The sequence below is a fragment of the Protomyctophum bolini genome, assembly GCF_963924005.1.
Source record: "Protomyctophum bolini genome assembly, chromosome: 23".
NCBI classification, from domain to species: domain Eukaryota; kingdom Metazoa; phylum Chordata; class Actinopteri; order Myctophiformes; family Myctophidae; genus Protomyctophum; species Protomyctophum bolini.
In genome coordinates, this window is record NC_137884.1 from 22,903,212 (window position 1) to 23,013,211 (window position 110,000).

Consider the following 110,000-nt stretch of genomic DNA (forward strand, 5'->3'; position numbering starts at 1 on the left):
ATGTGAGGGAAGCCATTTTGCTATACTGTACCTGCATTTCCGCTGTATGGTCCAACGTGCAGCTTGAAGGCCTCCTTCTCCTTGCCCAGTCTGAAGTCGCTGTACTCTGCGAAGGCCCCGCCGCCCTCGTGGTCCCACAGGTCCACTCTCATGACCCAGTGTCTGCCCTTGTTCTTGGTCAGGGAGAAGACCTTTCTCAGGCCCAGCCAGTGGTCCTCTGGGAAAGATGGGGCACAGGAAACCAGTGGTTCAAGGTTGTGCTTTCTTGTTACATCTTGCGTACAGGTACATACGAGTAAAACGTATTTGTTTGGCTTCCTTCAGACAATGCAGAAGCATAGATAGCGTAACAACAAAAACAAAAACAACAAAACACAGCAAGCACAGAAACAACAGTCCCTCAACAAAGGGTTGAATAAAGAGTGCAAGAAAGAGCAACAATAGAGTAAAGAAATATAGTGCGTACATGTGCATGTTTTCAGCTCAGGGAAAAAAGCAAAAGGAGAACAAAAGAACAAAAGAGCAGTTTGTTACAATACGTACTTCTCAGGTTTCCGAAGCCAAGTTTATAAGCTTTCCATTTCTGGTTGAAGGAAACCTTTGTCCCGGTGCCACGCCTCTGGAACACCGTCCAGCCCCCGTCAGTCAGCATCTCACAGTACACCTGTATGTATGTATGGGGAGGAAACCAGTTTATCTCACAGTACACCTGTATGTATGTATGGGGAGGAAACCATTGTATCTCACAGTACACCTGTATGTATGTATGGGGAGGAAACCAGTTTATCTCACAGTACACCTGTATGTATGTATGGGGAGGAAACCAGTTTATCTCACAGTACACCTGTATGTATGTATGGGGAGGAAACCAGTTTATCTCACAGTACACCTGTATGTATGTATGGGGAGGAAACCATTGCATCTCACAGTACACCTGTATGTATGTATGGGGAGGAAACCATTTTATCTCACAGTACACCTGTATGTATGTATGGGGAGGAAACCATTGCATCTCACAGTACACCTGTATGTATGTATGGGGAGGAAACCATTGTATCTCACAGTACACCTGTATGTATGTATGGGGAGGAAACCATTGTATCTCACAGTAAGGGTTGGGGATAGGTTTAGGTGTGCTGCCCCGGGGGAGGTTAGGGTTAGGGTGAGGGTTTGAGGTTAGGTTTAGGTGTGCTGCCCCGGGGGAGGTTATAAGGTTAGGGTGAGGGTTTGAGGTTAGGTTGTCGTTCGGACCAATGCTCCGTCGGACCAAACACATGAACCCGTCTAACCTGCGTAAAAGTCCAACATCCTAACCACTAGAACCAAAGGAGCATCCCTATATGGACTGGGGGAGATGTTAGACTTTTGAGGCCAACAGGCTCGAGGCTCTGAGCCACTCTGCTACACAATTATGCACCATTTTATAAACATCTCACGTACTGTATGCAAGGGGAGTTAACGTTCACCTTGTTTTTTTTAAACACCACATTCAAACATTTTTTTTAATAATTTGCAAAAAATAGCACAAGAGCCACATTATGTAATGCAATGCGACACATTGTGAGCTTATAGATGTGCTATTTTCATGCTTAAGTTTGAATACTTATACGGCAATGTACTGTACTGTATATTGCAATGAATGACTGTTCTTTTTCCACCACTGCTCCTCGGCCTTTCCATCGTTTTCGTGATCATTCTTCCGGCTTCCCTCTCTCTACTTACTCGCCCTCTTTCTTTCTCCTTCCTTCACTTACCCGTCTGCTCTCTCCCTCCCTCTCTCTCTCTAGTAATATTACAGGAGTAGACCAGTGACGCCAGCAGTCCATTAGCTAATGTTGCTTTTAGTGCTCTCTCTCTCTCGGTGTGTGTGTGTGTGTGTGTGTGTGTGTGTGTGTGTGTGTGTGTGTGTGTGTGTGTGTGGTTTGACATTACTCAGCTGGACACATGCATTTACAACACCATAGCAGCCAATGAACTGCACTCATATGCTATGCATACGCTATAACTATATGAAAGCATATACAGTATATGCACACATGCACGCACACACACATTGTATGCGTGCGCACATACGAACACAGGCGCACGTGCATGCAAGCAAGCACATGTCAAAACTTAGGCATACTTAATGTCCCCCAAAAAAGGATTGAAAAGGTCATATTTAAAAAGAAATCACACCCATGTGAAGTGGTGAGGCGCGCTCTTATCGTCATACATCATCTCATTGTGGACGTTCACAATTTACGTCTTCACTTTTCTGTCCTTTTATCCTCAAGTCCTGACTCCTGACTCCTCAAGACTAATCATGGCGTCCTCAATTCACCCCATCACTTCATACTTTTAGCTACAGTCTCAGACGCAGTGCAGTGCCAGTCAGTGGGTCGATAGATAGGTACAGAAGTCTACTGAGTACAGCATCGTCGATAGATGCAGGAGACCAGTACCCCATATCCCTTTCAAAACTTGTTTATAACCCTGGAGGTCAGCCGATCAGTTGCTGCTGGTTTTGCCAATCATCAAGACATATAAACGTAGACGCCCTTTTCCGGCTCTGGAGCGTAATGTGCTCCAGGGAGGGCCAAACTTTCCAGAGATTCCTTGCGGAAGCATGAGCGTGCGTCACGTCACGCTACCATGGTTCTGTCCTCGGGTTGAGTACAGAGTGGCGTAGGGGGTGCGCTGTGTCTGGCCAGTCGCTGTGATTGACAGCCTCACACCTAAACCTAACCCTAACCTTAACCTCAGTAAACCTATACCTAAACCTAACCCTAACCTTAACCTCAGTAAAACTATACCTAAACCTAACCCTAACCTTAACCTCAGTAAAACTATACCTAAACCTAACCCCGCAACCTCAGTAAACTATACCTAAACCTAACCTCAGTAAAAACTAACACAGTGGCTGGGGGGCGTTTCCAAGAACCCGAAGCCGAGGATAAAACCATGGTAGCGTGCGTCACAGAGCGCATGTTCAGGTCTGTATTAAGCCCCGGAAAAGATGCGCTGTGATTGGCCAGTATAGTCACTTGAGTGGCAGCGTGAAGTATAACGTGCCTTCCACACTAAAAGAAGCGTAAAAGTGTAAAACTAATGTGTGGAATGGATTCAGAATCATGAAAACCCCCTAGTTTGACACGTCACATGAATTGTAGATAATTGTGCCTCAACAGGTTTTTGATGGTGGCCATATGGATTTGGGGCGCTCATGAATTTCCCCCGCATTTTTGCGAGGTACACGGGGGCTCAATTTTTTTAATAATAACCCTCCTAGATGACACATCCATTGAGAAACGGACCTTTGCTCTTCGTGGTCACGGAACTGACGTAAAAACGACCCAACTATACTTTCATTAGGCTACTATATAATTACAGGTAAAAGAGGTGGAAAGCCATCTTTGTCCACTAATGCAGTCTATTACGCACTGTGGGTTAACCCCACGATGACGATATGTGGAAAGCGGAGAATGTGGAGTTTTTGTTGGTGCTATACACGCTATACAAAACCAGCTATCCCATTATTCCCAACGAGAGAAAAAGAGTTTATGAATTAAATGCTATAGTTTGATACCTTGAAGGGTGCCTTCACTCCAGGGGGCTGAACAACATAGACGCCACTGGACACGTTTGATTGGAGAGTCTTGATCTGTGAGCAGTCTGTTCCTGAGAGAGAGAGAGAGAGAGAGAGAGAGAGAGAGAGAGAGAGAGAGAGAGAGAGAGAGAGAGAGAGAGACAGAGAGAGACAGAGAGAGAGACACAATATGTATGGCAGAGTGAGTGAGCACAACAATATGCCAGAGCTAGTATAAAGATCTTTCAGACCATTTGTGAATGAATGATGATGGTATAAGTAACGGGTTCTATACCTTGAGCTGCAACACCAGGTCTAACAATCCGATGGGTCTAACAATACAGCAAAAGATCAAAATTATGATAATTGCAACCTTTAAACTTAAGCCTGTAAACCCAATTGCACATGACATAATGTCCACCGAACTATGTGTGTATACATTTGAATCAATGCCAAGATGACGTATGTGCATACATACTGTCTGGTAGTAGAATACAAAAGGTAAAACACGTTATTAGACATTATTAATGTAGTATATTTTTCTTAAATAGTTTAGCTCTATATAGTCCCACAAATTTGCCATATAGAGTGTTTGTTCAGTAGCAGCTAGAGTTCTCCCCGTTTCTCCTAAAACAGAAAACATTTTAAGGTTCTCGGGATACCAATTGTATTCAATCAAGAAGATAGAAATAGATAGAACTTGTAGATTGGCTATTTTCAGCATATTATGCATCAAGGCCCACCTAAATGCATTATTGTCCAATGATTATAGACTAAAGCCAAGGTAAAACATTTCAGATGACTAAAATATGACGAGAAGTAATGTTGTGTATATAGAATACATGAAGTGTATTCAAAATGTCTATGACTAACACGAAATCAAAATGTTGCTGTCAGACAACACTATGGTGGCGGTGAATTCACATCCTTACCGGAGTCTGATCTGAGAGGCTCAGGAGAAAAGTCAACACCAGCCCGCAATAAGTAATCAGTCTCTTCATGTTTTCGTGGGCCTGAGCAAACAGAAACAAATAGTAAAGACAGTATCCGTGGTGGAAGAAGTACTACATTTTAAGTAAAAGTATCAATAAGGCATGCAATGTAGAAGTACTCTGTTACAAGTAAAAGTCTGGAATTAAAAAAAGTACTTGTGTAAAAGTACAAAAGTATTATAATGTACGTAAAGTACCAATAGTACAAAGTACTCATTATGCAGACGATGGTCCCATTTCACAAGTCTAATCAATACCCAACGTTTTTACCTCAATATATAGTATATAATAGTTAAAATCAAAGGTAAACAGTATAGCTGGCTATACAGCAACAAAGTAATTACCCATACATTCTGACCTGAGACCAGATTCAAAAAATGACTTCTACATCCTGACAGTTTTCTGAAAAAGCTATGTTTCTATGTCAGTGGTTCTTTTCATTTTTCAAAAATAGCAGACCTACAAGCTACGAGCTTGTAGGTCTGCTATTTTTGAAAATTTAAAGCTATTTTTCAATAGCTAAAGCATAACATAAGTTAAAACACCAAAGGGGTTCACGCCCCAAAATGGGTTAAATAGGCCTATACTGTTTAACCAAAACCAAGCTCACAACATGGTGTAATGATTAATGACAGACTTGTAGCTATACTGCAGTATCAACAATCCATGGAAGGTACCGGTATTATAATTCAGTCACATATTTACCTGTGGCAGTTGGAACCTTGTGTTCTGCTGCTGCAGAAAGTCACTCTGCTTAAAGTCCACTTCTGTTCTACTTACTGACTCAGTCGTTCACCACACCCACTCCACCTTCACAGACGTGTGTGACACAGTAGGCTACGCAACTTCCCCTGAGCATGAAGAGAGGAATTCAAAATTATACTTACAGAAAGCAAGTACTGTTACGTACGGCCAGTGGTGGAAAGTACTTTTGCTTAAGTACTGTACTTAAGTACAATTTTGAGGTATTTGTATTACTTCAGTATTTCCAATGTCCAATACTTTCACTTTTACTCCACTACATCTCAGAGCCAACATTTGTAAAGCTTGTAGATCTGCTATTTTCAATAGATTTTGTACACATTTTTGAATGGCACATTCTGCACAGTGATTACTTTTACTTTTAGTAGCCTACTTTAAGTACATTTTGATGCCGACACTTTTGTACTTTCACTCAAGTACATTTTCAATTCCATACTTTTACTTGTAACGAAGTTAGTTCTAAATTGCAGTATTGGTAGTTTTACTTAAGTAAAACAATAGAGTACTTTTTCCACCACTGGTTACTTATACGGCACAATGACATGCACCATCACGGTTTCTTAGAAATGCCATATCTTACATCAATATTTGAATACCCGGTATATAAATATAAGAAAAGATGGAAATTCGTTCATGTTGGGACGCATGAACTCAAAACGCCTAGCTCAGTGCGAGTGAAATGCTTGTGGCTGCAGGAGTCAATACTTTTCAAGCCGTTCTCGGGATCTTAACACATTCTGACCTGAGATCAGATTCATACGAGGTTTTCCACTGGACACACACTGGTCCGATTAACCCATTCTGACCTGAGATCAGATTCTAAAAATGTCACAGTCGTTCTTCGATTTTTCAAAAATAGCAGACCTACAAGCTCGTAGCGCGCCACTCGGTGGCGCGCTATGAGCTTGTAGATCTGCTATTTTTCAATAGCTAAAGCATAACATAGTGCTAACACCAAAATGGGTGCCCGGTCAGAATGGGTTAAAGGACCACTTCATCACTTTTCAACCTATCTTCATTATAATAGGTCCTCACTAATAATCATGGTCTGTGTCTCATAGGAGGGCTGTGGGCAGTTTAGAAACCGTCTAAGTATTTTTAAGTATTTTTTAAACACGATTTTTTTTACAAAAATGTTTAGATTTTCATTATCGTGAGAACGATGCAGGCTTCCATTTTCACATTGCAACTTTTCAGGACTAGAAAGCCTGCAGTTTTTATTAGTGTGTGTATTCCCCATCGATGATGTCACTGGAAGACGGTTTCTGAACTGCCCACAGCCCTCCTATGAGACACAGACCTAGTAGAAATAAATTGCGCCATTTTTTTCATGATTATTAGTGAGGACCTATTATATGAAGATAGGTTGAAAAGTGGTCCTTTATTGCATAGATTCATGCGTCGCTTGGATGAGTCTGTGAATAGCATCATTGTCGGTATACGTAACCCTGTGAAGAGTTGCACTATATACTCCTCTAGTATAGTTACGAAACGGTTCAAGTCTAGGGGTTTTACTGCCCGTAACATGTATGAAAAAACAACACGGCTCATAAAAGAGTATTTGGTTTAATACTCCAAGCAGAATAAAGAACAAAGTGGCTTAGTGCATGACAAAATGGCGGACAGAATGATAAACAGAATGGCTCTGTGAGCCCCGAATTATAGAATGACTTACATGATGGATGAACAAACGACACAACCTAACACACAGACAAATGGAACTACAACTAAACCTGACATGAAACACAAAAGCAGTCGGCTGGAGGGAAGGCCACACGCTGGAGTGCTCCCACACCACACGCAGCAGTGTTCCCACCCCGAAGTCCAGACAGAGAGTGAGCTTTATAGTCCAGGAAGCAAGGCCTGAGCTGCCACAGGACCAATCCGAGGGCTGATCAGGCTCCAAGCCAGGCCCTCCTCAGGACGGCAACACATTAGGGACAACAATGCTCAGCACCTGCAGGGGACAGAAGCAACAACCAGTACCAGGCAACATAATAGGCGCTCCTCCTATAACCTAGTACCTGCTAAACAAGCATACTAATAAATATATAGAGATATGATAGCATCAGCTCTATATATATTAAATAATCATTAATCAAACATAATCAAAACAGCCAACAGCTGTCACACCTTAGGAGACATTATGGCTTAAAAGCCTTTATTTATAACCGTCACAAATGCCTGTCTAACATGTACATTTGGCCTGTTTTTAATTTTCATGTATGTTGTATACATGTGTTTTTCAATGTGTAGCGAGGGGGGGACTTTTGAGGGAATAAGTATTAATGCCTACTAAACTACGCCTCCTTTTTCTAGAGGGAAGGTCCTCTTCAACAATAGAAAAGGACAGGTTCATGTGACCAAAGTTGAGCATGGAAATAAGACATATTGGGATTTCAAACAAAGGCATTCATTTCATTAATCAAGTAGTTATTCTTTTAAAATACTCATATTAAAAGTCAACATCATATAAACAACGAAGACATACTATACCATACACTTGGCTGGCGTGCCAGAGGAGGAACACAGCAGCATGGAATAGGGGCATTTATACTTACTAATTCACCAGGCAGCCAGTATGCTGTTGCCGATACATTTCTACATACTAATTCACCAGGCAGCCAGTATGCTGTTGCTGATACATTTCTACATACTAATTCACCAGGCAGCCAGTATGCTGTTGCTGATACATTTCTACATACTAATTCACCAGGCAGCCAGTATGCTGATACATCTAGGAAAGCATGCATGCCTTCAAACTCTTGTCCTCCTATCAGGTATGCCAACCTTACAGCAAGCCAGGGGATCCCCTGAATGAAAGCAGCCCAGCCAATAAACCCCACCCTTGATTTGAAACAAGGAGCACCTGGCTGATGCTGCCATAGGAACAGGTCTACCTGCAGGTTACATAATGGACCTTGAGTCGACGCCGGCCTCCTTGTGATCCCCATAAGAAGATCAAGCTCAAAACCTGGGGCGGCAGGGCCTTCTCTGTGGCAGCCTCTACCCTCTGTGGGGCGACAGGGCCTTCTCTGTGGCTGCCCCTACCCTCTGTGGGGCCACAGGGCCTTCTCTGTGGCAGCCCCTACCCTCTGTGGGGCCACAGGGCCTTCTCTGTGGCCGCCCCTACCCTCTGTGGGGCCACAGGGCCTTCTCTGTGGCCGCCCTCTGGAATGCTCTCCCCAAACACATCCCCACCTTCAAAACCGCACTGCAAACCCACCTGTTCAGAATTGCATTCCCTAGCTGATGTGTTTTTAACTTGTTACATGTACTGTTTTTATTTTACTTGTTTCCTAATAAAGTTGTCCTTTTCTTACAGTATGTCCCCCCGGCCCCCACACATGTAAAGCGTCTTTGGAAATTAAGAAAAGCTCTATATAAGTCCCAGATATTATTATTATTATTATTATTAAAGACATTCATTCACTCACTAACCCATGGTAGCTAAATGCTATATTATTCTTGGAGATTATTCTTGTGTTTTATAGGGCTACTGTTCTGAATAATCCTTTGGTGTTTGTTGCTTCACCACCAGAAGAAACACGGCAGGGCTGTGTGTTTTCACTGGCCACTCTGTCGCCTAATTCTCCACACACAGCCCCCAGAGAGTCAACATCAGCATGCATTCCAAGGCTGTCACACGCCGACAAATCAACAGGAGCAGTCGAGCTACAGTCCGTGTTGAATGGTGGATATTACAGTCAGGAATGTTATGCTTTTAATCTAACCCATTCTGGGCGGGGAAAACCCCTGTTGGTGTTTTAAGCATTTTGTTATACTTTAGCGATTGAAAAATAGCAGATCTACAAGCTTGTAGGTCTGCTGTTTTTGAAAAGTCGGCGGCCAATTACATATATTTTTTGGGGGTCCTTGACATGAAAATGACTGACATAGAAATAGATGTCAGGACTAAATGGCTTAACTTAATTTGAAAACTAGTAGAGGCAGATATTTATTTATTTACACATTTACCTCATATTTGTATTTTTAGTCACCCATGTTTGTTCTACAGTATATACGATTTTCTAGCAGCGATGTTCTGTTCATTATACATTCTGTCACCTGTCACATGTCTCACTTGTGCTTCATGCTATTAGTTATATGGCTGTTCACCACGCATTCCTTTCAGTTCAATTCTCCATGTATGGTTATCCAGGGTTTGATGAGGTGTCGTGATATATGGACACATGGCCATATATCGCAGCGTGACGTGTCACGAGGCGTGATGTCACGAGCTGTGACCATATATGGAGGTGTGATGTCACGAGGTGTGACCATATATGGGGGCGTGATGTCAAGGTGATGTCACAAGGCGTGACTATTCTGTCTATTCTGTCTGATAGATGTGTGTCCCTTCTACATCCCTTTACAGATAGCGAACATCATCCATGTCCAAACTTTACTGTCCTCCAATTCAGCTGAGCTAACAAATTACTAAACACAAATTACTGGCTCTGTTGGTCGGTCCCCGTGCAGTTGCCATTGGACGGGACACAACCTGAGTGTCAAATGAGACACACACGGCATGAAGTTAGAGAGGGGTTGAACGTCATACGCTTTCTGAGTTACATGAAGTTAGAGGGGTTGAATGTCAGACGCTTTCTGAGTTACATGAAGTTAGAGAGGGGTTGGTCAGACACTTTCTGAGTTACATGAAGTTAGAGAGGGGTTGAACGTCAGACGCTTTCTGAGTTACATGAAGTTAGAGAGGGGTTGGTCAGACGCTTTCTGAGTTACATGAAGTTAGAGAGGGGTTGAACGTCAGACGCTTTCTGAGTTACATGAAGTTAGAGAGGGGTTGAACGACAGACGCTTTCTGAGTTACATGAAGTTAGAGAGGGGTTGAACGTCAGACGCTTTCTGAGTTACATGAAGTTAGAGAGGGGTTGAACGACAGACGCTTTCTGAGTTACATGAAGTTAGAGAGGGGTTGAACGTCAGACGCTTTCTGAGTTACATGAAGTTAGAGAGGGGTTGGTCAGACACTTTGAGTTACATGAAGTTAGAGAGGGGTTGAACGTCAGACGCTTTCTGAGTTACATGAAGTTAGAGAGGGGTTGGTCAGACGCTTTCTGAGTTGTCTATGTCTATGTCTATGACTAACACGAAATCAAAATGTTGCTGTCAGAATTCACATCCTTACCGGAGTCTGATCTGAGAGGCTCAGGAGAAAAGTCAACACCAGCCCGCAATAAGTAATCAGTCTCTTCATGTTTTCGTGGGCCTGAGCAAACAGAAACAAATAGTAAAGACAGTATCCGTGGTGGAAGAAGTACTACATTTTAAGTAAAAGTATCAATAAGGCATGCAATGTAGAAGTACTCTGTTACAAGTAAAAGTCTGGAATTAAAAAAATTACTTGTGTAAAAGTACAAAAGTATTATAATACAAATGTACTTAAAGTACCAATAGTACAAAGTACTCATTATGCAGACGATGGTCCCATTTCACAAGTCTAATCAATACCCAAAGTTTTTACCTCAATATATAGTATATAATAGTTCAAATCAAAGGTAAACAGTATAGCTGGCTAATTGTTTGTGTCCCACATGGATATCTCTGTATTTTCCTGTGTCTGAAGAGGGCAAACTAAGTGACTGAAAAGTGGACTGGTTAAATAGGCTAATCAATTGTCAGGTGTGTGGGGTTGCCTGAGGCAGAGGCTGGAAATTGCACAGGTGAGGGGATTTAGGCTATTTAGGCCAACTGGCAGAGCCTGATCAATATTTTCAACCTAGTTCTCACCCTCCTATTCTGCCTATTAGGTTAGGGTTACATCGTATACAATGTTGTGCAAAGTAAGTGGAACCAATGTCTTAGAAAACACACAAGTTAAACAATTTTAACACAAGAGTGTGTTAAAAATGAAACGATAATTACAATATTAAAAGTGATGTGTCGAGTCGGTAGGTGGGGAGTTGGAACGAATATCAAACACACTGGCGACACCTGGTGGCCGTAAAGCCTGCATGCAGCAACGTGTAACTGATAAAATCATACTGGTAGTCAGGAAGACCTTTCTTCCCCAATGTGTTTGTAAAGGTGTCGAACATATCACACATTGATTTCTATTCAACCACCCTAGGGGGATTTTTGACATCTGCTGAAAGCTGGGGTACCATACCACCATTATAAGGAAAATTTTTCTACATTTATTTATGCTAAAGTTTATCCATTATGTAGCATGTGACGTGTCAAAGGATCATAAAAAAAACCTTGAAGGATTACTATTGCAATTTATTTTGGGTCAGGCCCTTTAAACTTAGATTGACTGACTGGCCTATAAGTAACCCAAGAGCCTATGAGTCAAACAGTAGAATCTGTACATTGATACTATAAACACTATGGAATGCCAGATCAATAATAATATAAATATTAATAATCTGCAGGCACTTGTCCTTTTGGACAATTACTTTGTCCAGGCCCTTAAGGTGGCCTTACACTAGCCAAGTTCAAATCTGATAGCGCCATACACTAGAGGATAATCTGATAGCACCACACACAACAGGATAATCTGATAGCACCACACACAACAGGATAATCTGATAGCACCACACACAACAGGATAATCTGATAGCACCACACACTACAGGATAATCTGATAGCACCATACACTACAGGTTAATCTGATAGCACCATACACTACAGGTTAATCTGATAGCACCACACACACTACAGGATAATCTGATAGCACCATACACTACAGGATAATCTGATAGCACCATACACTACAGGATAATCTGATAGCACCATACACTACAGGATAATCTGATAGCACCATACACTACAGGATAATCTGATAGCACCACACACTACAGGATAATCGGAGCGGGGCAGAGCAAATATAAAACATTCTTGATGTTGATCGGGCCGATCGCGATCCCGAGCAGATCGGAGTGGTTACCATTGGATCATTTATACACTCACACTAGACGATAATATATAAAACCTATAGTAAATAAAATAAAAACTGTGTACATTGGTGACTATAATAATTTGAACGTGAAAAATAAATAAATGTCTACATAACATGCCATCTAAAACAGTGGTTCTCAAAGGGGGGGGGGGTCCTTGAGGCAGTTCCAGGGGGTCCCCCCGCTAAATGATAGTTTGCAATCAAATGAACCCTTATGGGTCTGTAACTCTGAGTGTACAAATAGAACCAAATAGACCCCAACGGGTCCTTAAGCGATAGAAATGCCATTAAATGTGGGATCCGTAGACGAATGCATGTCAAACTGGGGTGTCCTTGAAATTAACCAGGTTGAGAATCACTGCTAGAGCCGTAAAAATCTTCTCTTATGGGGGTCCCTGGCCCTGGCATAACCTTTCAAATGGGGGTCACAGGCAAATTAGTGTACATTTGGGGGTCCTTGGCATGACAACCACCGATCTAAATTACACATTTTTAGCCTTTTTGCATACAGACATACACCTGCTATGTGTAACACAACCCAAAAGACCAAAACTACAATGTCAAGTTTATTCATTTTATTAAGCAATACTGTTCACTTACATTCCTCCTCCAGTGTAAATTGTATATATTTCATTTCATTTTCAAAATTAAATCAACAATTTATTTAACATGATATCCCTTATGGATATATATATATATATATATATATATATATATATATATATATATATATGCAACACTAACCCACTTAGGGAATCAACAAAAGGAAAGGGGGGGAGGTCAGCATAAAGATCCGACAGGGGGTAACGGGTGAAATCTATTGTGCAGCTGACTGCACCCTGGTGTAAACCAAAAAACAAACTTTAGTTAACATGATTCCCCTCGTGTGTACAATGAAATAGAAGCAGGTACAAGACATTCTCCATTTTATACAAAAGAAAAAAAGAAAAGGAAAAATCACTCCGTTTTTTAAAAGTTTGTTCGCACGCAAGGATTGGTCAAAACAGATTTAGAAAGTGCGTGATTGACCACTCGCTGGACTCGACAGAGAGGACAGGATGACCACTCGCTGGACTCGACAGAGGACAGGATGACCACTCGCTGGACTCGACAGAGGACAGGATGACCACTCGCTGGACTCGACAGAGGACAGGATGACCACTCGCTGGACTCGACAGAGGACAGGATGACCACTCGCTGGACTCGACAGAGAGGACAGGATGACCACTCGCTGGACTCGACAGGATGACCACTCGCTGGACTCGACAGAGAGGACAGGATGACCACTCGCTGGACTCGACAGAGGACAGGACAGAAATGGGGTCGTAAAAACTGCCAACTCAACAAAACAAAAAGAAGAAGAAAAACAGTGACAGCTCCTTGGAGATCGTTCGTTCTTTAAAAAACGACCGGCTCTTTTAACACAAACTAAGAATCGTCATGAAGAGGTCGATGATGAAAACAGGTCCAATTACTTTTAAGGCAGGCTTCTTTGTAAGGCGTTAAAAAAAGTCCATTGCTGTAGATCTTCAAAGGAGTTAGTCCAAAGTGTCTCAGTGTGACGTAATCCTGAGTGCAGTGTGTGAAGAAGGGAACTTTAATTTTTGTCCATTTTCCTTTGTGTGTGTGTGTGGTGTGCACGTGTTTGTGTGTGCGTGTGTAGTGTGTAGTCTCACACTGCTAGGCCGGCTGCTCCATGGGATCCTTATACCAGACAACCTTGTTTTTCGGGTCTGGAAAAAAATAAAAAAAATAAAGCAAAGCTTTGTTAAAAATCTCCTCCAGTTTTCTGAAATAAATATTTTCACGATAATAAAAAAAAAGTATAGCAGACCTACAAGCTCATAGCACGGCACTGGGTGGGCCGCGCTACGAGATTTGTCAAAATGTGCCACGAATCTTTGAATATATATTCTTTCAGAGCCAACGTTTTTAACTCAAATATTTGCTTCTGGGGGGTCCCTCCCTGGAACAACCTATTTTCAATCGGGCAGTTGGCGGCCAATTAACCCATTCTGAACGGGAACCCATTGTGGTGTTGGCATCATGTCGTGCTTTAGCTATTGAAAAATAGCAGATCTACAAGCTCGTAGCGCGCCACCGAGTGGCGCGCTACGAGCTTGTAGGTCTGCTATTTTTGAAAAATCTAAGAACGACTGACCTTTTTATAGAATCTGATCTCAGGTCAGAATGGGTTCATCAGACCAGTGTGTGTCCAGTGGAAACCTCGTATGAATCTGATCTCAGGTCAGAATGGGTTAAATATTATTTCTGGAGGTCCTTGACACGAAACGGTTTAACCCATTTAGACCCGAGTTAAAAACATTCACTTTGAAAGAATATATATCCAAAGTTTTGCGCCACATTTTTACAATTTTTCAAAAAATAGCAGATCTGCTATTTTTCAACAACTAAAGCATAACATAATGCCAAACACCAAAAGGGGTTCCCGCCCAAAATGGGTTAAGAACCACTGACAGATACATAGGTTTTTCAGAAGGCATTTGTAGAATTTTCCTCAGGTCAAAATGAGTTACGTTTTGACAGGACATATCACACCGCTAGGGCAACGCTAAAAATCGTCTTGATCCTTTGGTGTGGTTATAGGGCTTTAGACTCACTAAATTGAGAAAGGACAGGAGTCATGTCACCCTCCCGGGCTCCTGGGATGCAATACTGTACGCCATTGTCCAATGGTGTTGGAGTAGGACTCATAAAATGTCCCTGGGATCCATCCAAAAGACCACCCCTGGGTCCCGGGACCCATTACTTTGATGAATAAGATACATTTCCGTTTGCCTTTTTGGCTTCATATTTCTTTTAAAGTGCACTGGGCAGATATGACAAATAAATACCATGGAATTACTGGCATTTTTTAATAAATTTCTTACTTAAAGAAATTACACGTTGTAGCTTGTAGATCTGCTATTTCTGCCGTTTAAAAAAAAAATGTATGATTTCAACATGGACACGATTATGACAAAATAGCGAGAGCGACGTTGCTATGTGACGGCCAGCTTACCGAGGGGCAGCATAACATTGTGTCTATGGGGCATGTACTGTCTATGGGGCAGCATAACATTGTGTCTATGGGGCATGTACTGTCTATGGGGCAGCATAACATTGTGTCTATGGGGCATGTACTTTTTAAATAACCATATAAACATGCTCAATTTTCAACCGATTTTGAAACGGTCTGGTTGTTTGTTATAAACGTCAGAGACGTCTGCATAGTTATATGCTTTTATAAGACCTTCATATAAGAAAATAGCTACGTTGATAACGTTTGTATTAAACCAATCCGTTTGTAAATCTGTCAATATTTGAGCGAGTTATGACATACTGAACTGTAGCCACTCGGCAAGCGTCAGAGACTCCGCCTTAAGCCATCTAGCCTGCCTGCCTGCCTATCTATATCTATATATGCGAACACAGCCGACTGCCATTGCTGAAAACGTTACTGTGGCCAATAATGTCCATATTCCAACGCCTTGATAACGGTTGATAACATTAATTTAATTAAATTTCATATGAATCTGTTGAATTGTGACAGGGCTGAGAGTTGATCGTCATGTGTTGAAACTGGGGTCTGAGCTCATTTTTGAAGCCTGACACACACACACGAAACCCCCAAGAAATTCAACGTTTAACCAATTAAGCCCAGGGGAAAGCATCCGCGTCACCTTGGATTCTATCAATTTTAATTAATTTATACTTTGGCCAAAAGTCGTGGAAATTCTTTGCAAATCCTTGAATATATATTATTTTAAAGCATAGGCATAAAACTGTTAAGGATTTACAAGACATCTGTAGAATGATCAGTCTCAGGTATAAATGGGTGGGGTCCGGGGACCCCTGGGGGTACTTGAGGGAGTACCAGGGGGTCCATAGCTCAATTAGAGATAGTTAGGAACCAAATGGACCCTTATGGGTCTGTAATTCAGAGTGTACAAATGGAACCGTACACTCTCTGAGTTACATTTATAACAGTGGTTTCACAATATAAATTGGGGGTACCAGAGATAGGAATGCCATTAAATCGGGGGTCCGTAGACTAATGCGTGTGAAACTGGGGGTCCATGAAATTAATATGTTTCGGAATTACTGCTAGAGCCGTACAAATCCTCCCTTATCGAGGTCACTGGCATATGTTTTCAAATGGGGGGGGGGGGGTCCGTGGCCTAAAAAAAATGTTGATTTGGGGGTCCTTGACAGGAACAAGTTTGGGAACTATTGAGCCAAGGCACAAAGTCAGTGTAGAGTGAGCATACCTTTTTGTTTGTTACAGACAGCATTCCATTCTATGAGAAGAGAAAAAGGTCACAGTTAGAAACTGATGTTGTGAAATGTCAAGATAAGACAAAAACAACCGTGTGTGGTGGTGGTGGTGGTGTGCAGTGGCTTGAATTTTTCTAGAAGCAGTGGTTCCTGACGTGGGAGTCCGGAGACCCCCAGGGGTCCTTGAGGGAGTTCCAGGGGGGGGGGGGGGTTCCCAGCCAAATGGACCCTTAAGGGTCTGTAACTCTGAGAGTGTACAAATGGAAACGAATGGACCCCAACGGGTCCATTTGTATACCCAAGAGTTAAATTAACATTGATTTCACACTATAAACTGGGGTCTCAGAGATAGAAATGCCATTAAATGGGGGTCTGTAGACTAATGCATGTCAAACTGGGAGTCCTTGAAATTAAACGGGTTGAGAATAGCCTTAAAAATCTTCCCCGACATATCTTTTCAAATGGGGGTCCGCTGGGCTAATTAAGTGTCAATTTGGGGGTCCTCGACATGCAACAGTTTGGGAACCACTGGTCTATACAAGAGGCCCAACTTACCGCGAGTGTGATATTTCAAGGCCTCCACCAGATGGCGACAACTAAGCAGCAGCTTCCCATTACTGTCATCCACCTCTGGACACGGGCCCTGAAGAAGAGTGACCGGGGAGGTAGCGGCGGCCGGAACAACGGCGGTCACCTCGTCGAGGGGCCGAGCTGCGCAACACGTCCCCTGCTGTGGTGGTGGTGGTGGGGGGGGTGGGCTGGTCGATTCTGTAGCGTCCGTTGTCGGTGGTGGTGGTGTCACAGCAGCAGCAGCAGCAGAGGCCGCGCTAGGGCATGATGGCGCCGTTCCCCGCCCGCCTTCCCCCGGCGGCCTGGCCTCGCTGATGAAACTGAGCCCCCACTGGTTCTGTAGCAGCACTCCGATGGCCGGGGGGTCCTCCTCCAGCGCGCCGCCCGGCGCCCCCGACTTCACCTTGGAGGCGTAGCTGACGGCGGGCTGCAGCTTGGCGGGGCTGTCCTGCACCGGGAACGCAGGCGGGGGCTTGTTGAGCAGCGACAAGCCGTCCCCCACCCACCGCTCCTTCTGCTGCAGCTTCTGAGCTCTGAGGTCGTTGGCGGCGGAGGCACGGCCCCCAGCCCCCCCTCTCGGGGCTTCTCTGCGCTGCTGGCCGCCCCGGCGCTGCTGCTGGCCCCGGTGGCGCTGCTGCTCCTTCTCGCCGCGGTAGGCGAAGGGGTGGTGAGACGACGGCGCGTGGTGGCCGCCGTGGGGTCCGCTCGGCTGGTGGTGGTCGCCCTCGGGAGCGCCGGCGGGCGAAACACGACGGGTCTGTGGTTGTTGTTGTTGGTCTACGGCGCCAGCGGTGCAGCCTCCTCCGCCTCCACCGTTTCCTGAGCCGGGGGACAGGCGGCGGTTCCGAATGTGCGGTTCTGAGTTGGCGGTGGTGGTGGCGGTGGTGGAGGAGGAAACGAGGACTGCTGGGTCACACAGGGCATCGGTCTCACAGGCAGCGTTGTTCGATTCCCATGTACCTGCCGGGCCCGGGAGAAACGGAAATGTAGACTAGATTAGACCGGTGGAATTCATTCAGCCGTTTTCATATCCAAGTTGTTTATTTACAATCACTGCAGGCAGGACATACGTTTTCGACCGGTATTGGTCTTTTTCAAAGTACTTGGTGCATTTACAAAAGTGAGTTGCGGGCCGTTGCTTTTCTTCATGATATCCGTTAGCGTAACAGTTTGGCTCAGCACCAAGATCGGAGGATGTGCGCCGTTCTATTTTATTCTGATTATTTGGCCTTTGAGCCATGGACCACCATTTCATGAGATTTTGACTCTCAAGACCCAAAACGTAGAAAATGTTGACGGATAAGATTTTGACAACATGTCGGTGTCGATACCATAGGAGACAAGTCATAGGCGATAAGTCAGATAACAGGCAGACTTTGATCAAATTATCCACTCTTCTGCATTCTCTAATTGTGTAGACTTCTTGTAAAGGAAGTGATGCAGATGTTTAACAATAATTAACTCTTGAGAGAGTAAAATGAAAGCAAATTAACCCATAAGGGTCCATTTGGTTACCAACACCATTTAGCTGGAACCCCCTCAAGGACCATTGGTGGTCCCCGGACCACTGGTTGAAAACCAATAGACTATTTTGATCACAAGACCCAAAATACTGAATTTCTTCAGAATATGTATGACACACATTTACTAGGACACTAGAGTCCAACTAGTACTAGTTGTTCTCGGATGTTATATTTGCAAGGACTCCCTTAACTCTGAGAGTGTACAAATGGAACCACATAGATAGACACTCTTAAGAGTTACAGACATGTCATGGTCATTCAGGGCTTGCTCTTTATGCGTTTATGGTAATATTATTGTCTACTCTATTGTATGTCAGTGGGATTTTTTAAATTTTGACAAAAATGTCCACCACTAGTCAGGGGATTTTTATCAGTATAATGTCAAATCTGGGAATACATTTCTTACAAACACATTTTCTTCACCAATGTGTTTGTAAAGGTGTCTACCAACATATCCCACATTGGTTTCTATTCACCCACCCTAGGGGAATTTTTGACAGCTGCTGAAAGTTGGGGTACCATACCACCATTATATTGCAAAATGTTCTAAATGTCATTATGTTTCATAATGGTAACTTGTATGGTACCCCAACTTTCAGCAGCTGTCAAAAATCAATCCCTAGGGTGGTTGAATAGAAACCAAGGTGGGATATGTTAGAGTAGACACCTTTACAAACACATTGGGGAATACAAGTCTTGGTAAGAAATGTATTCCCAGATTGTATTAATATCCCCTGACTACACAAGCCAGTAGTACGGGGATATGACCCCTGCTAAAGCGCCCAAATCATTGTCCCTCTGTATTGCTATCCCCAACCTAGTTGTACGGCGCATTCTGGACTTGTGACTTCTGTATATAACAGGCAATACATCACATCAATGCAAAGAGAAAGAGCTGTCGTCAAGATTACTTGTGGAATAATTACCGACAGACCGACCGGCCGGAAGGGCCAACCAACATTTTGATTACAACACAGGTCGAGGATAACATTAAGTAAGGCAGTATCATCATAACGGTTAATTAAATCGTCATATTTCTTTGCCAGTTATATGCGGTGAAAATAGATTTGGGTGAAACTGGCCTCAAGTCAACGAAACGCAACCCTGTTTACGGTTCATGTTATAAATAATGCGGCACGGACTGGAGAGCCATTTATAACACAAGACAGCAGCTAGCTAGCCAAGCTAGCACGGCGTTAGCTAAACTTAAGGCGAGTAGCACAGCCAGCCAGCCACGTTCGCCGTGGGTTTAACGCCGAATTTACAACCACGTTTGTCACGCGAAACTTAAGGCCCCGGTGATCCAACATGTTAATCCACCGCTAGTAGTGGGACATTAAAATGTCCCGTCTGTCTGTCCTATCACACACACACAGAAAACAAAAGCAAAACGTCACAACACAATTGCCCCAATTCGACCGTTACATTAAGCTAACATTAGTTAGCAGGTTTAGCCACAACAGCAGCAGCAGCGGCCAGTCCCCCCAAAAGTTTCATCATAACCTCCATTCAAAAGCGCTTAGAGTCGATTGACACCGAACACTTAGCATAGCGGCTAAGCTAGCTAGCCTCTTGATTAATGGCTAGTAGGGAAAAAAAAAGGAAAAAAAAGCCCTCCGGCTGGAATTTGAAGCGTTTGTTTTGCAGGGGTTGAAAGGGAGACTTCGGCAAAAAGTTTTTTTTTTTAACTCACCTGTTTTGATATGCATGTCTTTTCGCTGACCGACGCGTTGAAGTTAAACCGTTTCGCTAACTTTTAGTTGTTTACGGTCGGTCCTCCACACGGAGCGGTCAGCTAGCTATGAGCCTCCTCCTTGTGTCCACACCGGAAGCAGGAGGGAGGGACCGGACATGACGACGAACTTGTGGGTGGGGCCGTGTCATAAAGTTGCGTGCCCGGCGCCCGCCACACTGACGCGCGAAAAACTACAAGCTCACAACCATACCATGTAGGTCGGCTGTTTTCGCGCGCGACACAGGCGCGCGACGCGAATCAGTTTCTACTAGACTCAAGATAAGATTTAATTAAATATAAGGGAAGTTGATTTGATTTGGATTGATTGAAAATGTTATTCAGATTATGTTTTGACCTGGTTGAAATGTACCATACATTTCGATTTCAACCAGGTCAAAACAAAATCTGCTACTAAGACCTGTTTTACATCAGGGTTCTCCATTTTCAATTCATCAAGACATTTAAAGACGTATGAATACCAAGTCAGACTCTTAATAGGTCTGCCTATCATCATACATAGTTAAAAAATGGAAAAGACAATTATGTTTTTTATAGCAACCAGTTTGAACTGTACTTTACTTTTTTCTGCAAACTGTTAATAAAGACGACCACACATTGCAAATATAAAAAAGTTAGCAATCACACAGACACAGACACAGACACAGACACACACACACACACACACACACACACACACACACACACACACACACACACACACACACACACACACACACACACACACACACACACACACACACACACACACACACACACACACACACACACACACACACACACACACACACACACACACACACACACACACACACACACACACACACACACACACACACACACACACACACACACACACACACACACACACACACACACACACACACACACACACACACACACACGCCTGGATCAAACTGCAAGGTCATTTATCACATCCACTTTTCTTGGCATTCACCCGGCCTCTTACATGTACACTTTAACTCTTCGAACCAGGATGTAACAGCTTAAAGTACAATTAACCTGTTTTGAGCAACTTTTCAGAATATAATATAGATTACAGTAAGAAGCTCACAAGGCATGTCACACCTTTGAGCTTGTAGATCGTCTATTTCTTCTATGCCACGTACAATGTCAAACAATACAGAAAAAATAGTGAAAGAAAATAACCAATCTAGTTAAATGCTCACATGCCACATTACAACGCATTTCGTTTTGCATGACAATGTATTTTGCATTTAATTTTTTAAATTTCCTTAAATCTTCTGAAGCCAGTAGCCGTACTATTCATCTATCCTCTCAGTCCCTCCAGGTCACTTCCACTTCATCCGTTCTGTACCTGCAGCACAACAGAGACATATTATGTTAGATTATTTAGACCATTGATTGATTGATTGAAATATCATGTATTAACAGTTTACAGAATTACAGTACATTTCAAGCACAACTCAATACAAAGACTGTTAACTGTGAGTGGACGACCCAATAAAGCATTACACTTGTTTACAAGAGGGTCCACCTTGTTCAATTCATCAAAAACATTTAGAGATGTACAAATAGACACTTCTATATTTTTCATATGAAGGCCCATTATTTATTCAGCATTTTTGCAGCATGAGCTTATAAGGCTCATACATACAATTTACAATTTAGGCATTTAGCAGACGCTCTTAATCCAGAGTGATTTACATTAAGCAAGAACAAAAAAAGCATGGGAATACATCACATAAAAAGCATTTCACATAGTCTGGACTCTGGATCTTCGGTGGTGAGGTGACCATCGAACTACAACATGACATCACGACTCGAGCCGTGGTGAAGAGAAAACCACCGCCACCGCTCCAGCCCTCCAGTGAGTTTTTACTCACCACCGTCCACCGCTCAACGTTATTTCAGCTCCGGTGGTCAGCTCACCACCGGAGCGGTGGTCACCTCACCACCGGAGCGGTGTCACCTCACGACCGGAGCGGTGGTCACCTCACCACCGAAAATCCAGACTATGAATGAGCCTTTAGTCTACAGTGGCTGGGTTAAATGAAGAGACACATACCTTTGGGTAATCCACGAGTCCTCCAACTCCGTTATGTAGCCAGACCTGAACATCTCCCAGCCAGCTTGTGCAATCATTGCCCCGTTGTCGATGCAAAATCTGTAAGACCACAAACACAATGCTATCTGTACTCAACCTGGAACAGAATGCTTGCAAGATTAGAATTAAATTCACCTATAGCTAAAGCTAAATTCCAAAACCGCAACTTTCACACTCGCTCACTCTCCTCGTGTCCTCCACTTGCTCCTCGGCTCCGCCCCCAGCGAGGAGGAGAGGAGTCGATGCGAGGACAGAGTGGTGGTCGAATTTTCCTCTAGAATCGGAACCTACTACGCTGTCATTTCAAAGCGACGGCACATTCCGCGATCACTAATGACGTGTATCAATTCAATTCAATTCAAAGGGCATGGGAAAACATACGTTTACATTGCCAAAGCAAAAGTGGTGGAACAATACAGTGTCACACAGCTGGATCACTGGAACTCGGAACAGAGCCGTACAGTCTACAGAATAGACAATTCATCATTTTGTGCATGTAATCGAGGCCAATGTGTCTGTATTGGTAACATGTGCAAGGCTATTTATTCCTGAAATAGTGAGGCCAGGATGCGCACACGTATAAATCACCCCCCCCCCCCCCCCCCATCCTCCGACGGTCTTTGCAAATAACGGACACTATAACAGGAATTAGGTATAGATCTCTGACTTATTCAGTTCAGTCCACATATAAATAAATATTTTTTTGTCACCGTCATTCATAGCAGTCTGTGCATTCAGGCATGCACAGAGAGAAATTAACTATGCTTTTGACTCGAGGTGCGCACAATATAGCCGGCCTAATTTATATAGGCTATCCTACTTTTATTATGCTTATATCACACAACGCAATAAAGCCAGTGGCTTGTTGTGGTCCTTTCACTTTCACATATGATTGTAGGCTACTTTATCATTCTGAAGATCTATTCATTCAGCGAAAATGTGTCTCTTCAACAAACAGCAAAGCTTTTTAGTGTGTGTGCACGCACGCACAGTGCGTGCAGGTGTGTGTTGGGTCAGCGACTCAGCCCCGCTGGCCGGCAGCTAGTGGATTAGGGGGTGCATAGTATCGGGTTTCTTTCAAGCAGTGTTTTCTGTCCCACATGTGGAGGAGGCGGACTTATGTCACTGGAGAAGGAAGAAAACATGTACACGTGATGCGGAAATCCGCTGCGAGGAGACAAAATACCCCACCGAGCCTGCACCTGATGTACACTCGCTCTATGCGGTCTCGGAGAGCCCACTCGGCTCCTCCACTCGACTCCACTCTCCTCCTCGATGGAGCACTTTAACAATTGGAACGTGAACCATTTCCGGGTCACGCTGGAATGACCCCGAGTGTGTGAAGTGAGGGGCGCCTCAAACATTAAAAGTCATAGACTTGGCTGCCAAATGACGTCATTTCCAAAAGCCCACACTCTCCTCAAAAACGGCCCAAAATAGGCTGCTTCAAATACTTTCAAAAGTACTGAATAATAACCAATCTACAAGCTCACAATGTGTTGCATTGCAATGTATTGTGAGTTTATAGATCGGCAATATCCGTTATTCACTTCACGTGGAAGTATATGTACGTACGGTATATGTGGATCAGAGGGTACACATGCAAGTGGTTCATAAACTGTGTGCCACTGCCAAATGGATGTGCCTTAATTGAGAACTATACAAAACGTTATAGTCAAAAGATTCTTTGAAATGTACTAGATCAGTACAGTTACAGAGGTAATACACTCAAAAACATATGTTAAGATATATCAACCGGGCATTACTATTTTGGGAAAGTAAACTATATTTTTTCTTGTAATTTTATTTATTTTTTAGACACATTTAAAAAAAAAATAGCCAATCTACAAGCTCAGGTTGTGAGCCTGGAGATCGGCTATCTTCTCTATGAATAAAGGTGTGCTTCGACAGTGGCATGCACAAATAAGACACTCGGGGGTGCTAGAGCACCCCCTAGTGCCTTTTTGGCAATGTGCCCTTTTGAAAAAAGAAAACACTTACAGTATGTGGACCATGGTGACATTGGTCAATTCTTGATAAAAAGCTTCCAATATATTATTTAGGCCCCAAACTCTTTAAATCTCACACTATTAAGGCAACAGGGCGGTTCCACGCGCTGCAGAAGGTGCCCTTTTTCACTTGAGCACCTGCCCCTCTAAATGTCTGTGAGAGCACCTCAGACCTCCAAATGCCCGTACGTCTCAATCTCAATTTAATATAGGCTTCAGAGGGTCTACAATATGGAACTCCCTACCTTTACATCTATGGCAATTGTCTTTTCATCAATTCAAAGAAGGTTCTAAAATCACTTCTCCTAACCACCAAGTACTTCCCATACGGTCTGCTAAATTAACCTGGTGTACTCCATGTTCTCCTATAGCGGTTTTATTGTCTGACTTCTGTCTATTTCTTTCCTTCTTGTTATACAGTACATTTCCGTCCTTTCACTGTCCCTGTATTTTATCTGTATTCTAATGTTTAAGATCTGCCTGTTCAATATGATTGTTTTTTCTTTAAACAAACAAAAACAACTATGAATGTATAAACATGCCTGGAGAAGGCCACTTGCAAGCCCCTGGAGTGTTTTTAGGCTTTCTCCTTCACATTCTTTATTGACCTTGTGTATCATTTCTGAAATATCTTTGTATGTGAAAATAAACAACCAAAAAAACAAACAAAGACTCCACTGTGATTGGAGATGTTGGCTTGCCCACTGACTGGTGGATGGAAAACCACTGGCCTAGACACACTGGATTACCTTTCATCGATGGCAAACATCTTTGCTTTCCTCTCCTCACACATCTTCTCCATCATCTCCTGCAACCGTAGATTACCTGCACATTAAAACACACAGTTCATTCATGGGGGACCTTTCTTTCTGTGAGTGCCAGTGTTGATTTCGTAGACTAAAACTAAGACGAAAAATGTTCGACTACCTTTTTTCCACTGACGAAAATTACATGGAAACTAAATGGAAACTAAGCTATGATGACTAAAAAACTAAGACTAAATATACTGACAATTTCGTCAACAAATAAAAACTAGACTAAAATGTTAGGAAGGGACTAGTGGACAAGAGATCCAGTATAAGTCATTTTACAATTGGTTGCATGCTGAAAATAGCCGATCTACACCGAGTGGCGCGATACGAGCTTGAAGGTCTGCTATGTTTGAAAAATCGAAGAACGACTGACATAGAAACATGGCTTTTTCAGAAAACTGTCAGGATGTAGAAGACATTTTTTTGGAGAAACGCTGCTAAAAATCCGAAAACCGCACTCAGTGTGCAGGGAGTCAGGGACCTTTACTCACAGCCAACGCCCCCGACGATGAGCACCTCCTGGGAACCACAGTGGGCCATGGCTCTCTCCGTGATCTCCACCAGCATGGCAAACAGGGTCTCCTGCACAGGGAGAACACGTACGCATGTGATCATAATAGATAGATAAGATAGTTTATTTGTCTCGGTCCATGGTTTATCCAACATTATTACATACAAAGAAAAGGGGTTGACATGATACAATTGACCGAAAAGGAAAGGGCTGAAGCCGAAGCTTATTATGCCCACCTTTTTGAGATTTCAGTAGAAGGAAACAAAGACTGAATAAAGAAATCCGTTTTCAACATTGCTGCATTTCTAATAAAAAGGATTAAACAAAATCATGTAGAAAGAAAAAAAATCTGATCAATCGACAGAAAGAGCATTACTTCTACCACTTAAGATAGTGATAATAATAATTGTAACAATGATGATGATGATGTTACTAATAATAATAATAATTACCGGTATTCACTTTTCTTTTATAAACATACATGCATACATACATACATAATGTACATACATTTGCCTATAATGTCTACGATTAGTCATGTGCAGGTCAACACATTTAGGGGGTGGAGTGTATAGGATGGCTGGATCATTCAAATTCTTACACATACTGTATCCTGGGCCAATTTAACCCATTCTGACCTGAGATCAGATTCATACGAGGTTTCCACTGGACACACACTGGTCTGATTAACCCATTCTGACCTGAGATCAGATTCTAAAAATGTCAGTCGTTCTTCGATTTTTCAAAAATTGCAGACCTACAAGCTCGTAGCGCGCCACTCGGTGGCGCGCTACGAGCTTGTAGATCTGCTATTTTTCCAATAGCTAAAGCACAAAATAATGCTAACACCAAAAGGGGTTCCTGCCCAAAATGGGTTACCATAGTTCCCTTTTTTGTTTTGCTATTTGTCAATGGTTAAATATAATAATGCAATTCATGTTTTAGCCTGTTCTGTTGTCACTTTTATGTTATTGTATGTAAAGCACTATGTAACTTTGATGGATAATGACGCATGATAAAATGTAAAGTGCAGTCACTCTGAAATAAGAACATTACAGGACTCAATAAAATCAATGACAATTGCATGTCTACACAGTCCTCTGTAGACATTCATATCGTCTTACAGTGTACTGTATACTGTACATGTATACAAAGTATTGACCTGTATTTAATCAGGGGGGACCCTGAGTGCAATCATACATGCAAAAAAGAAACAACAGATAACACAATTATACATAAGGTGAAATATAGATGAGAAATCTAAAGGACATCATAATGCTAATGCATTGAGGCTACAGAAGTACAGTCGCCATGTGTTGCATCCTCGAGTAGTGTTTTAAATTATTGTCCAGTTTAAGAGAGTCCTGGATGGAAGTTTAACCCCTTTTGGTGTTGGCATTATGTTATGCTTTAGCTATTGAAAAATAGCAGATCTACAAGCTCATAGCGCGCCACCGAGTGGCGCGCTATGAGCTTGTAGGTCTGCTATTTTTGAAAAATCGTGGAACGACTGACATAGAAACATAGCTTTTTCAGAAAACTGTCAAGATTTAGAAGACATTTATAGAATCTGATCTCAGGTCAGAATGGGTTAGGACTGCATCTGTGTGCTGTGTTCTGACCTGTAAGGAGAAGCACAGGTCCTCCGCTGTACACACGCCAGAGCTCAGCATCTTGTGAGCAGCCTCCTGCAAATATAACTGTACGTTAGGATTGCAATGCATCGCGCCTGGAGTACCACAACAACTGCAAAAAAACAAGTCACATCGAGACTATTTGCATAGCATTCACGGTGAAAGTCCACCGTGCTCAATAGAGAACACATATACATGCAATTTTTTATTTAACCTTTATTTAACCAGTAAAATCACATTGAGACTGCGTCTCTTTTACAAGTGGGAACTGGCCAAGAGGCAGAAATAAAAATTACACTTCAAAACCACATCATCAATGTTACATTTTGAACCAGCCAATACAACATCCATAATACACCTTAAAATACCTATGCATAAATACAACAAGTCACCTGTCCTACTTTTTTCTTTTTTAGTAGCAGGGCAAAATACACCATATACACAAATATACACAATCTCCACGATTTTAGCCGATATAATGGATATATAGGCATAAACATAGGCTAATACATATCCAGACATATGTGCAAGTGTTGGATTGTACATCAAAGATGATCCTTTTGAAAGTTCTCAAGGGAACTTTCAAAGCCAGTTTTAGTCTGGACTGTAGATCATTCCACGACCAAGGGCCAAAGAAGGCCAGACATTTTTTGCCCCCCTCAGATTTGAATGCTGGTAGTACACACCGCAGCCAAGCATTTGACCTGAGGTTTAGGCCGTTTTGGACCAGATCGAATTTGGATGTAATATAAGACGGCAAGTCACCCAGAATGGCTTTATAAATGAAAATATGCCAATGTTGAAGCCTGCGAGCTGCCAATGAGAACCAACCGACTGCAGCATACAACGTGCAGTGATGTGTTCTGAAAGGTGCATTTGTTATGAATCTTAATGCAGCATGGTATAGGGGATCCAATTTGGTCAAGGATGAGGAGCAGGCAAACCTATAAATGGTATCACCATAATCCAATTGGGACAGAAAGAGACGAATGACAAGTTTTTTACGAGCTGAACAAGCAAAACAAGCCTTCAATCTATAGAAGAAACCCAAAGACGACTGTCCAAATGAAACCTTGGCTGGATACAAATCTTAGCTAAGATAACGGAAGGAAATGATTATAATGATTATGCACAAAGCTTAAGCTCTGTGTCATTAATTGCCCCGGTGTCAAACTTCCAATATTTGTAACTTCAGAACACACCTTATGGGTGGCCGGTAGATAGAGTGGATGGGATCATCTGTGAGGTTCCCAGTTCGATCCTCCCCCAGAGTTAGTTAGTGTTGAAGACAAGTGTCCTTGAGCAAGACTCTGAACCCCTGATTGCTCCCAAAGAGCAGGTTGGTGCCTTGCATGGTTTCCTCCGTCATCAGTGTATGTATGGGTGATTTTTTATGCACAATATATGTAAAGCGCTTTGGATGAAAGCGCTATATAAATGCACCATTTACCATTTCAATAAAAAAAAATCTAAGTGCAATTGATTTACCTCGATGAAAGATAATATCCCTGAAAATGCGACATCCATCCCTTTGACCGTATATGGCAGCTCCACATACTGGGTCCCCCTGTAAATGTGGGTGGAAAGGAAGTTTGAAATAAATAAGACCCTGTCCTAGCTAATATCTTCTGAACTCATTCTTCTCAGTAAACTCAAATCAAGTAATATGAGCCATCCTCAAGATAGAATTAAGATTTTATAGGAGTCGACTATAAAACAAATACGAAACAATTTCTAAATTACTCCAACCGTCTTTGCGAAGCATTATGTACTGTATAAAGTTTCATATCAGCATCTCTACCAATTTAAAGAAAAATAAAGCTGCGGTTTTTCAACCAGTGGTCCTTGAGGGGGTTCCAGGTGGTCCCCAGCTAAACGATGTAGAGTTGGTAACCAAGCGCACCCTTACTTTAACTCGTAAAATGAGTCCATTTGGTTTCAATTTACATTCTCATAGAGTTAAATCATTAAACATCTGCATTACCTAATTTACAAGAAGTCTACACAATTAGAGAATGTAGAAGAATTGTATATTGAATTTTGATCTACATTTGCCTGTTATCTCTCCTAGTGGTACCACATCAATACAGCATGGAATTGTGTACAAAGTCTTATCGAAGTGTTGGGTCTGAGAGGCTAAATCTCATCAAATGGTGGTCCATGTGGCTCAAATGCCGAATATGTAATGGGCCTTGATATGAAACGTGTTGAAAACTACTGAAATAAAGGAATGCTGGTACTCACTTCTTGGCCATCTGCTCTATATTGTAACCAGGACTGGGGTCATTGGAAATCTACACCAGAAATGGTTCCAAATGGAGGGATGGAGATATTATGGAACACATTATGACATGATGAGAGACATTCTTCTGAAGAACGTACGGCGATCATGGTACTGTACACACCTTAATGACTCTGGCAAACCGGTCCAGGCAGTTTCCGACAGCAATGTCAATGGTCTCCCCAAATATTCGGTATCGCCGCTCTGAGTATGCGATGACCTCCACGGTGGAGAGAGAAAAACAAAAGAAATCCTAAAACAATTGCCTGATTATCCAGACATTCTTCTGAAAGAGTAACAGTTACAAATGACCCCGTGTCCTCTGACGCGCTAGATGTTTACATGAACCATATTCTAAGACAACACATGCATATGCAAAGGTGGGTCTTAGCCAAGCATGGGGAAAATGTGAAATTGGCTGGTAGAGTAGAATCAAAACCATGTATTTTTTTAAATCCTCTTTGTAGCCAATATCAGCCTAGTAAAAGTTTCACTTGGTTGTTCCCTATGCTGAGAGCAAGGACAAAATATTAATCTTTAACCCATTTTGGGGCGGGAACCACCTTTTGGTGTTAGCATTATGTTATGATTTAGCTACAAGCTCATAGCTTGTAGGTCTGCTATTCAAGAGACTATGACTAAAACTAAAATGTGCTGCCAAAAACAACACTGCTACTAACCTGTGTGAGTGTGTGTTTGCCCCACTGACGTAGAGCACAGTGGGGTTACTAACCTGTGTGTTTCCCCCACTGACGTAGAGCCAGGGGGGTTACTAACCTGTGTGTTTCCCCCACTGACGTAGAGCACAGTGGGGTTACTAACCTGTGTGTTTCCCCCACTGACGTAGAGCACAGTGGGGTTACTAACCTGTGTGTTTCCCCCACTGACGTAGAGCACAGTGGGGTTATCGGCCTGGGTGATGAGCCGGCCCATCTCGATGTGCCCGATGCAGTGGTTGACGCCGACGAGGGGTTTACCCCACAGCTGGGCCACTGTGCGCGCCACCAGGGCCACCGTTACCAGCGGAGCACCCATCCCAGGCCCTGAGGAGACGAGACCAGAGATTATTGATTTGATTTTTCTGGTTACAGTTACAGGAGTTTTCTACTACATGGTGTTCGGTCACACGAGAGAGACTCGGAGTAGAACCGCTGCTCCTTCGCCTGGAAAGGAGCCAGCTGAGGTGGTTCTGGGCATCTGGTTAGGATGCCTCTCGGGCGTCTCCCTAGGGAGGTCCTCGATGCACGTCCCACTGGGAGGGAGGAGACCCCGGGGGGCAGACCAAGGCACAGTTGGAGGAAACACATCGACTCACTGGCCTTGGAACGTCTCGGAATCCCCCAGGAGGAAGTCACTAATGTTGCTCTGGAGAGGGAAGTCTGGAGCTCTCTGGTGGAGCTGACTACGGATAAGCGGTTGAAGATGGATGGATGGATGGATGGATGGTTACAGTTAGAGGAGTTTTCACTATATGGTGTGGTGTTTGTGATATGAAATGTAAGCTTACCCTAATCACAGTAAACATCATTTTCAAGTTACTGTATAGTCACTTCAGTACAAGACTGGAGTAGATTGTGATGAAATCCTATGTATTGAATCGAGAATCATTTTGAATAGAGAATCGTTTTGAATCTGGATTTTCTTTTTTTAATCGAATCGTGATCCCAAGAATCGGAATCGAATTGTGGGACACCCAAAGATTCACAGCCCTAGTAACAACCACTCAACACTGCAGGACAGTAAAGCCTCATTAGGGACCGTTATAGAGGCTATGCGCCTGACATCATCATCATCATCATACCCAGAGGTTTTGCGGGAACGCCTACTTACTGAGTGGCAAAAAACTACTTTCTGGCCTTGACAGCCCATACATCTAAACATAAAGGTCCTATCTGATTGCATTAAACAACGTTAAACTCACTTTGCCACTCGATTAGCGACTAATTTCATGCATACCCTCTATACTGCCTATGAGGGTGGATTGCACTGGATTCTGCCAATTCTTTTCAATGGGAACAGAGTCTTTTTTGGAGGAGAAATCCACAAATGTAACAAACTACTCCGTTCCCATTGAAAAGTTCTAGTTTGGTGTAAGTGCACCCTTAAACTTTACTGAAATTAAAAACATTTACCATAATGGACACCCAAATGTACAACACGGCTGCAATCTGAATTCTGACTGAGTTAAATTCTTTGCCACTTAAGCCTCCATCCATCCATCCATCCATTATCAACCGCTTAGCGACTTCCTCCTGGGGGATCCCGAGACGTTCCAAGGCCAGTGAGTCGATGTGTTTCCTCCAACTGCGCCTTGGTCTGCCCCGGGGTCTCCTCCCAGTGGGACGTGCCTCGAGGACCTCCCTAGGGAGACGCCCGAGAGGCATCCTAACCAGATGACCGAACCACCTACGCTGGCTCCTTTCCAGGCGAAGGAGCAGCGGCTCTACTCAGAGTCTCTCCCGTGTGACTGAACTTCTCACCCTATCACCCACTATCACCCACTTAAGAAACTTAGAAAAAGAGTAGTTTAACCATTTTGACAATAAAACCACATGACCAAAACAGGTTGAAAATTATGAATCTAGTACGATGTTTCACCTTTAGTGTACGCCACACAGTCGATATCAGAAGGCTTCAGTCCCGCTTCCTCTAGCGCCTCCTTCAGGACAGTCAGAATGACAGCGCGGTGATGCCTAGCTGTCTCACTGGGCAGGAACCCTGACGGGAAGAAAGTTATCACTTTAAATTATGGGAATCCTTTTGTGCAACTAGCGCTCGTGAACAGCACACACTCACTCTGTGAGGACTTCAGCAGTGTTGCATTATAGATTATAACAAGTAAGACGTGCAAATGCGGGAAGCGAACGCAGCTATACGTCCAAATACAGACATGATCTGCTAGGTCTCATAGTAAGTGCTCACTGCGTTCGCAAATATTAGATATTAGTTTAATATTAATATTAGTTATTAATATAACTAATATTGGTTGATTATTTCTCCCCTCTAATACCATACCACCAATTGGTATTTTATATCATTTTCACCGGTGATTAGTCACCTTTACAACGAGGCACAGCTTGTAAGGACCAGGCATTTGTGGAATGAGCAACACAGCTAAACGTGTGGGTAGCACCTCCCAAAAAAGTGCCACAATGGCAAATGGAGGTTATCATCCGTACTGGTCTAAATGGTCTGTTACAACTTACTCCCTTTTTCTTTTAGTTTTTGTTGCCTCGTAAGGTGTTTGTACTCCAACCCTCCTGGACTAGCAGCAGTCTTGAGCATGAATGTTCGGTACTTGCCTTGGCCCGGGGGCGTGATGTAGGTGCGTCTGGGGTTGGAAAGCACAACGCCATCCTTGATAATTCCTATGCCAATCTTATTGGCACTGCCCTCGAAGCCGATCACCACAGTCATGACAGCTACGGTCCTAAAATAAAGTATATGATATGACGACAGGGGCTTAAATGGCAACACACTCATACCTTTGTGCCACATACATCAGTAGACTCTGGGTACAGTCTTTTAGGACAGTGGTTCTCAACCAGTGGTCCCTGAGAGGGGGTTCCAAGTGGGCCACAGTTAAATGATGAGTTGGTAACCAAATGCACTCTTATTCGATCTTTAACTCTTGAGAGTGTAAAATGAAACCCCAAATGGACCCATTTGGTTTCATTGTATGCTCTGAATTTAGAGAATTTTTAGAGAATGTAGAATAATTGTTATTTTTTAACGCCTACCTGTGTGTTATTTCTCCCAATAGTACCACATCAATACAGCATGGATCTAAGTGGCTAAATGTCAGATCAAATGGTGTTAAGTGGCTCAAATGCCGAATAAATAGACCTTGCACACAGTAAAAACCTCAGCTGAGTAAACCGTATTTGCTACAATCAATGGCACTGACATACTTCATTTAACTAAATACTTTAGGGTCAAACAAACTACCTTGCTTTATCTTTAGCCGCCAATAAGTCTTCTTCGCCAATAATTCAAGTCAAATTATTTAGTATCTATAAATAATTCTAAAACGAGCTTCAATTTCTGCACCACAACATGAACACTTCCCAGGCATGCATTGCATTTCGGTTAGTAGGACCCACAACAATGGAAGGTCTCATCCTCGCCTTAAAAATAACATAACATAAAGTCCTGTCAAACTTTTATTTTATTTTTTATTTTTACACATCCACGTAATATACGGGTGAACGGGTGATGATGTCACGAAAATGTGTTTTATAAATAGATATTTAATTTATGGATGGATAACTGAATATCCATCAGGCATTGGTTTGGACAACCCACCTCCCCACGAGCGCACGTGCCCGAAACTGAACAAAAAAATAGATCTACAAGCTCAATAAAGCGACGTGGCGCCATCCGTTGTGAGCTTGTAGATCGGCCTTTTTACGTGCGCGACCCGGGCAAGGCTACGCTCACCCTCAGTGTTGCCATGTCTGCTTATTAAAAGCGACTTTATGTGGTCTTGTTTTCTGTGAAGTTGCTTGTAAATAGTTTTACTTATCTGGGCTTGTTTCCTAGCGTAGTTTAAACCAGTGGTTCTCAAACATTTCCATGTCAAGGAACTCTATGGATTTGTTTCTGAGATTTCTGAGATTGATTGATTGAAGTATTTTAACAGTTTGCAGACAGTACATTTCAAGCACAACTCAATACAAAAAGTGTTTTGAGTGGACGATCCGACGACCTCACCTCACTCACCCAAGGCAATAATTAAGCACTACACTTGTTTACAAGAGGGTCCACCTTGTTCAATTCATCATAAGATTTGTGAGAATTGTCTTAGATGATATTATTATTGTTACATTCATATTTAGATTTAAATTGCTCGTTTGTGGAGTGGCAACTTTTGAGGCTTGTTTTCATAGACCCTGGTCGCTTTTTCCTGTCGCAGAATCTGGCAACAACACTGCCTGGGCTTTGTGTTGTGTGTGAGTGGACTGGAGCAAATCGCAGAACAGAACATTGTGCATAGTTGTCTTTATACAACTTATTGTGGAGAACACGTAAAAGTAAGCTTTCTTTGAAATATCAGACGGCATTCTTAAAGACACTTTGATTTCATCGCAGTTTGCATTTGATGATTAAGACCTAAACAAAAGTTCATTACAATACGTAGTAACGTTAGCCAGCAGCACATCTCTTTGTCAGACTAGCTTTAGCATAGCCTTCGATGCCACTCACTCGGCCCATTCATTCATTCACACCACACTGCACTACAGCACAACAGTACACATCCCCTCAGATTGCATGCATGCATAACATGCATCATTATATGCATGTACATGCGTTGCATTGCATACTTAGGCTATGCAGAATACTGTGGCATGTTTTATTATTAGACGATACATATATTGCGTAATTATGGACATTGTGGCAATATTGCATAATGCACAATTGTGCCACTATTTAGATGCTACACATGTATATCGTTGTATAATATGCACTTTGGGGCACAATTTCGATTTATTTGATAATATATGCATACTCTGCACCTTGTGTGGCACCATTTCGATAGTATTATTATTCATGTTGTGCACATTAATTGTGGCACTGTTCGGTATTTAGATTTTTTCGCCCCCTAGTGGCGAAAAATTAAACTTCTGGGAACTCTTGCCAGTGGGCCGAATTGATTGCAAAGTACACTTTTCAGTCATTTTGCAGTCTCACTGGCACGTACACAGATCTCCATGTGGGACACCCGGCTGACAGTTAAAAAACGGGTGCTATGACAACGTATATCATTAGGTTCCCAAGTTGCGACGGGCACGTACAGCCAGGTCTAGTAATGTTTAAAACACCAAAAGAAACCTGTTTTCTGCCGGACCAGTAGTTATGAAGTGATCTCTCTCTCTCTCTCTCTCTCTGACCTGTTCCCTCTTCTCTCCTCCCTCTCAGCGGAGCGGCTGTTGTGTGTAGCTGTGCGTGTTGCGTGTCTACAGTGTGTGCGTGGTCACGGTGCCAGAGTGCTTTCAAGCATGAGCAAAAGGTCAAAGAAGGAGACCGAGGAGGAGGCCCTAGATGGAGATCAGGAAAACGGCACTGGTACGTCTACTACTGAATTATGCACTCATAATCACAATTATTTTTGCATAATCGTTCCAATGTTTAAAAAAAGAAAAAAAGCAGATCTACAAGCTTACAACACGTCACTTTGTGACGAGCTTGTAGATCTGCTATATTTCAATAGCTAAAGTATAACATAATGCTTAACCCATTTTGACCTGAGATCAGATTCTAAAAATGTCTTCTACATCCTGACATGTTTCTATGTCAGTCGTTCAAAAAAATTTCAATAGCTAAAGCATAACATAACGCTAACACCAAAAGGGGTTCTTGCCCAAAATGGGTTAAAACACCAAAAGGGGTTCCCGTCCTGAATGGGACAAACTTTTTTTTCTTGTCCACGAACGTCACACACTGTGCTTCGCCTCCACGCAGCCGCGGCAAAGAAAGGGAAGAAGTCGGGGAAGGAGCCAGAGGCGCCGATACTGTACGAGGATCCTCCGGATAAGATGACCAGCAAAGATGGCCGCGCGGCCAACATGAAGATCACCTCCTGGAACGTGGACGGCCTCAGGGCCTGGGTGAAGAAGAAGGGTCTGGATGTGAGTCTGATGTGATGAAGTTTAGAGGCTGTACTTTTCACAACAATGGCCAGCTGGGCCCAAACGGATCTAGAAAGATGGCGATTTACAATTCAAGGACTAACAGGCTTCGTCTTACGTCCATATCAGACCCGGAGAACGCTTTGTCCATATATTTTTTTACAGTCTATGGTGTGAATGCACATTTTGCACAATCTATGTAAAGCTCTTTGGGTAAAAGGTGCTATACATTTACTGTGTGTGTGTGTCTGTCTTCCAGTGGGTAAAAGGTGCTATACATTTACTGTGTGTGTCTGTCTTCCAGTGGGTAAAAGGTGCTATACATTTACCGTGTGTGTGCGTCTGTCTTCCAGTGGGTGCGCGAGGAGGCTCCAGACGTGCTGTGCCTGCAGGAGACCAAGTGTGCGGAGAAGGCCCTTCCCGCTGACATCACCTCCATGGAGGAGTATCCCCACAAGTACTGGGGATCCTCGGAGGAGAAGGAGGGCTACAGCGGAGTGGCCATGCTCTGCAAGACTGAGCCCCTCAATGTGACCTATGGCATTGGTGAGTGAGACTGTTGTATAATTGCAATATTACACTCGAGGGTGTGGTTTTAACGTGATTCAGTGATTCTTGCGGAACTCGACTTTGTCTCGTTCCTGACCGCATCACTGTCGTGGCAATAATGACGTTAAACCACACCCTCTCGTGTAATATTGCTTAAATCTCTGGAAAGCGCCTTTGATTAAGGCCCTATATATATATATAAATGCACCATTTATTTACCACTGCTCTACTCGTCGTCCCCAACCAGGCAAAGAGGAGCACGACAAGGAGGGCCGCGTCATCACCGCCGAGTTCCCCGCCTTCTACCTGGTGACGGCCTACGTGCCCAACGCCAGCCGCGGCCTGGTGCGCCTCGACTACCGCAAGACCTGGGACGTGGACTTCCAGGCCTACCTGAGCGAGCTGGACAAGAAGAAGCCGCTGGTGCTGTGCGGCGACCTGAACGTGGCGCACGAGGAGATCGACCTGAAGAACCCCAAGGGCAACAAGAAGAACGCCGGCTTCACGCCGGACGAGCGCGAGGGCTTCAGCCAGCTGCTGGCCGCCGGCTTCGTCGACAGCTTCCGCGAGCTCTACCCCGAGCAGGCGTACGCCTACACCTTCTGGACGTACATGATGAACTCGCGCTCCAAGAACGTGGGCTGGAGGCTCGACTACTTCGTGCTGTCTGCCGCGCTGGTGCCGGGCCTGTGCGACAACAAGATCCGAAACAAAGCCATGGGAAGCGACCACTGCCCCATCACGCTGCACATAGCCGTTTAGGACTTTAGGTCACTCACTGTCACAAAAAAAAAGAAGTTAAAAAGCCATTCATTTAGCATTGTTTTCACTGTGTGTTCTATATACCGTGTGTTCTATACCGTTGTTACTAGTTGTTGAAACTACTATGGTTGCCAATGTACACAATCTGAGGCCCCTTTTTTCCACCAAAAGAACTTTGGTTCTATAGAACTGGTTCCGTTCTAGATTCTCGGAACCGGCGGCCATTGTTTTGGTTCCAGTTCCAAACCAACTGTTGGGGGTTCGTTCTGAACCAATTCATTGCCAGTGGAAACACTCTGAACTGGTTCAACCCTGGGGGAAAAGGGGCCTGAGTGGATCTCCCATTACTGTAACTTCTCATGGACGAATCACCAAACTTCTACTTATTTCTGTAGATTCAGGGATTAACCCATTTTGACCTGGGAACGATTCTGCAAATGTCTTCTAAATCCTGACTGTTTTCTTGAAAAAGCTATGTTTTTCTATGTCAGTCGTTCTCAAACACTTTCATGTCACTTTTCACGATTCTTCAAAAATAGCAGACCTAAAAGCTTTTAGATCTGATATTTTTCAATAGCTAAAGCATTACCTAATGCAACACCAAGAGGGGTTCCCACCCAAAATGGGTTAATAATACCGGACTTGGGCTCATTGTCAAACCATAAACATGGTGGTGTGCCATCTTTTTACAAGATGTAATATTGTACGGTAAAGAAAGTCGGTAATCTGTTCCTAAACGTGGTGCTTACAGGTCAACCCTGTTTTGGCAATATTATAAACAAAATGTTATGAATCTGACCAACTGTTGATGCCTGCTGTCTATTCCACTTCAACACGCCTTTATCACAAGTAGCACCTGGACAGAAGTTTGTTGTGAGGTTATAATATACATGTGTCTCTTCCAAACCTGTATGTTTTCTGTCCTGAAAAATGTACCCATACTAATAAATACAAATAGAATGAATAAATAAATCTGAATGAAGTTATCTTTAATTACATTATTATAAGTAATACTATTAGAGTTGTACTATTACTCGAACGAAAATAAAAGCTTGGGGGGGGGGGGGGGAGATGCAATGCAAATGAAAGACATATACTGTGTATCCCTATTCCCTGACATAATTTTATAGCTAAACGGACAGAATTTTATTTGAATGATGAAACCCAGCTGCCATTAATAGTTGGATATGGAAATTGCGGAAATGGTAATTGCGGAAATGGTGGAAATGGAAATTGAGGAAATTGCGGAAATGGAAATTGAGGAAATTGCAGAAATGGAAATTGCGGAAATGGTAATTGCGGAAATTGCTCTTCAGTTATAGCTATCTATTTTCAGGCAGATTGTTTTATTTTACTCAGTCAGCCATATCACTACTCTTTTTTTTTCATGAAAAAGGTCATAGCTGGGTAATCTATTTTCAGGCAAATTGTGTTTATTGTATTTTATTTTACTCAGCCATAACAATTTATTTTCTGTTAACCAACTTGCTGGCTGGCAGGCAGGCAGACAGCTACTCATAGACAGGCAGACAGACAGACAGCTACTCATGGAGAATTGGACAGGCAGGCAGTCAGACAGCTACTCATAGACAGGCAGACAGACAGCTACTCATGGAGAATTGGACAGGCAGGCAGACAGCTACTCATGGACAATTGGACAGGCAGGAAGGCAGACATTTTATCTACTGGCCCCTGGCCCCTTGCCATTTTTGTAATGTGGCCCACAGGTAAATCTATTTGAGTATCCCTGCATTAAATGATAGCGGAATAAATCCAAAATTCTTTCTGTCCACAGTATGTGTAGAGCACTAGAGCTATAACTAAAATAACCCCACAATTAAAACTAATGACTGGATCAATTTCCTAATTACATACTTTTTCCCCACAGTATAGTGTAAGCATTTTATAACTTAACAGAATAAATGCTGTCTAAATTACAGTTAGCTGTGTAACCCTGTCTCACTGTTGGACTTCTCCGATTAAAATCTTCACTTAGAAATAAAATAGCTATAGCGATTTGATTGTGTTTGAACATTCCATTATCGAACTCCTCTGAAATACTTTAAGGCTTGTCATTGTCATTATTTAACTTTAATATCCTCAACAGATAATTCAAAGTAAATATGCATACAGTAGTTATCAAGAAACCGTGAGATTACAGGCTGCTTTATGGTGAGGAAGCCCTGTTACTATTGACAGAAACAAAATGTCAAATAATTTAACCGAAATGCACAAGCACCACCTGGGGTTCATTATAATATGAACATAACCATTACAAAACAATATTCACAGAAATGAATTTAAGTGGTATATTAATTTAAATTGTACACTGGTTGGGGGCAATGGGTGCAGTATCTTTTATAAAAGTATTGCAATCAAATCTTCAGTCTTTCAGAATTGTAGCAAGCACTGTGTCAGTGTTGATTTTGTCGACTGTAATGAAAACTAAGCTATGATGAGACTAAATATATTGACAATTCCGTCAAATAAAAAGTAGACGATGTTAGGAACTAGAGGACAAGAGATCCAGTATACGTCAATTTACACTTGGTTGCATGCTGAAAATAGTCGATCTACAAGCTCACAATGTGTCGCAGCGTAGATCAGCTATTTTCAGCAAGTGTAAAAAGGCCAGCCAATTTCAGTCCATTAAATCAACTGAAGTCGACCACAATTTTACGATATCTAGTCGATTAAATTTAACAACATTAAAACATTCCAGGTGACTAAAATGGGACTAAAACTAAATTGAAACTATTTGAGAGACTATGACTAAAACGAAAATTAGCTGTCAAAATCAACATTGCACTGTGTTTGTTGTAATTATTCAGTCCGGAAATAATTCATAACTGACTAAAATGATTTGCATTCTCTCTGAATGCCTGGCTGTTGGTTCTGCCAGTGGTTGCCAGTTCAGACAAAATGCTGTTTGTGAGCGTAAGGTCCCAGGTTCCAATCACAACACATGTCTCTCCTCTCTCTCTGTCCTTCCGTTTACTGTCTCTCTACACCGATTGATCTGAAATAAAGCATAATTCAATAATAGTTTGTGTCCCAGCCATTACATCGCTATAACAAAAGGCTGATGGTTATCTATTAATCACACTCTGGAGTGAGTGAGGAAATATAGTGGCCTTCTCCGTCAAAGTTGTCCGCCCCTTAGTTAGATACTGCCCACAAACTGCCTGGCTTAAAATCTTATCTAGGATCCATCCCTTAAACTAAGTAGCTGACCACGTAACAGTCAACCGAGTTACGACTTCAGGGCGTGCGTTCGCTGATGCATTTTGAGGTGATACGACTGTTTGAATCCTTTGCCACACTCCACACACAGGTAGGGCTTCTCTCCGGTGTGCGTCCGCTGGTGCCTCTTGAGTCGATTGGCACTGAGGAAGCTCTTGTCGCAGTCGTTGCAGGAGTACGGGCGAGCGCCGGTGTGGTAGCGCAGGTGGATGGTGAGGTAGCAGGACTGGGTGAACCGCTTCCCGCAGTGCGGGCACTGGAAGGGCTTGTGTCCCGTGTGAAAACGCTCGTGCTTCAGGAGCTCCGCGTGGGAGAAGAAGCCCTTTCCGCAGTCGGCGCAGAGGAAGGGCCTCTCGCCGGAGTGTGTCAGCTCGTGCCTCGTCAGCGTGGCCTTGTAGACGAAGCTCTTGTCGCACTGGGAGCAGCTGAACACGTTCTCCCGGGTGTGGCAGCGCTCGTGCTTCTTCATGTTCCTCTCCCTCTTGAAGCTCTTGCCGCAGAAGGAGCACATGAAGGGCATCTCCTCCGAGTGGACCTTCATGTGGCTCAGCAGGCCGCCCTTGTAGAGGAAGCCCTTGCCGCACTGCGCACACCGATGCGGGCGCTCCTCCTGGTGGACGCGCTGGTGCGCCCGGAGCGCCGCCTGGTACGCAAAGCTCTTGCCGCAGTCGCACGCGTACGCCCGCTCCTCCCGGTGCGTCTGCAGGTGTCTGCCGAGGTGGCCGGCGCTGCCGAACGCCATGTCGCAGTGCGGGCATTTGTGAGGACGCTGGGCCGCCTTCTTCTCCTCGTCCTCGTCGTCCTCGTCCCTGTGGGTCTTCAGGTGTCGCACCAGGGCCGACTTCCAGGTGAAGGCGCGGCCGCACAACGTGCAGACGTAGTCGCCGTTCTCCATGTGGCTGCCCCGATGCTCCTTGAGTGCCGCCAGGGACGTGAAGACCTGGCCGCAGACGGGGCACTCGTACTCGCAGCCGTCCCGGTGCGTCTGCCGGTGCCTCTCCAGCGACTGCTTGAAGGAGAAGCGCCGTCCGCACTGCGAGCACAGATAGGGCTGCTCCCCCGTGTGGAGACGCCGGTGGGCTTTCAGCAGCGAGCGGAACTTGAAGCACTTGGGACAGTCCGGACAGCCGAAACGACCCGCTTCCCCCGGGTCGTCTCCCGGGAGGAGGAGCGGCGCCGGCGGGGCGGCGGCGGGTTTGCCGTCCCCGCCTTCAGCGGAATGTACGTCGTCGACGTGCTGCTGGACTTTAGCTACGTCCGTGTGACGGAAGGAGCACGTGGGACAGGAGAAGGCAGGCGATGGTCCGTCCCCTACAGGCCCTGAAGAAGAGAAAAACAATGATTATATTTATCCCATTCTGACCTGAGATCAGATTCAAAAAATGTCTTCTACATCCTGACAGTTTTCAGAAAAAGCTGTGTTTCCATGTCAGTCGTTCTTCGATTTTTCAAAAATAGCAGACCTACAAGCTCGTAGCGCGCCACTCGGTGGCGCACTATGAGCTTGTAGATCTGTTATTTTTCAATAGCTAAAGCATAACGTAATGCTAACACCAAAAGGGGTTCTCGCCCAGAATGGGTTAAATACAGAGGTCTGCAGCATTATTCTATTCTCAAACACTTTCTTTTTTTTTACCCCACGATTTTGTAACCCATTTTTTCACCCCTGTGTCAATCATCTAATGTGATCCTGGGCTCTACACACCCTCCGCCAACCTGGAACCTGGGGAGAGCAACGGACTTAACTCATGCTTCCTTCATGCCTGAGTGTCCCAAGTTGCTCCTTTTAACCTGACAGGGGGGGAGTTTCCCTGGTTGGACGTAGCGCGTGGAAGGAACACGTTATTCCAACCAGTTCCTTTCCCCTCCATCAGGCGCCCCGGCTGGCCAGGGGGAGGCAAACACTTTCTATCGAATGTTCGACTACAATAGGAGAAGAAATGCTTGCATTGGCTGGCTCTATTCATGAGTTTAACCCATTCTGACCTGAGATCAGATTCATACGAGGTTTCCACTAGGACACACACTGGTCTGATTAATCCATTCTGACCTGAGATCAGATTCTAAAAATGTCAGTCGTTCTTCGAATTTTTCAAAAATAGCAGACCTACAAGCTCGTATCGCGCCACTCGGTGGCGCGATATGAGCTTGTAGATCTGCTATTTTTCAATAGGTAAAGCATAACATGATGCTAACACCAAAATGGGTGCCAATGAATGGGTTAAAATGTATTCCTACTACACCTGCCATGTTGGGGGCCAATAGGCGTTGCAAACACCTACCAAGTCATTTCCCCAAATTCAAGGTACCAAAAGTTAACTCTGAACTAACTTTAGCTTCTGTGGCCCCAAATACATGGAACGACCTACAAAATACATTAAAATAGACCACATTGGTACCCTTGCATAGTTTTAAAACCTTGGTGAGCATACAGACCCCCACAATGTGAAACTGTTTTTAGATTTTAGTTTTAGCTTTTATTTGAAATTTGTTGTAGTTTTTTATTTGTAAACCTATGTAAATCCACATGTATACCCTGTATTGTATTGTATTGTATTCTTTGTTTTTATTTTCCTGATCTTCTGCGATTGTATTATTCGACGACACTGAAAATGAGTTTGATTACTCAGTGTAATTTCGAGAATAAATAAAACTTGAATGAATTAGTTCTATGGCAATCAGAATGTTCAGACAAATTGAAACCGCCGTGTGGCAGGTGTAGCCCAACATGGCAGGTGTATGACTACACCTGGAACTCATGAATAATATGGCTAAAAACAGCAGTAGTTTAACAAATATTATTTATTTTAAACAGTCCTCAACAGCTTAGTACACACTAGTGAGTATATTTAGAAACAGATGATAGGCGAGAGCAGGTGTCCATTACTGGATATTACTGAGCCACCTCAAACAAAGGGTCACGGTCAAAAATGTAATCAAGTTCTAAATGAATGCTTTTCATTCTTACCAAAGTAGGCAAACGAATCAATGACATGCCCCTCTAAGTTACCACCACATTTATGGCAGTTTGCCATAAAATATAAAGGAGTCTCACTGTGGAATACACGTTTGGATCTAGTATATATATATATATATATTGTTGTTATTTTCTTTTTCAATTGTTTTTATATCATTCTAGTTTCTTTTTGTTTTTAATATTAATAAATTCATAAACGATGAGGTTCTCGTATAAGCCCCTCTTAGGGCTGAGTACATCTTTCCCTTTGAAAGAAATATCACAAATCACATAAACCCAATCATAAAGTGTTGTACTTTATGTACTGCAGGCTCACCTTCATCAGCATCCTTTGCCGACAGCATCTGTGAGCCGTAGGAATGCTCGGTGCTGCTGAGATATGAATTTACAGAAATGATGATACATACTGTAAGAATAATGAAGTAACCTCAAAAACATGTAAAATGTGTTTTCATATATATTAGGTTCATGACTTGACGCTCAGCTACCCCATTAAACACACACACGCACACGCACACACACACACACACACACACACACACACACACACACACACACACACACACACACACACACACACACACACACACACACACACACACACACACACACACACACACACACACAGGTTCTGGTTAATTATCAGCTCTGGTTAAATATCATTATATTACCTGTTGAAAGGCTCTAGTTAAATATCATTATATTACCTGTTGAAAGGCTCTAGTTAAATATCATTATATTACCTGTTGAAAGGCTCTGGTTAAATATCATTATATTACCTGTTGAAAGGCTCTGGTTTCATATCATTATATTACCTGATGAAAGGCTCTGGTTTCATATCATTATATTACCTGTTGAAAGGCTCTAGTTAAATATCATTATATTACCTGATGAAAGGCTCTGGTTTCATATCATTATATTACCTGTTGAAAGGCTCTAGTTAAATATAATTATATTACCTGTTGAAAGGCTCTGGTTAAATATCATTATATTACCTGTTGAAAGGCTCTAGTTAAATATCATTATATTACCTGTTGAAAGGCTCTAGTTAAATATCATTATATTACCTGATGAAAGGCTCTGGTTTCATATCATTATATTACCTGTTGAAAGGCTCTGGTTTCATATCATTATATTACCTGTTGAAAGGCTCTGGTTTCACAACGGGTGTCTTCTCCGGTGCCGAGCCAGTGGAGCCACTCCTCCGTCTTTTCTTCGCGGCTGAATCTTTCCCGATGCGTTTCTGCGAATCTATGGCCTGAACCTTCATGGTGGGTTTCCGCCGGCGGCCGCTGGTGCGGACTTTCACCGGGGTCTCCGCCGTGTCGTCATCGTCGTCTCCGGGCTGAGAGGAAGGGCGGCGAGGACTGTTCCGACCTTTGCCCTCTCCCTTCGGATCACGATGATCGCAAACATGCTCACGGTCGTCGACCCGCGGAGGAGGAGCCTCCGGGCCGTCGCTTTCAGGAAGCGCGGCGACAGCAACCTCTTCTTCGCCTTGCGTGGATTTCACCGCCGTCGTCTCGACGAGTCCGCTCGAGTCGGACCCGGCGTGGTGGTGGTGACATTCTGCGTCACCTTTGAGATGTCTCGCCAGCGCCGACTCCGAGCCGAACCGTCTGTCGCAGCGCAGGCAGACCTGTGTGCTTATGTCTCTCTTATGCGTCCGTCTGTGCTCCGAGCGAGCCGAAGGCGATCGGAAGGCCTCCCCGCAGAGCGCGCAGTCGTACGTGTGTCCCGGCTTGTTGTGCGTGTGCTTGTGTCGGTCCAGGGACTGGCGGAAGGAGAACCGCTGGTCGCACTGGTCGCAGCGGTACGGGCGTTCCCCGGAGTGGATGACTCTGTGCGCCAGCAGGGAGGAGGCCAACTTGAAGCTCTTCTCACACTGCGGGCAGACGTGAGGCCCGGAGGTGGATTTATGGTGAGACGACGACACCCGGTCGACACCGACGTCCTCTCCTGCTCCGGGCGCCGCCTCCGCTCCCTCCGTCTTCTCTACCTGAAGCGCTTCGGGCTGCAGCCCAGGAAGCGTGTCCATGATGTCTTCAGTAACCGTCTCGATAACCGTTCCTTCAAAGCAACGTCCGTCGATCACCACCACCTCCTCCGCGGCGTCCTCTGCATTCGACGTCCCCAGTTCCACCTCCGCGTAATCCGTCACAGCGATGATCTCCACTGCGACGTCGTCGACGAATGACACGACGCCGTTGGTGTCGTCGTCGAGGCATTGCAGCGGGTCCATTTGGTTGTCACAGCCGGGCTGATCTGTAGCCGCTGCCGCCACTCTGCTAGGGTGAATGGGCTGATCTGTAGCCGCCGCCGCCACTCTGCTAGGGTGAATGGGCTGATCTGTAGCCACTCTGCTAGGGTGAATGGACTGATCTGTAGCCACTCTGCTAGGGTGAATGGACTGATCTGTAGCTGCCACTCTGCTAGGGTGAATGGACTGATCTGTAGCTGCCACTCTACTAGGGTGAATGGGCTGATCTGTAGCCTCCACTCTGCTAGGGTGAATGGGCTGATCTGTAGCCACTCTGCTAGGGTGAATGGGCTGATCTGTAGCCTCCACTCTGCTAGGGTGAATGGGCTGATCTGTAGCCTCCACTCTGCTAGGGTGAATGGGCTGATCTGTAGCCTCCACTCTGCTAGGGTGAATGGGCTGATCTGTAGCCTCCACTCTGCTAGGGTGAATGGGCTGATCTGTAGCCACTCTGCTAGGGTGAATGGGCTGATCTGTAGCCGCCACTCTGCTAGGGTGAATGGCGGACAGGGTGGATGTGATGCAGTCACCCATGGACGAGGGGGGAACTGGACAAAAACAAGAATCACATTGTCAAAAATTAATCACGCCTGTGTGCAAAATCTTATCATCGTACATCATCATGACGTAACATAGACACTATACCTATTTGCTCAGACACTATGACGTAAAATTCTCTATTCATTTGTCAACAGGAATTTAATGTTTGTGTAAGACAAAAATAGACACTAAGCAGTTTTGCTCAGACACTATGACGTAAGATTCTCCATTCATTGTCAATGGGAATTTAATGTTTGTATAGGACGAAGTTTCCTATATTCATTAAAAGCTGAATATAGGAATAATCACACCTGTGTGAAGTGAGGGGCGATCTTATCACCATACATCATCTCATTCAGGCCACTTCAGTGTTTGTGTTACGCAATGTTTGTGTTTACACAAACACTCGAAATTGTCCATTCATTGTCCATTCAGGCTGGACATAGGCGCCCCTCAAAAAACGGTCTAAACAAAAAGATGGAACAATGCGTATTCTGGTTTACTAGCAGGATAGGATTATCTTATCTTGCAGCATCACTTCTATGTGTGAAATGTGATGGCAAACATTCTTCGCTTACCATGTTGCTCAAAATGCCCGAGGTGTTTATGGTGTTGAAGCAGATTCTTTAGATCCGTCGGCACAGACACTAGAAGTACGCATTCTTCCAGAACGGAGGTCGCACCACAGAGCCAGGATACGGTCTGTGAGAGATTAAAAAAAATTGTAGTACAATAAACAAATTGTCAATGTTTCTTTGTGAAAACAATGCAGGCACTGTATTAATCTGTCTTTTTCCTTGTTTTAATGACCAAAATAAATAAACTGAACTGAACTGAGATTGAGAAAAAGGCCGGATCTGCTGCAGGATCTATTTCACTCATAACTTGATAATATAATGCAATGCTGACAGGAGTTCACCAGGACTCTATACCTGACCTGTTCACCTCCCCATCACAACAAAATGTTGATCTACAAGCCCACAATGCTCCACCACATTGCAATGCATTGTGAGCTAGTAGATCTAATATTTTCCCCCAAATATTTGCCCCCCGGGAAGGGTAGGTTTTATGCAGGTTTTTAGTTTTAGTCTCTTGAATAGTTTTCACTTAGTTTTAGTCACATTTTAGTCACCTGGAATGTTTTAGTGTTAGTCTAGTTTTAGTCGACTACATATCATAAGATTTTAGTCGACTAAACCTACAGTTGTCTTTTACTTATACTGGATCTTTTAGTCATCAATCATAGCTTAGTTTTCATTTAGTTTCCAATTTGTTTTCGTCAATGAAAAAAGGCAGACGAACATTTCTCGTTTTTAGTCGACGAAATCAACACTGGTTTCATGTGGTTTAATTTGCATCGTTAGCATTTATCATGACTTCACGTATACGGTTACTGTACCTGCTCGAGGTCGGGAGTCGGCAAGAACTGAGCGAGTCGACAGAGGAACTCATGGAACAGAGTCTGCAGATCACTGTCATAGTGTGGTCCATATTCTACAGGGAACGCCTCCTGTGGGGGAATAGGAACGGATCACTGTCATAGTGTGGTCCATATTCTACAGGGAACGCCTCCTGTGAGGGAATAGGAACAGATCACTGTCATAGTGTGGTCCATATTCTACAGGGAACGCCTCCTGTGGGGGGAATAGGAACGGATCACTGTCATAGTGTGGGCCATATTCTACAGGGAACGCCTCCTGTGAGGGAATAGGAACGGATCACTGTCATAGTGTGGTCCATATTCTACAGGGAACGCCTCCTGTGAGGGAATAGGAACAGATCACTGTCATAGTGTGGTCCATATTCTACAGGGAACGCCTCCTGTGAGGGAATAGGAACGGATCACTGTCATAGTGTGGTCCATATTCTACAGGGAACGCCTCCTGTGAGGGAATAGGAACGGATCACTGTCATAGTGTGGTCCATATTCTACAGGGAACGCCTCCTGTGAGGGAATAGGAACGGATCACTGTCATAGTGTGGTCCATATTCTACAGGGAACGCCTCCTGTGAGGGAATAGGAACGGATCACTGTCATAGTGTGGTCCATATTCTACAGGGAACGCCTCCTGTGGGGGAATAGGAACGGATCACTGTCATAGTGTGGTCCATATTCTACAGGGAACGCCTCCTGTGGGGGAATAGGAACGGATCACTGTCATAGTGTGGTCCATATTCTACAGGGAACGCCTCCTGTGGGGGAATAGGAACAGATCACTGTCATAGTGTGGTCCATATTCTACAGGGAACGCCTCCTGTGAGGGAATAGGAACGGATCACTGTCATAGTGTGGTCCATATTCTACAGGGAACGCCTCCTGTGGGGGAATAGGAACGGATCACTGTCATAGTGTGGTCCATATTCTACAGGGAACGCCTCCTGTGGGGGAATAGGAACGGATCACTGTCATAGTGTGGTCCATATTCTACAGGGAACGCCTCCTGTGGGGGAATAGGAATGGATCACTGTCATAGTGTGGGCCATATTCTACAGGGAACGCCTTCTGTGGGGGGAATAGGAACGGATCACTGTCATAGTGTGGGCCATATTCTACAGGGAACGCCTCCTGTGGGGGAATAGGAACGGATCACTGTCATAGTGTGGTCCATATTCTACAGGGAACGCCTCCTGTGGGGGAATAGGAACGGATCACTGTCATAGTGTGGTCCATATTCTACAGGGAACGCCTCCTGTGGGGGAATAGGAACGGATCACTGTCATAGTGTGGTCCATATTCTACAGGGAACGCCTCCTGTGGGGGAATAGGAACGGATCACTGTCATAGTGTGGTCCATATTCTACAGGGAACGCCTCCTGTGGGGGAATAGGAACGGATCACTGTCATAGTGTGGTCCATATTCTACAGGGAACGCCTCCTGTGAGGGAATAGGAATGGATCACTGTCATAGTGTGGTCCATATTCTACAGGGAACGCCTCCTGTGAGGGAATAGGAACGGATCACTGTCATAGTGTGGTCCATATTCTACAGGGAACGCCTCCTGTGAGGGAATAGGAACGGATCACTGTCATAGTGTGGTCCATATTCTACAGGGAAGACCTCCTGTGAGGGAATAAGTAAGTACATTTTATTTGTAAAGCACCTTTCAAGACAAAGTCACAAGGTGCTGAACAGAACACAGAACAAGCAATCAACAAGATAAAACCAAACAGGAAAACATAGCACAATAAAGTAAAAAGACAATAAAGAATTTAACGAAGAAAAAACAAGGCAAAAACTCAAAACATAGGCATGTAAAATAGTAAACTAGAGGCAGAATCACAAAGATGTAAAAATAAGTCAGGTAAGAACTACATGGGAAAAGTAAATACGGAATAAATGTGTCTTTAGCTCTCTTTTAAAAGAGTCTACTTTTTTAGCATGAGGGGCAGGGCGTTCCAGAGAGTAGGAGCAACCACTGCGAAAGCCCGGTCGCCCTTTGTTCTTAGCTTAATAGGAAGGAGAACATGCAATACAACAACAAGGTCATGTTGGTCACAGGTTTGTTTCTAATGTGGACTGGATTTTTTTCAGAACATGCTAACAATTTCCCTTTCGCCAATGTGGACAATTTCTGAATGATCATTAAAAGTTGCTGCTCATGCTCGTTTGCCAAATTCCAAAAATAGCCATCTTAAAAATATACCACCAACACATCTACCGACGTTTTTCGGACCGGGCCCGGGCATAAAATGTATGATAATTAGTCAGGCCTGGCCATGCCTTGGGCTCTACTCCATGAAAAAAAGTGTTTTGAGGGGCGCTAGCCCCTCCTATGTCCAGCTGTTAGTGTCCGTGTGTATTTATCTATTATGAAGATGGTGCTGACTGGTGTTTCATTTTTACTCTGCGATAGTTTTCAACTTCTTCCCAAACCCGACCTGATGTTTTAGGGCTGGGTACCTGACATGCATACCAGCTCAGTGGCCTTGTGGTTAGAGTGTCCGCCCTGAGACTGGGAGGTCGGGGTTCAATACCCGGCCGGGTCATACCAAAGACTCTACAAATGGGACCCAGTGCCTCCCTGCTTGACACTCAGCATCAAGGGTTGGATTTGGGGGTAAGTCCCTGCGACATACTAGAGTCATGTCCAGGGGGTGTACTTGTACATCAAGCTGCCTCACACTACAGAAACAGGAGATAGGCTCCTGCCCTATGGGCCTCATGGCTACAAAAATAGGAGATAGGCTCCTGCCCCTATGGGCCTCATGGCTCGGCAAGGCTACTTACTACCTAAAATGCATGCCAATTAATCGGGCCTGGCCTTGGGGCTATCCCAGTTAGGACCGGGCCTTAGTTTTCAGGCCCATTGAGGACTCTACCATTAGAGTGCTATAGATGTGTTGCTGTAAGTGAGTATTAAGTGATGTCTCACCGTGAAAAAATGTTCCCTCTCTTCAGAGTCTTTAAGCAGAGTTTGGACAAGTTCCAGAAATGGAGTCTCCATCAAGTCCATTTCTACGTCATGCTCCTGCAACAAGGTTAAGCACAGGTGAGGACTCGGGCCACATACAGACAGTACTCCGAGTAATGCTAACCCCTTTTGGTGTTACGTTATGCTTTAGCTATTGAAAAATAGCAGATCTACAAGCTCGGTGGCGCGCTACGAGCTTGTAGGTCTGCTATTTTTGAAAAATCGAAGAACGACTGCCATAGAAACATAGCTTTTTCAGAAAACTGTCTGGATGTAGAAGACATTTTTAGAATCTGATCTCAGGTCAAATGTAAAAATAGTAAAAAAGGTGCTCCTGGGATCAATCGGGATAACATCGATATAGAACAAAGCGGAGATCCGGGGACACTTGATGTTAAAAGAAGGAAAACTTTGTTGAACCGACACGTTTCGACCTATACAGTCTTCATCAGGGCTGTTTGTCTTGACTTGGTACTTTATCAGCACTCAATGAGCACGGATAGTGACTTCACACTAATCACACTATAAATCATATAACAGTGATTATAATGCATGATATAAATATGAATATATTACAATGTCATGTATTACAAGTTACAACTGTGAGAATTATAATAAACCTATGATCCGGGGCCAAAAGAAAAAAAGATCTGAGCGACCATTTTAAGTTGTTTTAAAAGGCTCTATTGTGATTGCATTATGAGTACTTATGACCGAGTGCTTATAAGTAATAACTGTAATAAGTGTGTTATAAGCCGATTACAATGCTTTTATAGTTGATATAGCTGTTAAGGTACACTTGAAATGTTCATACTTACTTCTGCAGCCTTGGGGGTCACTGCTTTAACTTTGTCAAGGTACAACGAGATGAATTCAGGATCTGCCAGTTGCTCACTACGGCACAGCTCAAGGATATACTGGAAAATAAAACGATTGCAGATCAAAATACAGTACTAGTGTACAGTATGGTGCATGTAGTTGTCTTAGGGCTACTATTCAACAATCTCAATATAGAGTCTGGAACTACAGTACATCTCCCGAAATCCGAGAAAGGAAGCTGCCATTTCTGTTCACGAAAATATATATTTTAAAATATTTTTTCATAAATTGAATTCATTTATTTTAGATTTTAGATTATTTCTATTTATATTAGGATACATTTGCGCAACTGTAAAGACGAAACGGAAGTGGGGAGGAGGCTCCACTTCTGCTTTATATATTACTCGTGACAGCTCTTCCGTTGCTCCAGACTGTACGACGGAAGCATTTGAAAATTGCAAGAGGCAACAGTCTGGCAACGCGAGACTATCTTAGGGTAGATTCACACTATGGTCCCGGTTGCGCACTCAGGTCCACTTGGCAGATGTTGTGTTTAGTGTGAATACTGCGTACCGTTCCCGGGAGCGGATGACATATGGCCAGTTACATAATTATATTTTTGGGGGTCCTTGACATGAAAATGTTGGAGAAACAAAGGATTTTGTAGAATCTGGTCTGAGGCCTAAACACTCACCCTGGCCCGTAGGGCCGTAGTCCCAGGTGAAGCGGTGTGCTGTGCTTGTGAACACTCACCCTGGCCCGTAGTCCCAGGTGAAGCTGTGTGCTGTGCTTGTGAACACTCACCCTGGCCCGTAGTCCCAGGTGAAGCTGTGTGCTGTGCTTGTGAACACTCACCCTGGCCCGTAGTCCCAGGTGAAGCTGTGTGCTGTGCTTGTGAACACTCACCCTGGCCCGTAGTCCCAGGTGAAGCTGTGTGTGTGCTGTGCTTGTGAACACTCACCCTGGCCCGTAGTCCCAGGTGAAGCTGTGTGCTGTGCTTGTGAACACTCACCCTGGCCCGTAGTCCCAGGTGAAGCTGTGTGTGTGCTGTGCTTGTGAACACTCACCCTGGCCCGTAGTCCCAGGTGAAGCTGTGTGCTGTGCTTGTGCACGAGCAGCTCCGGGATCACCTCCGTCACCAAGGAGACAAACTCTGCCACTTTCCAGTAGCTCATGACCTTGATTAATTGAAAGATGTATCATTAACAACAGTATGCAGAATAGGTATACATTTCAAGCACAACTCAATACAAAAACTGTTAACTGTGGAACGACACCATAAAGCATTGCACTCGTTTACAACAACAGGGTCCACCGTTTTCAATTAATCAGAACATTTGGAGTACGTAGTACAAATAAGACACTTCTATATAACAAAAAACAGGAGCCGTTTTGAAGGAGTCAAGGGATTCTTAATGACTGTCGTTAGGGCGTTCCACATCCACATTTTACCTCTCGCCGCTTCACCACCTGCCACATGGACGCTGTCATGAGCTGCAGGGGAGGGACCAGGAGACGCAGGGATGGAAGTGACAAGGCAGGGAGAACACCTGGAAAACACGGAACAGAAACCAGCAGTGGTGGAAAGAGAGAGAGAGAGAGAGAGAAAGATCGGGAAATACAGAATATTACTAGGTGTTGTCATTGGCTAATTACGTATGATGTCATTACCCTGTGTACTGTGTAGGGCAGTCAGAGTGATGTCATAGCTAGACTATATCAGTACAGTGATGGGAAAAAAAGGTACTCAAAATGTTAAGTAAAAGTATCAATACTGCAATATAGAAATACTACTGTTGCAACTAAGTAAATGTCCGGAATTCAAAATGTACTTGAGTAAAAGTACAAAGATATTGGCATTGAAATGTACTTGGAATTACCAAAAGCTAAACTCAAGTTATCAATTGAATGAATGAATGAATGAATGACAGAATGAATGAATGATTTTTTTTCTCATGCCACATGACCCAGATCCCATATGGGATTTTTATGACACAATTAACAAAATAAATAAATTGTGTGTGTGTGTGTGTGTGTGTGTGTGTGTGTGTGTGTGTGTGTGTGTGTGTGTGTGTGTGTGTTGAAAATAGCAGATACAGCGCACATCATGTGCATTACTTCATTTACAAGAAGCCTACACTATCACTCACTGGAGAATGAAGAAGAGTTGTTACTTTCATAAACAACTGCCTAGCTATTTATCTTCCATATAGTACATCAATACAGCATGGACAAAATATATTCTAAGTGTTGGGTCTGAGAGGCAAATAACATATGTCATCAAATAGCGGTCCGTGGCTCAAATGGTGCACCTTTATGAAATGGGTTGGAAACAATCAACTGACAACTGACAACTAACCTGTAAAGGCGGCCTCGAAAACTTCTTCTGAATCCATCATTTCACGAGATGTTTAGTTATTACTGGGTGATCAATCATGAGGACAGAAGAAGCTACAATGTAACCCTCAAACACGTCACACACACACACATCCATTGTACCCGACACATCGTATCCATAATCCATACAGTTAGATATTAACACATTTAATCACAGCTGCTGCTTTGCTTTCAAAACAAACAGCCTGGGAGAGCAGTGTTGCCAGATTGTGTGAGAGAAATAAGCAGCCAGGTCCAAGAAAACAAGCCCAAAATAAGCCTGACTATATTTGAAAATACAAATTTTCAAAACAATCTTGGAAGAAAATGTGACAAAATGTGTAGTTTATTGTTTATAAATAAACTAGTTATTTGAAACATTTTAACAACACAAATCTAGGTTCCATCCTGGAGGCAAATCTTTCCGGCGGTGATAAGATGACCAAAGAACAAGATTCCTATACCTACAGGATCTACTCATTGGTCAACAAAAAACACCTTGAAGACCCTAACAGGAGCCCTTGTACAAGGTTTCTTTGACTATGCATGCACCTCTCCTGGTACCACAGCACCTCTAAGGCCCTTAAAACAAGGCTCCAGACTTCCCAAAACAAACTGCTCAGGCTACTACTTGGCCTCACTCCCCAAACCCACCTCAGCCCTGCCCACAGTGGCTTAGGGTCGACGACATAGTACAGCACCTTGCAATGGGTCTGGTCCACAAGATTCGATACCCATGTACCTGTCTAAATACTTCCTTAATGTCAACGAAGTCCACACCCACAACACCAGAGGGAGTTCAACAAACCATGTGCAACCCAGATTTGGCACAAACAAGGGACTAAATTAATTTCGCTCCTATGCCACCAAAATGTGGAACGCCCTACCAACAGTCATTAAGACATGCAAATCCCTTGACTCCTTAAAAACTGCTCTCAAAGGGCCCCTACCGACGGCTGCAATTCGAAACTGGCCCCCGTAAAATCTGAATTCCCCCCCCCCCCCCACCGCCCCTGTTCCCCCTCACTGTATATGTTTCTTTTCCCTTTTTATGATGATTTCCTGTTTTGACTAGTTGTGTATATCCGTGCGTCTCTAAATGTTTTGATGAATTGAAAATGGTGGGCCCTATTGTAAACAAGTGTAATGCTTTATGGTGTCGTCCACTCACTGTTAACAGTTTTTGTATTGAATTGTTCTTGAAATGTACTGTCATTCTGCAAACTGTTAATAAATCAATCAATCAATCAATCAATCTTGTTATGGATGTTCCTGGGCCTGGCAAAAACTATTTTTAGATGTAGGGTCCAATAGATGGACAAATTTAATCTGGGGGTCTTTGACATGGAAATGTTTGAGAATCACTGGTTTATTATGAAAAAATCCCCAGAATAAGCAACTACCAATATTTACAAGCAGCTTTAGAGAGACACAAGCCCACGGTCGCTTATAATGAGCAGACATGGCAACACTGCCTGGACGAGCAGCCCAGACATACGTCATTTCCGTGGAAGTGTATTCTTCTTGTTCTCTGTTCTACTGTGTGGAAGTCAGCAAATGCCAGCTGGCGCAGTTTAGCGCCCCCTGTCCACGTCACTGCGTAACAACAACCATAGAGTTAAAAATCACACTCTTCTGGCTCCTGACTCCCACTCAACCAGTGGTGTAAAGCAAGCAAACAGTACATTTACTTAAGTACTTTACTTACAATTTTGGGTTATTTGTAATGCTTATTGAGTTCATATGCTTGAGTATATCCAATTTCCAATACTTCTTTTACTCCATTTGAAAACTTTAGTTACTAGTTACTTTGTTACCAACTTCAGTCTTCATCTTCTATACATTTTGGTCATTTGAAAATAGCCGATCTACAAGCTCACGTGTGTCGCGCATTGTGATATCTATATGGCTGACCAGTTGAAACACTTTTACAGTAATCCCATTATCAGCCTTTTCCCCGTAGCCTATACTGTAACTGCACTTTGTAGGGCAGGGTAGCCCAGTGGTTCTCAAAGTGGGGTCCGACCGTCCGGGGACCCCCAGGGATCCTTGAGTGTGTTCCGGGGGGGTCCCCAGATAAATGATCGATAGTTATCTAGGAATAGGATTAGATGTACCCATCATGCAGTGGAATTAGGAGTCCTAATTGGCGGAGACCAATATTGGAAAATGGTCACAGTAAAAATGGAGAGACTGAATGAAGGACTAGTTGCACTGGAAAGTGTATTTGGATGGCTGGTGCAAGGAGAAGTCAACACGCTAAATATCATAACTGAAGTTGTGGACATTGAAGTGATGCACATCAGCGTCAGAGAGGAACAGGCACTGTCAGATCAGTTACGCAACTCAACTTTTGGGAAATCGAATCCCTTGGAATGAATCCACATGAAAGAAATGCATTCTGAGAAGGAAGACATGGCAGTGTATCCCAGCCGTGCATCATTCTTTGAAAATGTTGGAATATTTTTAACACCTGCCCAAATCTTGTATGGGGCGGTTGGGGCCCTTGGCAGAAGTTGGCACAACATATTTTCAGATGGGGGTCCGCGCCGCGGGCACATTAATTTAGGGGTCCTTGACATGAAAAAGTTTGAGAAACCCTGGGCTAGCCTATATAGGCTATAGGATATAATGTTTATCCATTAGCCTATAGTTTAGCTACTTTGTTGACTTGCGCGCGGCTGAAATATAGGCACACACACTGCCGCACACAACGTGATGGCTTTAAGCCTACAGGGATTTCAGCACCACGAACGAACAGCGCACATGACTAGAGGGGGGGAATCAGTGGGGACTCGGAGGAGATCGAACCCAGGCATAGACAGCACCGCAGCACCGCTCCCATATCGCATCCATTCACCATGGAACCCTCCTCTCCGCAGCAGAGTTCTCCCCTGGAGCGCCTGCGGTTCCGTAACGTGGCGCTGCGGAGGCTCCCGGTGGAGGAGGACCACGGCTCCGAGGAGCCGGTCTGTCGGACGGTCCACGGGGCGTGTTTCTCCCGCGTCCGCGCCCTGCAGCCTCTGCCCGGGCCCAGGTTCGTGGCCGTGTCGCGACCGGCGCTGGCGCTGCTCGGGCTGAGCGCGCGGGACGTGCTGAGCGACCCCGCGGCTCCGGCGTACCTGAGCGCCTCCAGGCTGCTGCCGGGCGGCGGATCGGAGCCGGCGGCGCACTGCTACGCTGGGCACCAGTTCGGGCTGTTCGCCGGGCAGCTGGGGGACGGAGCGGCGCTGTATCTGGGCGAGGTGGAGGTGGAGGACCGGGAGGAGAGATGGGAGATCCAGGCGAAGGGTGCAGGCGTCACACCATACTCCAGGTCTTTTTATTTTTCTAAAAGTATCAATACTGCAGTGTAAAAGTCCGGAATTTAAAATGTAGGCCTATAGTTATGCAGTCTACTTGAGTAAAAGTATAGCCAAGTAGCCTAGCCTATATACAAATGTATACAATTGGCGAAAATGTAGATTTTGTAATTGTAAATGTATACATTGGCCTATATGATTGCATTGATTACCCTAGGCCAACTTTACAGAAGGTCCCATTTCACACGTTTTCAAATACTAAAAACTGTATAGCCTTTAAACTCTTTTGAAAAGAACATATATCTACAAGCTCATAGCAGCCGGAAACAACATTGAAATAACAGGTTGTCTATTTGTGTAACACATGTAATTGAATATGGATTGGCATATACAATATTTTCCATTTTTCAGCAACAACAGAAGCACTATATAAAGGCTATAAGTCACAACCATGCATGCACTACTAGAAGCACGTGCTCGTGGATTTATGAACCTAAGAATACCTACTTAAGATATTAATCTGCTTGGGACACTTGAGCCATATTGTGAAACAATGCATGCAGCCCAGCATTCCATTGTTAATCTGTGTAGGGCTTTTGAAGATTACATCATATATGGCAGCAGAGTCTAAGGGATCTTTAATGTTTGTTTAGAGCAGTAAATGACAATGTAAGGCATCATGTGGGATGTGGACTAGCTCTGGTCCATAGCCCTATAATGCTTCGATTCTGCGAATTTCTTTCCTGCAAGAAATTCGCAGAATCGAAGCATTAGGGCTATGGACCAGAGCTAGATGTGGACTAGATATATACAGTAAATACATCTTGTAACACATTTTGTTTCATATAAAGAAACAAGCCATAGATATATACATCCACACAAAAGCAAAAAAACTATAAATTCACTAAATGCAATGTTTATAGTTCACCTTTTCATTGGCTGAATCAACAGACAGATTCAAGTTGAAAGCTAGTGGAAAGGAAAGGAAAGGTACTATGTTTGTTTACCCAGGGTAACTGGACTAAGCTCAAGAACTTGTTTACAGCCAGGCCCTGCTCATAGAACATTTCATGGTAGGGGTTCAATGCCTTGTCCAAGGGCACTTCAGCGGTGGTAATTTTAACGTGCCGGTCCGGGGATACGAACTATAGCGACCTTCCGATATCAAGAGTGCTCCGCAAACCGTTCGGCCACCGCTGTGTGAGGTGTCTATACACGACTTACACGTCCATAGCACAAAATATGTTAATGTTTGTTTAGAACCTATAATTAAAACTAACCGGTTATGATAGTTGTGATAGTTATGGTGTAATTCTTTGTGTGCTCCAAATGGGCCTGATTATTAATAATAAGTGACTTTTCTCCCAGAAATGGAGACGGAAGGAAGGTGCTTCGCTCCAGCATCAGAGAGTTCCTGTGCAGCGAAGCCATGGCCGCCCTGGGCGTCCCCACCACCCGCGCCGCCACCCTCGTCACCTCTGACCTCTACGTGAGCAGAGACCCGCTCGGCAACGGTCGGCGGGTTCCCGAGAGGTGTTCGGTTGTCCTGCGAGTTGCCCCCTCCTTCATCAGGTGGGTTAACCCATTCAGACCCGAGGACGATTCCACAAATGTCTTCCAAATCCTGACAGTTTTCTGAAAAAAACATATGTTTCTATGTGTCAGTGGTTCTCAAACTATTTCATGTCAAAGACCCCTAGAATTAGAGGGAGGAGGGGGGTGGGGGTGAACCAAACCTGCACACAACCCCCAGCGTTACACGCATGCCTCCCTGTAGTGTTCAACTCTGATGTGTAAGATGCCTATATGTGTTCGAAATGTTTAAAGAGTTTGTGTTTTTTAATCTTAAGATATGCATTTCACAGTACTGGTGGCGAAATGAGTTCCCTATACGGTATGGGGAGTCCAAACCTTTTTCAAAGGGGGCCATATTAGAAAATATTAAAACACCCAAGGGCCAATTGCATCTCCTAACATAATGTACCGTTGGACTATAACAAAGTCACATATACATATTGCGTCGCATTTAAACGATTCTATTTAACTATCGTCATAAATATTTAATATCAATGGGTTTTTTCAGCCATATGTCACATTACCAAATGTAACCATACAAGCAAGGTAAAAAACAAATACAAGGAACACTGACAAATTATACTGTGCCCAGGTTAAAAAAACTTGAATGTAAAAATGTCCCATAGCAGTTCATAATACAATTCAGGTATGAAGCTGTGGGCCGTATAAAATTCATCCCAGGGCCGCATTTGGCCCGCGGGCCACACTTTGGACACCCATGAAGGTCTTAAAGTTAAGGGATTGTATAGGCGTGACGTCATTAAAACAGATTTGATCTGCTTGGGCCCTGGATTAAGGATATAATATGTGTTCTATTGTTGCCAGGTTTGGATCTTTCGAGATCTTTCTGCCCCAAGACGATTTCTCAGGACTCTGCGGTCCGAGTTCTGGACGGCACGACATTCGCGCTCAAATGCTGGACTACGTCATCGAGACTTTCTATCCCGACATACACCATGGTCACCAACATGGCAACCGCAAAGACAGGAACACAGCTTTCTTCAAAGAGGCAGGTTTTTTTTTAATATAGCAAGTTACAACACCTTGCATTTTCTTCTCCTTAAAGGACCACTTCACCACTTTTCAACTTCTCTTCATATAACTGGTGCTCACTAATGTTCATATATGAATATATAAATGTCCTCTGTTTTCCAGGTAGCAACACGTACGGCTCAGCTGGTGGCCCAGTGGCAGTGTGTTGGCTTCTGCCACGGTGTCCTTAACACTGACAACATGAGTATCTTAGGTCTAACTCTGGACTACGGCCCCTTTGGCTTCATGGACAGGTAAACCATCCTTAACACTGGCTACGTTTACATGAAGGGTGATCATTCCGAATAAATACTTCCGAATAAAATACATCCGATGTAATGTTTTTTGCCGCGAGTTTACATGGGAAATGGTCATTCCGAATGAGTGTTTATATGGAGAAGTGATAGAAAACATGATACATGTTTAGTGTTTACCGTCTTTTTTTCTCCACCCGCTGCGGCTCCGCTTCTCCGCTGAGAAGGTGATCATCTCGTTTTTATTTGTAGGCCTACTACTATACTTTGTATCTACAGCACAGCCAGAGCACGCAACGCAACACTGATGATTATTATTGTATCGGGTCGCTCGTTATTTTTGAGAGAGAGCGAGAGAGACCGTTGTTGAACACACACACACACACACACACACACACACACACACACACACACACACACACACACACACACACACACACACACACACACACACACACACACGCACACACACACAGATCAGGGGTATCTCATCTGCTGCTGCTCCACGTTTTTTTTGTGGATTTCGGATCTGAAAAAAGGAACGAAATAACGCGCTCTATGTGCAAACTCCTCGGCGCCGACGGCGCGCCTTGGATATGAGCGCCTTATTGGAGCATGCTCAGAAAGACCAGAATGAATTTACATCCGAAGCAGTGTATACATGAGTCAAATTTCTTTCAATCGCATTGAAAATCGGAGTAATCCGGCCAGTGACATCGGAATGGTTTTTAGATCGCATCGAGCGTTTTCATTCGGATGTAAGTTTTTGTAGGTGTTTACATAACAACGTTTAATAGGATTGAACTTCTATTCGGAATGAAAAGGGGATTTAACTGCTCATGTAAACGTAGCCACTGACAACATGAGTATCTTAGGTCTAACTCTGGATTACGGCCCCTTTGGCTTCATGGACAGGTAAACCATCCTTTCTCACCGTCTAACTCTGGACTACGGCCCCTTTGGCTTCATGGACAGGTAAACCATCCTTTCTCACGGTCATTTATGGACAGGTTGACCCATTTAGTTCTGAGACCAGATCCAACAAAAGTCTTCTAAATCCTGACAGTTTTCTGTAAATCTGTTCTTTTTCAAACTATTTCATGTCAAGGACCCCAACAATCATATGTAATTGGCCGCCTACCCCCCCCCCCCCCATCTGAAAATATGTTGTTCCAGGGACCGCATAACGGTGCCGCGCTATGACCTTGTAGATCTGCTATGTTTCAATAGATAAAGTATAACATAATGCTTAAAACACCAAAAGGGGTTCACGTCCAGAATGGGTTAAAGTTAAACCATCCTTCCTAGGCAAGGATTACATAATCGCCTAATAGCAGTTATTTGAGATAATCACAATAATTTTTTGCGTAATTGTCAATCGTTTCCATATATCTTTAAAAAATAACTTGTTATTTCCGCCATTTAAAAAAAGAAAATTTGAAAGAAAAAAGTACTACTTAAAGTGATCAGTTGTCACATCTGCCCTGTGTAATTTGTGATTGCGAAGCCTAAAAAGCAAAAAGAAATATGAATTGTAACGTTCCAACGTTACAATTCATATTCATTTATATATTCATTCATAACTAAAAACAAAACACAATTCAATCGCTAATCGCAATTATTTGTGTGACATTAATCGTCAAACGTCAATCTGTAATGGTGACTGTTACTACATTAAGAGGCTTTGAGCCAATCCCCTAGGGGCGGGCCTATAGGCTTGTTTCCATTGTGGTCCTCTGTATAACATCAGAATCGGTATCGGCAGATATGACCCTGCAAACAATCGGAGATCGGATATCGGTTCATAATTTCATAATCATGCACCATGACTACTGTTCAGCTGCGTGGTGAATTGATGACGTGCACCATTGTTCTTGTGCGGCAGATTCGATCCAGAATATGTGTGCAACGCCTCGGACAGAAGAGGCCGCTATTCCTACCGAGCTCAGCCGTCCGTGTGCCGCTGGAATCTGGCTCGCCTGGCCGAGGCCCTGGGATCTGAGCTCCACGCGGCGGAGGCAGGGGCCATCCTGGACGAGTTCATGCCCACGTACGAGGCCTCCCACCTGGGCAACATGAGGCGCAAGCTGGGCCTTCTGGTGAGAGAAGAGGTGGAGGACACAGAGCTCATATCAGACCTGCTGCGTCTCATGCACAACACAGGTACAAGTTATTACCATTACAAATCATTAGAAAGACCAGAAACTGTGTTGTATAGCCTACCCTGCCCTTTTCTTCTTCTTTTAAAATGATTTATTCGGCCCAAAAAGAAATGTGTTTATTGTCATCATTTGTCAACTCGGCCGTAGGCTTTTTCCGAGACGTACAGGTCTTTAAATAAATACATTTTGAAACGTCTATGGAACAATGAATGGGGGATTCTCTTCCGGTGCCCTCACAGGGGGGTGGCATAATAATTAATATTATCTCATTGAGTCATGTCTTCCTCCCCACATTTCTAGGTGCAGATTTTACCAACAGCTTCCGTCTGCTCAGCAGTATACCTTGGCCTGAAGACGGGGACAGTGAGGGGACGGCAGTCGGACCAGCGCTGGATCTCATCTTGGAGCAGTGTGCATCCATCGAGGAGCTAAAGGTGGCCAACAGACCTACTATGGAGGACGGGTGAGGGTGTGTGTGGTGGTATGGTAGCCTGTATGTTTTTTTTTTGTTTAAATTTAGGACCAATTAACAAGTAGAAATAAATAAGCCAGGGGAGAAACCCCAAGCCTGTCACGCTTTCTATTTTCAATGTCCAGCAGATTTAAATTCAGAATGTATTAATGGAATTTGCCATAGTTTGACCCTGGAGTTGCTTATTGAAAGACAATTCACTACCATCCCACCATACATTATCATAATGTATGTTTGTATGCATGTATGTATCTACGTACGCACGCACATACGCACGCACGCAGACACACACATTGTGTTAAACAATTTTGTATTTCATTTTTCCAATCTGCTAGCATTTTGGAGAAAAAGCTTCCCAAGAAAATGTGTGAGTTAAATGTGTTTTTGGCAGACATACTAGTAAACGTAGCGTGTGAGCTTAGATAGGTTAGCGGCCTGAATAGTGCATTATAGTAACTTAATTGTTAGAATACCCGTCGAGCCTTTCTGTTTGTCGTTGTATCCAAAACCTGGTGTTTTGTGTCCGTGTCGCAGTGAGCTGGCCATGATCCTGTCCATGGCCCAGTCCAATCCGGGCCTGTTCGGCATGGTGGCCGAGAGGCCAGAAGTGGCCGAGCAGCTGGAGAAGATGGGCCGACTGAGAGAGCTTCTCAGCACCGACCAGGAGGAGCTCCGCTTGAAGCAGCGCGACGACTGGACTCGCTGGACCCGTCAATACAGGTCAGAAAACACAAGGAACCACAGCCGGTCCTTGTGGGTATTCTATGGGTTACACCACGCGCACAGGGAATGAACAGCTGATATCTTTATCCCATTTCGGGGCGGGAACCCCTTTTGGTGTTAGCATTATGTTATGCTTTAGCTATTGAAAAATAGCAGATCTACAAGCTCATAGCGCGCCACCGAGTGGCGCGCTACAAGCTTGTAGGTCTGCTATTTTTGAACGACAGAAAACTGTCAGGATGTAGAAGACATTTTTATAATCTGATCTCAGGTCAAAATGGGTTATTGACAGTGGTGTAAAGTAACTATAGGACAGGTTTTACTTCTACTCCACTACATCTCAGAGGCAAATTTTGTACCGGTACTTTTACGTCAGTACATTTATTTGAAAACTCTAATACCACAGACGAATTTAACACAGTTTAAGTCCACATTTTATTCTGACCCCTCCACGAAAAGGCCTCGTTGTCCTGACCGGACCCTTATCCATCATTTATACATTATGGATAATGGACTTAAACTGTTATTCGTCTGTGGTACTTTGTAGATTTTGATTATTAGCTTTAAGTTGTAGATCTGCTATTTTCAAAAAAGAAGAAAAAGAAAAAGAGTATTTCAATATTGCAGTAATGACACTTTTACTTGAGTGAAACAGTTGAGTACCTTTTTCACCATATGTATTGAGACAATGCACCTGGAAGCTATATCTGCCACTGCCACCCCTTATCCCTAAACTTATTTTTACTATTTTAAAACATTTTCAAATAGTTCAAATAGCCGATCTACAAGCACACGAGGTCAATGTAGATTGGCTAGTGGAACTATATTAAAATGTTTTAAAATAGTAAAAATCCTTAAGGGGTAAGGGGTGGTGCAAGATATAGCCCCTGCTCTCTATGGTGAGAGGTATTCAGTATTTTAGACGTGAGCGCCCCCTCCTGAGATACTTCCGGGTCCTACTTTTGTGTCGCTTTTGTGTCCCCATAGAGTTATACTGTGACGCTCCGTCGGACTAAATCTGAGACGAAAACAACCACGAAAGTCAAACTTTACCGCTTTCCTCGCAACAACAAAGCTGCGCTGCTCTCCCAAATCTGGCTGTGACAGGCCGTCTGCCCCACATGGAATACTATCGCCATTTTATTTTATTGTGTCAACTAGATCCTCATTAATGCAAACTAGATTCAACATACTCAAGCACACATTCTAAATATGCCCCCGAATTATTTTACAGAGCAAATAATAATAATAATAGTCTTTATTGTCTCCACATCATATATTTTTGTTGTCATGGACACTTGTACAAAACATTAATAATTCTACTTGAGTTGGAAGCATTAAGACTGAAAGACTGAAAGATTCACACGTTTAGAATTGCATTGTATATAGTCATAGCACGCCATAGGACATATGTATAGCATAGTAGTATATATGTAAAGTTTATACGTATAAATTTCATTATATAGATACTCCACTGTTACTTTCTTAGCTTACGCATGTTTCATGATGAATGTTTTTATGTGATGTATTCCCATGCTTTTGTTCTTGCTTAATGTAAGTCGCTCTGGATTAAGAGCGTCTGCTAAATGCCTAAATTGTAAATTGTAAATTGTAGATATTCTATTTACAATGAGATGCGGACAGGAGCTGGTGCCACTTGGACCCGGACGTAACGTAGCGCTACAAAATGACGTCGGACTTAACCCATTCTGACCGGGAACCCGTTTTGGTCTTAGCATCATGTTGTGCTTTAGCTATTGAAAAATAGCAGATCTACAAGCTCATAGCGCGCCACCGAGTGGCGCGCTACGAGCTTGTAGGTCTGCTATTTTTGAAAAATCGAAGAACTACTGACATTTTTTTGAATCTGATATCAGGTCAGAATGGGTTCATCAGACATGTGTGTGTCCAATGGAAACCTCGTATAGAATCTGATCTCAGGTCAGAATGGGTTAAATACTGAATGACAACAAAAGACTACTACGCGGGTTGTACTTTCCACCACTGTTCTCAACACAGGAAGCGCTTGGCGAAAGAGAGCGACGGAGTGACCGACCTGAGTTCCCTGAAGAAGCAGAGGGTGAGCGTCATGGACAACACGAACCCGCGCGTGGTCCTCCGCAACTACATCGCCCACAATGCAATTCAGCTGGCGGAGAAAGGAGACTTCTCTGAGGTCTGTGGATATATTTCATTCTGAATTAATTGCTGAATAGAAGTGTCGCGGTCCCAGTCGAACGAAAGTTGCGCTATATGGATAGAAATAGGTCAACAATACAAATTACGAAGTTTTGTGGATTTTTTTTTTTATTTTTTTTATGCGTGGCCCGCCACCGACTGACCGGATCAACTACTTAATATTCACCAGAACCAGATCAGAACTCCCACCACGGGACTCGGGCAATCAATTAATACCTTTGTAACCGCTATATTAATGGCAAGTATTTCATACAGCTTCAAGTCCAAACATGTGAACTAACCCGTTAACCTCATTTCTGTCCCTCAGGTCTGTCAGATCCTCAAAGTCCTCGAGTGCCCGTTCTCCGACACGCCAGAAGGCTTCGATCACCTGGACGTGTGTGACGACAGAACAGCCGCCAAGAGCCAAGGCAACGGAAACAATGATATTATTGACAACCGGAGCATCGGCCCTTACGACAGCAGACCCCCTGCCTGGGCGAGAGATATCTGTGTCACTTGATCCACATAGATCGTCACCTACAAGAGGAGAGACACTTTATTAATCCAAATTGTGTTCCTGTGTTCATCTGTATTTGCATGGATTCTGTTTTTATGTATGGCTTTAGAGAATTAATAAGGGAGGGCATTTTACACATGCACAAGCATCATGTGTATTGATCAACCAATTACACCCTGCAGTATGTACTTGGTTGACTGGAATCCAAAAATAGAGGGTATGCGCAATGCATAAAGTGAGTGGCAAAGTGAGTTTAGCATTGTTTAACACAATCAGATGGGCTGTCAATCAGATAGGGCTTTTCTGTTTGGATGTATGGGCTGTCAATCAGATAGGACTTTTCTGTTTGGATGTATGGGCTGTCAATCAGATAGGACTTTTCTGTTTGGATGTATGGGCTGTCAATCAGATAGGACTTTTCTGTTTGGATGTATGGGGCTGTCAATCAGATAGGACTTTCCTGTTTGGATGTATGGGCTGTCAGATAGGACTTTCCTGTTTGGATGTATGGGCTGTCAATCAGATAGGACTTTTCTGTTTGGATGTATGGGCTGTCAATCAGATAGGACTTTTCTGTTTGGATGTATGGGGCTGTCAATCAGATAGGACTTTCCTGTTTGGATGTATGGGCTGTCAGATAGGACTTTCCTGTTTGGATGTATGGGCTGTCAATCAGATAGGGCTTTTCTGTCTGGATGTATGGGCTGTCAATCAGATAGGACTTTTCTGTTTGGATGTATGGGCTGTCAATCAGATAGGACTTTCCTGTTTGGATGTATGGGCTGTCAATCAGATAGGACTTTCCTGTTTGGATGTATGGGCTGTCAATCAGATAGGACTTTTCTGTTTGGATGTATGGGCTGTCAATCAGATAGGACTTTTCTGTTTGGATGTATGGGCTGTCAATCAGATAGGACTTTCCTGTTTGGATGTATGGGCTGTCAATCAGATAGGACGTTTCTGTCTGGATGTATGGGCTGTCAATCAGATAGGACTTTTCTGTTTGGATGTATGGGGCTGTCACTCAGATAGGACTTTCCTGTTTGGATGTATGGGCTGTCAATCAGATAGGACTTTCCTGTTTGGATGTATGGGGCTGTCACTCAGATAGGACTTTCCTGTTTGGATGTATGGGCTGTCAATCAGATAGGACTTTCCTGTTTGGATGTATGGGCTGTCAATCAGATAGGACTTTCCTGTTTGGATGTATGGGCTGTCAATCAGATAGGACTTTTCTGTTTGGATGTATGGGGCTGTCAATCAGATAGGACTTTTCTGTTTGGATGTATGGGCTGTCAATCAGATAGGACGTTTCTGTCTGGATGTATGGGCTGTCAATCAGATAGGACGTTTCTGTCTGGATGTATGGGCTGTCAATCAGATAGGACTTTTCTGTTTGGATGTATGGGGCTGTCAATCAGATAGGACTTTTCTGTTTGGATGTATGGGCTGTCAATCAGATAGGACTTTTCTGTCTGGATGTATGGGCTGTCAATCAGATAGGACTTTTCTGTCTGGATGTATGGGCTGTCAATCAGATAGGACTTTTCTGTCTGGATGTATGGGCTGTCAATCAGATAGGACTTTTCTGTCTGGATGTATGGGCTGTCAATCAGATAGGACTTTTCTGTCTGGATGTATGGGCTGTCAATCAGATAGGACTTTCCTGTTTGGATGTATGGGCTGTCAATCAGATAGGACTTTCCTGTTTGGATGTATGGGCTGTCAATCAGATAGGACGTTTCTGTTTGGATGTATGGGCTGTCAATCAGATAGGACGTTTCTGTCTGGATGTATGGGCTGTCAATCAGATAGGGCTTTCCTGTTTGGATGTATGGGCTGTCAATCAGATAGGACTTTCCTGTTTGGATGTATGGGCTGTCAATCAGATAGGACTTTTCTGTTTGGATGTATGGGCTGTCAATCAGATAGGGCTTTTCTGTTTGGATGTATGGGCTGTCAATCAGATAGGACTTTTCTGTTTGGATGTATGGGGCTGTCAATCAGATAGGACTTTCCTGTTTGGATGTATGGGCTGTCAATCAGATAGGACTTTCCTGTTTGGATGTATGGGCTGTCAATCAGATAGGACGTTTCTGTTTGGATGTATGGGGCTGTCAATCAGATAGGACTTTTCTGTTTGGATGTATGGGGCTGTCAATCAGATAGGACTTTCCTGTTTGGATGTATGGGCTGTCAATCAGATAGGACTTTCCTGTTTGGATGTATGGGGCTGTCAATCAGATAGGACGTTTCTGTCTGGATGTATGGGCTGTCACTCAGATAGGACGTTTCTGTCTGGATGTATGGGCTATCAAGGCCAGAAAGTTTTTTTTTTGTCACTCATTAGGCATTCCTGCATATCTCCAAGTCACGTGCAAATACCCTCTATAGCCGATCTGCAAGCTCACAACATGCCGCGATGCTTGTGAGCTTGTAGATCTGCTAGGTTTGCTGAATGTTTGTCCCAGAGTGGTGGTTTTAAGACGTCAAACTGTTAGTAGAGATCAGTGTGTGCTTGCATTTACACGATGACGAATGATGACCCAGATGACAAGACAAATGATGTCCCGTCTGGGTCTGAAACAACAGGAACATATTTATAGATATAGGCCTACCTCCACAATTATGTCAACAACACCTTAAAAAAGTTGAAAGAATTATCTAATGTCAGTGAATTTATCATTAGCCTCATAACAACCTTTACATAGGTTTCCTTTTGATTTGCTAATCTATTTTGAATCTGTCCATTGATATAACTGAAGTCACACCTATGCCATAGGAATATTGACATTTGACAAACTATGCCATAGAGTTGGTCAATACAGGAACTTCAACTTTAGAATAGACTGTAGGACTAGGATGTATTATTTTAGGCGGAAACTGAAACGTTTTAATATTAGCCTTAATCACGTCTTTTTTATTGAGTTTTACTGAGTGTTCAGATGATCTTCCTTTATTCCTTGTGCATATATCTTCTGAATTCTGTCCTGCATGGGCTCCTCAATAAAGCTTCCACAATAAAAACGAAAATACATCGCATGGATGCACCTGGGACGTATCCTCAGTGATGTATCCTTAAGGTCATCAGGGTTTCGGGTCTCGCGAACATAATACCCCTCACTCGGGTGACCCAGCCGGGGTGATCAAGTCCCGACTTACATCCCAGTAGCTACCCTCAATCAGACCCACTAGGGAAAGACCAGGGCCACACAATCCGTTGGAACCACTCCGGAACTACTCTGCCAGGGCTGGGAGGCACCATTCTGGTGTGTGGATGGACTAGACTCTGTGGGTGTGGGTAACCTGTGCGTTGCACTAGACTCCCAGCACCAGACACTTCATTCAGGAGTGGTGGATTCTTTAGCCGCAATGGTTCTGCAGGCTCCACCGCTGGGCAACGGCTGCACTGCAGGCTCCGCTTGCGGCTCGAATGGCCCTCCTAAAGGCCTCACAGAAGGTTTTTTGGGCTTCATTAGCATTAAGTGTCATCATAACATTAAAATGTTTTAGAATGGCATTATCAGACAGCTGAAACGCACATAGCCTACACCTTGTATAATCTGATTGATGATAATAGTAACACCTGTTGGTTTTCTATTTATTCCAGCAAACACACACAAAACTAAAAAAAAAGGCGCGGACACACGTCTCATTGAGTGTCCGCCTCAAGAGGCACGCGCCACGAGGACTTCCCCGCGTGCGTGCGCGCGTGCCTCTTGAGGCGCGTGGACGTGGAGAAGCACTTCTTGCAGAAGGGACAGTCGTGCGGCTTGTCGCCGGTGTGCGTGCGCACGTGCATGCCGAGGTCCGAGGAGCAGCGGAAGCGGCGGTCGCAGTGGGCGCACGGGTACGGCCGCTCGCCCGTGTGGATGCGCCGGTGGAGCAGCAGCTCGCCCGACGTCAGGAAGGTCTTGGCGCACTGCGCGCAGCGGTGGGGCCGCTCGCCCGTGTGCATCAGGTTGTGGCGCACCAGCGACGTGGACTTGGCGAAGCGCTTGCCGCAGTGCGCGCACGCGAACGGGCGCTCGCCCGTGTGCGTGTTCACGTGCTCGCCCTGCGCGCGCTTGGTCTTGAAGCTCTTGGGGCAGCGAGGGCAGGCGTACGGCCGCAGGTCGCTGTGGCTGCGCTGGTGGCGCGCCAGCTCGCCGTGCGTGAGGAAGGTCTTCTCGCAGACGGCGCACAGGTACGGCCGCTCGCCCGTGTGGATCCGCTCGTGCCTCGTCAGGCCCGCCAGCTGCGTGAAGCTCTTGTCGCAGTACGAGCACTGGAAGGGCCTCTGGCCGTTGTGGATCAGCAGGTGCCTGTTGAGGATCTGCAGCTGCGTGAAGCTCTTGCCGCACTCCGTGCACGGGTACGGGCGCTCCTTGGTGTGGATGTGTCGATGCTTGTTCAGGAGCCACACGTGGGTGAAGCTTTTGCCACACTCGCAGGGGAAGGGCCTCTCTCCCGTGTGCTTCATCTGGTGCCTCCGGAGGTCCGACGCGCGGCCGTAGATCTTCTCGCACTGCGAGCACTTGTACTGTCGCACGCGCTTGGCCACGTGGCTCTGCCTGTGCGTCAGCCGCTCCAGGATGGTGTCGAAGCTCTCGCCGCATTTCTGACACTTGTACCGAGACTTGCTGGCCTTCTCCCCCTCCGTCACCACCACCACCTCCTCCGTCTCCGTCTCCAGGGGCGGATCGTGGCACGAGCTGCACACGGCGGAGCGTTCAAAGTGCAGCTTCAGAAGTCCCATCTGGGTGAAGCCCTTGCCGCAGCGCGGGCAGAGGAACGGGCGCTCTCCGGTGTGGATGCGCTGGTGGCGGGTCAGGTCCCAGGAGTTCTTGAAGCCCTTGTCGCACTCCGTGCAGGTGTACGGGCGCTCCCCCGTGTGGATGCGCTGGTGGCGGGTCACGTCCGAGGCGCGCGTGAACGTCTTGCCGCACTCCTGACACGTGTGCGGGTCGGGCCGGCTGTGGATGGGGAAGGGCTTGGGGAACACGGGCCTCTGGGCCCTCTTTTTGGGCGCGCCGGCGCCGTCCGCGACCGTCTGCAGCTTGCTGTACTCCTCGGGGTGACTGCGCTCGATGTGCTGGAGCAGGTAGGACTCTTGCATGTGGAAAAAGGAGCACTGGGAGCAGGCGAAGACCTGAGAAGACACCTCTACAGTGTTACCTGCATGTATATAAAGAGAGAAAAGAAGAAAGAAGTGGAAGATTGGTAAGTAAGTAAGTAAGTAGCCTTGCCTAGCCATGGGGCCCACAGGGCAGGAGCCTATCTCCTGTTTCTGTAGCCATGAGGCCCATAGGGCAGGAGCCTATCTCCTGTTTCTGTAGCGTGAGGCAGCTTGATGTACAAGTACACCCCCTGGACATGACGCTAGTATGTCGCAGGGACTTACACCCCCAATCCAACCCTTGATGCTGAGTGTCAAGCAGGGAGGCACTGGGTCCCATTTTTAGAGTCTTTGGTATGACCCGACCTCCCAATCTCAGGGCGGGCCAGACACTCTAACCACAAGGCCACTGAGCTGGTTGGAAGATTGGTAGATCCATATTAACATTTCGACCTGAGGACGATTCTATAAATGTCTTCTAAAGTTTTCTGAAAAAACGACATAGAAATGCTTCATGTCAAAGAGCCCCAGAATTATCTGGATCTGGCCGGCGACCCCCATCTGAAAATATGTTATTCCAGGGACCCCACAGAAGCAAAGATTTGAGTTAAAACGTTCGCTCTGAAAGTGTATATATGTATTCAAAGTTTACTTTTTTTCCCAAAAATAGCAGACCTACAAGCTCGGCAGCTTGTAGATCTGCTATTTTTCAATATCTAAAGTATATCACAATGCTTAAAACACCCGCCCAGAATGGGTTCAATATTCTATATAACGTAACTCAAATGTGTCCCTTTTTGGATGTAAATCATAACGCCACCACTTGCCTTGGCTGCCAAGATCCTCGAGGCATTTGTGATGCTGCAGGAGGGACCTCAAATCATTGGGATCGGAAAGCGCCTGCATGCAGTCCTCCAGTACAGAGGGGGCAGCACTGAGCCACGAGACTGTCTGTTAAGAGAAAAATGAATCCAAATTAATAAAATGCTTTCTTTCTGAATCGATGTAGCCTCCTCTCAAACGTCATGTCCCCTCCAGCTCCCTCAGGTCTGGTGATGCAAACCTCCTCGACGTCCCCCAAGACCAAACTCAGGACATGGGGTGAAAGAGCTTTTTGCCTTTGCTGCCCCAACCCTGTGGTATGCCCTCCCTAAAGGCTCATACATAATCTGGATTTTCGGTGGTGGGGTGACCACCGGACTACAAAATGACGTCACGAGCTGCGGTGAAGAGAAAACCACTGCCACTGCTCCAGTCCTTCTCTCTGTTTTTACTCACCACCACTCAATGTTATTTCAGCTCCGGTGGTCAGCTCACCAAAAATCCAGACTATGAATAGGCCTTAAGGCACTCAGAGATGCCCCCACCCTACAAACTTTCAAAACCGCCCTCAAGACCCACCTCTTCAACATTGCCTTCCCTAGCTAACCCATTTCACTGTCTTTTAATGTTTTTATAGCTTTTAGTGTTTATTTATATTTTCTAATAAAGTTGTTTTTATTTGTGTTGTTACCTCTGTAAAGCCCCCCCATGTGAAGCGTCTTTGGGTACTCAGAAAAGCGCTAAATAAGTTTGAGAATTGAGATATTAATTATTATTATTATTAGCCTCTCGCCAGCCCCTGTTGGATTCCACCAACGTTTTAGGATAGACCCGCCTTGCCCGTGTGTGATTGGCTTCCTGGCAGGCATAGTTTCACTGAGGTTAAGGTTAGGTTGGCATAGTTGCAAAAACGCTACGAAGGAAGTACTGTCAATCACAACGACTACTACTGGCCAATCACAGCTTGTGCCTCTGTATCACAAACCAGGGCTATTAAAAAGATATTCTCTGTCGAATAATGGTGTGAAACGAAGGTGTGTCAGGCTAGATTTGACGTGCACATATTATTCACATATTATTTGTGATAATACTGTAAATAATTATGTAAATCAAGACAGATATTCCCACCTCTGAAAGACTATTCTATTTACTAACGTCAACCCTAGGTGTTGTCTTACCTGACCGAGGTCTGGCACTGGCAGTAGTTTCTCAAGTTTGGAAAGAAATTCCCACACAAGAAGCTGCATGTCTGTGTCGTAGCCGTTTCCATACTCGACTGGAAAAACCTCCTGAAAAAGGAAAACTTTCATGAATAACTTATTATTTGGTGAGCATGTTTGAGTTGTGAATAAGCGCATACATAATTGTTCATTATAAATGATCAGCAATTTGCCTAAAGACGTCCCCCTGGAGAATATGCCCCAAATAACCAAATACCTTTCTTAACACTACCAAGCCAAACAGGCACTTTGGGTCAAGTGGGCTAGTATGGGCTAGAGACAAGACACAAAAGGTAGGCAGACACAGAACTAATAGTCAATGTGGGGATCTAGGGCTATATCTTAACACCGCCCCTTAAACCTTATCCCTAAACTAATTTGCCATTTTTCACTATTTAAAAAAAACAACAACTTTTAAAATAGTTAAAATAGCCGATCTACAAGCTCACAATGTCTCGATGTAGATCGGCTAGTTGAACTATTTTAACATGTTTTTGAAAATAGTAAAAAATGGCAAATACGTTTAGGGATAAGGGAGGCGCAAGATGGAACCCCTAATGTCCAGTGACATGCTGGGAGTCAGAAAAACCACGACGCTGCACTGATGCGTTATTAATGCCTTGAGCTTTAAACAGTAAACAGGCTATTTTTGGTGTGTGACACACAGAGAGCTGAGAAGATGTCTTGCCTGGTAAAAATGCTCTCTTTCTGCTGGGTCATTTAGCAGCGTCTGGACAAGCTCCAGGAAGATGGCCTCCTCAGCATCCACCTCAGCCTCCCCACTCTGGAAGAGATGATCATTTACCACCGGCAGGTCAGAGAGAGAGAGAGAGAGGGAGGGGGAGAGAAAGTAGGCCTCGGAAAACCGCAGGCGTTTTGTTTTCAAACCAGTGGTTTTCAACCCTTTTCACATCAAGGCCCTGCATTTTTTATTTGGCATTTGATCCGCGGACCACCATTTGATTACTTTTCTCTCAGACCCAATACTTTGCTGTCATTGGATACGATTTTGTCCACAATTCCATGCTGTATTGAATTGATGTTGGTACCACAGGAGAGATAACAGGCAAACGTTGATCAAAATAAGAATTCTCTAACTGTGTAGACCTCTTGAAAATTAAGTAATGCAGATGTTTAATTAACAATGATGTAACTCTTGAGAGTGTAAAATGAGGGATAGTCTTTCAAAGCGAACGTTTTTTAACTCAAATATTTGCTTCTGGGAGGTCCCTGGAACTGGAACAACATATTTTCAGATGGGGGTCGGCGGCCAAATACATATAATCTTGGGGCTCCTTGACATGAAAATGTTTGAGAACGACTGACATAGAAAAGTAGGGTTTTTTTTTTTTTTTTTTTAGAAAACTGTCAGGAATTAGAAGGCATTTGTAGAATCTGGTCTCGGGTCTAAATGGGTTGCACCCATCACAAACTAGAGGTCCCATCCGTACAATCCGAACTAGGAAAGTCAGCTTTTTGCTTCGATGCCCCAACCACATGGAACACTCTTCAGCAAACATTGAAAATTAATACCCCAATATCCTATGGTCAATTTAACAACCTGATTTTGAACCTCCCCTACCTCAATATGTAACCGTTTTTAATTTATGTTTTTTCTCATTGTCTATATAATATGTCTTTGCCTTACATGAAGATTTGTTTTGTGTTTTTATACCTGCATGTCTTTAATTGTTTTATATACTGTATGTAATCTCGTCAGCATTGAAAATGAGGGAGAACCTCAATTGCTCTTTCGAGAATAAATAAAGGTTTCAATTAGGGATGCACCAAAAGGGAAATTCTTGGCCGAAACCGAATACCGAATACAGGAAACATTTAGCCGAAATCCGAATACCGAATATGATTAATATTATATATCTTTTTTCCTACCATTGCTGTCATGGCCGTACCTTAAAGCTACCTGATTTATTGCAAAATAAATGGTTATGGCAAAACTTAACTTAAATAATAATCAATATTATGGGTCCATAAAACATTTATTCAGCTCTTTTGAATGCATTAATTGCATACACTATTCGGCGATATATTTTCTGCCTATTCGGGTTGAAACCGAATAGGCCGAAAATGCATTTTTAGCCATTTTCTGCCGAATATTTTCTGCGGCCGAATATTCGGTGCATCACTAATTTCAATCAAACTTACCCCTTGATGTCCCGGGGGTCGGATCCTCTCCAGGTGGGGTTGTACAGATACGATATTGGCCGTCTGTTCCACGCCACACAACTCTAATATAGGCTGCAATGAGTCAAAACGGTCGTCCCATTAGCAAATCACTCCGAGATACAATTTACAATTTAGCAGACGCTCTTAATCCAGAGCGACTTACATTAAGCAAGAACAAAAAAGCATCATACATCACAGAAAATCACATAAAAAGCATTTTTCATGAAACATGCGTAAGCTAAGAACGTAACAGTGGAATATCTAATGAAACTATACATATAAACTATACATATACTATGCTATACATATGTACTATGACGTGCTAGGACTACATACAATGCAATTATAGTGCCGTCTACATAACATGCTATGTAAATCTGTATCAAATGCTATCTAAGTCTACAGAAATGCTATCTAAGGGTTTAGGCAGGGTAAGTGCTGTGGGCCATGATGGAGTCTGAAAAGGTGGGTTTTCATTTAGTTTCAGTCACATTTTCAGTCACCTGCAATGTTTTAGTGTTGGTCTCGTTTTAGTCGACTAAATATCATAAGATTTTAGTCGACTAACTTTACAGTTGATTTAGTCGACTAAAATGCATTTTGGCTGGCCTTGATGACGTCTGATTTTACACTACAAGCTCACAACGTGACGCGTTGTGAGCTTGTAGATCTGCTATTTTCAGCATGCAACCAAGTGTTAAATGACTTGTCTTTTTACTTATACTGGATATCTTGTCCACTAGTCCCTTTCCAACATTTTAGTCTAGTTTTTATTTGTTGACGTAATGGTCAATGTATTTAGTCTTAGTTCGTTTTGTCATCTCATCTTAGCTTAGTTTTTCATTTAGTTTTCGCCGGTGGAAAAAGGTAGTCGATGGACATTTTTCGTCATAGTTTCAGTTGACAAAATCAACGCAGACACAATTTATACAGTATATATTATGTGTACCACTATTGGAACAACAAGACTTTACCGACTACTACCAATTCAACGCACGTACTCTGGCTCTCAGTCGAAGCAGCAGCTTCCCTCGCTGCTTGGGCTCCAGCAGGTCTGGGACCACGGCCGTCACCAGCGTCACAAAGTCGTCCAGCTTGCCATAGTCGACGACGTCTCTTCGCTGGGCCACTTGCCACATGGCGGCGGACACCAGTCGCAGCGGCGGTATGAGCAGGCGGAGAGACGACAGCGGGAGGAATAAATCTGCATATTGGTCACATGGGTGTACATACAACGTCATGACGTGCCTGAGGTGACAAATAATAGACCTTTGTATTGAGCGGCCAATGCATGACATGGTGTTGGAACCATTGAACCCATTCTGACCTGAGATCAGATTCTAAAAAAATTCTTCTACATCCTGACAGTTTTCTGAAAAAGCTATGTTTCTATGTACGTCGTTCTTCGATAAAAAAAAATAGCAGACTGCAGACCTACAAGCTCGTAGCGCGCCACTCGGTGGCGCGCTATGGGCAGACCAAGGCGCAGATGGAGGGATTACATCGACTCACTTGCCTGAGTCTGGGAGCTCTCTGGTGGAGCTTTTGCCCCCGCGACCCGACTACGGATAAGCAGTTGAAGATGGATGGATGGATAGGAGGAGTCTTTTCTGTTGTACATCCATTCCATAGGATTTGTCCTACTGTCTCCCTCACATCATTTTGCTTCCACTCTAATCACCATCATGCATGTTTACGATTAATAAGAGGATGTGGCACCATGCACACCCCATCCACTTGTATCTTACTCATTAGTAACTGTTGGAACTGGAACTCTTTACTGAAGCCTTTCCTACCGTCACACTTTGCTCTCTTTCAGTCACTTCTTATTTAATTCGACGTGTATATTTGTGCATCTCGTTGTTCTGATTAATTGAAAATGGTGGACCCTGTTGTAAACAAGTGGAGTCTCGCGTAGCCATGCAGACAACTATTCCACAATCTGGAACTGTACTACACCTCCCGGAATCCGAGTAAGAAAGCTGCCAAGCCTGCCATTTCCGTTCACGAAAATATATTTATATTTTTTGTAGGTTCCAAAGCCCGTGAAGCAGTAAGCTTGACTCCAAAAAAATAATCCACGTCCACACGTCCATTAGTTTAATTAGTTTAGTTTAATGGTCTAGTATGGTTTCTGAAGTGTCTTAATATTTTCCAACGTGGTTTAGTATTTCCAAAGTGGGTCAAAAAACTGTAGCTGCTCTCAGGCTTCCAGCTCTGAACTAACTAAAAACCTGCTGCTGATAATGCACACTGAATTAACTGGCTTGCTGGCTTCTGCTCCAATAGGCTGAATTCTTAATTGGCTCTATTAACTCAGTTAAGACTCAGGCTGCACAAAATGTGTAATCAAGAAATGTCCTTCAATATAGTACACACAATGAAATAACTTAAATGCACTCATAGACATTTTCTGTTCTAAATATGGCTCTCACATTTTTGAATGCTTTACCAGTGTCGTCCTCACTCAGTAAGAGTTTTTGTATTTTCAACTGAAGTGTATCGATTCTGCATACTGTTACTAAATAATTAAATCAATGCGTGATTTGCTGAACATCAACCAGCCATAATTAACCAGATATAGTGATGATAGTGATATTGGAAGTTATTTTCTCATGCTTTGTAAATTTATTATTTATATATTTTTTCTCTCTCCAATATCAGTCAGTCATTCATGTCAGCCTATGATCTCAGCTCATGACATCTACTTGAATATTTATGTGTCAGTTATTATTTTTTTATTCACTCAACGAGGATTGAATGATTGAAATATTTATTAACAGTTTGCAGAATTACAGTACATTTCAAGCACAACTCAATACAAAGAGTGGACGAAACCATATAAGCATTACACTTGTTTACAATAGGGCCCACCAGCTTGTTCAATTCATCAAAACATTTAGAGACGTACACAGGAGGTCTACATTAATTAAAACGTAACGTTAAACGTTACTTTTGTAACTTTATCGCGTTTGTTTTACTTGCAGCTCATGTGCTTTGACCTTATAGCAACTGAGCTAGCAGCAGCAGTTACAAAAAGACAAGGAATAGCAACACACTTTTACCTAAACATACCTGCACTTCCCAACTGCTTGGACGTGACACAAGCTTCCATAATCTTGACGAATATTAGGATGGTGTTTTTTTTTCTTCCGTCCAGATAAATATTACTAGTCAAAACATTAAACAAGTGGGACACCAAATAGTTCACAGATAAACGGATTGACGTCTGTGTTTTGCGGAAGTGTTTTGGGCCATCAGCATCACCCTCGGATCGTTTTCAAAATAAAAGCAATAAAGCCGAATTTATGCATGTACCCCTGAATGCAGCCCGCAGATCGGGGCGGGGCTTCTCCTAGGAGGAGTGGGCGGGGTTATGGAGGAGTAGTGGGTGGGGTTTTGAGAGGAGTGGGTGGGGTTACACCCAGCCCCTTGAGTGAAGGGTACAATACTTATTCATTATCAATGTTTATAAGTTAAATACCGAAATTAAACTAAAAATAATTATGTATAAATTAGCCTATATTTTATTTAAGACATAGTAAAAATCGCTAATCAAAAAAATCATAGGCTACTACTGATTAAAAGGCTTGGTAATAATGAATGTTTATAGTTTAATATAATATAATAATACCGAAATTCTTTATAGGCCTAAATGGTAAATGGTGCATTTATATAGTGCCTTTATCTAAATAAATCTAAATCTATCTAATCTAAATCCTGATATAAAAAGCTTGTTTCATGGTAGGCCTACAATGTCTTATAACAATGGAATCAGCATGATATAACGTAATAATGGAAAATTCCATACAGATTATGACATCAATAGTCCAATAATAATAATACTAATACTACTACTACTACTACTACTACTACTACTAATAATAATAAAGTTGTGCAATTGCTATAGTCTGGCAACCAGATTATTGCCCACTCACAATATGCTGCGTATTGAGATAAACACACACGCACGCGCACACACACACACACACACACACACACACACACACACACACACACACACACACACACACACACACACACACAAGCTGTGCCTATTGTAGAGCAGCTGTATATCAAGGTGAGTTACTGTACCAGTGCCAGTGTCTGTTTACTATGACAAATGAAACACTATAGTCTGTCTGTATACACTATGTACACTAATGTTTTTAATGCGACTGTACATTTTTTTATTGTGTTGTGTTATGAATACAAGGGACCTCAGACATCTTGGCACCTTTTTTGGGATGACTGGATCCTTGATGAGTACCTTCTAATTCTAATCTTCAATATGATTTAATTTATAGCACTCTGAGAGTCCCTGTGAGTGACAAGTGCAATACAAATAAAATATGAACAACAAATTACCTCTTATAGTGACTTATGTACTCACTGTATAATGGATTTAATGCATTTTAAGAGTGACTATAAAGCATTATAAAATGATTGCAATGTCTTACAACTATGATATTTAACATAGATAGAAACTGTCATTACACAATGTTTTGTGTTATGAGTGCGTATAGAACTGTGTTATATGCATTTCATGATGCATGTATACTTGGCCTTATACTGATTTATAACACATTGTTGTCGTGGATGGCTAGATGGCAACCACAAGGTTCCCAGTTCAAACCCGGGCTAGAGTTAGTGTCGAAGTGTCCTTGAGCAAGACACTGAAACGTTAGTGCCTTGCAGTTTAATTCCTCATGTGTAAATGGGTGAATGTAATGCACAATCTATGTAAAGAGCCTTGGATAAAGGCGTTCTATAATTGTACATCCAGCCAATGTGTTATAAATCATTATAAGGCCAAGTATAAATGCATCATGAAATGCATATAACACAGTTCTATACGCACTCATAACACAAACCATTGTGTAATGACAGTTTCTATCTATGTTAAATATCATAGTTGTAAGACATTGCAATCATTTTATAATGCTTTATAGTCACTCTTAAAATGCATTAAAATCCATTATACAGTGAGTACATAAGTCACTATAAGAGGTAATTTGTTGTTCATATTTTATTTGTATTGCACTTGTCACTCACAGGGACTCTCAGAGTGCTATAAATTAAATCATATTGAAGATTAGAATTAGAAGGTACTATCAAGGATCCAGTCATCCCAAAAAAGGTGCCAAGATGTCTGAGGTCCCTTGTATTCATAACACAACACAATAAAAAAAATGTACAGTCGCATTAAAAACATTAGTGTAGGCCTACATAGTGTATACAGACAGACTAAAGTGTTTCATTTGTCATAGTAAACAGACACTGGCACTGCCGCACTGGTACAGTAACTCACCTTGATATACAGCTGCTCTACAATAGGCACAGCTTGTGTGTGTGTGTGTGTGTGTGTGTGTGTGTGTGTGTGTGTGTGTGTGTGCGTGTGCGTGTGCGTGTGCGCGTGCGCGCGTGCGTGTTTATCTCAATACGCAACATATTGTGAGTGGGCAATAATCTGGTTGCCAGACTATAGCAATTGCACAACTTTATTATTATTATTATTAGTAGTAGTAGTATTAGTATTATTATTATGGGACTATTGATGTCATCTGTATGGAATTTTCCATTATTACGTTATATTTTGCTGATTCCATTGTTATAAGACATTGTAGGCCTACCATGAAACAAGCTTTTTATATCAGGATTTAGATTAGATAGATTTAGATTTATTTAGATAAAGGCACTATATAAATGCACCATTTACCATTTAGGCCTATAAAGAATTTCGGTATTGATATTATATTAAACTATAAACATTCATTATTACTAAGAATTTTAATCAGTAGTAGCCTATGATTTTTTGATTAGCGATTTTTACTATGTCTTAAATAAAATATAGGCTAATTTATACGTAATTATTTTTAGTTTAATTTCGGTATTTAACTTATAAACATTGATAATGTAATAAGTATTGTACCCTTCACTCAAGGGGCTGGGTGTAACCATAGGGGGTGACCCCACCCACTCCTCTCAAAACCCCACCCACTCCTCCTCCATAACCCCGCCCACTCCTCCTAGGAGAAGCCCCGCCCCGATCTGCGGGCTGCAATCAGGGGCTTCTCAATTTATGGTCCATCCGTACGGCCGTTTCGCGCTCCAGAACCGCCTTTTATTTTGACATTCCGGAAACACGAAGGATGTGTGTGTACGCATGTGCGCGACGTGTGCGTGCGTGCGTGTGTGTGTGCGTGTGTGCGTGTGCGTGGGGCCCGACCACTCCTTCCATCCAAAAGAACCCGGAAGGAGCGAAGGATGAGCCGGCGGACACTAGCAGAAATGACAGCAGCTTCGTCTTCACCGTCTTCTACCACAGCAGCAACAACCACCACCACCATGGGGTCAGGGGAGAACACTGTCACAAGTGAACAGCGAGCCGCAGCGTCGTCGCTATTACCAAAACACTCCTACTGGTTCGATTTCTGGGTGTTCGTGGTGTTTGACGTGGCGTTTTTCCTGGTTATGTACTTCGTAGTCCCTTGATAGTAGTGGGTAAGTCAAGTGTGTCGACTTTTCAGTTCCTTGTTTGTTGGAAGTTATTTCCCACCCACCCGTGTACAACTGTACTGTCTGTATATATTACACAAAGGGTCATATTTCAACTATCAAGTGCTCACCCCCTGCACTTTATAGTTTTTCTTTCCATTGGCACGTTTGACTGTCAAGGGTTCAGCCTCCAGGAAGAAATTCCCTAAATACAAAGTACTGTCACCTCATACACAAAGAAATACAACAATTGTGGCACTCCATCTTTAAAGAACCAACCCTGTGTTTTGTTTGAGACTTAAAAAAAATATATATAACATAAATCTTGTATGGGGGTCTCATCATGGCACAATAGTCAGACGGGGGTCCGTGGCTAAAGAAAGACATGTCAAAGGGGTCCTCCTTTGATATGAAAAGGTTGGAAAACCACTAACGGATCTATGCCAGTTTAACCACTTCTTGTTTGTTTGACCCATTTAGCTTAGTGACCCTGAAGGGTTGGTGGTGGTGATAGTAAATGGCTTTTGTGTCACAGTGCATCATCTCATATGACTATCCACTGCAAATGTACTATTGTATTAGCATACGAGACTAAAGACCTTCCTTTCTAACAAGGCATTTGTTGTTTTATTCTCATCGTGTCCTTTTAAATATTTTTGCATTGTAGCACTTTGAGATTTGTTTCAATTGTAAAGTGCGTAAAATAAAAACTTTATTTTGTATTATTAGGTTGGATAAAATAAGTTGCAGCTTTAACACTGAATGTACAAACGTAACCACTAACTAACCAAATTGATTTACAGATGGATTTAACACCGTGGTTACACATTCTTTTGTCACAGACGGCATATTTATTATCTTTCTTCTAGACATGTCAGTCAGACATTCAAGCTGGAAGTGGAAACCCTGAAGTGCTGTCCTTTGCTCCGGCTGTCATGGCAACTGAACTACTGCTTAGACTCTTGAGACTGAAATGCTACAACAACTTTGGCGGATATCATTCAACCCATTTCAAAGATCCAAGAAGATGTTATTTTCATTCCCTGCATGGGCATTCTGTTTCCATGGCTGATATTTCAAAATGACTCTTTTATAATTATGAGGGATATGATTCCCCAACAAGTACTTCCTGGCCGGGGCAATTGTAAAATTGTCAAGAGTCACTAGATAAAAAGACACTAGTGATTATGCGATCACTGATGTGATCTTTTCTTTTTCTTGTATTACTGTGCATTTGCCATAGGTTTACTGGTGTGTTTAATTCCTGTCGCCACCATTGTCCATTTAACAATGAGGTTAACTTCTCTGGAGAAGAGACAAGTAGGGATTTAGCTTTTCCCCCTTTTCCTCCACCCTAATGAAGACCTCCTAAAGGTAGAAAATAGAAACATGTTGGCAGTTGCCTTTTAATTATACATTTTTCTTTACTATGTAAAGGGGAAAAACCCAACAATTTGTTGTCCGAATACCTTCATTGATTATGTCGCAAATTTCTTGGGGTGACTAGATTAGTGATTTCACATTTCAGAAGATGACAATATTATTGTTAATTTTACTTCCTACAACTGGACGTTCTTAACTTCTTGAATGTTTGTTCAAATGGCCTATTACAAAGGATGAACAATAGAACTATATGGATCCAATGCCAATTGGTCTAAGCTGCTAAAGCTGCCCATGGAATACCCTACAAATAAAGTCATATTAAATTATTTCTATTTGCTTCTAATTCTATCCTAAAACGTACTATTTCCTTGCAATCCTACAGAGTAAAATGGTATTCACATTGCATACAATATCGTACGGCATACTATGGCACGCCGTTTTTCATCATTTTTGAGGATTTGAAAAAAATGAAAAAAACGATGGGTTATAGCCCATGTTTTTTGAAATTTTGGAAAAAAAAGTTAGCCTCGTTTCTCATCATTTTGGACCGTGGGCTATAGCCCATATCGTACGGCATACTATGGCACGCCGTTTTTCATCATTTTTCATCATAAATGTAGACGTCTAAATGTAGACGTCTAAATGTGTACGTCTTCTCTTATGGGGGTCCCTGGCATATCTTTTCAAATGGGGGTCCACGGGCTAAGTAGTGTCAATTTGGGGGTCCTTGACATGAAAAAGTTTGGGAACCACTGCTTTAAACACTTTAGCACTTTATGAACATGAACAAAATAGATGGGTCCCCCCTGGAACTCCCTCAGGTACCCCTGGGGGTCCCCGGACCCCACTTTGGGAACCACTGGCATACAGTACTAAGAAACCAAAATGTCTTTTTTGCGGCCTGTTCTAGTGCAACCATTAGGCCGATATTAACCCATTTTGTGCGGGAACCCCTCCCCTTAGCATTACGTTATGCTTTAGCTATTGAAAAATAGATCTACAAGCTCATAGCGCGCCACCGAGTGGCACGCTATACGAGCTTGTAGGTCTGCTATTTTTGAAAAATCGAAGAACAACTGACAAACAGCTTTTTCAGAAAAATGTCAGGATGTAGAAGACATTTTTAGAATCTGATCTCAGGTCAAAATGGGTGTTAATAAAATCTATACAATATAAATGATGTTGGCTAGGTACAGTAGGCGTAGCTGGTGACAACATTTCAGCCAATCAGGAGAGTACCCATTCATCAGCTTCATTGTCATAGTGTCTGCACATTTCTTTGTGTGATCACTTTCAAATGTACACATCCTGACTGAGTTCTACTGTATGTCCTGGTTGGATAAAATCGCCACGTTATCCTGACTTATTTATTAAAGAGCTGGAGTTTCTTGCTACTGAACAAACACTATAGCAAATGAGTACAATCAGAATACAGAGCTACTGTATTTAACACTTGTTTTAGCCAAAGAAAATAATTTAAATAAATAAAATACATGTCATTTTTAACATTCTGGCAGCTGAGGTTGCACTAGTTGCACTCCACCTCAGTGTATTGTGAGAGGGGGAGAACCGACAATAAGCCTCAGTCTCCAGCTACTGACTTTCTTATTCTGAAATTGAACACTTACAATTTACATGGGTTTATACTTTGGAATAATACATAATAAACGCAGTGAGAGATGTCACTTCTACTTTGCCTCTGATTTGCTTCGCTTACAAACTTCATATCGCCTTGCCTCAATGTGTGAATGAAGCCTCATGTTATGTCCTAAATATTACTTTTGTGATAATTCTACATTACTGCCTAACTCGTAAATGGCCGGCCGAGCCTAATATTTGATTATTTTGTCATTCTATGTGTTCTTAGTATCCTGGTGTCGGTATCGCATCAATCTGGGAACAGTCTGTCTCGAGAGACTATTTAGAAAGTAATTTAAAGACATTTATTTTTTTGTGTGTGCCTCTCTTCAGGAATGTGAATGAAACGTTGAATTAATAAACCAGTGGAGCTGAGTTATTCCTTACCAGTGTTGCGGACTCTATTTCTTTCCCTATGGTATGTACCCTAAAGAAACAATATACTATACTGCTTCCCCCTGGTGGTGAAAGGAAGGCCAAAGGTTCATTAATAATTCCACTTGTCCGCCACAACTCCATTTGAGAATAAAGTACTCTATCATTCTGATAGATTAGTCCTATATAACATCTATATGAATTTATAAAAGTGATCAAAGCGCTGAGCAGAGCTGACGAGCAGAAAGTTATTAACATCATTTAGTGTTTGTGGTTCTGAGAATGAACTACATTCTCAGGTTGCTACCTGCACCTGCTCTGTGTGTGTGTGCGTGTGTGTGTGTGTAACTTGGTTTCAGCCAAACAAGTTCAACAAGACCCCCCCGTCTTGTTGAACTTGTTTGGCTGAAACCAAGTTATCCGATCTCTCCATCTGTCTGTCTCTCTCAAACAATGCAGTAAATTACATGGTGACATATGATGACGCTCGATCGATCGTTGTCAGTTACTGGGAAGTCGGACGTCAAGAACTTCCACAGAAAAGGGAGTGAGAATCTTATGGGAAAACTACCGGATTGCCTGGTTGAGTCACCATTATTAAGGACATGTGCCCATAATTAATTGCATGTGTCTGCAGTCTGCTCACTCATACATACAGTAAGTTACAATGAACAGCAACATGATTTTAATATGGAAGGTTCATTTTCGCCCCATAACCACGCCCATATCCCCCTCCTACCAACACAACAGTGGTCCCCAGGTTGATTCTCAGTCAGGGTGGTGGTCCCTGGTTCATAATCAGTTGAAAACCCCTGATCTATACACTCTATTTTAGCCTGCAATCTTTACACAGAGATGATAATTCACATTGTAGGTACATTCATATTTAAAAATGTTTGACAACCTAAAATAACTTTGAATTTGAACTCTTAACCTCAAAGCACAAAGACAAATGTGCATATGCCTGATTGTCTGTTATTTGTTTTTATCTCAGTAGCAGAGAATATTTTAAATAATATTTCAAATAGCCTGACTTCTTTTGTATTTTGTCATTGGAAATGGACTGGAGACAAGATCTTGTATTTTATTTAAAGGTGGGGTATTTTATTTGTAGCATTTCAGTCTCAGTCTTGGCCAGGTGATGTTAGGTACAGACATGCGTCATATGATCTCTCTCTCTCTCTCTCTCTCTCTCTAGACACACCCAGTATGTTATTGTTTGACACACTCTGTGAACGGTTTCTGAACAGTCTTGGCCTGGCTGATGTTTCACCATCATGGGGGATAAAGCACAAAGATTCATGATGGTAAGTAACACTAGGGTAAGTGTTATTAATCAGGTATGGTTAGGCTAATCATACTAAATGGTGGATTTATGTACAGTACTTTAGTTATCCATGGCACTTTACATACGGTAGATTGTGCATTACAGTCACTCATTCACACACACACACACACACACACACACACACACACACACACACACACACACACACACACACACACACACACACACACACACACACACACACACACACACACACACACACACACGGCTGTGACACCGATGGCGGAGACCATTTTATTTTATTCAACCTTTATTTAACCAACCTGCACATCAGGACAGGAGCTTCAATTTAAATGTCTGTAGCCTAATTATATTATAGTATTATAATACTAATATACAGTTAGTTAATATAACTTAAGGCCATTATAAAATAACATGAGTTAGAACATAAGTAGTGGCATAAATGTCCAGTCAGTGGATTTGGTAACCAACCACTAACCACTTATAAATATATTGAGTCCATTATTGATAATCGTCTGAATTCTAAAAATTCCTTCTACATCCTGACAGTTTTCTGAAAAATGTTTCTATGTCAGTCGTTCTGTCAGTCGTAGCGTGCCACTCGGTGGCACGCTATGAGCTTGTAGATCTGCTATTTTTCAATAGCTAAATTATAACATAATGTATGTAACCACCAAAAGGGGTTCCCGCCCAAAATGGGTTAAGGGAAGCTATAGGTAAATGTCAGGTAGATGCAGGGGGTAGATAAGTCCCCAGTGATGATTCTATTCCACAGGGCGTTCACAGAATCTGTTATTACCTGTTCCGCCATTTTGTTGGAACGGAAACCTTGGCCTTAAACAAAAACATGCCCTCAAGGGATTGTCAAGGTGGCGAGCAAGATTGTGGGCGTACAGTTCACCTGACACCTGCCCGAGTGACGAGCAGGTGCTTCGGTTCTACAAATGCCTTAACCCATTCTGACCTGAGATCAGATTCATACCAGGTTTCCACTGGACACACACTGGTCTGATTAACCCATTCTGACCCGAGATCAGATTCTAAAAATGTCAGTCGTTCTTCGAATTTTTCAAAAAATAGCAGACCTACAAGCTCATAGCGCGCCACTCGGTGGCGCGCTATGAGCTTGTAGATCTGCTATTTTTCAATAGCTAAAGCATAACATGATGCTAACACCAAAATGGGTGCCCGGTCAGAATGGGTTAATGCCCTAAATCTTGACAGTTTTCTGAAAAACCCAACGTTTCTATGTCAGTCGTTCTCAAACATGTTCTTGCGAAGGACTCCCAAAAATAAATGAAATTGGCCGCCGACCCCCCATCTGAAAATATGTTGTTCCAGGGACCCCTCATTTAGTTTCCATTTTGTACGAACAGTTTTTGTCATCTAGTATTAGTCGACTAAATCAACACTGGTCTTTAGTTTACTGTTTTTAGAGCTTTTCTACCTGAATAGCCCAATTTGGCACATGCAAATAAACTTGACCTTGACCTTGATCAAGGGTCCATTTGGTTCCATTTGTACACTCTCAGAGTTACAGACCTGTAAGGGTCCATTTGGTTCCATTTGTACACTCTCAGAGTTACAGACCTGTAAGGGTCCATTTGGTTCCATTTGTACACTCTCAGAGTTACAGACCTGTAAGGGTCAATTTAGTTCCATTTGTACACTCTTTAGTCTTAGAGCGTTACAGAACTGTAAGGGTCCATTTAGTTCCATTTGTACACTCTTTAGTCTTAGAGCGTTACAGACCTGTAAGGGTCCATTTAGTTCCATTTGTACACTCTCAATTACAGACCTGTAAGGGTCCATTTAGTTCCATTTTTACACTCTCAGAGTTACAGACCTGTAAGGGTCCATTTAGTTCCATTTGTACACTCTCAGAGTTACAGACCTGTAAGGGTCCATTTAGTTCCATTTGTACACTCTCAGTTACAGACCTGTAAAGGTCCATAATGTGTTAAAAACTGACCAAGGTGTTCACGGACACCTGAGTAGACGATGAAATGACAATGAATGAATGAATGAATGAATGAATGCATGCATGCATACATGCATACATGCATACAAATAAAGTGAAATATCCCTTTAAGTATAGTTCTCTTGTGGTCTGGTAGGACACCTACTGGTTGGTACAGGTATTACATCTAGTGAAGCTTCAGGATATGATGGTGAATATTATTGACTCATTTCATATTTATATATTTGGGCTGGAATTCGATTTAAAAAATAATAATTCATTTGATGCATTTATTTGTAATGAATGAATTGAAATTAAATACATTTTAATCGCATATCAATATTTGATATCGAAACTGATTTTGTGTGTGTGTGTGTGTGTGTGTGTGTTAGGGTTAATGAAGTATGATCTATTTCATTGACAGGTGTAATAAAGAGCTAAAGATGAGCGAGCGTGTGGAGAGAGAGGAGGAGGAGGAGGGAGCCGACAGACCAGAGTCTCCAACAGACAGCTGTGTGTCTGCTGAAGAGTGACCGGTCCAGAGCCATAGAGGAAGACAGAGGCCATGAACCACGTGACCGGCTATTTTCTGCCCCCTCAATGTCGTAACTCTTCCATTAGATGGCTCTGGACCGGTCCAGAGGAAGACCTCCTGACTCCACTAATGAACCTGGACCTGAACACACACAGTAGGCTATGTCAAACATTCTATACAATATGCCTATATGACACTATAACAAACACTATACAATATGCACAACACTATAGTCCAGCCCCCTTTCATGACGACGCCAGGCCCAGGAAATAATTCCCAATGCATTTTTCCAATAGACATTTCAAAATGTATTTATTTAAAGACGTTTTAAGCGTTGTACGAAGCCAACTCGAGTCGTGACAAATCATGACAACAAACACAATATTTTGGACCAAACAAATAATTACAAATAAGAAAAAGAACAAAAAAAGTGTTGTAACCTGCCGTTTTTTTCCTACTTTCTAATTCTTTGTTTGGCCCAAAACATTGTGTTTATTGTCACGATTTGTCACGACAAGAGTTGGCTTTGTCCGCGGCGTAAACGTCTTTAAATAAATACTTTCTGAAAAGTCTATGAGGAAAATGAACGGGGATTTCTTTTCCGGGTCTCTCGAGGGGGCGGTACTGCGACGCTCTATAACATGACAAATTAAACATGTGGGTTGCACGAGTTATATAGACCAAAATATGAAGCAGCTGCTCTAGCACCAACAAGGAGGCTGATTTGAATAAATCATTTTAGGGTCGAGTTTCGTCCTCGGCCCCGACTGGGACCGTGTGCAAAGTTTCACACGACCGCTATAGGTCCAAAAGTTTACGTCTGAAAAACTATTACCGAAATGTTGTTTGTTTTTGTTTCGTCTGTTCTGAAATGTAATACTTGAAGCTTCGTGATGGTTCATTGTATTTTGTCTTGTGTTTTCTCTAGTGATATATTATGATATTTTGGTAATACGGTGGGCAATATAAACTTGGGCTTCAGCCCAAATCTTTTTGGCCAAATTCAACAACTGTTTTTTTGTTTTGTTTTTCCTTAAATGACCAAAATAAATGAACTAACTCACTTCTATCTAATATCTAACTAACTAACTAACTATCTATTTAACTAATTGATTAATTGACTAACTATCTATCTATCTAACTAAATAACTAACTAACTACTAAATAATGTTGAACAAACAGTAGTTTTCATTCACATGATAATTTATAAAAATTCATTATGATTCCAGAAGTGATCACCACGGACCAGAGTCTCCAACACACAGCTGTGGGTCTATGGAGAGTGACACGTCTATGGGAAAGCCTCCTGACTTCAGTAATGAACCTGGACCTCCAGACACAAAGTATGTGAATCCTCCTATAGAATATAAACAACAAGGTGATGCCTTGTGTAAATTATAAAACAAGACCTACAGTATAGTCAACTAGAGAAGGGGCTGAAATGTTGTAGGACTAGTTGCAAACAATGTGTTTTGAAGAAAATGTGAAATAGTGGAATTATGAAAAAGATTATCTTCCAAAGATGAAGGATTGACAATTTCCTATTGAAAGATCATGATCATACACAGTAGACTGGCTTCCCTAATGTAACCCTGATGACAATTCTATATGAGCTGACTGTAGCTTGGTTTTGAGGGATTTGATTGCACCGTTGCACTATATGGAATACAAGCTATACTGTTATGCCCTATTCGTTACTGTCTCTGTTGTTTATTGCTGTGTATTGCTATTTCTGTCTGTATGATTCCAGACGTGTTCACCACAGAGCAGAGTCTCCAACACCCAGCCTTCTGTCTAAAAATGATCCTCCGCACTTCAGTAATGAACCTGGACCTTCCCACACAACGTATGTCAATCTGTCTGTCAGATATATGTCTCTCCTTATCTATACAGTATCTACTGTCTGTATGTAATGGTTATCATAATGTTTTATTACTTTTTAGGGTTCGTTTTTGAGGGCCTTTATCCAGCTTTGTCTTTGTGTGTACCCCATAGCGATGATTTGATTGGCTGAGCACGGAATGTGAGGATAAAATTGAGTACAGAAAAGTGAGGACGCCAAAAGCGATTGGTCGCAATGTGATGATGTATGATGATAAGATTGCCCCTCACTTCACACAAGTGTGATTTTTTAAATAGAAATCAGTGCTATTGAACACCCTTTACATCTGTGAATGTTATTTTTTTAAATATATATTGGGGCCATTTTGAATATTTGTGGTGTAGAATGGTGACCTGGGTCAATCACAATGTATCAGTGCAGTGAGGAGGTACGGCAGTTACAGTGACACACAGACACACATTAAATGTGTGCCAATTAACCAATTAACCAAATTTTGTGCCAATTAACCACATTTTGGTTAATTATAGGAGGAGGAGGAGGAGGAGGAGGAGGAGAGGGAGGAGGAGGAGGAGGAGGAGGAGAGGGAGGAGGAGGAGGAGGAGGAGGAGGAGGAGGAGGAGGAGAGGGAGGAGGAGGACGACGACGATGATGAAGTATGATGCTATGATATGATGATGATATGATGATATGATTATGATGATGATATGATGATGATATGATGATGTAACGTTATCGTACTCTTTCAGTAAAGTGGGTTTAAGCTGTGGGTCTATGGAGAGTGACACGTCTATGGGAAAGCCTCCTAACTTCAGACCAGAGTCTCCAACACCCAGCTGTGGGTCTATGGAGAGTGACACGTCTATGGGAAAGCCTCCTAACTTCAGTCCAGAGTCTCCAACACCCAGCTGTGGGTCTATGGAGAGTGACACGTCTATGGGAAAGCCTCCTAACTTCAGACCAGAGTCTCCAACACCCAGCTGTGGGTCTATGGAGAGTGACACGTCTATGGGAAAGCCTCCTAACTTCAGTCCAGAGTCTCCAACACCCAGCTGTGGGTCTATGGAGAGTGACACGTCTATGGGAAAGCCTCCTGACTTCAGTCCAGAGTCTCCAACACCCAGCTGTGGGTCTATGGAGAGTGACACGTCTATGGCAAAGCCTCCTGACTTCAGTCCAGAGTCTCCAACACCCAGCTGTGGGTCTATGGAGAGTGACACGTCTATGGGAAAGCCTCCTGACTTCAGACCAGAGTCTCCAACACCCAGCTGTGGGTCTATGGAGAGTGACACGTCTATGGGAAAGCCTCCTAACTTCAGACCAGAGTCTCCAACACCCAGCTGTGGGTCTATGGAGAGTGACACGTCTATGGGAAAGCCTCGTAACTTCAGTCCAGAGTCTCCAACACCCAGCTGTGGGTCTATGGAGAGTGACACGTCTATGGGAAAGCCTCCTGACTTCAGTAATGAACCTGGACCTCCAGACACAAAGTACGTGAATCCTCCTATACAATAAATATACGGTACACAACAATAAAACACAAATGCAAACATCTAACAGGTATTATTTTCTGGTCTTTTTTAATTAGTAATTTTCATGATGCACCTCCCCCCTCAGGGGTGGTTCTGATTATGATGGACAAATTAATAAATAAACTAATAAATTAAAGACTGAATTAATGAATAAATAAGTTCCTTCTATTCTAAAATCCTTCTATTAAAGTGCATAAAAAGTCATACATTAACCAAATGAAACCAGTCAGGTGACTAGCAGCAGGGCAAGGGGAATACTAACTTAAGGGAATGAAAAAATATTAAAAGATAATTTTAAAATTGCTGCCACCTCGTATAGGGGCTGTTTTAAAGGTGCTTTGAGAGGCACTTGTCTTTATCTCCTTTGGCAAAATATTCCATTGCACCGTTGCACTATATGGAATATAAGCTACTGTTATGCACTATTCGTTACTGTCTCTGTTTTTTATTTATTGCAATTTCTGTCTGTATGATTCCAGACGTGTTCACCACAGAGCAGAGTCTCCAACACCCAGCCTTCTGTCTATGAAGAGTGACAAGTCTAAAAATGATCCTCCACACTTCAGTAATGAACCTGGACCTTCCCACACAACGTATGTCAATCTGTCTGTCAGATATATGTCTCTCCTTATCTATACAGTATCTACTGTCTGTATGTAATGGTTATCATAATGTTTGATCACTTTTGAGGGGTGCTAGCCCCTCCTATGCCCAGCTTTGTGTCTTTGTGTGTACCCCATAGCGATGATTTGATTGGCTGAGCACGGAATGTGAGGATAAAAATCACACCGTGTGAACTGAGTGGTGCAAATCGCCTCCCCCCCCCCTCTCTCTCTCTCTCTCTCATTAGCAGGCAACAGTGCAGCACTAATATTATCTCTCTCTCTCTCTGTTTCTGGCACAACAGCGCCCCTACTGGTACGGTAGTCATAGTCATACTGGTGCTCATGAACCAACACATACATAGGCACACACATAGGTGAACACGGACATTGCTGTGTGGTTGCACCACTCAAAAACCACACCCGTGTGAAGTGAAGGGCGCTCGTATCCACCTACATCATCATCACCGTGCATAGCAACCGGAGCGCTTACAAAAATGGAAAATAGCGAGGCAATCCTATAGCGATATTAAACGCCTTAAGACGAGCTACTCTTCAAGAGCACCTCACGTAATCAATTAATTAAGACGAGTATATACATCCTCCGGATCAAATGTGTTATTGCAACAAACTATCCTTGAACAAAACTATGGTATATCTACCTATTTATGCAACAAACTATGTAATATAAACAAACTATTGAATAGCTATCTATTTATGCAACAAACTATGTAATAATATCTGCCTAAGTATGCAACACTGTATGTAATATCTATCCATCAATGTTAATGTTATTGTACTATGTTTTGTTTTTGTTGTTGCAATGTCAAGGAGACACAGAGCAGAGTCTCCAACACCCAGCCTTCTGTCTATGAAGAGTGACAAGTCTAAAAATGATCCTCCGCACTTCAGTAATGAACCTGGACCTCCAGACACAAAGTACGTGAATCCTCCTATAGAATATAAACAACAAGGTGATATCAGCCTTGTGTAAATCATTATAAAACAAGACCTACAGTATAGTCAAACTAGAAAAGTGCACTCCTCAGAGCGCAGATCCCCCGCCAGACAGGGTTGCCTCCCCGGGGCTGAAATGTTGTAGGACTAGTTAGCAAACTACTTTTGAAGAAAATGTGAAATTGTGGAATTATGAAAAAATAATCTTCCAAAGATGAAGGATTGACAATTTCCTATTGAAAGATCATGATCAGACACAGTAGACTGGCTTCCCTAATGTAACCCTGGTGACAATTCTATATATGAGCTGACTGTAGCTTGGTTTTGAGGGATTTGATTGCACCGTTGCACTATATGAAATACAAGCTATACTGTTATGCACTATTCGTTCCTGTCTCTGTTGTTTATTTATTGCTATTTCTGTCTGTATGATTCCAGACGTGTTCACCACAGAGCAGAGTCTCCAACACCCAGCCTTCTGTCTATGAAGAGTGACAAGTCTAAAAATGATCCTCCACACTTCAGTAATGAACCTGGACCTTCCCACACAACGTATGTCAATCTGTCTGTCAGATATATGTCTCTCCTTATCTATACAGTATCTACTGTATGTAATGGTTATCATAAAGTTTTATTACTTTTTAGGGTTAGTTTTTGAGGGCCTTTGTCCAGCTTTGTGTCTTTGTATTGGACAGCACTAATGATTTGATATATTAACAATAATAATATTAACGTATCTATTGTCTTCATCACCACAGAGAGACAGAATCAACACCTGGACAGAAGAAATCTGGTCAAACCACAAGTGGACACGGTAAGACTGTCAATAAAAAGTGTTCAAATATTGATGCTGCAAATCTAACTAAAACATGTGATCCAAAGTTAACACGTAGGAGGCCCAAGACATCTGTTGATCTGACCTCATCAAACCCTCTATATCTGATGTAAAGACATGCTATAGAAATCAGATTAGTTATGAATGAAGCTGAATATGTAACATGTATTGTTTCTCTTCTCATATCAGAGGATATGCTGGAGGATCTGCAGGAGGATTTAAAGGTCTATAAGGTCACTTTGGACGATCTTGATCGTGCGACATACATCATTGAAGTGCCCTCCCTCTCCAGCATCTACACAGACCTCCACCTATCAGCGGGAGAGAGTGAAGGGGTTAATTACCAAAATGAGGTGTGGCAGCTTGAGACCGCCTCCAACATGAAGTCCCTCCATGACGTCCTAATCAAGTGCCGTGCTGTCTTTAAGACCCTCGAGCTTCTCCCTGGCAGAATAGTTCTAACCAAGGGCATCGCTGGCATCGGAAAGACATTCTCTGTGCGCAAGTTTGCTCTGGACTGGGCAAGAGGTTTGGAGAATCAAGATGTCATTCTCCTGGTTCCCTTCTCATTCCGGGAGTTTAACCTGGTCAGAGATGAGCAGCACAGTCTTCTCTCACTGATCCATGTGTTCCATCCAACGTTAAAGAGGGTCAGAGCAGAGCATCTCGCTGTGTGGAAGGTTGGCTTCATCTTCGATGGTCTCGATGAAAGAAGGTTTCCATTTCACTTCGACAACAATGACATCCTCTCTGATGTCACGGTGACATCATCAGTGGGCGAGGTGTTGACAAACCTCATCAAGGGGAATCTGCTCCCCTCGGCTCTCCTCTGGATAACCACCAGACCTGCAGCAGCCAGTGAGATCCCTCCTGCATGTGTTGACATGGTGACCGAAATCCGAGGGTTCACAGACCCCCAGAAGGAGGTGTTCTTCAGGAAGATGTTCAGTGATAAGGACCTGGCCAGCAGAATCATCTCACACGTGAAGACATCAAAGAGCATCCACATCATGTGTCACATCCCAGTCTTCTGTTGGATGACCGCTACCGTCCTGGATCACCTGGTGAAGACAAACGAGACAGGACAGCTGCCCAAGAACATGACTGGGATGTATAGCTACTTCATTTGGATCCAGACGACAAAGAGGAAGAAGGAGAAGTATGATGAGGAGACTGACAGGGAAGTTCTTCTGATGTTGGCCATGCTGGCGTTTGAACATCTCGAGAAAGGTAGCGTCATGTTCTACCAAGAAGACCTGGAAGAGTGCGGTCTTGATGTGAAAGACGTCGCACTGTACTTAGGAGTGTGCACAGAGATCTTCAAAGAAGAGACTGTTCAATCCCAGAGAAAGGTCTACAGCTTTGTTCATCTGAGCATCCAGGAGTTCCTGGCTGCAGTCTACCTGTTCCACTGTTTCACACAGAAGAACATGGAGGTAATGAAGACATTCCTGGGAGTTGATGTGAGTTCCTTGGATGACTTCCTGCAGAGAGCCATGGAAAAAGCCCTGAAGAGTAAGAATGGCCACCTGGACCTCTTTGTCCGCTTCCTTCATGGCCTCTCACTGGAGTCCAACCAGAGTCTGTTAGGAGGCCTGCTGGGTGAGACAGAGAACAGTCCAGAGAGCATGCAGAGAGCCATCAACAACCTGAAGGAGATAAAAAATGAGGACGGAAGTCTCTCTCCTGACAGATTCATCAACATCTTCCACTGTCTGATGGAGATGAACGACTACTCAGTACATCAGGAGATCCAACAGTACCTGACCTCAGGGGACAGATCAAAGACACAACTGTCTCCATCCCAGTGTTCAGCTCTGGCCTTCATGCTCATCACGTCAGAGAAGGTTCTGGAGGAGTTTGACCTGGACAAATACAACACGTCAGGATGGGGGAATTTCTGTCTGATCCCAGCTGTGAGGAACCACAGAAAGGCTCGGTTAGTAGTCATGTGAAAAGAATCAATGTACCGTCACACTGAACAGTAACAGTACAAATCATGGTTAACTTAAAATATCCAATATTAATCAGGTCTCAAATAGTGATGTGTGTGTGTGTGTGTGTGTGTGTGTGTGTGTGTGCACGTGTAAATTAGGCATGTAACGGTATGTAATTTTACATTACGGTATGGTATGTAGAACAATACCGTTGTATTGTTCCAAATGTAACTGAATTGAGTAAAATATTAAGTTATTATTATGAGTTTAAAAAGTATATATAGTACATTTATCAGAGGGTGTGTAAACTGTTCTACCATGGGTGGAATGCACTGTGATGTGAAGATGTCTTGTAGATCTGTCCTTTTGGACAACACTGTCGTACTACAGAGAATAATGTTCATTATTATATGAAGATAGCTTGTACACTCGTTCTATTGAACAAGACACCATTGCATGTTTACACTAGCCTGGGGTCCACCTATGCTATCTATGGCATAGGCAGCGCCCGGCCGGATCCGCCGGGAGAATCTAGACACAGCTGCGCGACATGAGACTGATTAATTAGAGCGAGAGAGAGGAGTGTGTGTGTGTACATGTGTGCGTCAATTTAACAAAGACGCAGACAATCCGAAATCAGCAGAGAGTGATCGACGTTTGCGCTACTCTATGCCGAATTGAAGTGGACTCAGACCCAGACTTTTTTTTCCTCCTCCCTGGAAATAAAAACGTCTGGGTTTCCGAGGCTATGTTTACACTAGATGGCATGCATCATTATCTTAGTTAATCATGTTTACACTAGATGGCATGCATCATTATCTTAGTTAATCATGTTTACACTAGATGGCATGCATCATTATCTTAGTTAATCATGTTTGTTTACACTAGATGGCATGCATCATTATCTTAGTTAATCATGTTTACACTAGATGGCATGCATCATTATCTTAGTTAATCATGTTTACACTAGATGGCATGCATCATTATCTTAGTTAATCTTACTGTGCCGTTAAAAAGTCGTGCATGGTTAATATGGCATCTGCATGGAATCACAGATATTAATGATGTAATCTCTCTGATTGTCTGTAATGTTAGTCAGATAATGTTAATTTCTTTTGCCAGGGACTCGCTTTGCGAGTGGTGCTATGGTCACACACACATTTGCATAATATGCTCATATTTAAAATTAAGGTAATACAGAAATCTCACTGTATCTCAATACCGTTGCTGTTCATACCGTGATACAGTATACCGTTACATGCCTTGTGCAAATAAAGGCTATAGTTCTATTAAAGCGTGTAAAATAGAGTCTAAAAGACATACTGTAGGTACATTAACTGGGACAAAGTACTTAGCCACACTTTAATTTTGTCTCCAGCAATCTTACTAGTGGGGCTTAAAAGGTTGTACAAATGACCTAATGGTGTTGTACTATGAGACAATGAATTTGGTCACATCTAGGTGGCATCTGTCCTCTGGGGAACAAATGCATACATATGTTTGTGAAATTACACTGTCTGTATGAGAAGAACAAAGTAAAAAATCATAGATCCATGCGAGTTACACACCGTAGGATTTAATACAGATTATCTGTCTTTGTCTTTTTATGTGCCGATTCCCTGTTCTTATATGATCTGTCAATATCTGACCAACTAGATTGTAAATTTACATTACACTTTAGTTCATTTCCTTGAACAGGAACTTGATCTAATCTGTGTTGATAACCACTGATTATACATCATAATCTACATTTACAGACTTGTTGGCTCTAAACTCCAAAAGCCAGAATATGAGATTGTGGCTTCAGCTCTCAGCTCGATGCCTTCACATCTAAAAGGATTGGACATCAGTTATAATGACATAACGGATGAATCCATGGACGTGCTCACTGCTGGATTGAAGAGTCCAAATTGTGAACTGGAGATACTGAGGTCAGATTATTCTTTTGATTAGTTCTGTTTTATCATGTTGTTTGATAGTAGAGTCTAGAGTGTGAATTACGTTGACACCATGGTATCCTATACTGATTAGAATAATCAGAGTTTGTGTGGTCTAGTTTGCACTCTCGCATCACAATATGCTACGGTACAACGACACTATGTGATCACAGTGGCTGCTATGGAATGATCATTGTCAATGCTACGGTACAGTAACTACAATATGTGATCCCTCATGGCTGTTTGGGAAATATGGAATGGTCATATCTGTCTGTCTGTCTGTCATCTTCCTGTTTCATGTAGGTTATCTTCCTGTTGGAGGAAGATGATTTACTTCACATTATTCCCGCCTGCAACTCTTGGGGTCTTTACTCCAAAACTCTCATATTCAATCCAAATATTTGTGTAATTACAGACTTGCTGGCTGTAGTATGACACAGACAGGATTTGAAGTTCTGCTCTCAGCTCTCAGCTCTAATCTTCTCCATCTGAAAGAATTGGACCTCAGTTTCATCTGGATGCAGGAATCACAACTGCTCCAGCTCTGCGCGATACTGAAGAGTCCACAGTGTAGACTGCAGATCCTGAGGTAAAGAATGTGTGTTCTCTCTGTGTGGATCTCTACTTGAACATCAACATCAGTTTGTTAAATATGTATTTCTCTGCAGGTTGTCAGGAGTCACAGAGGAAGGCTGTTCTTCCCTGGCTTCAGCTCTGACATCCAACCCATCCTCCCAGCTCAAACAGCTGGACTTGAACTTCAGCCACTTAGGAGACTCTGGTCAGAAAACACTGTCTGCTGCAGCGGAGACTGTCAAGTGAGTAGACTGTAGACCAATTATTCCCCCAAAACGCTGTCTCCGTGTGACAAAATGGGCAGATCGGCTAAATACTTGCCCGAGTAACGCAGAATAGGTCCTCGTCTGGACAGCACCTGAATCACAGTACCAATGTGCGTGATTCAGGTGTGTGTGTGTTTAGTAGCCTAAATAGTTGGTGCCGGTAAAACAGACCCATATGAGACATTAAAACAGCGGAGGATTTAACTTGATGCATTGTTGTTCTACTTCCTACAGTGTGAGTCATGAAGGAGAACACTGGACTAAACCTCAACTCCTTACAAGACGTGAGTCTGTCTGTCTGTCTGTCTGTCTGTCTGTCTGTCTGTCTGTCTGTCTGCCTGCCTATGAGTCACCATATAAAAGGACAGGTGTGTTCGCATAAGTCTGAGTAGACGATAAAATGAACAAAGCTTTTTTTTTTTAAGTGGAATACCGGTATCCCTTTAAGGTTCCAATGTTGGAGCTCTGGCTCATGGACTAAGAACCAAAAAGAACTGAACCGGTTCCCTATTAGAACAATCCGGTGGAAAAGGGGGGCCGAGTGTGTGTGTGTGTGTGTGTGTCGCTCAGTGCATGCCATAATGTTCTTAATGTTTACCGTGATGTTTTCTCATCAGATTTCCAGTGCCTCACGCTGGACATAAACACAGCCTACAGAGGATTCTCTCTGTCTGAGAACAACAGGAAGCTGACGCGGGCGGAGCGGCCTCATTCATATCCCGACCATCCGGACCGGTTCGACAGCGTGGCTCAGGTTCTGTGTGCAGAGAGTGTGGCCGGACGCTGGTACGGTGAGGTGGAGTGGAGCGGGCGGGCTCGCATAGCGCTGACCCTCGGTGTCATCGGTAGGAAAGGAAAGGGCCAGGACAGTCTGCTGGGATGGAACGAGGTGTCCTGGAGTCTTTTCTGTAGCGACGGCGGCCACGGCGACGCGTACTCTGTCGTACACGACAGTAAGGTCACGAACCTTCCTATCCGTCCCTCTGGCTCCAACCGAGTAGCGGTGTTTCTGGACCGTCCCGCGGGGACTCTGTCCTTCTGCAGAGTGTTAGAGGACACTCTGACTCACCTGTACACCTTCCAGAACACGTTCACTGAACCGCTCTACGCCGGCTTTGGGATTTACCCCGAGTCCTCTGTGTCTCTGTGTGAGGACACGCGGGCTGTGAGGACAGACAGACAGACTGTGAGGACAGACAGACAGGCTGTGAGCACTGGCAGTGTGTTGAAAGACGAACAGTGTGTTGTATCATAATTTAAGGTGTGGTGGTGGTGGGGGGGGGGTGTTTACAGAATCAATATGGTTTGGGTCCTTTTTAATACCTCAAAGAAAGAGGCAAATTGTGAAAAATGCCGATCTACAAGCTCACAATGCCATATTGCAACAATATAACATATGGAATGTGTGGAAGCGAGTCAAACTAAATGTAATGCCTCAACTCAATTCCAAGTGTCTGTCAGGATGGATAGAACATTTAAACATCAATATTGGGATAGTTTAATTGATAATGGAAAAGTGAACATTAACTCCAATGAAGGGTTTTGAAAATCATTGTATTTTACCTTATAAAATGTAATTTCACATTTATGTTGAACCTTTCATGTATGTTTACTCATATCTTCAATAAAATGTAACCAGTGCTGTTGTATTTACATTGTGCCAAAGTTACATTAATTAATACAATACTATTGTAAAAATACAATTTTGGACGTACAGTAAATTTGTGCAGTAAGGGTCAGTCACTTTCTTTACTGCACACACACGCGCGTGCGCGCACGTCACACACGCGCGTGCGCGCACGTCACACACACACACACACACACACACACACACACACACACACACACACACACACACACACACACACACACACACACACACACACACACACACACACACACACACACACACACACACACACACACACACACACACACACACACACACACACACACACACACACTCACTCACTCCACTTCATCAGTGCCCATACCCGAGGTGGGGTTGCCTTTCTGCCACCCATGCCTTTCTGTGTGGCGTTTGCATGTTCTCCCCGTGTCCCCTAGGGTAGGCACCCTCACAAAAACATGCAGTAATCCTGGTCTCTAAACTAGCGGTACCTCCCCCTGGTGTTCCTTCCACACGCTACATCCAACGGGGTAAACTCCCACATGTCAGGTGAAAAGAAGCGGCTTGGACTCCTCATGCATTGAAGGAAGCATCATGTCAGTCCGTTGCTCTCCCCAGGTTGGCGGAGGGAGTGTAGAGCCCAGGATTACATTAGATAATTGACACTAGGTGCAAATGGGTTACAAAATTGTGCGATAAAAAAAAATAGAAAAATAATATTGTTAATTGCAATTATTTGTGATATTTAATGAATCGTCAACTTAAATGTGTAATCGTCTAACACTCTCCCAGTTATTTCGGCTTGCAAGTGTGCAATTTTTTTGCATTCTAAAAAAATAAGAAAGACAAAACATTTGTTTTGTGACATCTAACATAGGGAGGCACATGGGAAAGCCCTGTTTCTGTACATCTCGTACAGTTTCTCCCCCAGTGAGATCAGCCTGAGAGTCATATGGTTTTCTGTAACTCAGTGTACCTGCCAAAACACGGGACTGGGTAACTACCCGTCATTGGGGAGTGTTAAAGTAAAAAAAACACTTTGTTTGAAATAGACGCTCATGCTTTCCAAGTTGTGTCGGGGGGGGGGTACTACCTGTCATTGGGGAGTACTGTTGGCTGATGAATGAATATCAACATCCTAATACTGGGGGGTCAAATTATGACAGGCAATTCCTGCTGTCAAAATGTGACACCCCCCCCCCCCCCCCAGTCAAAAAACACTTTGTTTGAAATAGACACTCATGCTTTCCAAGGTGTGTCTGGGGCAGTAACTACCTGTCAGTGGGGAGTGTTGGCTGGGAGGAGGAGTAGGACTAAGGCCCTATACGTCCTCTCTGGGGTAATAAGCTTATCATGTAAATCATGACATGTAATAGCCCAGGCGGTGGCGTAACCATCTGGGCACCCGACTGGTAATCCAGTCGCAGTGTGCCGCGGGTTCGACTCCCGAGCCCGACACGGCCTTTACTGCATGTCATCCCCCCATCTCTCTCCCTTTTCCAGTCAGCCTACTGTCTGTCCCTTCAAAAACCAATAAAAGGCGTAAGCCGCAAAAATATCTTAAAAAAATTCAACAAAAACATAAAAATCATACTATAATTCTAACAATGTCTGTCTGAGTGTGTGTGTGTGTGTGTCAGAAACACTGCCGTAGCTCCTTACTGCCTGCACCAATCACTCCCAGGCATTGACCATATGAATATGGAGGGCGTAACGAAGCCCTTTTTTCGATTTCACACATTAATGATTATTAATGAATTTATTAGTCAATTACAAACGCACCCTGGCGCAGTACCCCGGCCACAAGGGGGGGCAAATATCTCACAACGGGTAAGGGCTAGTAAACATAATTCTCCATTCATTGTCAATGGCATTTAATGTTTGTGTTAGGACAAACATCTACACTAAAGCTGAATATCGAAGGGGCTAGTGCCCCTCAAAAAATAATCTTCACACTCCACGCAGAGTTTTACAAACTTCTAAGTTCTTCGCTTTAAGGGTTTGTGTGGAAAATGAAAGCATATCCCTTCTAGCAGGTATTGGAAATATGAGTCAATATCAAAGAAACCACTAGATGGTGGTATAAGGCTTTGAATTAAACACATTGTATTCTTCAGGCTTGTTTATGTTTTAACTACAGGATTGTGTGGTCAAGTGATAACTGCATGATTAAACATGAAAACATCATGGAAAGCCGTCCTGAGGTGCACAGTATGTTACACCTTTGTTTCAAAGTCTGTCTCTTTTTGATTTGATTTCAATTTTCGTGTCTACAGCATTTTGCGTCGTCATTGTGAAAGTCTGATTTACAGTACTTTGTTGCTTTTAATGTTTTCATCACGTTCACCTGTTCATGTCCTTTTTGTAAACTTGAAAATATCAATAAACAGACTGTTGGGATTTGTTTTTGTTGTCTTTGATGCCGAATTAGATGTCCAGTCATAACCACCACGACCCACGCCTATCTCAAAGAAGCACTTATACTTGCGTATAAACAACGTCTAAATCACTATGGCATGTTCAAGAGGCTATACAGCCTAACTGCAGGGCGTATCACACATTATGGTCAAAACATATTGTTCTGCCTGCTGAGCAAAACATACAGGAATGACAAAATAGTGCAAATAGTTGACAATTGCCGATAATGTTTACAGATAAAGCTTATGTCTGGGTAATATTATGAATAGTGAGTGATGTTTCATATTGAACTCTTTGGGCAGTGGCCTGCACAGCTGGTGTGGTTGAGTTTTATAGTTGGAAGAATGCCTGTAGCTATTTTACTGTTTGTTTGCACATATGCTTTCCATTTAGATGTGTCTAGGGTCTGATAGAATTCCAATTGATGGATATGTTGTTAGACTATTCACGCGCACGCACGCACGCATGCACGCTGGACTAATTATGATTCATAAATTATGTCACAGCCGTTATCTCTGGTGATACTGACATAATTCTGACCATATCATACTGACATGATACTGACATGATACTGACCATGATACTGACAATGATACTGACCATGATACTGACATGATACTGACCATGGTACTGACCATGATACTGACATGATACTGACCATGATACTGACAATGATACTGACCATGATACTGACAATGATACTGACCATGATACTGACAATGATACTGACCATGATACTGACATAATTCTGACCATATCATACTGACATAATACTGGCCATGATACTGACCATGATACTGACAATGATACTGACCATGATACTGACAATGATACTGACCATGATACTGACATGATACTGACCATGATACTGACAATGATACTGACCATAATACTGACATGATACTGACCATGATACTGACCATGATACTGACATGATACTGACCATGATACTGACATGATACTGGCCATGATACTGACCATAATACTGACATGATACTGACCATGATACTGACCATGATACTGGCCATGATACTGACCATAATACTGACATGATACTGACCATGATACTGACCATGATACTGACCATGATACTGACCATAATACTGACATGATACTGACCATGATACTGACCATGATACTGACATGATACTGACCATGATACTGACCATGATACTGGCCATGATACTGACCATAATACTGACATGATACTGACCATGATACTGACCATGATACTGGCCATGATACTGACCATAATACTGACATGATACTGACCATGATACTGACCATGATACTGACATGATACTGACCATGATACTGACCATGATACTGACCATGATACTGACCATGATACTGACAATGATACTGACATACATGATACAGAAACAAACAATGTATAAACAACCACAAGCATTGCAGTACAATATAATAATGAATACAACAGGGCCTGAATATAAACATGATTAATGCTGGCCTGTCTAAATACAGTCTTTTGTATTTGTAATGATGGTTCCAAAGCTGCAGCAGCGCAGCAGGAAGCGCACCGCACCGGAGGACACATTAATGGAGGTTCCTGTCTCAGAGTTATTGTGAATAACCCATTCTGACCTGAGATCAGATTCTAAAAATGTCTTCTACATCCTGACAGTTTTCCATTCTGACCTGAGATCAGATTCTAAAAATGTCTTCTACATCCTGACAGTTTTCCATTCTGACCCGAGATCAGATTCTAAAAATGTCTTCTACATCCTGACAGTTTTCTGAAAAAGCTATGTTTCTATGTCAGTCGTTCTTCGATTAAAGAAAATAAATAGCATACCTACAAGCTCGTAGCGTGCCACTCGGTGGCGCGCTATGAGCTTGTAGATCTGCTATTTTTTCAATAGCTAAAGCATAACATAGTGCTAACACGAAAAAGGGGTTCCCGCCCCAAAATGGGATAATGGGAGTTCCTCCGAGTCTCCGAATCATTGTGAATAATGGGAGAACCGCAGAGGGGCAATTCCTAGACCCGATATTCGCCTCGCCCTACTACTAAGCAGGAAGAAGTAATAGGGGGCCCGCAGCAAACAGTGTTGTTTTTGTTGACTAAAACTAAGACGAAAAAATGTCCGTCGACTACCTTTTTTCACTGACGAAAACTAAATGGAAACTAAAGGAAAACGAATCTATTATAACTAAAACTAAGACTAAATATATTGACAATTTCATCAACAGATATAAACTAGACTAACATGTTAGGACTATAGCCCGAGTCATTTTACACTTGGTTGTATGCTGAAAATAAATGTAAATGGTAAATGGTGCATTTATATAGCACCTTTATCCAAGGCGCTTTACATAGATAGTGCATTACATTCACCCATTCACACAAACATTCATACACCGATGGCGGCGGAAACCAAACCATGCAAGGCACCAACCTGCACATCAGGAGCAATTAGGGGTTCAGTCAGTGTCTTGCTCAAGGACACTTCGACACTTGACTCTGGGGGAGCCCATCCGGAAACTCTACCCCCGAGTCACTGCCGTCCCATTTAGTGTATTTTATAGTGTATTTACTGTATATAGTGTCTCAGAGCCTCAGCCTGATGTCCTCAACAAGTCTAATATCTCCCCCGGTCCAAGACAGCGCCTTTGGTCCCTTTGGTCTAGTGGTTAAGATATTGGACTTTCATGTGGGAGACCTGAGCTCGAACCCTGGGCGTTACATGTGCATGGGGCTCATGAGAACTCGGGGAACCCTAATGACAGTTTGTGAACTATTGTAAACATGTCACTGCCCACTATATATATATATATATATATATATATATAAAAAATAAAACTCCTATATTGACTTAACATCAGTTTTTAAGAGTCTGTACTGTACAAGTGGTCCTGGGAAGTGGAGCAGGGCCTCTTTCGGGTCACTGTCTACTGTAAGCTGTAAAACGCATGCAGCGACCGCTGCCTTCATGACCAATAAAGAGCTAACGTTTTAAGTGTACATGCAAGCATGGGAACCGAGGGGCCCTCTCCTCAGCTCTTGACCCCGATACATGGTTCTATGGGTGCCCACCCGAGAAGGTCCGATGTATCCTCCGATGTCTCCTTTCTGTATTGCACCGGATGGGGAGTTTGATAGTGAAGACTTTGATCGTGTTGATTATTAAACACGTCACCCGTTTGGACCACGCGACCGGAACAGATTTGACTGAGAGCCTCTGCCATCGCGCATACTAGAGCCATAGGAGGCCTTAAGTATGTTTCACCAGTTTCAATTGAAACGGGCCTCCACCCTCTCAGGGGGGCCTCAACAAAATAATTATATATGTCATAGGTATATGGGGGCCTCATATTTGGTCTTGAAACGGGCCCCAGATTCCTAAGGCCGCCCCTGACTAGAGCATGTCTGAAATAAGTGTCAAAGCTGAAATCGATATGTAAATATGAAATAAATGCTTAAACATGTAGCTAGGTGTAATGTTGGAGAGAAGTGAACCTTTCAAGCCTGTTTTCTCAACTCGCTCTCTTCTGCAAGACATTACTCTATTTAAGCCATATCTCCAAAACTGGTGGGTCAAACTGAACAACCAATATGTCAATTTGAAGCTATGATTCCCTGCTTTCATGATGACCTGATGAAGATCAAACAGATCGAAACATTGTCAGTATTTAAATAAAGAACGTCTTGCTATTACCTGTGGTGTGCGGGCTCCATCCAATCTCCCTGCTTTCATGATGACATTCAAATAAATAAATAAATAAATCCAATGTCGCTCAGTAAAATGTGGTCACAAATATAACTCTAATAACACTTCTCAGGGCTTCTTGAGGCACAATGCATTGTCTATGGGGAGTCACGGCAGCCTCCATGTCGCTCTGTTCTCCGTTATTGTTGTTCATCAGGACCGTTGAGAATATTTTTCGAAACTATGACAAGCGATGGCACTAATTTAAGGCGGTCTTTCATGAAATGGAGATATGTTAATGACCGGGTATAGCCTCGGAAACCCAGACGTTTTTATTTCCAGGGAGAGAAAAAAAAAGTCTATATGACCGAGTCCACTTCAATTCGGCATAATAGAGTATAGCGCAAATGTCGATCACTCTCTGCTGCTTTCTGATCGTCTGCACTTTTGTTAAATTGACGCACACACGTACACCCGATAGCATGACATCCAGTCTAATATCATGCTCTGGATATAATATTGTTACTAGGGATATCCTAGTCGGCCCCGGTCGGCACCGGTTTCCGATCACGTGATCGGATCGGGACAACCCTACTAGGAGTGCTTGTACTCCAGAGTTCCCTAGCCTACGCCACCACTCAGAGCTTCAGTTTCGTTACATTGCGATTGAAGCCACCAAAGGCCAGTACCGGTCTACCAAACCTAGACTAGTGAATTGAAGCCACCAAAGGCCAGTACCGGTCTACCAAACCTAGACTTGTGAATTGAAGCCACCAAAGGCCAGTACCGGTCTACCAAACATTTCTGAGACTAGTGAATTTTCATCGTCAAGACGGTTCTATTCACTCACGTTCTATGCTCCATGTGGACCCATACTGAGATGGAATGGAGAATGTCTGTTTCTGTTCTCACGTCCCAGGAATATAGATAATGTTTTACTGTAAAGCCCATAACTATATGAAATGCTTGGAACGAGAGAATAACCATTTAAGGACTAAAGCTCTTTGAAAGATGAATGGGCGTCTGACAGACAACATATACTATCCAAGGGGTGTACTTGTTCAGACTTCAGACATGACAAGAGATTAGTGGTGGTTACACTTAAGTAAAAGTATCAATACGGCAATGTACAAATACACTCGTTACATTTTTAAACATGATAAATGGGACATGCTGCATTATAATTAGTACCTTACTTTTGGTACTTTTAAGTACATTTTGATACCAATATGTTTTACTTTACTTTTACTCGAGTATATTTGTAATTTCCGGACATTTACTTTTAACAATGCTAAACGTAAGGATTGGTGTTAATCAGTCTGTGACTGCCATTGCCTTGTACTCTGCTGCAGGATTGCACCGACACGGATTACATCAATCCTGAGTCTGATGTAGGGTTAGAAAAATAAAAGTAGACATGTTGCACATCTTAATTGTACACATGGATTGCCTTTTGTACGATGAGTTACTGTAGATTCTAGATAGCACTTTATGTAGACTTATATAGTATTTTAGACAGAGTTATGGCTTGTCATACGTAGACAGCACTAGACATCAGTGCATTTTATGTAGTCTTAGAACTTTATAGTACACATGTATATTGTATAATATGTAATATAGTGTATATAGCTGACATATATATACTCCACTGTTACGTTCTTAGTTTATACATGATTCATGATAACTATACTTTTTATATATGTGATGTATGCCATGCTTTTGTTTTTGCTTAAATGTAAGTCGCTCTGGATCAAGAGCGTCTGCTAAATGCCTAAATTGTAAATTGTAAATGACGATGAGTTACTGTAGATTCTGAGGGGAGTGGAAGAATGATGGGGAGTGGAAATACTACACAAAAGGGGCCACAGCAGAGCAGCTCGCTCCCATGGAGACAGATGACAGATTGTGTAAGTCTGCTTGGCTGGGAAAACTCTTTATTATAAAAATCCTGTCTTGAATTTTCCCGCAAGAAACTCTTTAATCACACCCAGTGAAAATGTGCAAATATGCTGTCAATCAAAATGAGACAGACATAAACCTCATCCCGGAGAGGTTTAAATATAACAAATCCAGTTTTGACTTAAAAAATATATATATTTGAGAATGCAATTTAGTGGTGGAAATTAAACGGAAATTGAACCAGGATGAAATGTGAACTAGATTTGAACTAGGTTTAAAATTTGGTGCAACAGGATTTAGATAAACCATGATTTAATCCAATTTAAAATTTTAAACTATGTTGGTGCAACCGACCATAAGTGTCCTTATAATGCCTGGATTTAACTTC

General features: G+C 43.1%; 8 protein-coding genes and 2 long non-coding RNA genes across 16 annotated transcripts in view; 4 read left to right on the forward strand and 6 right to left on the reverse strand.

Annotated features, from left to right (window-relative positions):
• Positions 1 to 5,324, reverse strand: part of LOC308311321 (angiopoietin-related protein 5-like) — a 6,508-nt gene extending 1,184 nt beyond the window's left edge. Inside the window, exons 1-6 of the mRNA XM_080757999.1 lie at positions 5,266 to 5,324; positions 4,501 to 4,581; positions 3,864 to 3,900; positions 3,569 to 3,660; positions 544 to 664; positions 32 to 217 (exon numbers count right to left, since the gene is read on the reverse strand). Coding sequence (XP_080614125.1) covers positions 32 to 217; positions 544 to 664; positions 3,569 to 3,660; positions 3,864 to 3,900; positions 4,501 to 4,569 — 505 coding nt within the window. The 5' untranslated portion in view covers positions 4,570 to 4,581; positions 5,266 to 5,324. The remainder of the gene's footprint in view (positions 1 to 31; positions 218 to 543; positions 665 to 3,568; positions 3,661 to 3,863; positions 3,901 to 4,500; positions 4,582 to 5,265) is intronic.
• Positions 5,325 to 12,821: 7,497 nt separating this feature from the next.
• Positions 12,822 to 20,439, reverse strand: LOC308310552 (uncharacterized protein). Of its 3 annotated transcripts, none has more exons than XR_013963514.1 (5): positions 20,309 to 20,439; positions 17,078 to 18,052; positions 16,516 to 16,545; positions 13,558 to 13,977; positions 12,822 to 13,313 (listed from the first exon to the last, which is right to left on the reverse strand). XR_013963514.1 is itself a non-coding variant. In XM_080756938.1 (4 exons), the coding sequence occupies exons 1-4, from the start codon at positions 20,322 to 20,324 to the stop codon at positions 13,925 to 13,927; spliced, it is 1,074 nt and encodes a 357-aa protein (XP_080613064.1). In that variant the 5' UTR covers positions 20,325 to 20,439; the 3' UTR covers positions 12,822 to 13,924. The 3 variants fall into 3 exon arrangements, 1 of the variants encoding a protein (XP_080613064.1); XR_013963515.1 differs by having other exon boundaries at positions 12,822 to 13,441; XM_080756938.1 differs by having other exon boundaries at positions 12,822 to 13,977.
• A 773-nt stretch (positions 20,440 to 21,212) lies between these two features.
• osgep (O-sialoglycoprotein endopeptidase) lies at positions 21,213 to 33,775 on the reverse strand. Of its 2 annotated transcripts, none has more exons than XM_080757890.1 (12): positions 33,653 to 33,747; positions 33,007 to 33,126; positions 32,303 to 32,422; positions 30,572 to 30,747; positions 29,829 to 29,924; positions 29,668 to 29,717; positions 28,912 to 28,990; positions 27,412 to 27,477; positions 25,770 to 25,860; positions 25,216 to 25,291; positions 22,419 to 22,517; positions 21,213 to 21,707 (listed from the first exon to the last, which is right to left on the reverse strand). In XM_080757890.1, exons 2-12 carry the CDS (start codon positions 33,119 to 33,121, stop codon positions 21,668 to 21,670), a joined length of 1,008 nt encoding a protein of 335 aa, XP_080614016.1. In that variant the 5' UTR covers positions 33,122 to 33,126; positions 33,653 to 33,747; the 3' UTR covers positions 21,213 to 21,667. The 2 variants fall into 2 exon arrangements, with proteins under 2 accessions (XP_080614016.1, XP_080614015.1); XM_080757889.1 differs by having other exon boundaries at positions 21,214 to 21,707; positions 33,007 to 33,134; positions 33,653 to 33,775.
• An 850-nt stretch (positions 33,776 to 34,625) lies between these two features.
• On the forward strand, positions 34,626 to 38,600 carry apex1 (APEX nuclease (multifunctional DNA repair enzyme) 1). Its single transcript, XM_080757794.1, has 5 exons — positions 34,626 to 34,737; positions 35,624 to 35,770; positions 36,167 to 36,333; positions 36,687 to 36,879; positions 37,130 to 38,600. Exons 2-5 carry the CDS (start codon positions 35,704 to 35,706, stop codon positions 37,642 to 37,644), a joined length of 942 nt encoding a protein of 313 aa, XP_080613920.1. The 5' UTR covers positions 34,626 to 34,737; positions 35,624 to 35,703; the 3' UTR covers positions 37,645 to 38,600.
• Positions 38,601 to 39,804: 1,204 nt separating this feature from the next.
• Positions 39,805 to 54,395, reverse strand: LOC308311176 (uncharacterized protein). Of its 3 annotated transcripts, none has more exons than XM_080757767.1 (10): positions 54,256 to 54,395; positions 53,349 to 53,446; positions 52,964 to 53,074; positions 51,896 to 51,994; positions 51,039 to 51,134; positions 48,064 to 48,174; positions 47,243 to 47,366; positions 45,004 to 46,672; positions 44,181 to 44,233; positions 39,805 to 42,207 (listed from the first exon to the last, which is right to left on the reverse strand). In XM_080757767.1, the coding sequence occupies exons 1-10, from the start codon at positions 54,293 to 54,295 to the stop codon at positions 40,898 to 40,900; spliced, it is 3,711 nt and encodes a 1,236-aa protein (XP_080613893.1). In that variant the 5' UTR covers positions 54,296 to 54,395; the 3' UTR covers positions 39,805 to 40,897. The 3 variants fall into 3 exon arrangements, with proteins under 3 accessions (XP_080613893.1, XP_080613892.1, XP_080613894.1); XM_080757766.1 differs by having other exon boundaries at positions 44,181 to 44,236; XM_080757768.1 differs by lacking the exons at positions 47,243 to 47,366; positions 48,064 to 48,174; positions 51,039 to 51,134; ... (2 more) ...; positions 53,349 to 53,446; positions 54,256 to 54,395 and adding an exon at positions 46,976 to 47,045 and having other exon boundaries at positions 44,181 to 44,236.
• A 2,738-nt stretch (positions 54,396 to 57,133) lies between these two features.
• selenoo2 (selenoprotein O2) lies at positions 57,134 to 66,513 on the forward strand (the record flags this gene model as incomplete). The annotated part of the gene is made up of 9 exons (XM_080757773.1): positions 57,134 to 57,588; positions 58,943 to 59,146; positions 59,975 to 60,158; positions 60,305 to 60,435; positions 62,321 to 62,598; positions 62,898 to 63,060; positions 63,604 to 63,789; positions 65,812 to 65,968; positions 66,299 to 66,513. 9 exons carry the CDS (start codon positions 57,134 to 57,136, stop codon positions 66,491 to 66,493), a joined length of 1,953 nt encoding a protein of 650 aa, XP_080613899.1. The 3' UTR covers positions 66,494 to 66,513.
• LOC308311180 lies at positions 58,247 to 66,437 on the reverse strand. Its single transcript, XR_013963596.1, has 5 exons — positions 66,273 to 66,437; positions 65,849 to 65,970; positions 62,940 to 63,831; positions 62,376 to 62,531; positions 58,247 to 59,209 (listed from the first exon to the last, which is right to left on the reverse strand). It is a non-coding gene; the product is annotated as an uncharacterized lncRNA (long non-coding RNA).
• A 770-nt stretch (positions 66,514 to 67,283) lies between the features above and the next one.
• LOC308311178 (uncharacterized protein) lies at positions 67,284 to 79,030 on the reverse strand. 2 transcript variants are annotated; one of them, XM_080757771.1, is made up of 7 exons: positions 78,890 to 79,030; positions 76,816 to 77,018; positions 75,794 to 75,886; positions 74,319 to 74,414; positions 73,589 to 73,699; positions 72,416 to 72,539; positions 67,284 to 71,647 (listed from the first exon to the last, which is right to left on the reverse strand). In XM_080757771.1, exons 1-7 carry the CDS (start codon positions 78,927 to 78,929, stop codon positions 70,143 to 70,145), a joined length of 2,172 nt encoding a protein of 723 aa, XP_080613897.1. In that variant the 5' UTR covers positions 78,930 to 79,030; the 3' UTR covers positions 67,284 to 70,142. The 2 variants fall into 2 exon arrangements, with proteins under 2 accessions (XP_080613897.1, XP_080613898.1); XM_080757772.1 differs by having other exon boundaries at positions 78,880 to 78,985.
• Positions 79,031 to 82,068: 3,038 nt separating this feature from the next.
• LOC308310934 lies at positions 82,069 to 85,719 on the forward strand. The gene is made up of 2 exons (XR_013963570.1): positions 82,069 to 82,318; positions 83,182 to 85,719. It is a non-coding gene; the product is annotated as an uncharacterized lncRNA (long non-coding RNA).
• Positions 85,720 to 92,414: 6,695 nt separating this feature from the next.
• Positions 92,415 to 101,273, forward strand: LOC308310988 (NACHT, LRR and PYD domains-containing protein 3-like; the record flags this gene model as incomplete). Its single annotated transcript, XM_080757481.1, has 11 exons — positions 92,415 to 92,842; positions 93,364 to 93,477; positions 94,318 to 94,425; positions 94,882 to 94,995; positions 95,202 to 95,257; positions 95,468 to 97,217; positions 98,973 to 99,146; positions 99,568 to 99,741; positions 99,821 to 99,970; positions 100,229 to 100,278; positions 100,612 to 101,273. The coding sequence occupies 11 exons, from the start codon at positions 92,415 to 92,417 to the stop codon at positions 101,247 to 101,249; spliced, it is 3,756 nt and encodes a 1,251-aa protein (XP_080613607.1). The 3' UTR covers positions 101,250 to 101,273.
• Between the last annotated feature and the right edge of the window lie 8,727 nt (positions 101,274 to 110,000).

Excerpts from the sequence above, each read along its gene's own strand:
- LOC308311176 (XM_080757766.1), bottom strand. The coding sequence starts at position 54,295 with ATGATGGATTCAGAAGAAGTTTTCGAGGCCGCCTTTACAG. Across the intron at positions 53,447-54,255 it reads TTTCGAGGCCGCCTTTACAG|GTGTTCTCCCTGCCTTGTCA; the intron begins GTTAGTTGTCAG and ends CGTGTTTTCCAG. Across the intron at positions 42,208-44,180 it reads GGCAAAGGATGCTGATGAAG|GGCCTGTAGGGGACGGACCA; the intron begins GTGAGCCTGCAG and ends TCTCTTCTTCAG.
- LOC308310552 (XM_080756938.1), bottom strand. Across the intron at positions 16,546-17,077 it reads CTTGAAATATCACACTCGCG|AATGGAATGCTGTCTGTAAC; the intron begins GTAAGTTGGGCC and ends CTCTTCTCATAG. Across the intron at positions 13,978-16,515 it reads TGTCTGTAACAAACAAAAAG|ACCCGAAAAACAAGGTTGTC; the intron begins GTATGCTCACTC and ends ATTTTTTTCCAG.
- osgep (XM_080757890.1), bottom strand. The coding sequence starts at position 33,121 with ATGACTGTGGTGATCGGCTTCGAGGGCAGTGCCAATAAGATTGGCATA. Across the intron at positions 32,423-33,006 it reads CATCACGCCCCCGGGCCAAG|GGTTCCTGCCCAGTGAGACA; the intron begins GCAAGTACCGAA and ends TCTTCCCGTCAG. Across the intron at positions 21,708-22,418 it reads GACTCGTGGATTACCCAAAG|GTACAGAACGGATGAAGTGG; the intron begins GTATGTGTCTCT and ends GTTGTGCTGCAG.
- apex1 (XM_080757794.1), top strand. The coding sequence starts at position 35,704 with ATGAGCAAAAGGTCAAAGAAGGAGACCGAGGAGGAGGCCCTAGATGGA. Across the intron at positions 35,771-36,166 it reads AGATCAGGAAAACGGCACTG|CCGCGGCAAAGAAAGGGAAG; the intron begins GTACGTCTACTA and ends GCCTCCACGCAG. Across the intron at positions 36,880-37,129 it reads CAATGTGACCTATGGCATTG|GCAAAGAGGAGCACGACAAG; the intron begins GTGAGTGAGACT and ends GTCCCCAACCAG.
- LOC308311178 (XM_080757771.1), bottom strand. The coding sequence starts at position 78,929 with ATGGAAGCTTGTGTCACGTCCAAGCAGTTGGGAAGTGCAG. Across the intron at positions 77,019-78,889 it reads CAAGCAGTTGGGAAGTGCAG|ATTTATTCCTCCCGCTGTCG; the intron begins GTATGTTTAGGT and ends ACCAATATGCAG. Across the intron at positions 73,700-74,318 it reads AAAGAGAGCATTTTTACCAG|GAGGTTTTTCCAGTCGAGTA; the intron begins GCAAGACATCTT and ends TTCCTTTTTCAG.